At 42.1% G+C, this 144,179-nt stretch overlaps 2 protein-coding genes across 10 annotated transcripts in view; both read left to right on the top strand.

The window, feature by feature from the left end:
- The first annotated feature begins 21,707 nt into the window (after positions 1-21,707).
- Positions 21,708-50,813, top strand: LOC125433183 (translocating chain-associated membrane protein 1-like). The gene is made up of 11 exons (XM_048497614.1): positions 21,708-21,956; positions 30,469-30,529; positions 31,968-32,086; positions 34,728-34,844; positions 34,941-34,999; positions 38,042-38,126; positions 39,921-39,991; positions 40,274-40,378; positions 41,998-42,141; positions 42,682-42,842; positions 47,411-50,813. The coding sequence occupies exons 1-11, from the start codon at positions 21,837-21,839 to the stop codon at positions 47,482-47,484; spliced, it is 1,116 nt and encodes a 371-aa protein (XP_048353571.1). The 5' UTR covers positions 21,708-21,836; the 3' UTR covers positions 47,485-50,813.
- A 13,506-nt stretch (positions 50,814-64,319) lies between these two features.
- The window catches only part of NCOA3 (nuclear receptor coactivator 3), a 115,256-nt gene continuing 35,396 nt past the window's right edge, over positions 64,320-144,179 (top strand). For 3 of the 9 annotated variants that reach the window (XM_048496432.1, XM_048496441.1, XM_048496440.1), the window contains exons 1-5: positions 64,320-64,439; positions 114,085-114,132; positions 141,778-141,885; positions 142,510-142,682; positions 143,406-143,506. In XM_048496432.1, the coding sequence (XP_048352389.1) occupies positions 141,797-141,885; positions 142,510-142,682; positions 143,406-143,506 (363 nt within the window). In that variant the 5' untranslated portion in view covers positions 64,320-64,439; positions 114,085-114,132; positions 141,778-141,796. Of the gene's footprint in view, positions 64,440-64,649; positions 65,047-74,390; positions 74,599-83,607; positions 83,659-114,084; positions 114,133-118,416; positions 118,548-141,777; positions 141,886-142,509; positions 142,683-143,405; positions 143,507-144,179 lie in introns of those variants that run through there. The other 6 variants (XM_048496437.1, XM_048496433.1, XM_048496439.1 and 3 more) reach the window with 6 other exon arrangements.

Here is a 144,179-nt window from a genome sequence, read left to right on the forward strand (position 1 = left end):
GAAACAATGAAGAGGGGAGAAAAATGGTCAGGAAGGAAGGCATAAAGAGAGGGCTAAGAGGGAGGCATTGATCATCAGTGTACTTCGAAAAAGCAAAGTGCTGAAAGGCAAGGAGACTGGGGGAGGGGACTCCTCAGGGGAGTCATGGAAACAAAAAGACGAGGAGGAAATAGGGATGTGGGAAAACAGAACAGTTCAACCCCAACTGCATGCAAGCTGGCAGCTACAGAAGCATTTTCACTTATAAACATCACCACTCCTCTGAAACTTATATCTCATTCCTTCCTTCATAGAGGATGCCAGACACAGTGCCCACAGCTACAATGGTAGAAATATATTCTCTTCCAGAAAATGACAGTTGTGACCTATAGTGCTGCTAATATTGTATATTTGCTGCTAATGTATAATGCTGCTATTGTATATAATATTGAATAGTGCTGCTAATGTTGTATATTTATGTTGTTCGCCCCACAGAGCCCTTTAGGGGTAGGGCGGTATATAAAACTCAATAATAAATAAAATAAATAAATAAAATAATCAAACAGGTCTCTCAAAATCACCTACTGCCCACTACAGACAAAAGAATCTGCCTTTCTGAAAATTCCTGAAATGGTGTTTTCTGTTCACAATAAAACAGGAGTGCAGGAATCGCTGAGCCAGGTTCAGACAGCAAAGAAACAATTGAGAAGTTTAAAAGACAAACAGGCAAAATCAGCCATGAGAAGGTGAAAAGAGAAGCATGCAGAGGCTGAATTCAAATACACATTCTACAGAGGAGCCAAATAACTGCAGATGGTTTGTAATACCAGATGGGAGCTTGGTGGGCTATGTTTCTGGAAGGAGGGCGGGGGGGGGGGGATCTGCATAAAATGCTGACAGACAGAAGGCAGTATTTCAAACCTAACTGGAGTGAGAATTCCAGGTTCAAACCTCTTCTTTACTGCGGAAGCTCACTGTGTGACCATGAGCCAGTCATTCACTCTCTGCCTATTTTACCTCACAGGGATGTGTGGAGGACAAAATGAAGAAGAGAAAAATGTAGGTTGCTTTGAGAAAGGTGAGTTATATAGATATAGCAAATAATATAACATTTTAGATATTTCTCACTATAGTATGTGAATGCCTTCTTTCAGGAACAGTTATTTTTCTCTCGTATCATGATGCTAGAAATTGTTCTGGGTCACTTTACTGCGAGAGTCAAACCTCTTTAATGCAGGCATTGTCCAGAGACTGTTCTTTTTACCTCTTTTAGTACTATCAGTGAGGAAATACATTTTCTCAGATCCTACTCCTACACTTTAACTGCTACACCATCCTGGCTCTAGGACAGTAATGGCAAACCTTTTAGAGTGCCCAAACTGCGACCCAAAACCCACTTATTTATTACAAAGTGCCAACACTTGGCCAGGGGGGCAGGGTGAGTACAACAAGGGAATTTAAGCCCAAACTTTGCTTGTGATCTTCAGAATCCTCAATTACTGTTCCTGGTCTTTAGTATTCCCAATAAAGGCTAGTATAGTTAATATCTACAGGTTCTTTATTTTGGACTAAATTTTGACAGCCTCATACAAATTCAGGTGCAAAAGGAGAGTTTTCAGACATTACTGATTGCAAGGGAGAGAAAACAACACAGACACACACACATAACTCGTTGCAGTCACCGATAACATGAACTCAAACATCAGCCTCTTTAAAACAACTCCCTCCTTCCCGATCTCTGAAAGAGTTTTCCATTTCCTAACATCACCTCAGCCCACAGAGGTGGTTGAGGGTGGAGGAAGAAGGGAAGACTTCCCCCACCACCCACAGATTCTTTCTTCCACTTTCCCCAGAAATCTGCGAAACTGAATCCTTTTCAAACTTCCAGGCAAGACTGCAAACTGGCAGGGAGGAAGAGCACACTGCAAAATTGATACCAAAACCTGAATCTCAAGCAGATTGCAGAGTAGTTAGCAGCATAAGCCATTGACATAGACCCACCACCACCAGCAGCAGCAGCAGCAGCAGCAGCAGCAAGCTGCTAACCTGCTGCAATCTGGGTGTTGAAAGTTGCAGAAGAGTGAGGGATCCAGGGATGCTTTTTTATGTGCAGGGAGGATGCACTTTTCCCAGGCAGCGCATCGAGGGCGAAGGCATGGCTCCACTTGCTAGGCAGCCTTGCCCTCTGCTCACTTGGCTGGCTGCCCCCTCACCTGTCCACTGGCACGGATCAGAGGAAGCCACTGGAGTGAACCCAGCAGATGACTTGCTTTTGCAGAAGGGCTCCTCCGGGCAAGATCCGGACTTTTTCGCAGGGCAGGAGGTCTCCCTGCAAAACTGAGTTCGTGGATCTTGCTGAGCGCCAGGAGCCTAGGACCTTGCAAGATCTCTCCTTCCCACCCTGGGCTCCCAGGCACTAAAAGCCCCATTGCTCTCTCTCCCAGGGGAGGGGGGCCTTAACAAATGGTTCACACCAATAGGTGCGAACCGTCTGCATCCCACCACTGTGCCCGGGCTGCCACTTCTTAACCCTACCCCCAGCCTGTGCAGCGTGACTCCCAATGCGTCTGCCGGCAGCAGCTCTGGTGGGGCGAGGGGGGAAGGGGGAGATGACAGTGCGCATGCCCACAGATAGGTTCGCCACCACGGCTCTAGGAAAATCAGAAACTGGGAAGGGGGTATAGAAAACTAGTCTATTGTGGCGACAGGACTTCATGATCAAGGTGTGTGTGTGTTGTCTTTCACTTGGGTGCAAATGGAGGTGTGTTCAAACATACGTTTTAACTGTACTTGATTAAGCTTCGATTTAGAGATATGCAAGTGCTAGAGATTCAGCAGTGAAAGATGTCCTTCATACCCACTAGACAAGATTTCAGTCAAGAGTGCATGATAGAGGACAAACATGGAAGAAAGTGTACGATCCCAGCAAACAATTTGTAACTATGCATACTGCAGACAATCCTGTTTAATAAGAGGCTGTCCAAGTGTTGTCTTACAATGCTTTCTAGGCCCCAATCCAAACACCAATAATCTGTTCCACAGGTGAATGTGCAGAGATCATTGAACAACCCACAGACAGTGTGCCAATCTGTAGACTGTAATATTACTCCCACACTGGCATTACAAGAAAAATAGAGCACCTCTTACATCCTCCTGAAGCCCCATGGTTTTGGGGTTTTTTTAAAGAAAAAGAGCAACTTTCCTGTATCCCTGTCTTCCAAAATGGTACTGAGATGTTGGCTACAGGGAAAGAAGGCAACACCTATCTCAGGATTCTACCTCTGTGATGTAGTATTTGGGAGATCCAGGTTGAACCCACTCTCTGCCATGAAAGCTGGCTAAGGAACCTTAGGCTGATAATGTGCCTTTAGCCTAGCCTAGGGTTTTTAATATAAAATGGAGAAGAGACATTGTAAGCTATTTTGGGTCCACATTGGGCAGAAAGGCAGGACACCAATTAAGTAAACAAGTTAATCTGGAGGAACAGGTTGTTGACTACTTGTCCCAATTAATCCCATAATCTATAGAGCCCCTCAGAAATCTGCCCTTTTTTTCTTGAGAGTATGTAAAAAATCAAGCAAATGCCATTTGCTATCTCTGGTAAACAGATCCATTAGTACAGGCCTCTTGAAACATGACACATACAAGAGAAGAAGCTGGCAACATATGACAAAGCCAGAAGGATGTGGATCACTACCTTCTCCCTTTTGCTAAATGTCATTTCCTTGTTTGTCCCCAGAATGCAATGTTTAGGTTTCCTTATTGCTTTATTTCAATTCTTATTCCTATCAGCCATGTACTTAAGTTGCTCAGCTGACTTTCTTTCTAGCCAACAGTGTTAGCTCTTAAATACATTACTGTATTTTCTTCCATTGGCTTGGCTTCTTTGCACACAAAATAGCCACCCTGCCTAACAAATCTCACCTTGAAACAAGAACCATTTGGGATTCTGAGCATGTACTGCGTTTCACTGATAGTTTACAACTTCTTCCCTCCCTCTTAATTTTAATTGTTCTGTTGTACTGCTTGACGCAATTGCCTACAGACAGAATTATGAATGTCTGTTGAAGAATATCTGGTGTCCAACTGGACTCTGCCCACTAGTTCTCATGTTTCAAACAGATCAATAGCTGGGTTACAATTTTTTGCATTTCTGGTATTGCTCCCAGACAGTCAAACTGTACTTGCAGAGCTCAGTCTGCCTGAATCACATAACTGAGGTGAACCAGTTTCCTAGTAAAGAGAGCTATGGATCAGATGGATCAGCATTGGGTTTTTCCCTCCATCTGAACAACACTTTTGTTATTCTTCTGGTTTGGATTATTTGTTCTAGCAAATACAGCACATTCCTCATCTTGCAATGGCACCACGCTGCTTGAAAGGAGAATGTGAAATCCTTTCAGCTGAGTCATTAACTCTCAAGCTGGCACTGTCCTAAAAGAGCACTCTCCTCCCTTTTCTCCTGTTACAAGCATATTTAATGGCCAGCTGTACCATGCTAGAGGAGCTGATGAGATATAATTTCTCATGGGACTGTACCATTTCCATTTTTTGAGGTGGTGTATTGTATGTGGAGTTGAGTTAGAAAGACACTCAACTCCACATAAAATGCACCACCTAAAAAAGAAGGTATTCAAGCTAACTTTTCAATATCAGTTTCAATTAACTACATTGATTTGGAGAGGGACAAACATTTTCAAGTGAATTAAGCCTGTATTCATCAAAATTAACTCCAAGAACCAACAGTACCAAGAACCAAGCTTCTTTTGCATGGGCCAACAGTGCATCAGCATTCTCCAGAAATTCTGTGGAATGCTGAATCTCTGAAGACCACAGAGGAAGAAACTGCTCACAAAAAATATTTAAGCAGACTGCTAATACCCAGGGGTGGAGTTTTACCACAAGGGCTCGTTTTTATATGTAAGCAATGTGCTGGAATGCACTTCTTTAAGCATTCTGCATGTGGCCAGCACAGGCTAAATTCCATTGGGGAAGATTTTCAGAATCAATCATACTCTGGGTTGCTTGAGTTTAAGTGCTAGGATGTGGCAATCTCTTAGTTGCAGTGAAAGACGATCATTTTATGGGCCAAATAGTGGATGTAATTTAGCTATCATGAAACCTTTCAGATGCTCCCAAGGTCAGCAGAAATGCTGGCTCCTATTCATGAACAAATCCTTTTTGTGACTTACTGGGGCTGGAAGGGCTTCAGGCATGATCTATTTTCCTAGGTTCCTGATAAACCAAAACTGGAAGATGAAGTCAACCCAGTGTATGGATCACTGTAATAATATTAGTTTCAGTGAGGCTTTAATTTTTGTTTCTTTTTGAAAGCTCGTGAGTCTTTATTTAAACTGTAGCTGATGCTGAGCAGAACAACGGCTGTGTCATTGGTTATTCACAGTATTTGGACCAGACTACATAGCATGGTGATGACCGACGGAGCAGAATTCAGATCATGTCAAACAGCTGCAAAACAGAAAAATGAAGGGCAATTGCAAATACAAAACAAGGGTAGAGCTCTTGGAGCACCTTCCCTATGATGAAAAGGCTCTGGGACTTCTCATTTTAGAAAAGAAATTACTAAGGCGGATTCCGCATGGGCCAAAAACAGTGGTGTGAAAACGGTGCAAAATGGTTTAAAACGGTGTAAAAGGATTTATACCATTTTCACACTGCTGTTTTTGACCCATGCGGAATCCACCTAAGATGAGAAGTGGTAGAATTTTATAAAATTATGCTCGGGATGGAGAGAGTTGAGGAGAACTTTTTCTCCCTCTCCCAAAATACTGGAACTAGATGGCATCCAATGAAGCGGATGGGCATCTGTTGCCTTGAAAACTCCATGAGATCAGTTGTGACTTGACAGTACACAATTATTATTAACATAATCAGCCTATGATTATAACATAGCATGGCCATGACCAAGAGAAGTAAAAAGGGTTCATTTTAATACTGGCAAGAGCATTTTCTAAGTGTTTATGCCACAGGCAAGGGCCACCTGCCATGTATAATTCCCACTGCAGCCTGAGAGCAACTACATGACACAGTTGCTCTCATAGCAGGAAGACCCTGCTGCAACTATCAGAACAAAAAATTCCAGCCAATTGTACTGCCAGGAAGAAACGGAGTATCATCTGTCCCACATATCATAATGCTTGTTAGACTTGTTGTTTGCCAGCTGGCTTAATCAATTTCTGTTTGATTCATGTTCTAGCTTTATCCCTTGTGAACACATGTACTTCTTGTGGCTATAGAATGCCCTCAAGTACCTTATATGTAAATTGCTATTAGATGTCCTCACCTGAAAAAGGTAACAGCTTGTTCAAGAGATTGGTTCTCTTCAAATAGCTAAATAGAGAGAGAAATGGATTGCAGGAAAACATTATCTGAATTTAATTACTGCCAAGGCATGGAAATGTACACTATTATAGCTCAACTACGAAAAGGCAAGAAAAGCAGCAATAAAACTAAAACTATCTGGGAAAAATGGTTATCTGCTTTGTTCTCAGCATTCATCAGCCTAAACATCAAATATTTTGGATCAACTAAATCAGCCTGGCAGTTGCCCAATAACAGAGCAAGTTATTATTTCCAAGTAAAAAGCTTGCCAGACCAACTGCTCAAGCCGTGCCGTGACACATGGGTATGTATAGGCTGGATGGCCAACAAGAACATCTTGGGCTGCTGAACAGTTTGCACTTCTCTGCAATGTAGACAGACCTGTTTTATCTTCTAACAAAATGCTGGGAATATTGCAGCCCATTTCATCAATAAAGTGAGATGTTACCCATTTAACTTCAACTTTCCTCTTTTTCCTACCCAAAAAACAAAGTTGGCCAAGGTGACAAGTAGCTAATATGTAGAACAGGGGAGTCTAACTCTGGCGCCCCAGATGTTCATGGACTATGATTCCCATCAGCCCTGGAATCATAGTCCATGAGCATCTGGGGTGCCGGAATTGGACATCCCTGATGTAGAATATTGAGACTCTTGTCTGCTCTGAAATGTCTATCGAATAAATCAGTCTTGAAAACATTTACTTGGAAGTAAATTTAGCAGAGCTTACTTCCAATCAAGTATACAGAGGACAGCTGTTCAAGTTGTTGCTCATCTAAGTCAGAAATGAAATCTCATCTGTAACAATGCTTGCGTATAACAAATTTAGCCTGATAAAGCAACTAAGATTTACTGTAAGTAGTGATTACATTTCAATCAAATCCCAGCTGTGTTTTACAGTGTATTCAAGTATATATTTGTGCTACAAACAGTCATTGGATGGAAGCTGGAATATAAAGAGCAATCATCTTCATGGTTTACCCTAAATAGCATATCATATGCTGAACTATGACAAGGGGATAGGGAGATTGGTTCCACTGGAAGAGAGTGAAGGGTGTTAATAGTTCCTTCTCCTTTACGCCCTTAATGTTAATAGAAATGTAGCACCCCCTAGCGTTTTTTGTTCAAATGAAAAAAAAAATCATTGAGGAACAGGGAATGCACTGTTTACAAGTTCCTGAATTATTAGTTCAAAGGAGAATTGTCCTGCCACATATACTTAAGGAACCAGTTCATATGTTTTCTGTGTAATAACACATTACTGACGCCATGAGTTATATTTGTAAAACAGGGCAATGTGAGATAACTTTCCATAAAACCTAGGAGAGATCCCATCAGAAACTGTTTAAGCCAGGGGTATCCAACTCTGGCGCTTCAGATGTTCATGGACGACAATTCCCATCAGCCCCTGTTGATGGGAATTGTAGTCCATGAACATCTGAAGCGCCAGAGTTGGACACCCCTGGTTTAAGCAGTGTCTCTGGGCAAACCTCCATAACTTGTGGCCTACAAATTTTGTCTAGGATTTGGCTAAATCTATAGGAAAAGAGTCGCAAAACATGTCTTTTTTGTACCAGCAGACACATAGGGAAAAACTGATTTGTCAGACTGAATTATAGTAGATGAAACATATTAATGACCATTGCTATTTGACGTTTCTTTTGTTTCAAGAGGCTCTAGTTGTTTTTCAAAGCATAAAAAATTATATTCATGCCCCTATTCAGAGGGCTTATAGTCGGAGTGGGAGGGATTAAACAGGGAACAAAAGGGTGTTTAAAGTCTGGCCAACAATTAAGCCAGGGTCAGGAAAGGGGCAACATGCGATGATGTAAAAGAGGTTGTAATATAGTCCAGAAAAAAGTGGTGAAGTTTGAGGAGGTGGAGAAGACATAAAGAACATATAGTAGGGGTAAAGACTTCTAAAAAAGAAACTTATGGCGAAGCAAGAGATGTTACATGCAAATTCTAGGCAGAAATGTTTATGCCTGTTCCATACTATGCATTACACTTCATTAAATTCCTGCATATTAGAATCTGGTAACTAGTCCTTTATCCCAAGACAAGGAAATATCATGATTCAAGGTGCAAGGAAATTTTTACATTTTGACCATAGTTTATTCAAGCAAGCAATTCAAAACATGCCCATGTTGCTCCTTTGGCTTAGTGTGATAGCCCTACAAGTCCAAATTGATGGAGTCCTATGGATGGAGAGCTACCTATTTTGTCAGAACAGGGATAGCCACACTCTGGGCAGGTTACTAGCTAACCAGTCTGAAGTAAAGTTTGGAGAGCAGAGAGTACACCTCAAAGTACAACAGGTGAAGGAGCTGGATTACACTCAGCCTTTGCAGACTCCTATGCAAATTCCGTCTTTATATGCTGGACTTGGATGATTCAGTCACAACATGGAGAAGGCAATTGTGTCAGTGATTCCTATAAAACCAACTTTCAAACTGCAGTGTCCCAGAATCTGAAGAGCTGCATGTTAGCAATAACAGTATACTAGAGTGGGAGTAATTAGAAGACATGGTAATTTCAAAACAAGAATGTTTTCTTGAGTAAATATATCTGGATATTTACAAGAAACAAAAAGCCGCTCATCAAAAAAGTAATCAGGAAAGTGTTTTAGCTTGACTCACAGAAGCAAAATATTATCTGTAATATATATATATATACTTCAAAAGGAAATACAGGATTGAATAAATGAATCTGCCTCTACATACTGGAGGCAACAAACTGCATTTACAAACTATTTGGAAATTAGACACATTAAATTTAGCAGAACTTACTTCTGAGAAGCCATGTTTAGCAACCAGATAAGTGAACAACACAATTAATTTGTCAAGTAGGCCCCAGAACACAGTTCACCTCTCACTATTTAATCGAGACATGCAATTTTTTACACAATGAAAATGGAGTTAGTTAGTTAATAAATATGTCTTCTATTTAGTTAAAATATTTGTAACCAACATTCTTTGTTTAAAGACACCCAGGGGTTATTATTGAACCATTAAGATGAACATGCAAATGTTGGTCTTATAATTTTAAGACTTCTTTGATGATTTTTTAAAAATAGTCCAGGTTTTAAAAGAAATTTAATAAAACAGATGCAGGCTATTTTGAAAAAGAAACTAAGGCAATTTCTCCAGCAACAAAAGCCAGGCAGACGCCTATATCTGTTCTCACTGCCTGTACTGAATTATCAGTAAGAAACCCTTAATTTCAAACTTCCTTATTAGGCAATGTATCTCATAAATCATATTTCCATGTCATTCTGCAATCACACAATATGGGCAAATTCAGGATTTGCATTTAGAGTGAATTTGCAGATATAGCCAGTATATATATGTTTACATTTTTATATTGTACATGATCTTTTCCCTTTGCTTCCTTCATCAGCTAATCTCTGTGCTGAGTAAAGGAGCTATGATTATCTAATCTAGAAAGAGTACAGAATAGAGTGGCTAAAAAGTTACATCCAACCACAATCCTGTTGCAAAGATCAGGAGGACCTCACAGTATCAGTACTGAGCAGGAAGATGAAAAAAGAATTCTATCCATTTTAATTCCCCTACTCCCTCACCTATTAGTTTTGAAGTTTGGGCTTATTTCAGTTTTTCTGAGTAAATTTCGGTGTATATATTCTTTCCACTCAGATTACCACAATGAAAATACATGGCCTGTTCAGTACAATGCTTTATAGTCTCCTAATAATGGCTAGGAGAATACGTTGTATGTTGGAAGCTTCCACTTCTCCTTAATCTTTCTTCTTATGCAATTTTGTATACTCCTCCTTTAACACAATGGAAAATCCCCATGTTTTTGCATTTTCAAATTACCAGTAACTTTAGTCAGAGATCAATGGCCACATCAGAAGAGAACAGACAGTTCCAATGATGATGGAGACGGAAGACTCCTTGAAGGGTAGCTACTGCTAGTAGCAGTATTGGAAGGTGACACTGAAGGAGGAGCTTTCACAGACAATGTCAGTGCCATTTCAGCTAACTGTGATTAGTGTAGCAAACCCGTCCTCGGTATGCCTGCATGCAAAAGCATGTTCCTCTTCAGTGTCAGCAGCCCATATATACACCCCAGCCTATCACACAACCAGTGCCTTGTTAAGGCTGCCACTGAGCAAGTACAAAGAGCAAAGCATCCAGTTACTTTAACTGCCCCCAAGTACTTTAACTGCCTTCTTAGAGTGTAAGAGTGGTCTTCAGCATGCGAGTGAGGTTGAAGTCAGTCTGCTTTCTTAAACACAGAGGAAGCTTTATTACTACAGATTAAACTAGAGCAGATACATGGAAAATAGAAGTCTGGCATAGCAGACACAGATCCAAGGAAAGAAAAATGAAATATATGTCAAGGTAAGTTACTTAGATCGAGCAAACACATTCCCCAAACTGCCCCATTGCAGAGGAGTCTGAGACCCCTTCCGCACATGCAGAATAATGCACTTTCAATCCACTTTCAATCCACTTTGTAGCTGGATTTTACTGAGCGAAACAGCAAAATCCACTTGTAAACAATTGTGAAAGTGGATTGAAAGTGCATTATTTTGCATGTGCGGAAGAGGCCTGAGTTCTAGCTTAGGTCACAACATTCAGGCAAGGTATTTGAACCAAGAACAAAGGAAGATTCATTATGGCTGCTTAGGTAAAAGCCCCCGCCCCACCCCCCCCTACACAGTAAAGAATCCTGCCCCTCAGTGGAGCTCTCCCTGTCAGGTAATTTGGCACATATCAGTGGTTTTATGAGTGGCATTCATCTCCTCTGTTTGGCATTTCCAGCAGAACTCAGTCACTGCCACATCACTCTTTCTTGAACAATTACACCTCCTCATTTGAAAAAAAAAATTGCAATGGTTTTGGGGTCCCTAGTTACAGCAGATAGTGTTGTGCAGAAGAAAGCAATGGTAAACAGATTATGATAATTTCCTTTCACAAAAATGCCTTCCAAGTTTGTGTCCCAGCTACAGATGCTTATGAGGAAGAAATTGAAAGCTTTTATGAAAGTGTCCAGGAAGAAATCGATCACACATCTAAACAAGATGTACTGATAATCATATGTGACTGGAACACATAAGAAGGAAACAAAGAAGAATCAAATATTGTTGGAAGATCACAACTCTAAACGCTGTGTTCGAGCAACTTGTTGTGAGTGGCAAAGTGAACTATTATAACAATCAGTGTAAAGAAATAGAAGAGAACAACAACAACCACAAAAGAACAAGAGGTCTGTTCCACAAGATCTGAGAAATCAAAAGGAAATTTAAAGCACAGTTAGGCATGCTGAAAGATCAACATGGAAATACATAAATTGAACAGGACAAAATAAAGATGGAAACAATGAACTGAAGAACTATACAGGAGAGATTAAAGGATGACAGATTCCTTCAAAGAAGTAGTTTTCGAAGAAGCGGCAGTTTAGCAAGTGAAATAGCTGCACTGACAGCAACTGGGAGAAACAAACCACCAGGAATAGATGAGATATCAATAGAGCCATTCCAAGCCACAGAAATTGAGTCCAGCAAATTCCTAACAAGAATATGCCAACAAATATGGAAAACAAAACAATGGCCCACAGACTGGAAACACTCAATTTACCTTATTTTGAAAAAGAAGACATCAAAGACTGAAACAACTATCGGACCATCGCACTAATTTCTCATGCAAGTAAAGTGATATTCAAAATCTATGGCAAAAACCAAAAAAAACTAAGAATTGGGTTTAGATCAGATCAAGCTTGAATTCTCCCTAAAACCTAAAATGACCAAACTGAGGCTATTATAGTTTGGTTCCATTATAAGAAGGCAATAATCACTAAAAAAGACAATCATGCAAGGAAAAGAGGAAGACCCAACATAATATGAATTGATTCCATTAAGGATACCATGGCCATCATTTTGAAAGACCTCAGCAAGACTGTCCATGATAGGATATTTCAGAGGTCATTAATTCATGTAGTTGCCACAAGCCAGAAACAACCTGATGACACTTAACACGCTTGCGCGCGCGCACACACGCACACACACACGCGCACACACACACACACACACAGTTAACAAAATACCACTGCAATGAAAGAGGTGGGGTAACTTCTGTGTGAGAGAAGAAGACGCATGCAATCTTATGGGCCGATCCTTATTTCCTAGCCACACAATGACGTATACACTGACCTTATCAATTAGGATGTGTGTTATGTTCACATACATGAAAACCATTACTTTTATTTTTTTTAATGGCTTGGACCAGGAGTTAATGTTGTAAATCTCTTAACGACGGTTTAAAAATTGCAGATTTATTTATTTATTTATTTATTTAGGCAGACAGTGCAGTCCCTTGCTGTCTCCTCCCTTTCCATCTCTGTCGTCTTTAACCATGATGTAGGATTATGTCTGTACTGAAGCTAATCATCGCTAAGATCAACTGGGTTCTTCTCATCTTAACAGCTTCCTCTAGTGTTCCCCACGGGTGATTAGGTATTATACTCCAAGGTTACAACCTGAATATGCCATTTGTTTCCTTACACAGGGCATCTACTCATCCCAGAAAAAAGGGATTAAATGTATGAGAAAGTACAAATGCAGTAAAATGTTATGATTAGGTTAAAAGGAAGATCACCACTTTCATGTCACCACCACCTCTAGAAGTATATTTTTGAAGAATTGTTTTACACATATTTTATAAATCTCCAAGCAAAACCACAGCTAGAATAATTATATTACAACGCAATGGCCACAATTCAACATTATAACGAACTGACATTTACATTAGACTGCACCCAATCTATTAATCTATTTAAACACATTGTCCCCAATAAGTAGGTTTACCAAGATTTTTTTTAATGTCAGAAACAGTATCTTTCATAGAAAATCAACATCATATATTAATTATGCAGCCATTCAAACAAAATAATCCTGGCCAACACTTCTCACAGTCTGAACAAAAACATTTTGGCAGAGCAAATGCATAGTCAAGTCAGGCATTTCCATTTTAAAAATCTCAAGTAGCAGGGAAAGTCCTTACAGTGCCTGAGACCCTTAAGTCCCACTGCCCATCAGAACATAAAATACCGGGCTAGATGAATCAATGGTGTGCTTCTTAAAGCGGCATCATAATGCCAGCCAAAAGGTAATGGCTTACCATCCAGACGATCAACAAGTATGCAAATTCTCTTGTGAGCAGCCCCAGTGATCATAGTAGATTATCATCATGCAGTATACATCTGTTCCAGTTCCTTTTTCAGAGACTGTTGGGAAGTGGGTTTTTATCTCCTTTTCCACAACACTATAGGGCATTCACTATAGGGCATCTTCCCCAAACTGGCTTTGCTACAAAGTTTTGGGAAAGACTGCAACAAAACGTGGATGGCTACCATAAAGGTGAATCTGCCTAGTCCTGCCAGTGTAGTTGCCATTTTCCCTGCCCAACTCCTCACAGAATCCATTTCACCCAAGCCACTAGGGGTCTCTTTTTCATCAGCAACTGAATGTTTATTATCACGATGAGTCTCTCAGGTTCTCTGAATTCCCATTTTTTGTTTTGTTTTATAGGTAGGTCTCCAGGCTCTTTTGTTGTGGAGATATGTCCAATCCAACCCAATCCCAAACCTTTATTAGGCATAAAACTGGTGTGTGTTGAGAGTGGAGATATGTCTAGGGGCTAGATTTTTCAAATGAAAGCAGAAAATTTGGAACACCTGATTCATGTATTGGTACATTATAATTATATAGTTTTTTAAAAACCCTGAAAAAACCTGATGGACACTGAGGCCACTACCAAGAGGCTAAGTGCAGGGAAAATGTAAGGAAACATGCCACATGGAAGCCCTGTTGCTGCTTTGATGTATCAGCAATACACAGCAGCAGCAGGGAACCAAACAAACCTGTCTGCATGTGGAAAACATCTATAGTTGATATAAAGTTCGTGCATCTGAGGAAGAGAGTTGTGACTCTCAAAAGCTTATGCTGGAATAAATGCTGTTAATCTTTACAGTGCCACTACAGTTCTGTTTTATTTGGGGCCTGACTAAGAAAGTGATCTACTGGGTTATTTGCAACCATTACACCATGCTGGTTTTGAGCAGAGCTTTGATTTGCATTGATTTGCATATAAATTCAGTACTCTGCTCAAAACCAGCATGGTGTAATGGTTAAGAGCAGAGGACTCTAATCTGGAGAACCAGGTTTGATTCCCCACTCATCCAATGGAAGGCAGATTTATCTGATGAACTCGGTTTATTTCTCCTCTCTTAGACATAGCCTGCTGAGTAACGTTGGGCTAGCTGCAGTTCTACCAGAACTCTCTCAGCCCCACCAGGTGTTTGTTGTCAGGAAAGGAAGGGAAGGAGTCTGGAAGCCGCTTTGAGGTTCCTTACAGGAGAGAAATGTGGGGTATAAATCCAAACTCTTCTTCTTCACAAACTGGGTTCAATCCCAATGGAAGTCAGTTTCAAGCCGTCAGCTCAAGGTTGACTTAATCTTTCATCCTTCCTAGATCAGTAAAACCGCAAAAAGTTAACCCCAACTGGGTAAGGCAATGGCCAACTACCACCATAAAACATAGAGGTGCCTAGTAAATGTCATAATGTGACATCACCCCATGGGTCAGTAATAAACTGGTGTTCATACCTTTACATTTTATCTCTACCTACAATGTGCAACTAGCAGCTAGAAGTAAAATATTTTGATGCACAACACACACACACACACCCAACTGCTTCTGCATTGCTGGAGCAAGTTATTGTTCTTCTGGTCAGCAGAAAGTCTTACAGGGTTCTTCCCCTACTAAATATTTCAAATTGATCTACAAACCATTAATCCAATGTTAACGTATCTGAACAAAACATTTTAAGTTGATTGTACTTACCCCATCATGACAACCAAATTCTTGTGAGACTTTCTTTTACAGTTCTAGAAGAAAAACTGTATTTTAGAATCCAGATTCAAGAAAATAAAGTCAACACCGCTTTGCAAAAGGTTAATTAATTGTACAAATTACATTGACACTAATTACCAGTGTGGTTTAGCTATTAATATTTTATTTTGCTTCTGTACCATCACTCTCAAAACAGAATACAATCACAGCCCTGGTCCTATATAATAAAATAATATATAAACTAAATGCCTGGGTGAAGAGAAAGGTCTTCACCATGCATCTAAACCCATAAAGGTTAGGTGCATGGAGAAACAAGGGGGAAAGCCTATTCGGGGAAAATCTGGATAAGATCCTGGTTGAGACTAAAAATAAAATAAAGTCCATGCCAAAGAGTCTTAAAGGAGAGGAAAAAATATATACTTTTATCAACCTTCTTTTCAATCCTTTCACACACTCCCTGGGAACAGAAGTTGAGCATCAACATCCTGGAGAAGCGGGAAGTCTGACATGCCATACAACAATATTTCTGCCAAAACACATGTAAACAAACTGGGTGGGTTCAGATCTTCACAGCTGCACTGCAAAGCTCATTGGATCCTGGCATGCATGAAGTCCACCTTCTGTCTGCATTGCCAAAATACATTTAGGGGATCCACAACATCTTGGGAGATTGTTGAGCAGAGACTCGAGTCTAGACAAAAACAAATGGTCTCTGAACCCCAGGGTATTCAGGCAGATCTTGGAGAAGTTCAGCTCACCCACAGTGGATCTTTGTGCATCAAACCTGAATCAACAACTACTTCTTAACTTGGTACCACCATCTGGATCTGGAGCAAATGGTCACACCGACCTCATTATGGCCTCAACAACAACTTCTATATGCCTTCCCGCCATTACCCATTATCCCCAGAAAAATAAGGAAAGAAAGGGCATTTATTCGAATAGCTCCAAAGTGGCCACCCAGACCAAGGTTTGCAGCTTTGGTGGAGTTCTCAGTTCAGGAACCATGGAGGCTTCTACCAGCCTGGAGCCTCTTTTGCCAAGGACCAGTGTGGCATTCAGACCCAGAATGGTTTTGGCTGACCACATGGTTATTGAAAGAAACAAGCTAAATGACTGTGGATAAGAACTGAAGGGCAAAGAGACCATGATCATCTACAGAGAACCACCTACTCAAAGAGTTTACAATGTCCCTTGGAAAGCTTTCCATAGATGATGTTGCCATAAGAAGCCCCCTAAAACCATGTTTTGGACAGCTCCTTTTGGACCCCCTAAACCCATGTTTTGGGCAGCTCCTTGGGTTCCTACAGGAAGGAGTGAAGCAACAGCTTAAGGCCTCCATGCTAAGATGGCAAGTAGCAGCCATCTCTACAGTCATCCCTCTCACAGCTGGGGTTCCCACTTTCACACACCTGCACATCCTCACCTTCCTCAAAAGAGTCACAATCTAATCCACCAGGATTCCACCGGTTCCCCTTGAGGCGGCTGCATGTGGTATTAACAGCTTTCACTAAGCCACCATTGAAACCACTGAGAGAGGTGTTCCTCTTGGCAATTACATCAGCCTGGAGAATTTCACAACTAAGAGTGCTTTCAGAATGAAAGGAGTTTCTAATTTTCCACAAGGACAAAGTGGTTCTGAGATCAGACCCAATGTTCATCCTGAAAGTAAATTCTTCTTTCCACGGGGCACACGACATTCATCTTCCCATGTTCTGCCTCAACCTAAAACATCAGAAGGAATAATCCTGGCATACCGTCGACCTACAGAAAGCCCTCAGAATATACCTGAGGCATATGTCTTCTATCAGACTAATGCATTTTCTCTTCATTTCATCTTCAGTAAGCATTACAAGTTAAATACCTGGGGACCTGTGGATGCAGCCATCAGACGCAGAGTGTTACAATTGGTGGGTGAAGAAACATCCCTCCCGAAGTCCTACTGATAAGCCACTTTTGGATGTCCCATACTCTAAAGATGCCCTGCCCCTCAGAATGAGAACGGGCCTTTGGATTATTCACTGTAAAGGTTCCTTCTACTCTAAATTAAGGAGGGCATCTTGCCCATTTAAAGTCTGGATTTTTTCACTGGACTGTAGCAAAGAAGTTCAAGTATGAAGAAATACAGGACATTCCTAATACACAGTTCCATCAAGGAAGGTCAAGGTGAAGGTCAAGGTGCTCACTAAGTTTTCCTCTTCTCCCATCCTATGTCACAATGCTTATTTGTCTTCCTCCTTTCTGAATAACCTTTTTTCTTAATGTTCAACTGTTTCCTGTTGATATCTTATATGTCATTATTTTGTTCTAGTTCTATTACCTTAAGGTTCTTTGGCTCAGAAAGTCTTTAAACTGAGCTCCAGGACCAACAGGATGCCAGCAAGCAAAAGTTTAGTCTTGCCTCCCAAAGGAATGGGCAGGAATAACCCATGCTCAGAAGATGTCCTCCTGCTCAGAGTGAGAATGTCTTTCCCAGCAGATTCTCTCAGGGGGATGGTACGTATATGCATACACCAACACCTCCCTCTGCTGAGGAAATCAGATAAAGCAAGCTCTGGTTTGGAAAAACTTGTCCAGAATGATATTTTTTTAGTCTTTAACGTGCCAAAAACTTTTGGTGAATTACATTTTCCTTTTATTAAAAACACGGGTAGGCAAAAAATTCTGATTGCTCAGTAGCTAGATAGAATGTTCACTGCCCATTGCTCTTTGGCTTCAATTGGTCTCTACTCCTCCATTTGATCCTCACAACAACCCTGTGAGGTAAATCAAGTGAAAGTGTGTGACTGACCCAAGGTCACCCAGAAAGTTTCCATGGCAAAGTGGAATTTTGAACGTGGGTCTCTCAGATGCTAGTTCAATATGCTAACCACTACACCACACTGGCTTTCCATACCAAAGGGTTCTGTGCTAACTAATCATTTCTACTTTGTGTAATATAAAAAATGTAGTCACACGTGAAGAACAAGTAAGTGGTGATAATATATTGCTTGAATCCCACAAAGGATTTCCACTGGGGGGCAGAAGAGGGAGATTTTCTCCAGTTCTCTCCTCTTGTAGTAGACCTCCCACCCCTCACCTCCCCAGAACTATTCCAGGGAGTCCTGTGCTGTCCCTCAGGATCAGCATTTTAGAGGGATATTTTTGGGCTGCAGCAGGAAGATGAGAAACTTCTGTAGACAGAAATTCCTTCTGTCCCTTTAATACAGGCTGAATGTGTGAAAATGGGCAGCTGAAGCTTTCCATGGCATAGAATAAAGAGCATAATCTGATAAATAATAGCTCCTTATGCCTCTTTCAAAGGTACAGATTTTTTTCCTTACTGCTGGCAACCCTACTTGTTGAATTGACACTACAAATATTTAATATTTATTGCCCATCTTCAATAGTTTTAGGTCTGTGAGCAACCTGGAAGACTGTGTGAGGTCTTAAAAACCTATACCGTATATACTCATGTATAAGTCGAATTTTTCAGCACATTTTTAATGCTGAAAAAGCTCCCCTCGACTTATATGCGGGTTATTAATTTTTTTGTGTGTTTTTACTTTGCCGGCCAGCAGGGGGCGCAGTTTTTATGCTAGCGGCACCAAAATATCAGGGTACCCTCAGAAGACACTCCTGATGATACCAGCCAAGTTTGGTAAAGTTTGGTTCAGGGGGTCCAAAGTTATGGACCCCCGAAGGAGGTGCCCCCATTCCCCATTGTTTTCAATGGGAGCTATTAGTAGATGGGGCTACCCTTTTGAGGGTCCATAACTTTGGACCCTCTGAACCAAACTGCACCAAACCTGGCTGGTCTCATCAGGAGAGTCTCTTTATGATACCAGCCAGGTTTGGTGAAGTTTGGGTCAGGGGATCCAAAGTTATTGACTTCCCAAAAAGGATGCCCCTATCCCCCCATTAAGTTTACGATGGAAGCTAATAGTAGATTTTCCATTTCTGATAACATCCCTCTTAAAAATCTAAAGTTGGGTTAAGCATTTGGACATACAGATGATGATGAGGAATCCAGTTTTGGAGGATTCTTTTAACTCTTGTGTTTTAGCTTGGCTAAGCTGGTTGAGCTTCTTCAAGGTTTTTGCACTTTTAAAGTTAGCTGCTGATACTCATATTGTTCTCTTGTCAATCTCTTTCCACTTACAGAGCCAGTTTACTGTTTTTTTCTTGAAATAAATATTCAAAAACATTTAACCTACTGATGCCTCAATTGATGTAATTTTATTGGCATCTATTTTTATTTTTGAAATTTACCAGCAGCTGCTGCATTTCCCACCCTCGACTTATACACGAGTCAATAAGTTTTCCCAGTTTTTTGTCGTAAAATTAGGTGCCTCGACTTATATGCGGGTCGACTTATACGCGAGTATATACGGTATGCCCTGAGGGGAGAGCAGGAACAATTCTGAATACAACCTTGAGACTGATACAATTAGTAGGAGGGAGGCTCTCCTCCAGATATGGGTTCCTTGAGAGGAATTCAATTTACACCAACAAGTCTGGCCTTCTTGCGCCTTTAAAACAGCTGACTGGTAAACAGGCATGAGTAAGTAAAGTTCTTCATGGCAGGGTAATTAACATTATTTGGCTGTTAATTGGCACAACTAAAAAGTTAGTTTAAAAGTTGGTAACACTAGTTTATTGGGGGGTACTGGGGCACAAACTCTTGTGAGCTGGTGTTGGCTTTGTCAGAGGTTGTTTTGTTTCACTTTTCAAAGGAAAGATCCTGGTGTTTACATATCTCTGCACTGTGGCAAAGTAGAATTACTTCTGCAACAAGGTGTCAGTGCAAACTGTTGGCTTTAAGCTTAGGTTCAAAAGACCACAATGCCCTAATGCAGTGGTTCTCAACCTGGGGGTCAGGGCCCCTTTGGGGGTCGAACGACCCCTTCATAGGGGTCGCCTAAGACTCTCTGCATCAGTGTTCACCATCTGTAAAATAGATACATATTAGGGTTAGGGGTCACCACAACATGAGGAACTGTATTAAAGGGTCGTGGCATTAGGAAGGTTGAGAACTACTGCCCTAATGGACACTGGCCCATAAAGCCCAGTGCTGTGTAGCAATCAGAGTTTCATGAATCTTGGAGATTTTGGTTCAAATCTCCACTCTCTCGTGTAGCTCACTGGGTCAACCACAAGTCTAGTACATTTTTATCCCATCCTTTTACTACAACTTAGTTCTCTTTTTCCTCAAAACCACTCTGAGATAGACAACAATGAGAATGTCCAACATAGCCACAGGCACCTAGCAAGTTTCATGGCATATTGGGGAATTTCAGTCAGGCCTTCTCAAGCCTGTTTTCTCAGTTTGATCTGCCTTTCAGGGGTATTGTGAGTATGTGGGAACCACCACCCTGCTTGTAGAGACATAGATTCAACATTCCAGGAGGTCTTTCCAGATGTCTTAATAGTAACTGATATTCATACAGCATTTTTCCCACAGTATTTTCATAATCCTAACAGCAATCTTGTGAGTATCAGAGGCTAAGCTAATTAGAGCTGACCAGCATTTAAACCAAAGGAGAGTTCTGATCTTCACACCTTATATATACTTTTTTGTGTGTAAAAAAATGTCATGGGAAAGAATCCCCACATAGTATTAGGAACGAAAAACTTTTATTCCCGCCTCTCCAGCATGGGTACTCAGAAATAAATTCTACAAATGGTGCTTCAGAGGTTTCAACGTTGGCGATCATTCCATATTTTACAGCTGTTCGGTTGTATGCCAATTTAAATAATTTATGTTGAGTCATAAATTTACACCGCAGTTGGAGCACCTGGGCGACTATCCTTGGGGAACAAACAGGAGGGATACGAACTGTTCTATCCTCATGGGACCCGGGCTCAGCGCAAACGTGCACAAGGGGCACTTCCGCACATGCAGAATAACGTACTTGCAATGCACTTTACCAATTGTTTGCAAGTGGGTTTTGCTATTTCACACAGTAAAATCCAGCTGCAAAGTGCATTGAAAGTGCATTTTTTTCTGCACGTGCCAAAGTGTCCAAAGACTGCAAGCAGAAGCTCTGGCGCACCTACTCGGAAGTAAAACCCGCCCAAATCAGTAAAGCTCACTTTTGAGTAAAACACGTTCTCACCATTCGGCTGCACGTCAGAGAAAGGGCAGATTATTTTTTTATTTATTGCAAATAAAGTACACGGAGCGCTATTCTAGAAGCCACCCTTCCCCTCCATACCTGCTGCTCGCTCTTCCCAGTAAAAATCCTCCGAAGCGGCTATGCGGTTTGTCTCTACCACAGGCACAAAAGACTCCGAGTGGACAGGCTCTCGAAGCCCCGCCTCAGGGCTCCCCTGACTGGTCGGATGCCCTTGCCACTCACACAGCTCCCAAACAGCCGTTGCGAACGTTGACTACCTCTCCCCCGCCCCGCGAAAAACCTCGCCTCCCACCGAGCGCAGTGATTAGCCGCGGCAGCCGTCCGTCACACCTCCCTGCACGACGATTGGCCCAGCTTTGCGAAAGAAGGCGTTGCTGGGAAGGAGGAGGGAAGTCGGCCGTGTTTACTGGGCGTGAGGGAAAGGCGACGGTTGGGGAAGAAGTAACGAGAACTGCGCTTGGTCCTTCCACACCCACCCTTCAACTTTGGCCCTTCCTCAGAAGCCTCTGCCGGCACCGACATGGGGCTCCGGAAGAAGAATAAGAGCCCCCCAGTACTGAGCCACGAGTTCGTCATCCAGAACCACGCGGACGCCGTGTCTTGCCTCGCCCTCTGCCTCCTCCTGGGGCTCATGTTCGAGGTACCTCGCGGGGGAGGGGAAGTAAAGAGAGGGTGTGGGCGGAGCCAGCAGCAGCGCGCGCTCCTTGGTTGGGCCACGCCCCTTTCTCGCACTCTTGCCCTTTTCTCCCACGCGCCTCTGCATCCCTTCCTGGGAGCTCGGGCTCTTCCTGTAGCGAGCTCTTTTGCTGTAATTCTCAATGTGCCGTTTCCGCCCTTCTTATTCTGTGCTGGGAAGACAACTTATGCTCAGCGAGGCCTACTTTTGCACGTCCTACACCTTTTCTATCCCCAAATTCCTGCAGCACTCTTCTGATTGCATAGGTGATGGAGCAAGCAAGGTAAAAGAGCATCCTACAGCCATCTGACGGTACTATTATGAGACCAAGTGTTAGACGTCGATAGTCTGCCATTGCCATCCTAGAGCTGAGAGGAAATTGAAAACCAGGTGAAAAGTTTTTTCACAGATTCTCTGGCACCCCTACCTGGTTCAGTGTAGGTTCACCTTGTGTAGGTTCACCTTCAGCCCTCTGGAACTGGCCACAAGATTGGCATGTCATTATTGCACTGGCTTTCAGCTAGGTACTATACAAAGTGATCCCGATGAAAATTCCCTTCACTTCTGAATAATTGTAGGTATTATAAGGTAATGACTGTAAGCAGATTTGAATCCCAGGTCACTTTTTTCCCTGTAAACTGATTGGTGCTCAAATACGTGGGATTTTAAAAGGTTTTTTCCCCCTAAAATGATCAAACAGTGGTAGTATGAAGAGGGAGGAGTTTGAATTTATACCCCACCTTTCTCTCGTTTTGTAAGGAGACTCAAGGCAGCTTTCAAACTCCTTCTCTTCCTCTCCCCTCAGTGTACACCTTGGGAGGTAGATGGGACTGAGAGTTTTGAGAGAACTGTGACTAGCTCAGGGTCACCCATTAGGCTTCATGTGTAGGAGCAGGAAGCAAATCCAGTTCACCAGATATGCCTCTGCCACTCATGTGAAGAAGTGGGGAAACAGACCTGGTTCTCCAGATTGGAGTCCACTGCTCTTAACCGCTACACCACACTTAGCATATTCAGATAATTGTAGCGCCGATAAGGTAGGTAATTAGGCTTCTGTAATGTTGGTAAACTGTTGTAACTTACAATTTCAGGTATTTTTGCTGCTGTTCTGTAAAGTTATATTTTACTGTTGCCCAATTTTGAGTACATTTGATCAGAAAGGAGGTATACCGTAGAGTTTCTGTGTTTAGTCATCTGTCCTGGGCCTAAGGAATTGGTTTTAAAACTTCTGTCTTCCCCTACTTGCTTTAGCAGCGGGCATTTGATACTGATGTCATATATACTTATTCAAAGATAATTGCTGGCAGGGCACAGAGTCTCAGGTGCAATTTTGCATGTCTCATAAAACAATACAAACAGTCAGTTCTCAGGGGTGTTCAGATTAACATGCCCTTATCCACATGACTCAGCAGCCCTTAAACAGAACTCTGAAGCCGCGCTTGTCTGCTGTGGGATATTTTTGTAATCTTTCATGTGCTGCTCTTCTGGCAAATTATAATGCAACCCTAACCAGAATTATACTTTTTTTTAGCTCAATGGACTTAGAGTGCAACACTAACTAGAATTACATTATCAGTTCCTCTATCCTACAATGTGCAATCTTACAAGGTTTATTAATTAGAATAATTAAAATAAACTTTAAATCCAAGTCTTCTGAAAGCAACTGCACCATTGGTGGCAGGAGCAGTAGGCAAGATCCAAAGAGTTTGGTGCAATGCTAGGCAAGAGTCCATGGACAAATAAACGGTCTTGCTATGTGTGGCTGAAGGCTGTGCTTTGTTTTAAGTTCATTATTGCCACTCAGGCACTACTTAAGGATGGATCAAGTGGCCCCAACCTTTTTGAGTCTGAGGGCATATCTGGAAGTCTGACATGGCACGGTGGGTATAGCCAAAAAATGGCTGCTGAAGGAGGTGGAGCCAGCCACAAACTGATAGCCACAGCTTAACTTTAGGAGCACACTGCAGATCCTTATGCTGAGATGGTAGCTGCTGCTAAAGCAACATTTAAAAATCTGCACAGACAGTGGAATCCCTAGTAGTCAGTCAGAAGCCTTACTGGGCAAAAATCCTACCTGGCCCTGCCCACTTTCTAAAAATACTTGGTGGGCACAAAAAAAAAGTATCAGTGGGTACCATGGCACTCATGGGCACCAGATTGGGAATCCTCAGTTTAAATTTTCCGAGTAGATGAGCTAAAGACAAATTCAAAATCTGTTGTTAGAACCAGGAAATAGTGTTTTAATTGGTTTTTTATTTAGATATTTGTACTGATAGAGATCCAAAGTGACTTAGAACATAATTCTCCTATCCTCTGTTTTTGTTGTTGCAGTGGTCCTGTGAAATAGGTTAGGCTGAGAGAGTGAGGGCATCTGATCCAAGATCAACCAGTGAAGTTTAATGTAAACAATAAATAAATAATGGGAGAACAGGGTTTCCAAGCATGGGACAGCCAGATACTAGTACAGCGCACTAACTGCTATGCTATGAAGAAGAAGAGTTTGGATTTATATCTTTCTCTCCTGCAGGAGACTCAAAGGGGCCTACAATCTCCTTGCCCTTCCCCCCTCACAACAAACACCCTGTGAGGTAGGTGGGGCTGAGAGAGCGCCGAAAAGCTGTGACTAGCCCAAGGTCACCCAGCTGGTGTGGAGGGGAGTGCACAGGCTAATCTGAATTCCCCAGATCAGCCTCCACTCAGGTGGCAGAGCGGGGAATCAAACCCAGTTCCTCCAGATTAGAATGCACCTGCGCTTAACCACTACACCACTGCTGATGTGGCTTACCAAATTGGTCAGTTACTTTCAAGAAGCCTAAATCTAAAATTGTTAAGAAGCAAAAACACAGTTCAAAGACAGATATATGAATGGCACAGGTAGGAAAGCTTAGAGATCTAGGGTAGGATTAGCATTCAAATATAGTTGCAGGAACAGATTTGAGGGGGGGAAAAGCGTGATGTTGAAAGTCAGTCAGCTGGGATTTGCAGTGGAGGCACAGAATGGTGGTGTTCCTTAGGTCCAAGAATCTTCCAGCTTTGTATATATCAGGTAATATGAAGAAGCCTACACTTACAGCAGTGGAGGGCCTGGGTGCCCCATCTATATTTATAGGTTCAATTTATACCCCAGTCTTCCTGGTGAGTTGGGCTGAGGGCAGCTTACAACAATGTAAAATTACCGATATAAACCATTTAAAATTGAACATATAAGCAATTAAAACATGAACATAAATATAATGGTGCCCTAAAGAATGGGGAAGCCAGTCAGAGAAGAAAAGGAACATACAGATAAGCAGGATAAAATAATAAGCAATCAAGAAGAAAAATAAAGGGACCAGTAAAAAAAAAAACAAAGGAAGGAAAGGGAGGTCAGCTATCAGAAAACCATCACTATCTTCAACCATAGGCCTGGTGGAACATCTCTGTGGAATTACGACAGGCCCAGGGTCTAACTCAGGGGTAGGGAACCTGCGGCTCTCCAGATGTTCAGGAACTACAATTCCCATCAGCCTCTTTCAGCATGGCCAATTGGCCATGCTGGTAGGGGCTGATGGGAATTGTAGTTCCTGAACATCTGGAGAGCCGCAGGTTCCCTACCCCTGGTCTAACTTGATAGGGACTGCCAGTAAGTTCTCTTCAGCTGAGCAAAGCCCTCTTTGGGGTGTATATTGAGAGAAGTTCTCCGCCTGGCCCCACACACACTGCCAGCCAGCTGATCAGCGGGGATGCCTGGCCTCATCACCAACAAGACCATGTCTTTGGGGAACTGCCTTGCCATTGCAACAGGAACTAGCAGCAAAGGATGAGGCAGAGAGGCAGTTCGGGGGGGGGGGGGGCATTGCTTGCCTGGAGGAGGATTCCGGCATCTGCTGCAGCAGCAACATGCAGATCTGCAAGATGGGGTTCAGCAGAAAAAAACCCAGGGTGAAACCAGCCAAGCCTGCACCAATGCCCTGGCTGGCAGGAGTCCTGATGCTGCCATGGGGCCAGGAAATCCCCCCATTGCCATCCCTTAAAGGGACAGGCAGGCTCCTGGGCCAGGTGGCCAATCTGTGAGTCAGCAGGGCCCGACAGATAGCCTAGAGCCAATGGGACGTAGTGACAGGCTTGAATCAGGTGGAGGGAGGCAAAGAGGGAGATAAAAGCAGGGAGAAAGGAGAGTTGGGGGGAAGTAGAGGAAGGAGGAGAGAGCAGGAGAAAAACAGATTGAGAGACGAGAAAGGATTCGGTACTTCATCTGGAGCCAGTTCAGTTGGCAAAGCCCTGTATAATCCCCTCAAAATAGTTAAGATGGGGCTAGGCTGAAGTGGCACTGAGCTGAGATCTCCAGTTACTACTTTATTTGTTTGAGTCCATCCTGAATGGCTGGTGGGGAGGTAAGCCTTTAATTACAGCAGTGGTCTCTAGTTGTTTCCTTCCTTCACTGTGCAAGCTACTTGCATTCATCTAAATATAAAATAAGGCCAGAGGATTTGTCTTTGTTCTTCTGGCCAGTTCTGTGTACTATTGGCACAGAGAAACATGCATGAGGCTGTTCACATAAACACATTGTTTTTGTTTGTTGGTTGGTTTTTCAGGATGTCAGATGTGCTATGTGGTAGTAGGTGTGGGTTAAAATAGGTAATAAAAGTTTGTTTTGAATGCAGATAGGTTGCAGTAGGCAACAGGATTCCCCTTTAAAAATCCAGGATTATCTAAAGGCAAGAGTTTTCTCTTGAGTTTCCAGTAGCAACATAATTATTTCAGTTCAATTTAGACTTTTCTTTATTACTGTTGGAAGCAGTGGCAATGGAAGTCATAAGTAGTATGCTGCTAGCAGACTTCATAACCTAATGTTTTTATGGTGTTTAAAATATGGAGTAGTAGGAGTTTGGATTTATACCCCCTCCCTTTCTCTCCTGTGAGGAGACTTAAAGGGGCTTACAATCTCCTTTCCCTTCCCCTCCCACAGCAAACATCCTGTGAGGTGGTTGGGGCTGAGATAACGCTGAAGAACTGTGACTAGCCCAAGGTCACCCAGATGTCATGTGTTGGAGTGCACAAGCTAATCTAGTTCTCCAGATAAGTGTCCACAGCTCAAGTGGCAGAGCGGGGAATCAAACCTGGTTGTCCAGATTAGAGTGCACCTGCTCTTAACCACTACACCACACTGGCTCTAGTATGTACACACGCTGGGTCTAGTACAGGGGTAGGGAACCTTTAACACTCATTAACAACAACATAAGAACAAGAGCCATTTGGACCCGTTTTCCATGGGAAAATAAAACACTTGGAGCCACAAATAATTTTTGACATTTAAAATAAAGATAACACTGTATATATTGGGGTTTTTTACCTTTTACTCCGCTCATGGATGCATCCGCCCTGCTGCCTGCAGGGCGGGCAAGAATGGGGCCAGCGGCTCAGCCTCGCCGGCCACCGGGAAAGCGCCCGCCCTGCTCCAATGGGGCAGGCGAGAGGGGAAGTCCGCAGCACGGCCCAGCCAGCTGCGGGCAGTTGGTGCCCGCCCTGCTGCCTGCAGGGCGGGCAAGGATGGGGCCAGTGGCTTGGCTCATGGAGCCGCAGTGCAAGGGCAGAAGAGCCGCATGCGGCTCTCGAGCCGCAGGTTCCCTACCCCTGCTCTAGTACACATACTTGTTCTTTTTCTTTTTCATTGTGAAAACAGTATTGTAAAGATTCCTTTGTTTAACACATCTAAAGCCTGTAGATTTGAAGTAGAAAAAGTCTGACAAAGACATTTCTTATGGAAGACGTGGTTGCCTCAGACTTGCATCTGAAATGTAATGGTAGATTTATTCGTTTAAATAAGAACATAAGAACAAGCCAGCTGGATTAGACCAGAGTCCATCTAGTCCAGCTCTCTGCTACTCACAGTGCCTTTGGGAGCTCACATGCAGGATGTGCCTGTGAACCAGCACAGGGTTATGCTCTTCATTTTAGTGTGCTTAAACACCTGTGATAGATTGTGTGTGTTGTTGATTCTTTTGCCTGTTATCCAAAATGAGCCCCTCGGGGGAGGGCGGTATATAAGTGGAATAAATAAATAAATAAATAAAATGTATAATTCAGATTCCATTTTTCAAAATATTTTAAAGATTATATTTTGGTTTGCTGTTTTTTCATGCTGTGTCTACTTATTGGGTCTGAATGAAATTAGTTTTTTAAATAACTGCTATGATCATTCACTGTAAACCGTTGCATATGTGTAAGATTATATCTACTCTGTTTCCCCAAATATAAGACATCCCTTGAGAATAAGACGTAGTAGAGGTTTTGCTGAAGTGCTAAATATAAGGAATCTCCCAAAAGTAAGACATAGCAGAGTTTTTGTTTGGAAGCATGTCCGACGAACAGAACACAGAAAAATAAGACATCCCCTGAAAATAAGACATAGTGCATCTTTGGGAGCAAAAATTAATAAAAGACACTGTCTTATTTTTGGGGAAACACGATATGCATGGAAATGTCCTTGTAAGTATTCTGCATAGAAACAGTACAGATAGATGTCTAAATCACGTTACTGACTTCGGGTATGTTCCTCAACGCGCCCATCTCTCCTGCTGTGTCCCTTGATGGACCCTTTCAGCATCCAGTGAAAATCTGCTTGTAGTCCATGACCTGAAGGAAGTCCGGGTGGCATCAGCCAGGGTCTTTTCAGCCCTAGCCCCAGCCTGGTGGAATGCTCTGTCCAATGAAATCAGGGCCTTGTGGGATTTATTGCAGTTCTGCAGGGTCAGTAAGACAGAGTTGATTCACCAGGCATATGGTTGAGGCAGCAACAGTTACCATCTTGGCCTCCTCACTCCAGCCCTCTCTTCTCCCCCTGTCATCTATCCCTAACTATCCACCCATTAAGATAATCTGGGTGGTTTTTTTAAATCTCCCCCTTTTAAGACTTAATGGGGCTCAGTGATGGGGATATTTTGCCATCTTGTTTTAGTCGACAGATGTATAGTTTTAGAAGTTTTTAACTGACAATAGATAGTATAGTTACTGTATTTTGGATATATGATGTTGGAAACCGTTCTGAGAGGGGGGGCGGCCTTGAAATTGAATAAAATTGTTTCCTCATGCAGAGCAGAAGATACATGGGCAGGGGGGCTTTCAGGAATAGTGTTGTCTTGCAGTGCAATCCTTTGCAGAATTACTCAAAACTCATTGAAATCAGTGATCTTAGGCTGGAGTAACTCTACATAAGATTTCATGGCTGGAGAAGGAACTAATCTTTGAGATTTCATCTGAAAAGGAGCTGCGTCTATTTAGTTGAGGATCTGCAGGACCAAATGTAATTCAACTCTTTCTTTACGGTATACAGAAATGTTCCAGTCAGCATGAATTTGTGACATACATATGTGTGTTTTAGGTTTTTGGCTTGGCTCAGATTAACTCTGCCATCACTTACAGTCATGCGATTGGGAGGAGGTTGCAGGATTAGCATTCTGTCCTCTTCAAAGTACTGGGCTGTCCAGAGATTCAGCTATTGTTGATGTGAAAGTGGGTTTGCTCTTAACCCAGGTATGAACCTAGTCTCTAATATGTCAAGGAATCAATTCTGTTTAGCTTTAATTGTGGTGAACATTCATGTGAATGTCATGACTAATTGTAACCAAAGGGCTTTTTATGAGAAAGGGAAGGGAGCTCAGAGTCTCTTGATTGTCTTCTCTTACCCATAGTTAAAGGACAATCAACATTGTGTTGCCCCTTGGTGTGGTCTGCTGATGTTTTTATAATTTGGTCATGCAATGCTTTGTGCACATGAATTCAGCAAGATTTGCAGTCCTGTTCCTACCAAAGGCATGTCTTTCTATGCCCATCAACTTCGGCAAAGGATCAACTGGCCGTTTAACTTACAGTGCACATTTTTGATGGACTAGCAGTCTGCCAACCTTTAGAAGCCAGAAGCACTTAAGCATCAATAGTTCCGGTGGTACGCAAGAGCCACCTATCTCAGACCTGGCCAGTGATGGGTATCTGCTCAATTGGTGGTGATGCAAGAGGAGATAACAGGTGAACATATAACCATTATTGTCATTGCTGGTCAGCTCTGTAAGGTTAGCTAGCTGCAAGGGCCGCTTAGCCTGGCTTGCTCCTTGGCATATTAACTTCCGAAACTGCCCATGATGAAACTCTCCTTAGGATGGCACTGTTAATAGTAGACGACGACTGTGGATTTATATCCTGCCTTTCTCTCCTGTAAGGAGACTCAAGGTGGCTTACAAACTCCTTTCCCTTCCTCTCCCCACAGCAAACACCTTGTGAGGTAGGTGGGTCTGAGAGAGTTCAGAGAGAACTGTGACTTGCCCAAGATCACCCAGCAGGCTTCTTAAACAAATCCAGTTCACCAGTTAAAAGTCCCCCACTCTTAACCACTGCACCATGCTGGCTCTACTTTAACACATGTTATAGACCAGGATTACTGGGATGTATGTTCAAAATGCCTCAATTTGAATATTTGTATTTTTATGTTCTCAAATTTTAGGTTACAGCCAGATATGCCATCATGTTTGTTACAGTTCAATACAATGTTACATATGCTGCAGGTAAGATTACACCTTTAATTTTATTCCTGCTTATATCATGCTATATCTTTTAAAATTAATAAAATACCGGTGTTTCTCACAATGGTAATTTAGTTAATGGGTTGAATCCAGCAGAGCCGTCCGCAGAAGGAGTGCTGCTCTGCAGACTGAAAAGGTAGATGGGGTGATTTCACTCCTTCCTACCCCCCCCCCCCCTCATATTTTCAGCCCTGCAACCTGCAGACCTCCATTTAGGTCCTGGTATCATCATTCCTGGGTTTGGAAGGGACAACTGGTGAGAGGAGAATGCAGCAAAAATCAGTTTCCACCAAAACCGTCCTTCTACCGGGGGATTGTTGGCTCCAGTCCATTATTGAACTATATCTTCCTGCCCTGCTTCATTCAAAGGAAGATTTCCTGGGACAGAGGAAGAATCCATACTTAGCTAAGTGGAGTGATAGACACAGCTCAGTCTATTGTTTTGTGGCATGTCAATAAATGGGGGATATTACAAAGTAATCTAAGCAAAAGATGGGGGACAAGGGGGAAAGAGATCCCTGTCTACAAAATGCTTACCTAAAGACCCAGAGTGCTTGAGGATGTAGCGAGAGGATGGGAAGAGGACATGGAAACAGCAAGAGCAACCATATTGGCTCATATCTGTCATCTGTTGGACATACTTAAGCTTTGTTCAAGTTGCAGGTGAAGTGCAGGGGATTAAGCCAGAGGCTTTCCATTGAACATGTGGATTTTGAGAAAGGATTAGAAATCAGGGAAGTGCTAGGAATGCTGGAAGAGTTCCAAGCATGTGGGACACTGAGGGAGCGCAAGTGGAGTATTTTCCAAGTAATTTTAGGCTAAAAGGCTTAGGTTTCTGATGAAAGCTTACAAAATCAGAGAAGCTGTAGCATCCTATCTTAACATTAACTTCAGTTTTTAAAGCAAGTCAAATCCCTTCCAGCCTAGCGGTTCTGTGAACGTGCAGATTTACATGAAAGTTGTCAGTATCTTAAGATCAGTCACTGAGCAGACATCAAAACCTTTACATTGGAATTATATTTAGCGCTGATGTACAGCAAGCAGCTTTCATTCTATTTAAAGAACATCAAGAAAAGAGATTCTGTGGTTTAAAATATAGTGAATCTTAGATGACAAATGCAGTATGTTGAGTGCTTCTAGGCATTAAGTCTAAATTCAAGGTTTGCTGTATGTTTGCATAAATTCTTATGACAAAATGATGCTGACCTCTCCATAAGTTATGATATTATGTAGGTTCAAATGTTCAGTACAGTTTTTCACCCTAGAGAACAAGACTTTATTGTAGCAGTTTATTTAGGATATGTGATAGTGCTGAACAGTTACTTTTGTTTATGTGTGTGTGTTGGTGGGAGTTTTTTGTGCTTCTGTATTCTCAAGTACGGCTGGATACCATTGTAACAGTAATATTGTACGTTTTCAGATGACAGGCCTGAGCCAGTTCATTTCTATGAGTATGGTCTGAAAGACCTGGCCACCATCTTTTTCTACATGCTTATAGCTATTATTCTGCATGCAGTGATTCAAGAGTACATACTAGATGTAAGTTCACAATTATTGCATGAATGTGAATATGCTGTATGTTATATTGTATCTACTTTTATATTGTTTCTAAAAGTTTAATTAACAGAAAGTCTTATGTTACCAGCAAATGATTTTTGTATAAAACATCAGCTTACTCAGATTTTGTTCAATTATATATTGGGTCTCTTTGCAAGGATGAATAGACATTTTGGCATGGGAGTTGGGGAGGGGCTTGCATAAGTTCTGTAGCTGGCAGTTCACTTCAATGGACCCTCCAGAATTGGACTGTAATCCTTTTTTTTTCATCCTGGTTTCTCCAGCTAATTGCAGGACCTGAGCTTCTTTATAAAGTGTTCCAGTCCCACAATTAAGATGTTTGTTATGCCTTGAAGATCCATACATTTGTTACAACCCCTGTCGTTAAGCAGACAGGTGAATATAGGCTAGACATCAGTGTTACAGGGACTGTTCAAGATGAGAGATTCCCAGCCCAAACTGGATTAGGTGACTGTGAGGCACAGAGTTTTGTGTCACAGAATTTTGGCTCTTAGTCAAAATAATATTGGATATATGAGATGATTTTATGGAATGGCTGTGATAGCCTTTTTGATATACTACAAATTATACCAATTACAGGGTTCCTGTAAAGCTCTCTTGACATGAATAGCCAGCAGTTCAGTAGGTTGTACCATGTTTCATGTCAGTTTCTAAATTTGACCTGGCAACCTGTTGATTTAAGGTACATGTTAAATCAAGAATTTTATAAATAAAACAATGGTTGTTATAATTGGCCCTGTGTCCAGATGTGGCCCTGTGTCCAGACTCAACCTCCCTTCCCCACACACTGAGGCCCTGGAGCCAGAATTCCTAACTGATCTGCAGCCATTGGAGGGAAGGAATGGTACCAGGAAACAGGCTGCCTATATAATGCAGGCAACAAGATCTTCAGGAACCAGCCAGCAAATGATTAAAGAGGGACACCTGGACCAGGAAGATGGAAAGGCTGGGCTGGACACAGATTTGGGGGCTGTTGGGTGAATGGGGTGGGGTGGATGACTGGCTCCTCAAAGACAGAGGAGGTGGAAGTAAGATCAGGGTGGGGAATAAAAGTTGGCCTTCACAGACAGGCCGGGAAGGAAGGGAGCATTACAACACAGGAGAGGGAAGCAGAGGGCTGTTCCTCGGGAGGAAAGGAAGGACCTGCAGTCCTCAACCAATGTCTTGTGTTTCCCAATTCTGAGGCTTAAGGAGCCTCAACAAGGAAGGAAGGCACAATGGCAGGGGCAGGGCGGGGAGAATGTCTCACACAATGTTAGGTGTTCACATTTATAGATAGGGGTTAAATATGTATTTTCATCTGTTAAATAATAGCTAGCTCAAAAATTGCACACATTCTCAAATAGTCTAAAAAAGTTTAACAAATGGAAAACTGGGGAGTTATCTGGGGATTCCACAGTGAGCAAACAGCAGTAGTATTTATTTTATTTATATATTAGATTTTAAACCGCCCACCCCCGAAGGGCTCTGGGCGGTGTATAACAGGCTAAAAACAACATTACACACAACAGGTCAGGAACAACATTACACACAATAAATAAATTAAATTAAGTTAAAAACAATTTACAGATTCTATAAAAACATAGCAACATTAATATAGTACAATAAAGTACTATAGTACAATAAAGTATAGAGTCTAATAACTTCCCTGTGCAGTTGATATCAGGTGCTGAAATCTATAATGATCTAATGCAAAACTCAAATTGCGAAAACCAGTTGAGTCATAATTTCCTCACCTTCCCTGGCTAGTGTAGAGTGTAGTGTAGAGTAGAGTGTAAAGTGTAGCAATCACATATATAATGTAGTGTAGTGTAGAGTGTAGCAATCACATATATAGAACCAGAATCCACTGAAGAAATGTCTCTGAACCAGTGTCAGAAACTCTAGGGCATGGAAGATTGAATAGTCATTACCAGTAGCAGTACAGGGACATGGTGTACAACTCACCACTGCCAGTGTGGGCATAACTTGTGATGTTTCTCGAACAGAGGGAGAATGAAGGGGGCTAGATGCAACTATATGCTACCACTGGCATCCCATCTAGTGCCCACATTTGGTTTAGTGGGGTTTTTTAGATCTTCATTGGGAAGAACCGCTGGATACAAATAAACAATTCTTTGCGCTCCTATGCCAATATTGGGGATGGATGGGAAAACATTGGTTTGGATGTTGGAAAAGCATTGTTTATTCTGCCACCGTTCCATAATTCCTGTGGAACTTATGCACCTATGTGGCTACTTAGGAGACCACCAGGTCTCCCGACTGAGTAGCCTTTACCTCTACTGCATGTGAGAAGCAGTAACTGGCTTGAGTTATGGTGAGTTTGCTGGGCATGTTACCCTCCCATGCGAACGAAAATGCTTAATATATTCTGAGGGCTGCTGTGGCAACTAATGTGAAAGGATAGATCTGTTGTGGCTCTCATTCACAGACTTGACTAATAGTGGCAAGTAAAAGACGAAGAACTTTTTTGGAATTTAAATCCTGACAGTTAGAGATATTGGTATGGTGGAAATTTTAGGCTGCTTTCTAAGATCAATGCACAACAGTAAACGAAGAATATCACACATTTCCTAACTTATTGTGTTGTTTTAATTTCTAGAAAATTAATAGACGTCTCCACTTGTCAAAAACAAAGCATAGCAAATTCAACGAATCAGGGCAACTAGCATTTTTCTACTTGTTTTCATTTGTCTGGGGATCAAGCATTTTGTCTGCAGTAAGTAAGTCAAGTTATTTCTCTGATATTTATTATAATTGTTCACACTTCCGTAATATTTATTTTTTTAAAACTTTATATTTTTTCCCCATCTAGGAAGAATTCACAACAAACCCAACTCTGTTGTGGAAAGATTACCCTCATTCTCGAATGTTGTGAGTCTGTTGCTGCTTTGTCTGATTTGATGTCTTTGGGGGGGCAGGGGGAGGAGATGTTTGCTAGCTAAATCATCTTTCTGATATATTTAATTTTCTCCTTAAAAATGGACTTGAAGGACTAGAGCAGCGGTTCTCAACCTGTGGGTTGGGACCCCTTTAGGGTCGAATGACCCTTTCACAGGGGTTGCCTAAGACTCTCTGCATCAACGTTCTCCATCTGTAAAATGGATAAATGTTAGGATTGGGGGTCACCACAACATGAGGAACTGTATTAAAGGGTTGCAGCATTAGGAAGGTTGAGAACCACTGGACTAGAGCTTAGATAATCTTTGCCTAATTCTACCTTTCACTGACAGAAGTCCTGAATTGTTCGTGGCAAGAGTTGCCTTGCTTGTTCTGATCAATGATCCCTCTTTCCTACAGATAATGGCTAGGCAGATACTTCATATTGGGCATGCAGGATATGGTGGAAATATGCATGGTCTGTTGTTCATCTCCAAGTCTCTGGCTGTCAGAGCTATCTGACCATTAAATTTCTAATGTTATTCTTCAAATGTTGGTGAATTGTTTAAAGCTATACTGGTTTCTACCAGAATGTCTGTGGCAGTGATTATTATAGGCTGATACTGTGTTTGGTGTAAAAAAAATGTTTTTGTGTTCTAGTAGCATTTTTTCCTGATGTTTTGCCTGCATCTGTGGCTGGCAAGTTCAGGGGATCAGCCACAGATGCAGGCGAAACGTCAGGAGAAAATGCTACTAGAACATGGCCATACTGCCCAGAAACCACACAGCACCCCAGTGATTTCAGCCATGAAAGCCTTCGACAATACAGTGTTTTTGTTGCTTTTTTGGCCTGCTGCCCACCATTGTAGCATATATATGTATTTTCAGAGTGAATGATCCTTCTCTAGTCAGTCTCCCCAAATCTGCAGAGATCGAAAAAGCTGGAATAACACATCTCTCCCCCCCCATCCCATAGTTTCTGATTTTACATGATATCTCACGTTTCCCACTGTTATAGAGTTAAGGGATGAATGGAGCACAATATCACAACATAGAGTTGAATACTGCCTTTTGGATTTGGAGGATGGGGGATGAGATTTAGTTATATTTACCTTCACTGCAACTTGATATATGTAACTTGTGAGCAGTGGTATATAGTCTTTGTTAGATGATTGATTTCAACCAGGGGTCTGCAACCTGCGGCTCTCCAGATGTTCATGGACTACAATTCCCATCAGCCCCTGCCACCATGGCCAATTGGTGGCAGGGGCTGATGGGAATTGTAGTCCATGAACATCTGGAGAGCCGCAGGTTGCAGACCCCTGCAACAGACCTATGCTGTGATTTTGAAGTCTAAGAGAGAGTTTGAGATCTGTTATAAACCAATGTCTATCAACTTCAGTCCTCATCCACAATAAAGGGTATAGCTGTAATGGCACAGTGTAACTGTAATGACTGACTTTTTGGGGATAATCACTGGATTACATTGAGTTGTTAATCTCTCTGCTCCCGTTTCCTCCCTGGTCAGCAATATGGAGATAACTTTCCAGTTGGTCTTCATATTAAAGTAATTGTTAGCGTAGTATTTTCATGTCAATATCCACATCACATAGTTCTGTGTACTTCTATAATGTATCCTTCAGTATCTTCTTAGTTTTAGTGATTTAACTGTTCTCCCCTGAGCTGCTTGTTCATAAGAAAGATATTCCAAACAGTGGTTTGTTTAACAGTAGCGTGATGCAGTAGTCCCTTACCATTTATAAATCACAGTTCCTCTTGTTTACAGTCCGACCACATGATGTGACTAATCCTGAGCACGTGACTCCACTGCATGTTGGGGCAGGAGAGTCAGCATGATGGCATGCCTTCATATCGTTACTGCTTATTAGCACTGTGCCTACACAGAGAATGTGTGCATGCTGGATGAGTTATACAGTGCTCACTTTGTTGGCCAGGCAGTTCACAGTATGGTGGCCACCATTTCTGCCTGGCTATGTGACTTTTAGAGCAGCACCTGGCTGCAGCAGTAGCAAGTATGCTGGTCACTATTTCTTAACTCCAACAGTGCTACAGCCAAACTTGGCACTGGATGTGACTTGCATGGGCCTTTATTTGTGAATTGGGGGGGGGGGGAGGGTATGGATGGATGTCATTTTGGCCTCCTAGTCTTTTTGCAAATGTCTCAATTCATGGTGATCCCAGGAGTAGAAACCCTGCAAATGGAGAAGGCCTGTTAGGACCAACTAAAACATCTCATCCTATGACCAATTTAGTTGCACTTTTTCTGTTTTAATCTTGAGGTGGCAGTATAAAGATTTTGATATGGTAGTCAAATTACAACGTTAACCTAGATTTAGTTAGCTACGCTTTTATTTATGCTGATACATGTTCAGTTAGTCCTTTTCTACGAACTCAAGATATTTCCTGATTATTACCAATATAAATTCTTTCAGAGGGTATTAACAGCAGAATTTTTGTCCTACTTTACATGAACTTTCACTTATTTAAGCTGATTTTCATCTACCATTCTCTTGGTAAATAGCCTAGTTTTCAGAGAACTAGCTGGTGTTTTTCACAGTAACATGGGATTTTCCTGTCCTGTTTATATTGGAATCTATTTATACCTATTATATCTCCAGCATATAATTTCTTCCCCATTTGTCTCCCCCTACGTCTTTAACTAGTTTGTTGTCTACCATAGGATCTTATCCTGTGTTTTTTTAATTCTTAGAATCTGTTGGTGAAGGACTTAGCCCTGTATAAACTCTCTTAAAACAGTGTTTAAAACTATAATATGTGGTAGAGTGTATCTATGATACCTTGCTTTCATTCATGAATATTAAATTTTATTAAAAATTAAGTATATGAGTGGGGGATAGGAGTACGTTTTGTTTTTAAAAGATAGATGCTAGACAATGAGTATTGCATTTGTAACATATTTCCTTTGTAGCATAATGCTGTGCTGCAGGGTAACTGGCAAAATATTTTGAGCTAAATTCCTACTTTTTATGACTAGCAATCTTTCTCTCTCTTTAGCTTTCAGGTAAAATTCTTCTATATCTGCCAGATTGCCTATTGGCTTCATGCACTGCCAGAACTCTACTTCCAAAAAATTAGAAAGGTATAAATTGCATCTGGAGTATTTTTGTTTTGTTTTGCTATCCTTTTATATCTAGTATTAAGATTCCACAGTGTAAAACATAAAATTGTAAAAATAAAACTTTACTAAACTAGATAGTGGGCAGAGCTGATGAATAGTTGAGATGATTTGGGAAGAGGACAAAATCCAGCCCCCAACATCCTTAACAATGAAGGAATTAAATGGTTGTGAGGCAGGAAATATCTAATGCACTGAATTGTCCTTTCCTACCAGAAATGTTGTATCTGCTAAAGTTTAATATTCAGTGATTTTGAGAAAGAACTTGTATAGAGAAGCGTACTTTATGTAGGCACCTAGGGAATACTTAACAGACCAAGTGTCGGGAAAGCACCAGTTTGATAAAACTACATCTGTTTTAACATGGACAGCACTTTGGATTCAGTGAAGTCACAATATATTTTAAGATAGAATCAACTGGTTTCATTTGCTTTTATTAATTCTATTTAATTCTGGATCAGAATGTGTGAACCAGTTTGTGGAGAAGTCCAGCATTTTGCCTCTTGTGATTCTTGCCCTTGTTGGTTGATAACTGATTAGGGTGGGGTAGGAGGGGAGGGCGGTCATTAGGCCACAGTTCAAGAAATCTTTGGACATAAATGATTGCTCCAACAACTGATTGGTCACTAGTCTCTCCTTAGCTGAACTCCATGCACAAGGAATATTAGGGTAATGATACAGAGACCGGCATTGGCAAACCACCTCTGAACATCTCTTGCCTTGTAAACCCTGCAGGGTGGCCGTAAGTCAGCTCATGCTAAACTAGCCAGCTCTAACTGTCAAGACAGGTTCCAGCAAGTGATACCAGGAGATTACGTTCCTGTGACGTGCTGCCTTATTCAGAGTTTTATCTTCTTCGCTATGCTTTTTAGCATATAAATGAAACAGATGAAGTAATCTGGAGTGAGATGTCATTTACATGCTGAAGACATCCAGCTCAACTTTTAAATAAATTACATCTGGTGATAAGTGGGTTCTCTGAATTGGGAACTATTAGATCAGTGGTTCTCAACCTGGGGGTCGGGACCCCTTTGGGGGGGTCGAACGACCCTTTCACAGGGATCGCCTAAGACTCTCTGCATCAGTGTTCTCCATCTGTAAAATGGATAAATGTTAGGGTTGGGGGTCAGCACAACATGAGGAACTGTATTGAAGGGTTGTGGCATTAGGAATGTTGAGAACCACTGTATTAGATTGTGCTAACAAACCAGTTCTCAATCCAAACAAAATGGAGTTTCTTTAGCTCAGAGGTTCGATAATACAAGGAAGTGGTGAGCATTTATCCTAGGAAGGAGCAGTGTGGGTGAGACCATATTTTAAAGAGCAGGGTCAACCATGTGAACCATTCAGCTGTTCAAAAAGTATCTGTGGTGCAAGAGTTCCTTTCACCAGGTTATGCTGGTATGCTTCTGCAGTGCTTGCCAAATATATTGTCCCCACATTTAACATGCTCTGGTAATGTTAGACTAGATTTGTGTAGTCTGTGATGTGACTCTGCTTTGGAAGACTATGTAACAGCTTCATCTAGTTCAGAATGAGGTTGTAAGGTTGTTAAATAGAACACACCACATCCATACCAAATGCTTTATCTGTTTCTGTGCCATTGCTTTTGTTTTATTTGTGAAACTCCGGGAAATTGGCATACGTTTATATTTACGGAGTTGTGCAGAAGAGCTGAGAATAAGGAAAGCTGGCATATGTTGTGCTAGGATGCTGCTTTTTAAAGGTCTCTTTTTTCCTCCCTTTATGTAATCCTAGGAAGATATTCCCAGACAGTTGCACTATGTCTGCCTTTATATTGTCCATATATCTGGTGCCTATATATTGAAGTAAGTATTTATAATGTATTTTTATGTCTATAATATAGGATGGGAATGGCATAGCATTAATGTGTCATTCAGACTGTTTACTACCTTAGGGTAATATTTCTATGTTATATTTTGGGAATTATTCTGCTATCTGTGCTTGTGAATGAGAAGAAATTCAAACACAGAACCTCCTACTGCTCAGCTAACTCTTTGTCTTTTTCTGATTAATGCACAGGACTTAACTGTTACTAATGGCAGCTCAGAATAAAATTTTGAAAGAAATGTTTCTTTTTAATATTCCAGCCTTCAGCGTTTGGGGCTAATTTTGCTGGTGCCTCATTACCTTGTGGAACTGATTTTTCATGCCTCGCGTCTTTTCTACTTCAGTGATGAGAATAAACAAAAAGGGTAATTTGCTTTTATTACTAGTATTATCGTCTCCAAAGTTAACAGCTTCCTTTGAGCACTGTAGGCATATAAAGGTAAAGGTCCTCTATGCATTTACAAGGCAGACTATGTTTACAGCATATATATCTTGTTAAAAGCACACTATATTACTACAGAAAATTAAGGAGGCTGACTCTCCCTTCAACATTCCTCTTCTCACCTGAAACGATCTCAGCTGTAAATGGCCCTCTTACACTGTGTGGTCATCCTTCACTTAAAGTAGCACAGATTAATTTGGGAAAATGAAAGACTGTTTTGTTTGCACTAAATGAAGGTCTTGAAAGCTGAGTAAGAAAGTCAGGGAAACAATGTCTCTTTCCATTTTGATTTTCAACATTTAAGGAAGTCTCTTTACTTCCAAATGCTACTGGAAAACAATGAGTATACATTTCCTGACATTTTCACTCATGTGCGGGATTAGGTTTTGTCCATAGTTTGTAGTTTTCTCCAGCTTAACAAACTATGCTTTTCAGTTCAAGGGTAGAAATCATGTACCTAATTTGCATATCCAGATCAAAAGGATTTTTTCAGAGGGTACTCATATAGTCTGCAGTAGAACAGTTAGATTCGAGTCCTGTAACCCCCTAGAGACCAACAAGATTTGGGGGGCATCAGTTTTCAAGAGTCAAATCTCCCTTCACCATGTACAAGTATGAATGGAGACTGATAACAATATGCATTGTACCTTTGCATCCTCAGTCCCTTATTTACAACACCCTCCCACCTTCTGACAGGGATATAAAGACTCAGATCTCCATTCCTGCTTGTATCTGACAAAGAGAGCTTTGACTCTCAAAAGCTTCAACTCTTACAGCTGAATCCAGAGCTGAGGTGGACGGGGACGGCACCGCTCCAACTGCTCTGGTTTTCCTGCGGTTTGGGAAGCCTGTAAAAAAAATTTTTTTTAACCTTCCAAGTTCTCCATAGGGGAGAATAGAGATATGCTATAAAAATCACAGCCTATTTCCACCGGCAGCTCTGCCAGTGTATGGGGGCCAAAAGGGGTCTGAAGGCTGACTAAGGTCAGCTACACCCCCCAGAACAGCAGTGTAACGGAGTACAATGTTAAGGCACAAGGCCAGGCATTAAGGCCAGGTGTCACAGGGTGTTGCAGTAGCCAGTGCCAGCATAAGTGCCCTGGAGCGGGTATTTACACCTGCAGAAGTCCAAGCCACATCCGGGGATGGGGGATTCAACCCTTATATCGCTGCCGCCCCCCCCCCCGCCCCCCCGATTGGGCTGCTCAAATCTTGTTGGTCTCTAAGGTGTTACTGGTCTCAAATCCAGCAGGTCAAAGAGAATGCATAGGACATCAGGAGGCAGAGGATGGAGCATGCATGAATTCAGGGATCATGAATGAATTCAGGGCTCACCAGATTTTAGACACAATAAAGGTTTGATGCAGGGATCATCATCAACTGACCTCTTAACCTGATTAGGAAACTGGGTGTGCCCCATTGATTTGCATTGTCTTAAATGAACATTCCTCCCTCCCTATCTTTCCCCACTGAAACTGTATATATTTTAGCTGTAGAACGATTGTGAAAAATATCCGAGAGTAATTATGGTTTTCCTTGCAGATTTACTCTTTGGGCTCTACTGTTCGTAATGGCTCGTCTCCTGACCTTAACTTTGTCAGTTCTCACATTTGGATTTGGTCTGGCAAGAGCAGAAAATCCTGGCTTTTCTATAGCGGAAGGAAACTACAACATACTTACCATTAGGTATAATGCTTAGCAGAAATCTGAGCTGGGGTTTGTTGACTCTTTTAGAATATTATTTAAAATTCTCTGCTCTTGTTAGTGTTTTAAATATGACGTGTATTCATATGTCAGAAGGAACTGGCTCAATAAACTTTCCTTGAAGGCTTCTTTGCAACTTACCCTGTAGATATTGAGTTGTCTCAGTGGCTCTTTTTGGCCTAGTCAAAGGTCCAGTGCTGTTTCCAGCACTGGGCCAGCTAGGTCATCCTGAGAAGTTCTTAGCCATTGTCTGTTTTTGTCATGTGTTTAGAAATCAGAGAAATATGGCTTCTGAACATTAGTGATTCATTTCTTGTTATGTTCAACAGGACTAGGAATATAAAAGACTGCTGTTAAAAGTGCAGGAACAAAGTCAGCAAAAAGCTCTTCACTAGTGTAACTTGTTGCAATTTGATGCATTATTTCTAATAGTTCAAAATTTCGATCTAGCTCTGTGTGTGCAGTTGTAACAATGCATAATTTATATGTGCATTTGTATATTTTTAAAAAAACATTTCTTAGAATTGGCTGTCTGGCGGCAATATGTTTGACACAAGCTTGGATGATGTGGAAATTCATTAACTTCCAATTAAAGAAATGGAGGGAACATGTGCAGAATCAAATTCCTAAGAAGAAGGCACCCAATACAAAGAGTAAACCAGCAAAAAAGGAACTAAGTAGAGGTAAGTGTAGTCTTTTGGGTGTGCGGTTCCACTACTGGAGTAAGGGAAAAATGTATTTTCATTTCTAATCCATATATAGTCTGACTTATTGGGGCTTAGGGTGGATTCAGGCAATAAATAAAATATAGTACTTGAATGATAACATTAGAGTAACAGCCAAGTAAAATATCACAATGCGGTTGGGCTGGGATTGAAGAACTCGGGGGGGGGGGGGGGGGGGGAGCGCAGTATCCCTAGTATCTGTCATATCATACCAGTATTTGTTACAGAGGCTTACTGGAGTGACCTTGAGCCAGTGTCACACTCTTAACCTGAACTGCCTCATGAGATTGTTCTCTCTCTCCATTTTATCCTCAGTCTTCCATTTTATCCTCACAACAATCAGAGCTGAATTGGGTCCCATTGGAGAGGGAGGTGGGATGTAAATGAAGCAAATGAAATAAATAATGGAGGTCACCTCCTAAGCTGATCCACTGCATCACAGCTATACTGCTGTACAAAAATGTTTTCCTTAGTGATGTACTGAACATAGTATGTTGTAGTGGTGGTTAAGAGTGGTAGACTGTGATCTGGAGAACCAGGTTAGATGCCCCATTCTTCCACATGAACAGTGGACTCTTATCTGGTGAACTACCTCACCTACCTCACAAGGTGTCTGTTGTGGGAAGAGGAAGAGAAAGGAGCTTGAAAGCCAATTTGAGATTCCTTACAGGAGAGATAGGCAGGATATAAATCAAAACTCTTCTTCTGTGGGGAGGCAGACTAATTCTTAAGGGAGAAAAGGCAGACATTACCCCCTCCCCCAGTTGTATGAGCTGTTTTATAACCAAAGCAATAGTGTACATGCAAGTTTAAGTGTGGAATACTTCTACTGTTGCCCCATGTTTCCACCTGGGATTTATGTGCTTTACCCTCAAGTCTTTTGTAGACACTATCCCTTGTCACATGCACATTTCTATGTTCCTCGCTTGTATGTGGAGTGGAGCGTGTATCTAAATGAGCGGAGCGTGTGTCTAAACTTCAAATAGGATTTTGAAAGTACAGTTGTTCACTAACTCCAGGAAGATCTCTTCAAATTGTGTGAGTGGGCAGCAGTGTGGCAGATGAAGTGCAAAATAAGTACATACCAGTGTACACTTTAGAAATAATCCTGACTTTAAATACCGTATAAACTCGTGTATAAGCCGACTCCTGTATAAGCCGAGGCACCTAATTTTGCTACCAAAACCTGGGAAAACCTATTGACTTGTGTATAAACCGAAGCCAGGAGGCAGAGGGAGCTCCTTATTTGGGCAGTGACTCCCCCTGATGTCATTGCCCAAATAAGGAGCTCCCTCCACCTCCCAGCTGCCTGGGCTTCCCCAAACCCAACCAGGAGGTGGAGGGAGCTCCTTATTTGGGCAGTGACATCAGGGGGAGTCACTGCCCAAATAAGGAGCTCCCTCTGCCTCCCGGGGTTTGAGGAAGCCCAGCCAGCCAGGGTTCCCCTTCACCCTCGGAGGAGGGCAGAAACAAGCGGCTTGTGCAACGCAGGGAGGTCTTCCCGGCCACGCCCCCAGCCTCGGCAGAGGCCTGAAGAGCCGGCTGGTAAGCAGTGACTCGTGTATAAGCCGAGGGGGCATTTTTCACCCTTAAAACGGGGCTGAAAAACTCGGCTTATACATGAGTATATACGGTATATGCTGATGGGGTCTGAACTGGTAGAGTTAGAGAGTGAAAGATCTTGGGGTTATAGTGTATAACTTGATGAAAATATACTTTGGCAGCTGTGAAAAGGCTGGGTTGTACTAACTAAAGCTTTATTAGGGAAATGATTTTAAATAACCAATATTGTCATGCCCTGGTATATATAAAATTTGGTGTGGCCATACTTGGAATACAGCATACTTTTGTAATCACTGAACCTCAAACAAGTATTGGAAAGCTGGAAGAAGTGCCAAAGAAGAGCAGTCAAGGTGATTAAGCCCTTGGACCACCTTTTCTAGCGGGAAAGGCTAAAGAATCAGGGAGCTTTTGAGTTTAGAGGAAAAATACCAAATACCAAACATGATAGATATGTTTAAAATTATGCGTGGATTAGAAAAAGTAGATAAAAAGAACTTTCCCTCTTCCATTATGTTAGTACTTGGATATCCATTGAAGTTAATGAGCAAGGCAGACAAAAATAAGTATTTCTTCAGCCAGTGTTTATTAAAATTGCAGAATGCTCTGGCAGCACATGTAGTGATGGCAGCTAACAATAGCTGCTTGAAAAAGGAATAGACAGATTTCTGGATGATCGGTCCATCAATAGCTACTAGCCAAACGGCTAACCCAGGGTAACATTTTTGCACACATTAGAACTCTTGTGCAAGCAGAAGTGCGAGAAAAAGACTATGGTAGCAATTTGTGGTAAATCAGATTTCCTGTATCCTCACTTGTGTTTCCAGTATCACAAGATCTTTTACAACCAATTTAAGGTACTATAATATATAGGTCAGAGAGTGCTTGGTGCTGCACAAGATCTTGCACAAGCAGAATGGCACTAAAACTGTCTGTTTCCACTTCTGTATCACTGAATCCAACCCATGGTGTCTGAAGGGAACCTTCACACCCAGAAACTGTAAGCCACTGAATAATCAGTACTAGAAGGCAACATCAATGGAAGGCCTAGTCTCTGAATTCTGTTAATTGGCCCTTCAGGCAGCTGGTTGACCAGTCGTTAAACTGAATGGACCATTTATGTTCTTTTCACTCTGGGATGGTTGTCTTCTTCCACTGAATACACAGCTTCAAGAGGGATGCAGGCAGTGGCGTAGCTAGGGAAAATGGAGCCCGGGACAAAATCTGAGTTTTTTTTGGGGGGGTGCGCATATGGGCAGCATCCCTCCCCCACCACGACCAAACCACATGTTTTTGCACCAGGTCATCTCAAAGTCACCATCACATTATAGAACATGCCCCAACACACAAATCTGAACACACCCAGGGCTCCCTAGTTTAAACAACATTGAAAGTGATGCTATTTTTTGAAGGGGGGGAATCCACCCTGAAACAGCATCACTTTTAACGTTGTTTAAACTAGAGAGCCCAGATTCTTCTTTTAAATCCACCTTAAAGAAAGACTCTGGACTCTCTAGTTTAAACAACATTGAAAGTGATGCTGTTTCAAGGTAGATTTCCCACCCATCCACCCCAACAGCATCATTGTCAATGTTGGTTGTTGTGGGTTTTCTGGACTGCGTGGCTGTGGTCTGGTAGATATTGTTCCTAATGTTTCACCTGCATCTGTGGCTGGTATCTTCAGGGGTGTATCACAGAGAGAAGTCTGTTATACACTGTGTCCAGACTTCTCTTATAACAGACTTCTCTCTGTGATACACCTCTGAAGATGCCAGCCACAGATGCAGGTGAAACGTTAGGAACAAGATCTACCAGACCACGGCCATACAGCCTGTAAAACCCACAACAACCAGTTGAATCTGGTTGTGAAAGCCTTCCTTCAACAATACTTTCAATGTTTATTTTTAATCTAGGGAGCCCAGATTCTCCCTTTAAATCCACTCCAAAGGGGGTGGATTTAAAGAGAGAACCTGGGGAAAATTTGAGGGTGCCTGTCAGGAGAGCAATGTTTAAGCTAACGTTACCAAAATTTTAGGCTATCTTTAGGAGACTATCCTGATTATACCACCCAGGTTTAGTGAAGTTTGGTTCAGGGGGTCCAAAGTTATGGACCTTCAAAAGGGTAGCCCCATTTACCATTAGCTCCCATTGGAAACAATGGGGGATGGAGCACCCCTTTTGGGGGTCCATAACTTTGGACCCCCTGACCAACCTTCACCAAACCTGGGTGGTATCAGCAGGAGACTATCCTTATGATACCACCAAGGTTTAGTGAAGTTTGATTCAGAGGGTCCAAAGTTATGGACCCTCAAAAATGATAGCCCCATCTACTATTAGCTCCTATTGGAAATAATGGAGGATGGGGTCACCCCCTTTGGGGGTCCAAAACTTTGGACCCCCTGAACCAAACTTCACCAAACTTGGCTGGTATCATCAGGAGAGTCACCCGACGATAGCCTGAAATTTTGGTGCCACTAGCCTAGAAACTGCGCCCCCTGCAGGCCAACATTGAAAAAACAGTAAAAAATACAGAAAGCCACAAACGAACCTGCAATATTTGCGCCCACCACAAGGTGGCGCCCGGGGCACTTGTCCCCGGATGTCCCCATGGTAGCTACGTCTGTGGATGCAGGTGGGGGTGGGGGAGGTTGGCTAATCAACCAGGGTCCTCTTCAACTGAGTACACAGCTTCAAGAGGGATGCACATTGGGGGGGAGGTGAGGGAGGTTGGCTGATCAACCAGGGTTGGTTAGCCCAGCTGACCAATCAACCCTGGCGATCAGTGGGGTGACAAATGTCACAGCCAGATCACCCTCACATTTTCTCTCAGGGAAGCTCAACAAGTTTTCTCTCTTGTTCAATCTCTGTAATACCATGTTATGTCACCACTAAGAATGATATTGCCGTAATTGTTTGCATACTTCTGTAGTGTTCTTTGTTGTAACTTTTCTGTTCTCGTATTACAGCTAACTTTGCCAATGGAGCAGTGAAATTTGAAGAGGGCATGTCACCCAGAAAGAGGAAATCAAAAGTTTTGTGAGAACCATAGATCCAGAGGACACTGTTTTAACATAAGACTTCAATTATTTAAAAAAATATAACATTCTGTTACTGCAGAGAGAGACTATTTAGCTGCGTTGCCTGAAAGACACTTGTCGAAATAATATATTTTTAACGTATCAATACAAAACTTATTGTGAGAATAGTTCATCATGAGTTTATTTAACATTATACTGTTCACAGTTTTGAAATATAATTTCTCTTTTGTTTCAATCTCACATGTAAGTACAGTACTGCAACAATATGGATACAGGCACAGAGTGGTTATTGTTCGGGCACGTTTTTATTTGGAGGTTAAAAATATAAATAACAAGTCCATTCAATTAGTAAAAAGTAGTTTTTAGAAACTTTAATTTCTGGACTTAATTAGAATTAAAGGTATGTGTTAGCATTTTTAGGAGAGGTTTGCACAGTTTTCTGTTTTTGTTACACTGTCTGAAATATCTCTGTTATTCAGAAGCAATTTAAACGTTTTTAAAAGTTTCTGATGCATTTTCTCTGGTTAAAGGTATTGTTGAGGGGAAAAAAGGATGAAATCAGTTTATCTCTTCTCCATGGAAAACTGCCACTTCAGCAGTTCAGTTCAATTGTGGTTTTGAGAATGATTACTAAGTAATTGTTTAAGGCTTAATTTAGCAGAAATGGTATCCTCATCTGAGACTCAAATGTGTTCGTTGTATACAAAATAGCTTCTAATGCCTTTTCATAGACGTTTAAAAGGTAGATGCTTTTAAAAAAGGTGCTAAAAAGTTTAATTTTACTTTGGAGATCCATGAAACCATTACGGTAACTATTCTTCAAAATGAATGTTTCTGATCCAGAGCTGTAGATCACTTCAGAATGACTTTCATCTATTAGAAGGTCAAGTTCTGTGATTGCATAGTGTAAGAAGCCATGAATTCTCTGTTGAATGTTACTAAAAAAAACCCCAAAGTTGTACCTAGTTTTTGATCCGTCATAAATGCAGCCAATGAGACCCTGTTTCTGCCACATACTTTAAGCTTTTAATTCCAAAACAGAACTTACAATTAAAGCCTGTTATAATTTATAGTTAGACATGGGCAATGATTATTTATCCATCATGTGCTAAAATATGTGGGTACGATTAAGGGTCAGAACAATAATTGACAGTTTAAGACTGGGATTCAGAGAGTTTCCTATAAGGGGCTTGCACTACTAGCTCAGCTAAGTCTCTTTCCATACCACAGGCCATTTTTTAACCCCCTCCACTTCATTTTCCACAGCAGTTTGCTGCTTGGTATGGGAGAGTTGGGAGGTGTCTAAAACTCCCCCCACCCTTCACTCATGGAACTAATTTGATCATTCATTGTACTCTGGCCATTGGCCTTTGAATCCTAGAATATTATACCTTGATCAAGCTTTCATTTAAAGTTTTTTTTTCCCTTGTACCTTTTAACCCTTCCTGCTGTTAGCTCCTGGATATATTGGAGGGGGGAGGCATATTGCTTTAGCTGGGACTATTGGATGTTTAAACTGCAATCCTGAAATATTTTTGTAACACATATGTGGCTGATCTCCAATAAGCAACAAGATGTGCCACTACTATTAAATAAAATCCCTAGATCAGTAGCAACGGAGAGAAGGGAAAATAAGTTATTGTTCAATGATCTTTTATTTTTCAGGCTGTTGGATGATCCCAAAAAGTTAATGAGGGTCTTTTACATACTGTGGGTACAATCTGTATTTTATTGAAAGTCACACAGTTTATTGCAATTTTGTATCCTCACAGCCACATGGCAGTGCTCCAGGGGCACTACAACATAATTGTGAACTCATGTGCACTTAAGGGTTTACCTATATAGTTCAATTAACCCATGGACGCCCAAGGACGGAACATTCCCTGACATTGCACCCACTGGGGAAGCTCTTGTGTGCATTGAAACGCTGTATAATTTCAAATCCAGTGTGGTAGCCATGTCATTCTTCTTCTGTAACAGCAGAGACACTACTCTTCTATTACACACTCCTCCATACCCATAGGAACTGCCTATATGACTGCTTATCATTCTGATAGAACATCCATCTTCTACAACAAATGACACCTTAGAAAATCTTGTTATGGCTTTTTACTATTTACATGCTAAACATCCAGAATGGGGTGCAAGCATGAACAAGCTGTGGGCTTAAAGATACTTTGTGTTGAACCAGTCAGTCTTGGGATGAAATTACACCTCAGTCCTGACCATACTCCTGTGAGGAACAAGTGACTTAAATCATTCTCTCACTAGCACTCAGCAAACCACTCACTCACCTATATTTAGATGTTGCACACATGGGTAAAATAACTCTTTTATAAAAGTAAGGAGCCTTTTTGTATGTTACCATAGTTGCATCCATTGTATACAAACACCATTCAGGATTTGAGCCCATTTTTCTCATTTGCCAACCTGGTCCTGTGTGCAAACTCACTGTAGGATTTGTCTGTAATTTCTCATAATCCTGTATTTCTACTGAAAATGTTCAACCTTGAAATTAGAATATATTTTTTATGCTTTTCAATAAAACTTATTTGTATGTTGATGAATGCCTCGTTTGATAAAAGTATCATCTTCTGAGCAGTTTTGATGAAAGCTTAGTTTTGTTACAAGGTTCAGCTATGCTGCTCACAAGACAATGCTTTCTCTGATCAGCATGATTGTGACCCTGGACTAACAGAGGAAGCTGAAGGCCAGTTATAGCTGCTGCATCCTCAGGTTGGTAAATATGGATGTTGTAGAGTTACAGGCTGAAATCTGTATTGTCTAAGATACTGTACATTGCTAACATAAAGCAGTTTTCTGTAGCAGAAGCGGCCAACAGATTTTAAAAAAATATATAACTGTAACATAATCTATATTGGTATCACAAAATAATTGATCTCTGCCAAAGGAAGTCGTCAAGTACTTCACATTTCTGGAAAGTATGTCTATGGGTTGAGAATTACATTTCACACTTGTAGAAGATAATGGTACAGTTACTGAATTATCAGAATTAAATTCCTTGGATAATAATTCTCCTAAGCTTTTACAGTTGAAGTTAAAATTGACACTTTTCTCCCTATGAAATCAGACCCTTTAGTTGAATATTCTAAATGTATGTTCTCTAAACTGTCCTTGAAATGCAGGTATTTTGTGTTTGGGTGTTTGCGTATGTGTATCTGTAAACTGGAAAGAAAACTCTTTCCTACTGCAGCATGAGAGGAATGTAACAGTGGATTACCATAATGTCCTGTGTCATTGCACTGCACTGATGAATATTTTATGTACTATCAAATGCATTAAATAAAAGGTGGGCCTGTGCCTTAAGATATTTTGGTGAGCCTTTAAACAGTTTTTGGCAAATACATTAATTTTAAGGCATTGCCCCAAGAAAACTTGGTGAATGGAAACTTGTAATTTAAGCTGATGGGGAAAGTAGTAATAGACTGGTATTTTCATGAAAAACTGTTGCTCTGCCTGTGTGGATTTCCCATTCCTTTTAAGTAGATTGCAGGAACAGAATAGGTGCAGGTTTATAAGCAATCCTAAAAACATTATAGAAATATTAATTGCCCATGTGTTGCATGGGCATATGTTCCACCAGTTGGTTATTGCCCAGCCAGCTGTTGGGAATCTTTGGTTGTAAACAGGCGTCATGCCACTTGCGTGTCAGGTATACATTTGTATGCTTGTATCGGAGCCAATATTGTGGCAGCTAAATTTGAGTTCGAGTAGCACCTTAGAGACGAACAAGATTTTCAGGGTATACAATGTCATCAGACACGAGAAGGAATTGAAGGGAGCTGCGGCTCTCAGAAACACTTGGTGAAAATCTTGCTGATAGGTAAGGTGCTACTGGACTCAAAATTGTTCTATTACAGACTCATACAGCTACTATACCAGATGATCCAGTTAAAGGATGAGTGCAGAAATTCTGGGGTCGGCAAGGACTTATTACAGCTGTAGTTTCAACATGGGGTAGTGGTTAAGAGTGGCAGATTGTAATCTGAAGAACTGAGTTTGCTTACCCACTTCTCCACATGAAACCTGCTGGGTGACCTTGGGCCCATCACAGTTCTCTCGGCCCGACCTACTTCACAAGGTGCCTGTTGTGGGGAGAGGAAGGGAGTGTGATTGTAAGCGGCTTTGAGATTTTTTTTCAGGTACAGAAAAGGAGGCTTAAAAAAACCCCACTCTTATTTCTTCTAGCACCCATTCCTACACCAGTATGTGCCATTGGTGCCAGAGTTTACATTAGAGAGAAAAGGCACTTAGAAAATATGTGCTGTGCAATTCTGTTTTCCCAGATGTAAATTCCCAGAGTTTACTGGGCTTACTCATGCTAATTGTATATATACGAAGGCAATCCTAGAGATGAGCAAAAAGCTAAATAATGTCCCTTGTGAGTCAAATACCTCCAAGTACCCTCCCCAAATTTGCCAGAGCAAATATTTACATACACTCGTTAGGAGTAAAATAAAAGACAAAAAATGGTGGACATCATCATGCTCAAGATCTGCAAGAAACAGCTACACTTTTTAGTTTTCCCAGAATGCCATGCTGTAGATAGTGGGTGTGTAAGTGGAAAATATAGCGAAGCTGATACATCTACATTTGCCTTTATATTTGAAATACTAAATTTTCAACTAACATATCTAAAAAGAGATCTTATACATTGTAAAGTGTACCCTTTTCTTACCTTAAGTATAATCTATTGGTTTTTGTTCTGCTATCAAGATAACATTTCACAAGATCCTCCTGTAATCTCAAGTTAGTTGCATGGAATTCAGTTACATTTATTCCTGTGTTTAGAGTTGCAGATCAACAAGGCTTGTGGACATATCTTAAAAATAGTGTGAAAGGAAAAGTTTATATTCCCCCCCCCCAACAGCATCACAGGGCCTCCACTGCCCCCCCCCCCCACACACACACACCCATGGCTGCTTTTAAAGAAAACTAAAGAATAAATCTGGAAAACCAGGCTGCCTCTCATCTGTGCCTGCCTTTAAGTCTCTCTTTAATTCGCCCAAAGCTTTTGGAAATGTTAATAAAGCTTAAACACATAATGGTCAAAGGAAATTTTTCTCAGTGTCCCATTGGGCATATCTTTATGACAATATAGGAATTTGAAGGGGGCGGGAATTTTGGTTGTGGTTAGTAATTATCAGCCCAATTTTTTTTTGGGGGGGGGGTGTTGTTGTTGTGGAATTGGTGCAAGGTTGTGCAGATGTGAGTACCCACCTTGCCAGCAGAAGGGGCAAATACGCTGGCAAGGTGAGCGAATGCGTGGGTGGCGGGGCACTGTGCTGCACCTGGGCCCAGAAGTATGGGCTGTGACGGTGTCCATCAAGCATAAGATCTTATGCCAGTAGAGGCATTTCTGGAGGCAGAACCAAATGTACTTGGCATCCAAAAGGCTTTCAGCCCAGAAACGCTCCCCAAGCCACATAGCACAGTTACACAAAAAAGACATAATGGCCATAGGTAATACTGATATGCTTCAATAGAATTTCCAGATGGCAAGACTTTTCCTCTGTTTTTACCCTTCTTGTGCTGGCCAGAATCCCTTTGTAGGTGGAGGGGCTGCACCACTGTGGTGCCATCCTCAGCTGCTGGACACCCCTCCCCCTAAAAAATGGACTGTCTCTATCTTAAAATATTATGATCAAGGTGACCAACAGGCCTGGTAAAAATGCCCTTTCCCTTTTATAGAGATTTGTGGTGTTGAAATGGCAAGTTGAAAGTTTTCATGGCCTGGAAGAAAATAACAGTCCAATGAGCCTCTTCTTAATGGGTCAGGATGCTTTTTCTCCAAACCTTTTGTAGTGGCCTACTAAAACTGCAATTTACTTGTGTTTAAATAAGTAGGGTGGAGGATTAAAGGGCACACTGTTTCAAATGCTACAATGTTTACTGACAAGTCACATTTTGTTAAATCTATCCTGCTGTTAGCATTGTGCTACTTTGTTAATGAGAATTTTCACACAAGTATCAAAACACTTTATTTTGAAAAAGGTAAGTATTTGGAAAATAAAGGCCCAAGCTGTTACTTTGGGAATAATTATTTTAAGCACTATAAATGTACAAGAGTGATGTTTACAAATTGTAATAATATCTTAAAAACACCTCTGTTATAATGCATGAGTAGAGCAAGCTGTATTTAAACCAGTAATAAAACCCATATTATACTGTTTACATATTATGACAGATGTGGAACATTGAGCTTTCTACTCTAGTACTTTTCTGCATTTCATTTGCTTGTACCTTGTCCAAAAATAACAACACTCCAGCACATTGTTTTTTTCTAATGTGTTGAAAAATTGGTTGTCACTTCATAGATTTTTTTTGCTGCGTGATCAGCTTCAGGTCACTGTAAAGTTTTGATTCTTTATTTTTAAAAAAGGTTATACATCACCTCATATGTTTTGATACATTTTTAAAAGTTGTATCATTTACTGGATAGGAAACAAAGTGTTGATGTTCTTTAGCTGATTTGAAGAATTTCTTGGGCCATTTTTGGTTTCACGTTAAATCATGTATTCCTAATCCCTGAAGCCGTAGAACAAGTGGTTGAATTTGGATGAAGATAAATATCCTTTTGATTAAAAACACCATCAGTAGTTGGGGTTGTATGTAGGGTTGGGCTTGACATGGTACCCTCCCTGTACAATGCCAGTTGCTCCAACAGACGAACGTGGTTTGCTGGAGTACTTACGAGAAATCAGTGGTTTTCATGTGGAACCAGAAATTCCTGGGAATCAAATTTAGGATCTTACATTAAAAATTGAAGTCCAGTGCCTCTCATGTACGAGCTTTGGAAATGGCCAAAGATCCTCCAATATGACATTTGCCAGTGGGTTTCCTTTTTCCTGACACTTCTAATGTGGTCCCTTCTTTTTGTCCCATTCACACCCTCTTCTTCCCCACGGTTCCCCCGACAGTTTTTCCCTTTGCCTTTCTTTACTCCACATTCTCTTTTAAATATTCCCGTCTTCCACATGCCAGTTCTCCAGCTGGCTTCTAGCTATTTCAAAGGCAGCAGTAAAAAGGCAGAGAGGTGGTGGTGATTGGATTTTCAGGGTGGTGGTAGTTTCCAGCATCACCACCTGCAAAACCGGCCTCAGCAAAAAGGTTCGCTTGAGTTCACAGTTTGGTTCTGTTTCTTTTCATTAAAGGCATGTACTTGAGTGAATCGGCTTCTGCTTGTAGTGCCTCTGTTTGACAGAAAGGAAGAAATGAGTAAATACTGGAAGGGAGAAGGATTTAGTGAGTCCCTCCTCTCACTGCTTCAGCAGGAAACTTGTCCCGTCCAGAATTTAGGGGTTGTCAACAGGCTGAAGAAAAGTGTCCTTTGCCTTTAATAGGGTTTAAGATGTGTAGTGGGCAGCTGAAGCTTTTTCATGTCACCTGAAAAGTAATTGCCCGTTAATCCTCTGTTAATGGGCCAGGATGTTTTGCTCTAGGCTGTAGGCAAACCTACCAAGATTCAATGTATTGTGGAAGGCTTTCACAGCCGGATTCAACTGGTTGTTGTGGGTTTTCTCGGTTGTATGGCCATGGTCTGGTAGATCTTGTTCCTAATGTTTCGCCTGCATCCGTGGCTGGCATCTTCAGAGGTGTATCACAGAGGGAAGTCTGTTACACAACTACCAAGATTCCTTCAGTGAGCAAATAGCCCCAATGGTTCATGGATGCCTCCATTATTTTATTCAGCTGCTTTGCTCTTGAGCCCACAGTCCCACAGAGACTGATAGATATTAACAAACTGTATAACTATTAATAAGGGCACTCAGTTTCACTATTACCTACAAGTATTATTCTCTTCCCCTCCCCCAGTCACCTTCCCAACAGTTCATTTAAATTTTATTTTTTAAAAATGCATACGGAGAAAAGATTAACCCCCCAAACTAGGTTGTCAACAGCCTTGTAGAAAAAGTGTCCCTTTTTAAGAGGCTTATTAGACTGTTTACTAGACTGGTTCTATTTTTCTCCATGCCATTAAAGCATTCATCTGCCCACATCTCCATGCATTAAGTCTGAATTAAAGGTAATTCCCCTGGCCTGTTGACAATCATACACACAGCTTGAAACATAGGAAAGGGGTTGTCTTGGTCAGACAGGACCTGAAGCAGATTCTTTTGGATCACAGGGAGCCTCTTGGGCAAGACCTAGAGTATGAATGGAATTTAAAATCATAAGGATTCTCCAAGAGCACTGAAGATTTCTGAGGAAGCATAATACTATGAGAAACTAACCTGCACCAGATAGCTGCTGTTCTCTAACATTGAGCTTCTGCCAAAACCTGAATTGTTATCTGACATTGAGTTTCTGTTGATAACAAGTTTCAATTGGTTTTATGAACTACAAACTTTGAGGTGCATGACTTTTTACAAGCTCGCTTTGTAAATAATACTAGTTTTGTGACTTTATTCTGGTTGGGTTGTCTTTAATTGCAGTTATCTTGATAAATGTTGCAAATATAAAGACACTATATTATCACTGTTACAGTTGTTTGTTTGGATTTACATTGGGGGGGGGTGACTATTCTCCCAAAATTTTGAAATGCCCAAGGCTTGGCATGATTGGAGACATCTTGCTATTATATTTCAAGAGTCAGCTACATCATGCAATGCCTCACACATATGGACATGGATGGTTTTGGAAGAGTGGTTTTAGTAGGTATTGGAAAACATTTTGGAGCAAGTGGATTCATATATATTGGCTGAAAGTTTATGTTTTAACTATAGTGCTTATGCTCAAAAGTTTAAAAGTATTGCATCATTCAGACAAATTGCTGGAGGAAGAAGGTAAAATAGCCGACAGGTGCCAAGAAATATCTAGGTTGAGAAGATGGTCTAAATGTTCAACTTAAAATCTGTGCATTCAGAGGAAGGCCAACTATAAAGGTTGTCTTCTGTAAGTACTACAAACTTCAAAGTAAGATGAGTACATAAAGTATAAGCAAGGATGAGTGGAAGCTGACATCAGCTATTTGCAGTGAATTCCCACTCTCACATTTACCATTAGGACTTTCTTGTCCCAGCAAGTCAGACAGGTAGCGGCAGAGATCTGTCCTTCTGCTCCTCTGTGTAGGAGGACCATAGGTTGATCCCTGTCATGTGATTTGGCTAATTTGAGTACAGCTCATTGGTTTCTCACTGCAGCACTAGCAACAGTCACATTCCAGATTATTAAATACTTAAAGAAACGGCGCTAGAACTGGTGGTTAATTACTTGTGTTTACAGTAAATTCATTTTTAAAAGGTTCCACACCCAACAAACATCTCCTGAAGGTGTTGCCAGGAGTTACCTAGTCATCAAGGCTATGGATTTGGTAAATTATATGCTTTGCGTGCAGAACATTTAATGCTCAAATCTCCACCATTGAGGGCTCAAATCTCCAGTTAGAGTAGACAATACGGAGCTAAGTGGACTGATGATAATAAGGATAAGACAGTTTTATATGTTTATTTATGCAACACTGGTAGAGCCAGTCGTTTTACATCCTTGTTCAATGTTTTGACATATTTTAACCCTAAACTAATATTTCTTAGGGATAAGGACAAATCTCTGCCTTTTTAGCTCGGTAAAGGACGTTGCAGTTCATCAAGTATTCCCCCCCCCCCCCCATTTATAGCTGCTGAAACTACTTTGGCTTTAAAAAGTTTTGGTAACCTAATTACAGTATAGGTCGTAAGCAGATCTTTGACTGCAATATTGCAGTTTACCGGTCTTTGCCACGGAGCTCCTTAGTCAAACCGTTAATAGAATTATATTGACCCTTGAGACCCAATGCAGTCTGTCATAATCTTCTCCTTGACTTAGATTTCAGATATATTCTTTAGTGGACAAGACCTGAAGGTTACGCAGATATAAAAGCCATGGTGAAATATCTAGCCTGATCAATTCACCAGCAGGGGGAGCAAAGAATCTGTCTGTCTGTCTAGGTTGTTTTTCCCAACAAGCAGTTACTGAAGCAAAGGAGATTCTTTTACAGTCTCTCTCTCCCTCCCTGCACCCTTTTCTGGTTAAGGGTTTTGAAGCAAGCTAGATCTCAAATCAGTACAGAGGATGCAGTTCTTGCCTTGAATATGAAAGGCAGAGTTCAGCTTCCAAGTCAACAGTGAAGCTTGGGCGTGGTTTGCTTTGGACCCCAGCCTCCCCCATAGAATTGCTTGTGTGTTTAAAATGCTGTTTTGACTCCTTGAACAGAGTGGGATATGCGTGTAATTAACACTGTCGTTAATGCTGTTAATAAGAGCCCATCAGTGTAACAAACCGGGAGTCCCATATAGGGCTGAATATTTTTTCTAAACAAACAAACTACTATTTTTCTTCTAAAATAAAATTGGAGGCATAGTTAATTCTTACAATATATTCCCACAGTAGTGATTAACACGGACTCAGGGTTGACCTTCTCTGAAGGCAGGTAATTCTGGTGAAGATCTGCACGGGGTGTAATTTAATAATTCAGTCATTCCTGATGCAGAGACACAGCTGAATTATTTCCTTCTACTTGAGCCAACTCACAGGCAAAACCTCGCTGCTCTGCACTTTCTGGAAACACACGGTTCATATTTTCTGGCATCATTTGCTAACTTCAGGGCTGAATAGGGGAGGGAGATTCCCATGAATAGATGGGCTAAGATGTGAACTGAGCTTGGGGTTTGCCCCTTTATCTTCTCTCATTTTTACCACACCCTTCTGAGGAACTTGAGCCATAAAACCCCTATGTGGGAGTATAGGCGGAGAGAGGAGGACGACAAGGTCGCTCAGTCAGCTTCATGGCTGAGTGTGAAATTGAACTTCGACTGAAAACTTAGTAACCACACAGTGTTTGTATAGTGCAGGGGTAGGGAACCTGCAGCTCTCCAGATGTTCAGGAACTACAATTCCCATCAGCCTCTGTCAGCATGGCCAATTGGCCATGCTGGTAGGGGCTGATGGAAATTGTAGTTCCTGAACATCTGGAGAGCCGCAGGTTCCCTACCCCTGGATAGTGGCACTATTTATTTGGAGTAGTTGCCAGGTATAAGGGCAGTTACAGAAAATGATCCAGGCTATGTTGAGTGAAGGTAGGAAAAAGAGCAAAGAAGTCAATTCCTGTTGAGCAGACCAAACTGGGTGTTTTCCCCCTCAACTGGAGATGCCAGGAGATTGAGCCTGGGATTTTCTGCATGAAAAGTGGATGATCTGTCACTAAACCACAGCCTCTTCCAAACCCACAGCTGCAATTAATTCAGCAGAAGTCCAGATTCAATTAACTCTTGATTTGCAAGGGTGCAACATGCACACTGCTACTCAGCCCCTGCAAAGTCCCTTTGTGAAAGAAAAGCTTTGATAAGAATCTAGGATAAAGTTTCCCTGTGCATATGCAAGTTGCTCAGAGAATTATCCTGTCACAAAAGGGCTCGCCCATGTAAAAGAAGAACACATTGTCATGTTTGTTTTGGGTCTCCCTCTCCAAATGTTTTATCTCCTAGCCTGGTTCCATCCTAAAGGGATTATAGCCATTATAATAATGTATTTTTCAAGGTTGGATGAGGGCATGGTAGATCAGAGACTCACAAAACCTACTCATTGTCCTTTTCATTTTTAATACAGAAGTAATGTTCCACTGAAGTCAGTGTGGTTCACTATTTCATAACTCTGCATAGAATTAATCCTCAGGGGTGACACTTTATCTAACATTACTGAAATTGAGAAAACTCTTAATCTTTCAGCAAAGGGCTTCCAAATTTATTCAGGGGGCTGTGTTTCTGGGTGTGGTACACTCTCCCTCCCCATTACAACCCACCTCAGGTCCATGGGCTTACATGTAAATTGATCTTCAAAGACCATATAGTTAAAGTAACTTCACTCCCAAGTGCCACCATGAGGTAATTAAATCTCTCTTGAGGATACAGTATCTGATTGCCTGGGGCCTTCTCTATAACCGCCATTCTCTATAGGAGTGAGATAGGAAACTTCCTTAGTGGTCTTTGATGATTCTACAAAATGGTTTATGGGGTGATGTGAATGAGCTCTTCCTTCACTGTTTGAATTAGTTGTTTTAATAGTCTGTTGTAGTTATGCTTTTAATTACTTATTTTAATCCTGTTTTTAATTAATTTAACATTGCATTTTTTCCCAGTTTTTAGTTATCGTTACCCATTTTGGGTCCTGTGTTGGGAAAAAGACAGCATACAAATAACTAACTAGTCTTCTGTAAGACCAATAGTGTTATAGAGAAGGCCCCAGGCATTCAGATACTGTATCCTCAAGAGAGATTACGCTCATAGGCAGTGGTCCTGATTTCTTTCTACTTGGTCAATAAGTTGTGGCCTTCTTCCCTGAGAATTTGTTCAAAACCAGTCTTTGAAACTCTGGCCCACTCTGCACACTACAATTGGCTGCAATTCTCATATTGAGTCTTTGTAGCTTCAAATACACTTCACTGAAGGGGGGGGGGGTGATTGAAAAACAACACATGCGCAGAATTGCGAGGCAAAACTATTTTTATTAATGTACTGTAAACACTGAAATAGCAGCTGACTACAATGCCAGCGGAGGAAATATCCGTGGGAATCACTCAGCGGCACACAGGATCCTTGCAGCGGCACAAAATGGTAGGTAAAAGAACCGTTTTCGAGTGAAGGACTTAATTTTTCTGTGCTATGCAGGCAAAAAGAGTGAAAACGATGCTGTGCAGAAGAAGCTTCTCACTTGTAGGAAATAAAAAAACCATAATTTTGTGATTCAGCTGTAAGTATGTTTTACAGTTTTTCATTTCATATTGGTATGTACATAGCATGAAGCAAACAAAACAAAAATCCATGAATACTCTCTGCCTGATAAAACCTCACAAAGTGATTACAGTTGCCAGTATTTGAAACCACTGAAATGCACTGGCAAAACTATACAGTCAATGGGATACATGTAACACTGAGTAAGCCATGGCTATGTCATTAAGAACATAAGTCAAAACTTAATGGGTCAGATAAGTAGCCTTGGTATGTCCCTTCTCTGTTAACAGTGATGGATTTTTAGGTAAACAGGACCCCGAAGTACAAGATTTATTGATGTAGCTTGCAATCCTAATTGTTTACATTAAAGTTCCAGCTCCGTGTTGTCCCATTGTAAAGTGAACCATAACCCTTGCTATAAATTAGTACAAGTGAGCATATAGTTCTTCTTTCATTGTGGGCTTAGTCTTTGACCTGTTATCTCAGGAGCAATGAATAGCTCCAATTATCTTTCTCAACCCCTGAACTCTAATATGTGAGACAATTACTCTCAAAATGAAGAACTATCCCACGAGATCTACCCCAATAGACTTGGAGCAGTTATTCAGCAGGATTACATATCAAAGCCAATGCAAATTTAAACCTAGTAATTTTTAGGATTTTGGTTATCTTGCTCAACAAAAATAATTATTCCATCCAATTAGTTTCTGGGATTTATTACTCCTCCCCTAAGTGTCTAAATGCAACATGTCCATCAAATGCCTTCATGTTCTCTTTTGTATAAGTCTCTGTTCTAAAGGGAGCTCATACTGCATTGTGGCACTCCTGGAGTGAGTGGCTCAGCCTCAGTACTTAACATAATCTTTGCTATAGTTTGGGTTGTGAGCCTGGAGGAGTGGGAAAAAGCTTTGTGGGAATTCATAGTTTTGATGGAGTTGACTGGCATACAGGGAATCCTATTCAGATCTTGGTGGGGGATAGCACAGAAGTGTCATTTTCTGAGCATTTGAGAACAGAAGCAACTGGGACTAGTTCATGCAAATTGTATATGAAAAGAAGAGGAGGAGGAAGAGTTTGGATTTATATCCCCCTTTCTCTCCAGTAAGGAGACTCAAAGAGGCTTACAATCTCCTTTCTCTCCCCCCCTCAACAAACACCCTATGAGAGTGGGTGGGGCTGAGAGAGCTCCGAAGAACTGTGACTAACGCAAGGTCACCCAGCTGGCATGTGTTGGAGTGCACAAGCTAATCTGGTTCACCGGATAAGCGTCCACAGCTCAAGGATATATTTGTTATCCTTTTAGGGAGGAGTCCGGCCGTTTCCTCCTTCTGGGGAGGTTTTAATGAATTGGGTTATGGGACGCCGTTATTATTGTTTTGACCGCTGTTTTAAATGGTTTTTAATGGTTTTTAATGGATTTTAGTAAATATGGTCACTGTTGTGACCCTTGTTATACATTGTATACACACTGATATTGTTGTGCACCGCCCAGAGCCCCAGGGGGATGGTGCGATCTATAGATTAAAAAAAAAGTGGCAGAGTGGGGAATCAAACTTGGTTCTCCAGATTAGAGCGCACCTGCTGGTTCTCACACCATGCTGAATTCTCTAACAAGAACATTCCAAAATGAATGTGCAGGACATTGCAGTCTAAAGTGATCTATGGGTAGCAGTCAAAAAGACAATCAATCTATGCAAAAGTCTGATATACACGGCCTTCAGCATAGCTAAAAGGTCAAAAATTAGGAGCAACAGCATAGGAAGCTCTGGAGCAACAGGCATGCCTAGATAATATCATATTAAGAAAAATATAGAGCTACCACACTAGATCAAAATACTAATTTTCAAGCAGATTATCTGATAGCTATGAAGAATCCTAGATGAATGAATTTTTAAAACTTATTGATGAAAGAACCAAGAAAGGGCTAATAAAATAGATATCTGTTTATTTCTCCCATATCTTGGAAGTGAAAGATCTACAGGTTAGTAGAGCCCTAAAGTATAGGGCATTCATGTCAAATGTAACTTTTGACGTTTCTGTATTGAGTTTGTTTCAAATACCTCACCCAATGATAACAACATGATAAAATCTCTATATGAACTTTCCAAAGAATAATATTATTATCTACAGGAAGCTCTGTTATTGCCTAAAAGTCAGTATTCATAAACAAAATAACATTTAAAGAAGATTCCAACAACTGATGTTGTTAATGAGATTGAATTATCCAACCTATTAACAATAATTACAAGGAATTTTCCAGCCATTACAGATGCTGTCATTTCTTTACCAGAACAAAGGAAACTACATTATCCACAAGGTGTAGTGGTTAGGAGCAGAGACTCTGATTTGGAGAACCTGGCTTGATTCCCTGCTCCTCCACATGAATGGTAGACTCTTCTCTGGTGAACTGGATTTGTTTTGTCACTCCTACGCATGAAGCCTGCTATGTGATCTTGGGCTTGTCACAGTTCTCTCCGAACTCTCTCAGCCTCATCTACCTGTTGTGGGGAGAGGAAGAAAAGGAATTTAAAAGCTGCTGAGAGATTCCATGTAGGAGAGAAGGGTAGGATAAGTGGAAGGATGTGTCAGTATCAAGATAATTCATGCCACAGTATTCCGTGGATTTGATACTGATATCGGAGTGACCCATGAATATCTGTGCTTTGGAACCATGTCTTTGTTCTGCGGGAGCTCCATTAATCTGTGGATCCATAACTTTTGGGGTGCCCATGAACATATGTGATTTAATGGTGACATTGGGGTGACCTGATTTAAAAAAAAAACTGAGGATCTCTGTGGCTCCATCATGTGGGAACCATGTTTCTTGCACCATGGTGCCACTACCAAGCTGTGGATGGGTGATATTTGTGATGCAAGTTTGTGGCCATGGACATGAAATGTGATTTGATGGTGACAATGGGATGACCCAATGCAAGGACCATGGGGATCCATGGGGATCTGCACTATAGAACCATGTTTGTGCAGCATGGTGTTGCCACAAAGCCATGGATGCATGATTATGGTAGTAGAAGCTGTGAACATGGCCATATGTGATTTGATGGTTATTTGGGGGTGACACAACACCAGTCTTGAGGATCCATGAAGAGTCATGCTTTGGAACCATGTTCTCCTGTAGGAGACTCAAAGGGGCTTACAATCTCCGTGCCCTTCCCCCCTCACAAGAAACACCCTGTGAGGTAGGTGGGGCTGAGAGAGCTCTGAGAAGCTGTGACTAGCCCAAGGTCACCCAGCTGGCGTGTGTGGGAGTGTACAGGCTAATCTGAATCCCGCAGATAAATCTCCACAGCGGCAGAGCTGGGACTCAAACCCGGATCCTCCAGATTAGATACACGAGCTCTTAACCTCCTACGCCACTGCTGCTTTGCCACAATGTTTTTGTGACACTGTGGCGCCACATCAGATCCATGATTGTTGTGTTCAGACCTATATCTAGGGACATGTCACATGACTTATGATCTGATGGAGATTTTGGGGTGACCCAGTGCAAAAAACATGAGGATCCATGAAGGATCTGTGCTTTGCAGACACGTTTTTGCAGGACTGAGATGCCGTGAAGCCTTGTATGCCTGACTTTTGTGGTTCGGTCTATAGACTAAGACATTCTTTACATTATCGCGGTGATTTCATTCCACTCCCATGTAAAAATCACATGAATCCATGAGGATCCGTTTAAAATCATCTGCATCTGGCTTTTATCCAGTCTAAGATCACTTTTCTGAAAACTTTCATTTTCTCCTTCAGTTTTTATCCAGCGTCATGGTGGGGCCAGTCTGTTTGCCACCCAAGTAGTAAAAAACAAAATTGACAGCAGCAACAAGTTAAAATGCTGAGCGAGTATCACACTTTAGCAGAACCATTCCTGTTTGGACAGGAGACAAGCGTTTGCGGGGAAAAACACGAGGGCTGCAATGGAGCAATGCAGCTGCCACGAGACTACAATCCCCAAAGGACCCTGCGGCCTGCCGGGTTCCCCCTTTTTTGTCTGGAGGGGGAAAAAAAAGGCGCTGTGTGGCCACGTAAAGCCTCCCCCTGATATCCTGCGAACTACAAATCCCAGCTGCCCTAGCGCTTGCCGGGCTGGCTCCGGCTCTGGCTTTTGAGGAGGCTGGTTCCTATTTTAAATCTAGGCAGCGAGCAAAATGGCGGCCAGGGGCTGAGCGGGAGCGGAGAGGCGTCGCGGAGGAGGCAACCCCCCTGGGCTTTTTCCCCCGGTGAGCGCGTTCACACGGGCGCGGGGAAGGACGAGGAGCAAGGGCTGCAAGTGCGGGGCCGGGGGGGGGGGGGGGGGAGTCGGAACTGTTGCTTGGTTGGTGGGAGAAGACTGAGGAAGGGAACTTGCGGGGGAGACCGTCGGTGCAGAAGTGCCGCCTCTTCCACAGGGGGGCGACGCTGGGCTGGGGGAGTAGTGAAGAGGGAAGGGCTGTGCCCTGGCCAAGAGAAGCAAGAGGGTCCCCCCTGCCCTTTGTGATAAGGCTGAGTCTGCCTCTCCTATTCCCTTGTGTTAGATGCAAGACCGAGGGTGCCTCTCGTATCTTAGTTGCAAGACTGAGTCTTCCTCCCATATCCCCTTGTGTTAGTTGCAAGACTGAGGCTGCTTCTCGTATCTTATATGCAAGACCGAGTCTGCCTCTGGTATCCCCTTGCTTTAGTAGTTCGTTGCAAGACCGAGGGTGCCTCTCGTATCTTAGTTGCAAGACTGAGTCTTCCTCCCATATCCCCTTGTCTTGTTTGCAAGACTGAGTCTGCCCCTCCTGTCCTCTTGTCTCATTTGTGTGGAGTTTGAGGTGGCCAAGGTTCCCGAGCAGAGCAGTTCCTGAGGTATGAGTAACTGCAGGTAGGATCATTTGGGGGGGCTCGCTTTGGAGAGGGGGCATGAAGATGCAGATTTCTTAGCCCCTGTCGGGTGGGTGTTTGAGGAAAGGATGGGCAGGACAGACATGGGGGGGGGGGAGGGCAAGGTCTCTCTTCAGCCTCCCCATCCACCTCCTTATCTGTTCCTGTTGAGCGTGGCTGAAAATGGAGATCGGGGGTGGGGAGAGTTGAGCGTGGGTGGTGTTAACTTGGAAGCCAATTTGGGAGAAAAGAGGGGCAGCCCGAAGGTCCTCCTCTCAGTTTTTGAGCATCACACCCCCTCTTTATGGCTTGCTTGCCTGGGGATGCCTTTCGTTTTTCTCTGCAGAATGGGTGGGCGATGCTCAATTGGGACTTGAGGGGACCCCTTGGTGCGTTTGTTGCCCGCTTGTTCCCTGTAGCCATGGCCAGCTTTCGCGGATGTTAGCTGGAAAGGAGAAGCCTGAGCAGCTTCTGGTTGTGAACGGGTGTGTGTTTGTGTGTGTGTATAGAGGGGTGACTGTAAAGCCAAAGCGGATGATGGGTGGCAGGGCAGAGCCTCGGTGCTGTGGAAACTGTAACTGAAACAATCCAGCGATTAATTTTTTTTTTCCGAACAAGCATTTGCCTGTTTTAAAGTTTTGCTCTGCAAGGTGCTGGCTGCTTTTCAAGCCTGTGTCTTTGCTTTGCCAAGTTTGGCGTGGATTCCCCCCCCCCCCCCGTTTCTAAGACTATTTTTGCATTGAAGCTAACCACGGTATCTTTTAAAACAATGCTCTTGTGTTTGAAGGTATCTTAAATAATAAGTCTCTGTAACTCTAACAGATATTATGATTTTGTCCTCATGGTTGTTCAGCGGGCTTAAATCAATATTGGCTCTCTTCACACGAATTATTAGATGCGTCTGGTTCCTGACACATGAAGGGAGTGTATTGTGTATACTCTGACACAGATATACTGTGGCTTACTGGAACCATTTAAACTGCAAAATCCCACATTGTAAGGGTTGTTGGATATATTTTTTTCTTGATAAAAGAACCTGAGGTGCTGAATAAAAATAGCTCGTGTGGTTTGTCCTCATTGGTTTCCCCCTGTAATTTTACTTTTCTTTTGACACATTATTGCTTTAAATCACTTTATTTGTTCAATAAACCATGCATGAAAATATAGGCAGTCTATAGTGAAACTATATCATTCCTGCTGAAGAGGTAGTATATTTTTTCTTGACTATGCTGTACGTAGTGTTTAGTATCCAACGTAAGACCAAACAGCTAAATTGATCTGTAAGTTTTTAATGTTTAATTTGTGTAAGTTTTATAGATGGAATAAACCTTCATTGTATACCTTTTGACTTGAAAGTTTATATTGCATGTTTGTGTATTGTATACAGTAGCTTATCAGATAACTGTGCCAAATTACAGAGTAGAATTATAAAGTCACAATAGAATAATAAAAAAAATCCCAGACCAGTATTTTTACATTGTGCTGAACTTAACAATACAACTCACGTATAATAATGGAAACAAAAAACACTGTATCAATATTGGAGGAAGCAAAAATGCAGTGGAGCAAGGGAAGACAATTGTGTGTAAGATGAACATTGGCATGAATGCCTAAAATGATATTGGACATTGGAGGTTGCTTCAGGTCTTGCATGTAAATGAGCAATATGAGCAGTAATCGAAAATCGTATTTTTTGCATTGTGTTCACAAAGCAGCCTGAGATAAGCTGTTACACTCCTCCTTGGCGCAAATAGAAAAGACTCTTGTCTGTCATGTAAAATATTCCACTAAAAATATTAGGGCAAATATAATTTTGTGATCATATTTTCCCCTCCCATATTTGTAAAAATTGAGAACGATTGTCATATTGTCTGATGGAATTACATATTAGGAGAGGCTCAGAATTTAACTGGACTGAAATGGGCATGTGCACTAAATGGCTTTTTAGATATTGCTGGAGGTAGTGGTGTTAACAAAGAACTGTGCATTATTAGTTTGACATGTAATTGCTTACTTGAAATAAAATAGGAGCATTCTGATGAACAAGTAAGCTTGGATGTATGACTCTTAAGTCTAATAATACAGACTGAAAGGATTTGCTTTGGAATAAACTTTAAAAAAACAAATGTCTAATAACATATCACAGATATTTCTTAACTTGGATCTCTTTAGAGCATATTCAGATCATACATGTATGCAATCAAGGGTGTGTTTTCATGGACACTTGCTTGTAACATTTAACTCATTGTGGCTTGTTTCTCACTAAATATGTATACGTTGGGTTTATAGCTACAGTTGCCAGCACCAGAGGGATGGATGGCAGGGGGCACCTCCTGCCAAATTTAAGTACTTCTGGTATGATAATAATCTTGTCTGTTAAAAAACTTTCTGTACACTAATCCAGTTTCCACTTTCCGTCTGAGATTCAGATGTGCAGCCTGGTTTTGTGTGGTTGACTTCCCTTCCCAGCTCAGCCCCTGGCACTAGGTGCTATGGGTAACTGGACCCTTTCTGGTCACAGAGCCTGATAAATTAAAACATTGATATAGTAATTAATGCATTAAAAATAATTTCTCAAAAATTGGGACAAGCATTGATCCATTTCATAGGGGCCAATCACTGTTTTGGTTCTGGTTGCTGTTTAAATGTGGAGTTGTTGTGATCTTCCAATTTAATCAGAGAAATGAATAATTAATTGGTTTCAGTTGTAGAAACAATGCTATCCAAAACCGGGTATCACTTTATACATAACTAAGGCTGCAATCGTATTACAGAAAGCCCCACCGAACACATCGAAATTTACTTTTGAGTAAACATTTATTTCTTTATTGAAATAGTTATATTCCACCTTTCCTCATGGCCCAGGGTAGCTAACAAATCATCATTCAAACATCACAGTTTAAAACCAGCAAAATGAAGTCGCAAATGACCCTGCTCCAAATTATATTTACAGTTTATAATCCATTAAAAGACCTAGTAAATGAAATGACCAGGTAGTACTCCTAAAAGTGGGAGATGTAATGAAGAAGGCATGGGCTCTGGTTGATGACAGTTGGACTACCTTAAGTGAGGAGAAAGCCTGTGTGTGGCAGCCCAAGGGCCTTAGATGGGAATTTATGGTTTCCTAACCAGAAGAGACTACCTGCCCCAGAGCTGCGCCGGCATAACTGAGAACACTGGCATGGTTGAGGGTTACCTAGAGACATTCCTGGGGGTGGAGCTTGCCTTAGTCAACTTCCAGCAGGAAGGCTTACTCCACCGGAAAGGCTGGTGTAACTCCATTTTTGTCAATGGGGGCTTTCAAGTGGTTGGGGATCCTGCAGTTTTTGCTGCCTTCCTGGAAGCCCTGTGACGACCTCTGGACTGAGCTGTCAGGGGCTTCACCAGTACCTTGAATTGGACTAAGAAAAAAACTGGCAGCCAGTGTATTCTTGTGGACTCGAAGGGTCCCCAGTTCTCTTGGAGGAATAATGTTGTAAAGTTTAACTCCGTATCCAGATATGCCTCTGATGACTATATGAGACTGTTATATCCAAATCATACACTTTATTTTGTTTGTTACAAAATTTGTGCTCTGTATTTTCATCTTTCCCCCTGTCACTTAACATCAGATGTATGTGCTAAGGTAGCATAAGGTACAGCAGTTTACAGGTTTCTGTCTCTTCTTTAGAAAACCAGGGCATTTATATAGTACTTTTAAATTTCATAAGCCTACTGAATGGTACATTTTAATTCACCCACTAAGTTGTGATGTATTTTATATTGTTAAAGCAATTGTATAAGTTCAGGTGTGATAACAAAGAAAATATTTCAGAAGTCACCAACTTGTCAATTGTGTGCTGTCTGAAGCTTGATGACTCCCTAACAGCAGACCTGTTCAGTACTGGTAGAGAGGGAGATATGGCTAGCTACATCCTGGCCACATCAGCTGTGCAGTGCTGGGTCAGTACTGAACAGCTGATGGGACCAGGTGCCTGGCCTGTCTCCGATTTTGTTTCATTGCCAAGATGGGACCTGAGGAAACAAAGATGGAGGAACATGCATGGCTTGCTTTCCACACTTGGTTGAAACTTGCTGCAACAGTGGCAAGGATGAAGGAGAACAGAAAAACATGGAGGGACAACGAGGTTAGGTAATCTTAGATCATTATTCTTTATTAATTAATCTGCTGCAGAGCTCTTACTGACTTTTTAAAAACTAGAATGCTTTTCCAAATCAGGGGGACAGAGAATTTCAGTGATGTGTGGTCTGATCCTACACACATTTACTCAGAAGATGGGTTTAATGATCTTACTCCCGTGTAGCTGTGCATACGATAGCATCCTTGAACATGTGAAGTTAAAGCGGGAGAATGGGGAGGGAGTACCCCCCATTTCCTTTGGGAAGTGATCCTGGGTCTGAATTCCCACCTTCGGAAATAACCGTTGTGTGCCCCTGAAATATTGTATGTTTCAAATTCTTTTCCCCAACACTTCTTTGCCTTTCTGGGGAAAAAAAGATTTCCGGGGTGTTGAAGTTGTGTATCCTTGTTTAACTTTTAGGCAGAATTGTAATCTCATCTTCTAAAATGGGAAAAGATAGGGTGGAGGATCTGCCCACAAACTCACCAGGGAGAGACTGTAAGACTCTCTCCAGTTCATTATATTGGGGAGCATATGCAGGAAAGAGAAAACATTAACTGGTAGGATTTTCCTGTGTTTAAGACCGTCTTTTGAACTTCCTTAAGCTTTCAGGTTTCAGCATTAACTCATCAGGTGAATGTGGGAAATACTGAAATGGGTATGCTGGCAGATATTCAGTGACAAAGTCCACCAATTTCCTTATAAATTTACTTTTCTGGGGTGCACCTGCTCACAACATTAAGGTGCCCACTGGGCAGTGGGGCTTGTTGAGTGATGAGCTAGTCGAGAGCTATCCTCTTGCAGTCATCAAGCTGCCTGTCATTCTGTATCTTGTTCCAAGTGTTCGAGGTGGCACATAGAGGCATCCCCCATCCTTTGTACATTTCATCTATCATGTTCTTCTTGTACCGTAGTCTGTTCTCCTGCTTCCAAATTCTCATAATGCTGCTTGCTGGACATTGATGTGGCAATGATGGGAAGTGTTGGCATTAAAACCAGCCTGAGCTGCAGGTAACCCTCATCTGAATATACTTTTCTTTGATACTGTGGCACCAGCTTATCCTTCGGCAAGCTTTCCCCATTTGTCTCCTTTTAGCTTCTTGCAATCAAGCAACCTACCTTAACAATCTGTATAGAAGAGAGGAGTACATCTGATCATTATTTAAATGCGTATTCAAAATTGATGTTAGAATTCAACATGCTATTCAGATCTGGATTATTTCTAAATAGTTAGCAGGGATGTTTGACTGCTGTGGAAATGACTATAAATGGTTTGTTAGTAGTGATGGGTTTGTAAAATGGTTCAGAGAAGAGACAGGGAGTGGGTGATATTAGGGGGCATCTAAACATTCAGTTCCAAATAATTAATATTTATTTTTATCTTATGTATTTTCATTAATATTTAGTCCATTTGTAGGCCACCTTTCTTATTGAGATGCAAGGCAGGTGGCATTTTAAGTATTCAGAAGATGATGCAGTGGTTTCTGCTGATTTCCCCCCTCTGACTACAAACTTCTACTCACCCCTAAGGGTCTTCTCACCCCCAGCAACATTTTAGGATGCAGAGTGGATTGCGATTGGACAGAGAAATATAAAAGTCTTATTCATGAAGTCCAGGGATGGTTATATAAGAAGAAGAAGAGTTTGGCTTTATACCCTACCTTTCTCTCCTGTAAGGAGACTCAAGGTGGCCTACAAGCACCTTTTCCTTCCTCTCCCCACAACAGACACCTTGTGAGGTAGGAGGGGCTGAGAGAGTTCCGAAGAACTGTGACTAGTCAAAGGTCATCCAGCAGGAATGTAGGAGTGCAGAAACACATCTGGTTCACCAGATAAGCCTCTGCCACTCAGGTGGAGGAGTGGGGAATCAAACCCAGTTCTCCAGATTAGAACCCACCTGTTCTTAACCACTACACCATGCTGGCTCTCCAGCATTGTTAAGTAGCTGGCGGGTGGCCCATGCACAGTACAAAGTAGGAGGTGTGTGTGAGAAGAAGCATGGAAAATAGCAGATATTGTTGGTACAGAGTTAGGCTTGCCTTTACTTGAGTAACCATACAGCATCCATCCTAATAGGTGATTGCAGGGGGTTGCTGCCAATTGTGTCTCTGCTCTCCTTGAATCATGACCATATTGGAAACCAAATTACCCACAAACCTCTATTGACAGCTCAAAGTCGAACATGCAAGATCTGAGGCAAGAGGAATGTTGATGGAGTTGGTTGCTGGTGAAAGGATAGAGAACTGCTTTGTTAAAAGGTTGGAGTTGATGTTGAGAGGGGTATAATTGCACCACCTTCTCAATCTGCTCAGCCGTAGCTTGCTCAGCAGCAAGCTGGGTGGCCACATAAATGTTCTGATTGAACTGGGTTTCCTCATTATCCTGGATACTGTAGCATGCTGTTTGTGGGATCTTCTTCATGCAGCAAAACCAGGTAATATCTATTGAGAGATGCTGGTGTATTCACTAAACAGTGTGCTTATCAAGCTAGTGATTCTTGGAAAGTATGTCCAAGTCTATTGTCGAAGGCTTTCACAGCCGGAATCACTGGGGTGCTGTGTAGTTTCCGGGCTGTATGGCCATGTTCTAGCAGCATTCTCCTGATGTTTCGCCTGCATCTGTGGCTGGCATCTTCAGAGGATCTGAAGATGCCAGCCACAGATGCAGTCGAAACGTTAGGAGAGAATGCTGCTAGAACATGGACATACAGCCCAGAAACCACACAGCACCCCTATGTCCAAGTGGCTCCGGTTGTAGTGAATCAGGATAGTTTCTTATCTCATTGATGTGCTTGTAATGGAGGTGGATGGTGAAGCCATCTTGCTGGAACCCAGGGTATCTTTCAAAACTGGCATAGCAGCAGCAGCAGAAGAGTTGGTTTCTATACCCTGCTTGTCTCTACCTTAAAGGAATCTCAAAGCAGCTTACAGTCACCTTCGCCTCCCCACGAGAGACACCTTGTGAGGTAGGTGGTGGCTAAGAGAGTTCTGAGAACACAAGGTCACTCAGCAGATTTCATCTGTAGGAGCAGGGAAACAAATTCACTCACCAGATAAGAGTCTACCACTCATGTGGAGAAGTTGGGAATCGAACCCGTTCTCCAGATTAGAGTTCACCTCTCTTAACCACCTTATCATACAGGAGCTATGACTGGAAAAGTCAACTGTTACCTGGGACTTGGAGTTTATTCATGCAGGCATTCATTCGTGTCCACTTCCCCAGCTCTTGTTTAGGGATCCAAAATCTTTGTATATACGAGGTTGTGGTTGGAGCAATGTTTTAAGAAATAAAACAGTTAAATGGTCAGTTATTTTTGGCTACCAAAGAGGTCAGGAAAAGCGAGAGGGGAAAGAATTCCAGGCAGGTGTACAAAATGTTAAAACACAACAGCTTAAAACAATCAGTGGCAGTAATTATGTTGGCTGAATGTTTCTCACCCACAGGTAGTCCAAATAGTTCACAGAAGGGAAAAGAGGAAGGGAGGCAGAGTGGAGAAAAGGAGAGAGGCGGGCTGGATGGGACCAAGGGGAAGGGGAGACATGAGGAGAGGAAAGTAGTCTGTTGACTTGGGGAGAGGTTTGATGTGAGGCAGTTGGGTAAGGTTGGATGGGCACAGTGATGAAGAGGAAGACCTTTTGATTTGTACCTCGCTTGTCTCAACCGTAAAGAGCCTCCAAGTGGCTTACAAACCTCCTTCCCTTCCTCTTCCCACAACAGAAACCTTGTGAGGTAGGTGGAACTGAGAGAGTTCTGAGAGAACTGTGACTAGCTCAAGTTCACCCAGCAGGCTTCATGTGTGGGAGCAGGGAAACAAATCTAGTTCACCAGATAAGAGTCAGCCACTCATGTAGAGGAGTGTGGAATCGAAACCAGTTCTCCAGATTTAGAGTCCACTGCTCTTAGCCATTAAACCACGCTGAGCAAGGATCAGGTAATTTGAATTGGACCACCAGTGGGAGGCTGAGGAAAGGAGATCGCAGAGCGATGGGAAGGGAGAGAGGTGGCTTTTGAGAAAGATGGAGTCTTGGGTCATACATTACCTGTGCCTGGTATGAGTCAGTATGCAGAGATGTGCGAGTTAAGCTTGGGAATGATATTGTGTTAAAAGTTTGGGGGCGGGACAAGGTTCAGGTTCCTTCTGGACATAAGATGCTTTGAAAAGGAAAAAGATCATACTCTAGGAGGTGTTAGCTAATCGTTACCAAATTGCTATGTCCATAGTTCAGTTTTATGCATGTTTGTGTGGAAAATAGCTTGAGGTTTTTTTTCTGGATTAAAAAAATGTTTGGATATACCTTTTTTTTTTTTTGGATAACTTGTCCAACCTTTTTTTAAGAAGAAAAAAATCCTGCTTAAACTACAATAAAACTTTAAGGAGTGATTTTAATTTAGTTCTCAGCTATTCCATCTTTCCCTGTAGTAGTCTTTAAAAGGTTATGATTAGCAGCTTAAAATAGGTTTACTATATTAGGTAATGTCGTGACTGTGTAGAAAAACATGCGCCTACTATGTTGGTTGTGCATCAGTTGAATACAGTATTATGTGGAGTTAATACATAACTGATTCAACATTTTCTGGGAAAGACTTGGTTTCTGAAACATCCTGAAATGCTTGCTTTTATCAGATTCTCAGACTGCAAATACACAAAGCATTGTTATGGCTGCAGATAGACAAGTACATGATTGATGTGCGCACTCTGTGCTTCTGAAATTTACTTACTGTAGCTTTCGGAGATCACCAAGGCCATCTGCCAAAAGAACATTACGGAACTTTTGTGCCTCTCTATCCTATGAGGCTCTAGAAGACTAGGGTTACCCAAATTCATAGGAAAATGGAATTGTTGGTGTTAAATTAGTATTAGTAAATTAGTAATCTCTTCATGCTGCCCCCCCCCCCCCCCCCGATTATTGGTGCTGGGTTATCGGAACACAAAGCAACCTAAGTGTGGAGAGAAGGGTTTTTTGGGGGGCGGGGGAGGAAATTAGACTAAGAGGTTTGGGTTTATACCAAAAGAACAGTATGACTAATCTTGGATTCTAGATCAGGATTCTGAAACCTGTGGCTCTCCAGATGTTCATGGACTACAATTCCCATCAGCTCAGAACAATTGGCCATGCTGGCAGGGAGATGGGAATTGTAGTCCATGAACATCTGGAGAGCCAATCAAGCCTGAGCTCTCACTGAGACTGTTGTATTCTGTCACATTAGGAGTCACTAGAAAAGGCAACTAATGCTACAATAAATTGAAGGCAGCAAGAAAAGACGAAGACCCAACAAGTGACTCGACAACTCTCTCACAGCTTGGCAGTTAATCCCCGATGGACTAATTTCAGAGTGGACTAAAGTACACTTGTTTTGAAGCACCATGGAAATTAAGGAACTTTCAACAAAATAAATTTACAACATCAGGTATTAGGTGAGCCAATAATTAAAAAAAATGTAAGTAATGGTATGTGGGGGGGGGGGGGGATAGGAACAGTAGCTTGAAAGCACCATTTTCATGATGCACTAATTTCCCCCTGAGTTGGAGGACATCTTGTGATGATTCCCACCATCCAATCAAAAAGACAGGAAATGATTCTTTTTTCCTCTTCTTGTTTGGAGTGGATTTCTCCCGCTCTTTAGTTTGGTTGCTCTGAATACCAGTGAAGGCTAGTGTAAACTCCGTAATAACTTTGGTAAGTTCAATAACTTCAATAGTGTCATGCAAATCATAGCTAGCAGTACATATGTAGTATGCCTAACTAGGTGAACAAACAGCAAAAGGTAAGTTATACACAGAAACAAATATAAAAACAGTCAGGTTACCTGATAGAGAAGTGTTTAAGGTCTTAGATTTAAAATGAAAGTAAAGTGAAAAGATGATGATGACTCTTATGGAGGGCAAGATGTCCTTCTGCTCAGAGGAGAAGGATCCTTCACGGGTAAGTGCCAATGGTCGTTTTCCCTGAACTGGAGGACACCTTGTGGTACCTCCCAGAGCAGTGTCCCTTAAGAGAGTGGGTCGTCATCAGGAATGCAGAGAACATGTTGGAGAACCTTGTGTCCAAAGGCTGCATCAGCAGAACTATAAGAGTTAATTTTATTGTGCGTGTTGAAAGTTGAGATAATTAACCATGTGGCAGCTTTGCATACCTCTTTAATGGAAGCAGTCCTGCAGGAACCTTAAAATGGTTGAGACATCAGACCCAGCTGGGTCAAACTTTTTCCTCTTTGCCTAACATATGAAGGCCTTTCATGAGACATCGTAAATTCAGTTAGTTTGTGAACTCTTAGAGGCTAGGATGGTCTGGGCAACCTGTTCTGTAAGACCAGCCTTCAGTAATGCTTCCCGTTGAATCGCCAGGTGGCTAGCCTCCACTTTTCTTGATCTAGGTGGAAAATCAATCCCTGCTGCATCATGTCCCATTGAATAGACCAGGGGTCTGCAACCTGTGGTTCTCCAGATGTTCATGGACTACAATTCCCATTAGCCCCTGCCAGCATGGCCAATTGGCAATTTGAGAGGCTATTGCAGGGGTCTGCAACCCGCGGCTCCGGAGCCGCATGTGGTTCTCTCAGCCTTATACTGTGGCTCCATGTGGCCTGGAGGTCGGAGGGTAGTGTGGGTGTGTCCCTCCAGCCATCCAGAGCAGCCCTGGAAGGAAATGTTGAGTGGAGGGTTCGAACTGGAAGCGGCTCCGTCCCCTCCACTCATCTCTCCTTCCAACGCTGCCCTCTGACCCCTGGAGGTTGGAGGGTGGCATGGGCGTGTTCCTCCAGAGTAACCACCATCCCCCCTCTGCCATCCCCACAGCTGCCACCCGTAGGGCAGAGGGGGGTTTCCCTGCCTGGCGCCGCTGCCTCCCGCAGTGTGAGAGGCGGCGGCACCGGGCGGGCTGCAGCTACCATCCCCCCTCTGCCCCATGGAGCAGGCAGCCCCACTCTGCCCCATGGAGCAGGGTTTCCCACTGCTGCCTCCCACAGCGCAAGAGGCAGCGGTACCGGGCAGGCCCTACAGAGCAGCGCTGGAAGGAAAGGTGAGTGGAAGGGCCGAACCGGAGGCGGCTCCATGCAGACCTTCCTTTCCGGCTCGGTAGATCTTCGGGGCCGTGGAAAACGGGTCCAAATAAAGGTTGCTGACCCCTGGGCTGTTGGATGGACAGCTGTTGTAGCGTTGAGTACCAGGGCCTTCTGAGGCGTCTATTGTGGGGAGAGGAAGGGAAAAGAGTTTGTAGATCGCTTTGAGATACCTTACAGGAGAGAAAGGCAGGATATAAAAAACAACTCTTTTTCTGTTGCTTCTATGCGAGTTTTGAAAGATACCCAGGGTTCCAGCAAGATGGCTTCACCATCCACCTCCATTACAAGTCCATCAATAAATTACGAAACTATCCTGATTCACTACAATCGGAGCCACTTGGACATACTTCTTCTCTTCTAACTGCTGTACCAACAGATTTTGATAAATCTTGGTTAGAACCCCAGAACGTTCTGCCTGCAGGGGTAGTGGTGGCAGTCAGTTCTCCTTCCCTTTGGCGCTCCAGAGGGTGAGGAGGGCTTCTGGAGCTATGGGGGAGAGAACAGTAGATAATCTTGTGCTTAGTCAGTTGATCCTGGTGGCAAAGCAGACTATACAATCCAGCACTGAAACAAATAGACATGCTCGAATTTAGAATTATTTTTAAAAACTAACACATTTCCCCAAAATATGTACTATTATAGTAAATCTGGAGGGGGCACCTAACACTAAACGCTGTATTGTAAAAAAATTCTCTGGATGGATACTGAAAGAGCCAAGAAGGTTACAAGCTGATAATGATGAAAACTCAAACGCCGATTTGGGCATGGAAACCTTGGTTACACAGTGGTTTGAGAGCTAATGTGTTTAAAATGTGCATCTTGCTGCGGAGCAATTGTACTCTGGCAGGAGTGCAAAATTTTGTTTTCCTTTCAGACAAATTTGGGTCTGTTAATGAGTCTGTCCCCCCTTCCTCAAGACTCGCGTTTGCAGTGAAGTAATTTACAATGACGTGGAATTCTACGGAATATGGAAGTGGTCACATGTAATAATGACTGCATTTTTTGACCATTCCTTTTAACCACATGCTGCTGAAGTTCTCTGTGGTAAAAACTAGGCAAAAGTAAACTATGGACAAGATTGATCAGTGCTGGCTACAAAATAAGAACAAGTACTATTGAAATTAGTGGATATTAACCAGTTGTTTTGTAACTGAGGTCTTGCATATCACTAGGAAAAATGAGGCTAAAAAAACAAACTTTCTAATAATTTAGCAAAAGACTGAAGTATGACATATTCAGACAGTGAATTGGTATAATTCATTTAACCTTGTAGATGACAAAAGAAGCATTTGTTGTAATAGGGTGCTGTTTGGTTTCCGGGCTGTATGGCCGTGTTCTAGCAGCATTCTCCCCTGACGTTTTTTGCATCTGTGGCTGGCACTCTGAAGATGCCAGCCACAGATGTAGGCAAAACGTCAGGAGAGAATGCTGCTAGAACACAGCCATACAGCCCGGAATCCACACAGCACCCCATTGATTCCAGCCATGAAAGACTTTGATAATACATTTGTTGTAATGTCTGTAATTCAGAGATGTGAATCCACATTAGAAGTTTTCCTGAATGCAGTTTAAGCCCTGTCCCCACCGAGCTGCAAAAAGCATTTATCTCAAGGAAGACTAATTCTGGTGCACAAGCCACCAGATTTGCATTACTCTGTCCCTGAGTTTTGTTTGATGATTAGTAGTATACTTGATTTATTTGTAGTTGACTCTGTGAATTTGCCATCCTTTGAACCCCAAAATGTATTACCATTCTGTGTACAATATAGTGATGAGGATTGCCAGTTAGAGCATCTGGCTGGAAGCTTAAATTTGAATGTTCGTTGTTCCAATCAAGTAGGTGCTTTCTGCCCAGTGATCCCTGAGATTTACTTAATTGTTTATTTTTGATGTATGAACCAGAATATTCTGGAGCAGCAAATGGAAAAGAAAATCTTAATATGAATGACTAAATCCAATATATACAATTCCTCTAACAGGATAATCTCCACTGAGTTAGTTAAGTGGAAGAGTACCTATCTGGCTTCTTTTTGCTTTCTCTCTGGCCTTGTTGGTAAAATGTTAATGTACTCATATGGAGGAGGACATCCTCATTGATGCTCTTTGGTACCATAAGCCATACTATCCTTCTGGAAAGGCTGGTTGAATTGGGTGTGTGGAGAGTACCTTGCTTCAGTGGTTTTGCTGATCAACTCCATGGCACTTATATGATGGGGTCCTCAGGTATTCCCTCTTCACCCCCCTTGTTATGTAACATTTACAAAAAACATTTACAAAGTCACCAGAACTTTGGAACTCCCCTTCTGCCTAGGTAGATCTGTCTGTCTCCCTCTTTTGGCCTTTTCTGCCAGTGGGTGAAAACTTTTTTTTTTAGTCCTTCCTTTCTTGGCTCTCCTCTTGCATTGTTTGTTGTGTGGCTTTATTAAATTATTTTATAATTTTAAATGTTTTAAATTGTTCAAATTGTTCAAATTGTATGTACGCTGCCTTGGTGGTCATGATTGGGTGGAAAGGTTGTATAAAAATGTTTGAAATGAACACCAATAGAGGGAGACAGGTGACTCTCCCTGGAGTCATAAATAAATGTTTAAAATAAATAATTACTGTGTTTTTTTTTAATTATAAGCAGCCTCAAGCAGGACTCTGAAGAGGCAGTATAGAACTATTCTAAAAAAACATGAGTACAGGAGCCTCAAATGACCTTTAGATTTGGTTAGTTCAGGGGTAGGGAACCTGCGGCTCTCCAGATGTTCAGGAACTACAATTCCCATCAGCCTCTGTCAGCATGGCCAATTGGCCATGCTGGTAGGGGCTGATGGGAATTGTAGTTCCTGAACATCTGGAGAGCCGCAGGTTCCCTACCCCTGGGTTAGTTGAATCCCTCACAATTTTGGTTACAGGTACTACTAATCTGTAGTATGCGCATTATGAACATTTCCTTTTAGAAAGTTTTATCAGTGGGAGAACAACTTTGTTAGGAAGACAGCATTGAAGTGGCTACCTTGTTTTAAATATTATTTAGCTTGTTTGTTAAAGTAATACTTTACATAGGCATATGAATGCTGTGCATCTGATTATTTCAGTGATACACATTGTATATCTTAAAACTCTGAGGATCAGATATAGACATACTTTGTATTACTGTGTGCAAGGGCAAGAATGTTTCTGCGTAGTGTTCAGCCAAATGTTCTCCAGAAAACATTTTTTTTGGCTGGAAAAGGGTTTTTGATGGCCTGAAATCTTTTCAGAAAGACTCCTAAGCTTACTTTTTTTCAGAGCAATTGTGATGTAGTGGTTGAAGTTTTGGATTAGGATCTGGGAAATCCAGGTCGCTGTGGAAGCTTGCTGGCTGACCTTAGGGCAGCCACACACATTCAACTTGCCCTACCTTACAGGGCTGTTGATAAAATGGAAAAGAAGAGAATGATGTAATTTGCTCTGGGTTCCTACTAGGGAGAAAAGCTGTAAGTAAAGCAACCAAAACAACCTGTTGTTCCTAGTCCTAATTGGCTGCAACTCTGGTGTCATTTTTTTGGTTTGAAACATTACCCATAGTCTCTAAGACAGTTCTCTTTGACTACATGCTGGCATCCCCTTTTCATCTTGCTGCTGCTCTCCCCCCCCCCCCCAACATCCTTACCTTGCCTTGGGGGGTGTTTAAAGAGGGAGTTTGGGGTGGGGAAAGTATCTGCTGCTTCTCCACTGCTAATTGTAGCTTTCTGCTGTTTTGCAGCAGTTTTGCAAACTGAGATCTTATACCTGTATACCACTAAATACGGAGTTCAGTCCTAAGCTTCTGTCCGCTTACTGTAAAGCTGTCCTTATGGGATGTGTTTATTTAGCTATTTTCTTGGCTGATGTGAACGGATATAGAAGACCATTCTTATGGGACGTAGTTCCTCAGTGGGGAAAATATCCTGGCAGGAATACAAAAAAGTCACATTGCAATTCAAAATAATTGTTGATATTGTATATCCATGGGTGTAGCGGTTTGAATGTCAGATACAAATACCCACTCTGCTGTGGAAATTCGCAGAGTGAACATGAACCAATCACACATTCTCAGCCTCACCTACAATGAATTTGAGAAATACTCTCATAGTACATTTGACCTGTCATTTAGTTGAAGTAGACATGTCTAATATAATGACCATATGCAGACCCTTCAGTGATGCTTCTGTTTCATAGAAAAACATTTATCGTTCTTCATCAGCTTGAGTGTCCAATATTTGTCTGTTTTTATGATTATCAATATAAATACTGTGCTCACACAGTGGATATCTCGCAGTTCTTGAAGCCATAATTGTACGATCACTTTTTAAAAAGCAAACTTTACATTGGAGCTTAGATTTCAGCTTCCCACTTCCTAGCTAGACCATAGCTTTTCATCCTGCACTACATTGGTTCTTCTTTACCTCTCTGGCCCTCTTCTGGATGGCCCCCAGCACAGTCTCAGAAGGCAAGGGTGCCCAAAGCAGGACCTCAGAAGATGATTAATGGTTGGGTAGGCTATTAAGGGAGTAGGCAGTCCTTTAGATGTTTTGGTCCTAAACCATATAGATCTTTGGAGGCCAACACCAGCACCTTGAGATGTGCCCTGAAACAAATTGGGAGCCAGTGTGGATGGGCCAAGACTGAGGAAATCTGGTCTGTATGATGCACGCCAGTCAGCATCCCAGTTGCAACATGCTATACCAACTGAAGTTTCTGAACATTTTTCTCAGTGAGATTGGCATAGAGCAAATTGCTGTATGTGGGCCCTCAGTTACGGGGACCTTAAAACAGGCCTTGAAAATTTTTATTTCACACTATGAGCCAGACTTTCAGATAATAACTATGGCAGCTCCCCCACATTTACTTATATTGGATAAATATTACTAAGTTCAGACAGTTACACTATCATCTTAAACTCTCTTGGCACTCTGCAGAAACTGAAATCTGTCACTCCCCCCCCCCCCGGACTTTCCTCTTTAATTGAAAGTTTATATAAAAATATGTACCGAGTTAGATTGCACCATGGCAGTCCTTTTCTGACAATGTCCTCCACCCTTTCTCAAAATTCCCAAAGTGTCTACAAGCTTAATCTCTCCCTGGTCTGTGGAAACAAGGACCAGTGCAGAAAGATACCTGGAATTAATCTTTTATGACTTGGTTGGGACATAGATTTGGTTAAAACACCAGAAATGGATCCAGGTTCAGTCAATTATTGATTAATTGTATCTCTATGTGCATGAAACAGCAGTTCTGAAGACATTCCTTTGCTCTTGGTATGAGTCACTACAGATATATTTTATAATACATTTCTTCAGTTTGAGAAGGAGGAATGCTTCTTCTAAGATGGCTTCTGCTTGCTGTGGTTTTTGTGTTTAACATTTTTTTTAAAATCTGCTTGATTAATTCTCTACATATTGTAGTTTTACTTCTAACAGCTGGAAAGTCCACAAAATACTTAACCACTCTTCCTAGGAAACATAATTGGCTTATCAATTGCATGGAAAAAAATAATTTTAGTGACAATGGACTTCTATAAAAATCTGCTACCTGTAATGTTTGCAATGTATATTAGCTTCAGCAGAGCTACAGAATAGCAGTGGGTATTATATCTAGCAACATGATGTACCAGGTTGATGTGTGTTGCAAAGGGATGAGCCACTTTTGTGATAGTGTTGCTATAGCAACTACCTTCTGAGAGCTGCCTCAAGGTCACTCATCAGCCATAGCCCAGAGAGCTTAGATTTTAAGCAAAATATCAGTGCCTAAAAACACAATAACAGTTATTTGCTGTATTCAGTGTTACCTTGTGCTACGTTTCCTGCACACTATTTACATAGTGCTTAATTTAAAACGATTCTGAGGGTAAAATTGGTAATTCATGTGCGATTTTACTCTATCCATGTTAGAGGCAATCAGTTTTTACAAAGAACAAAAGTGAAGCCTTGTAGACATCAGTAGAAAGGATATGTAGTTGATCTTGTAATTCTTTAATTGTCTCTCTAACGGAATGTGAGAGAATTCTTGGATGTTTTTGTCAAGCTGAAAGTGTAATCAACAGCGCAAATGGGGTTAGCGCTAAGTATTCTTGTAAATAATCAGTATGGAACAAAGCTATGCGAGTTTAAATACAATGTAGTATTTTGAGAAGTAGAAATAGAAAAGCAGGCAACCATCATTGTGTTCATAGCTTTACCCATCTGAAGTCTGAATTGGGTAGGTGATGAGATGCACATACTTCATCTCCTCACTATCACTTTATCCTCACAGCCGACTTGGTGAGGGTAGTGAAGGCTGAGTGACAGGCAGAGTGATAAGGCAATCTTAGGAACATTGATTGCCAATCTGGACCCATTGGGTATACCTGAGTAGGATTCTGAGTAGACCTGTTTAGGATGGCGATGACAAATTCATGGTTGAGTGGAGATCTGAATTCCAGATTCTCCTATCCTAGTCTAACAGCGTTCTTTAGTGGTGGCGTAAAGTGCCGGCAAATCACAGCTGACTTTTGGTGATAGTGTAGAGTTTTCAAAACAAGAGACATTCAGAGCTGGTTGGCCATTGCCTCCTTCCACATCATGATCTTGGTAATCCTTGGTGGTCTCCCTTCCAGACACTAGTCATGACTGACCCTGCTGAGCTTCTAAGATCTGACAAGATTAGGCTAGTTTGGGTTATTGAGGTCAGGAACTTAGGGATTCTGTATTTATGGAACTTATAAATCTGTTCACTTCATTTCCTCCAGTCCTTTGAAGATACATTGGGTCTGCTCCAGGGCTTTAGAAATTATCTACCTGCGTTTCCTAAAGGCTGATTTTAAAAAATCTTTTTACAGTTATGTGTCATTGTATGATCATAAGAACAAAACTATATATGATACACAGAGCTAAATATAAACATCCTGATAGCTGCAGGTGAGAGTCCGCTTGGTCCTTCCCCTTTGACAGCTTGTCTTCAGTTCCCTGTGTCCTTCATGACCCCCCCCCCCTTGCCGAATTCCAAGCATGCTTATTGAAACATGTCTCCCAAGTGCATGATGGCATACCTTTCATACATAGTGTTTTTTTACCCCTCTGATGACTGAAAGTTAAGAGATGCTTGTCTAAACAGGCAGTGTGTGTTTAACAAATAGCCTCTTTGGCTGCTGCTGAAGTAAAATATTACAAATAATATGTTGAAATTCCTAAATGATGACATGGTGAAACATTCTCCTTTAAGAATGTACTTGAAGAATGGAAGAACAGTTAAGACTGTACTAGTTGATTTTCGTTGGTCTAGGATTTTGGATCTAAACATCTGTGAAAAATAGTATGGAAAATGCTCCGCCTGAAAAGAGGATGAGCTTTGTCTGTTGCCCCTTTCTCAGTGACACCTGGCTACTAGTTCCCCAGCTGGACTTCATCACTAGTATCTATCTTATAAGGTCAGCACAACAATCTAGTATTATTCTTGCATGTTGGTTTTGCTAAGAAAAAGTCTTGTGTCTTGTGTCAACAACATATGCTAGAAGTGGTTCCCAGAAGGTTGAATGTGTTCTTCACAATCACTGTCTCAAACATTTTGTTCCAGTTCTAAAACTGCTGTGCTCTTTGGGATCCATTTGTAGATTAAATCCATGCAGCTTTCTCCCTTTGCCAGTGGAAAATGCAGGAAGCTCACCTCAGTTAACATGGAACAAGTCTTAGCTTTTGCACAAGCGAAAGACTGTTTACATTATGTGGGGGCAAATTTGTCATCAGTGTCCCTCCCAGCTCACCCCTTCCAAGTCTTACGGTCCACCTTTAAGAGAAGAGCAACCATCTTTGGGTCTTGACCTACAGTTTAAGAACCTGTAATAGACCTACTACAGCCTTGGATACTGATTCCCCCCCCCCCCCCCAATAGTCAAGCTACTGAAGATGGGGGTAAAAACATTGTTTGGAAATGTTTGCCCAAGTAGCTTTAAGTGGGAACATTTCAATCTCCTCCCTATTTTTCAAAATTAATTTTTTCATATATTCACAAATACATGGTGCAGCTTCCTACACAACCATTTTCACAAATGTGCACAGCTGTAGCTTGCAAACTGTTTGGTTTATTGGACAAGGAAACTATTCTCTATCCAGCTTTCTTAATCTAGAAAGTTGGGAGGTAGTTAAAAGAAAGCTGCCTGAAAGACAGACTACTTTAATGTAGCTGTTTACAGAGCAAAATTAACACAAATTTCAACTGTTTACAATAAGCTAACATTTGCTTGACCTGATTCAGTCATAGGTTCTAGGAGAATTTATATGAGCACTTGGAAATCTCTTGCCTGGATTGGCTTTCTCATTTATTTCGTTTGTTGGGTGAATTAGTTTCTTCATTTAAAATAAATGCAATATCCAGATATACCCTGATTCATGCAGTTATCTGAATTAGAATGTATGATTTCCATTTTGTGTTTAGTGCATTGCTAAGCAGAATTTCATATGTGGGATGGTGACAGTGGAGAGGTAGTCTCCTCAGCTGTAACGTTAAGCAGAGACGAGACCGTGGTATAGGAGGGTAGGTTTGGGAGTGAGCTAAAGAAGAGAACATGGGCACTAGTGAGGAAGAATGGTAACAGTTGCAAGTCTGGGTTTAAGAGGAGCATTTTGAATTGCTGTGGTATGGTGTGGTGTAGTGGTTAATTAGCTGGTTTAACTAATTAGCTTGTTTAGAGCCAGTGTGGTGTAGTGGTTAAGAGCAGGTGAATTCTAATCTGGAGAACTGGGTTTCCTCCACCTGAGTGGCAGAGGCTTATCTGGTGAACCAGATGTGTTTCTGTACTCCTACGTTCCTGCTGGGTGACCTTGGGTTGGTCACAGTTCTTTGGAACTCTTTCAGCCCCACCTACCTCACAAGGGTCTGTTGTAGGGAGATGAAGGGAAAGGAGCTTGTAAGCCACCTTGAGTCTCCTTACAGGAGAGAAAAGTGGTGTATAAATCCAAACTACTCCTCCTCCGCTGCTGCTGCTGCTGGTGGTGGTGGTGGTGGGCAATCCTCATTTCAAATGTCCATCTTGGCTCCAGCTCGGTTTTAATGCTTCAAACCAGAACGTATGAATTGGCACAGTGCTACTATTTGTGTCTGTCCATGTACATTTTTAACATTGCATCTCTGGGCTAATTCAGCTGTTCAGGTGGTGCAGTTTTTCCACTTCATATACCTTTTCTTTCCATATGGAAGAAATTTAAGTCTAACGATGTGAAAAATGACTGACAAAATCCTTTCTCCTGATCCGGAAGCCTTCTGAACTACTCACCAATCTCTTCTTTGTGGCTTCTGTGCATCACAAATCTAAAAACTCATGCTTACCGAGAGTATCACTCAAACCCATCCGGCTAAACTAAAGAGTTATTTCTGGTGCTGGCTACACTCATCTTGAGGACAAGGGCGTATTTACATCTCCCAAGTGGGTGGGGCTGCATCTTCCTGCTCAGTTCTTCCTAGCTATCACAGCAGCCGCCTTGTGAACTGTTTTTGCCTTGAACTGGACTGCTCTGTGGATTCCTCACTTTTCTGACCTCTGAGCTTGTATTTGGCTTTGCCTTATTTTGATTACAGTTTACCTCGATTTAGCAGGAAAAGCAAGTCTTCGAGCTTGCTGTGGCTTTTCTCTTTGTCTATGGTCCTTTGGACTACTATTAAACATTGTCAAAATTGTGTCAGTGAACTTCCCGCTCTGCTTTTTATTATTATTATTATTTGTTTAATTTAATATAATTTAATTTTACTTCTGAGTGAGGGGCACAAAGTTTACATCGCCAAAGGTTCACATAACAGCTGTTTCTCTCTACTTCCTGAAACAACCCTTCAGCCTTCTGGCACTTGTGATGTCAGGTTACTATCTTTAAACTTCACATTCCTTCTCGCCATAACCTGTCTGTGCAGAGCTTCAGACTTAACGTGCTCTCCTTACTCCATCTTTCAAAGATACAAGGAAGTATTTCGTCCTCAGTTGTGTTGTTGATCAAATTATGTTAGGAATTATGGCATGTTCCCTTGCCGTCTACGATTAGAACACAATCTACAAAGGGCAATCAATGGAGTCACTGCAGAATGAGTGTAATGTACGTATTCCATCTAGCTCCTACCAACTGTGGCATTTGGAGTACCATTCTGTTTCTGGATTTCTTTAATTACAGATTGGGTGTAATGATTCTTTCTCCATAAATTTGGTGAATGTGGAAGCTTGTGCTGAAATTCGCAAGTATTGTGAAATCTAGGCAATGCAAGATGGTCTAAAATTAAAATCTTTGGCATTTTGGTTTGTAATCACTAAACCCCAGTTTGTTAGGAGTAGAGCAATTGTTCCTTCCAGGCTACAGGTCATGGGAAAAGTGAAGGGGAGTTGAAACTTATTCTTGTTACAGCAAACCATGGTTTATGTTTATACTGCACAGCTAGTAGTATATCTATTATATAGTTTGTCATATAGTAAAATGAAAGAAACATTAAGAAGTAAATGTTTTTAATTTCATTAGTGGGATCAGTCATTGTTCTTTGACTGTTTATTGGCAGGTGGTTAACACTTGTAGAATCTGAAGATTCAGTTTCATGGAGTTAGAAAAGTAAAATATTAACTCCCCCCTCCTCCCCACTGGTTTGTAAAAATGGACAGAATTGCCTCTTAATAGTGTGAAAGGACCTAGTTACCTACTTAAGATCAAACAAGGAAACAACTTGATCTGAAACAAAATATTGCAGACACATCTGGCGTTTAATAAGGGGAGGATGGTTTATAAGACCTGTTTCTGCATTCAGCAATTACGAGCCCTTTGTGCTCAAAATAAGGTAAGTCTGTGCTGCGAAGGATGCTGCATTATTATTCTGCGCTATCCGAGATGATTCTCAAGACATTTGTAAAAGAAGCTCTGCTCAAGCTTGCTGTCTGTTTTTCTTTATGCCTCTTGTTTTATTGACTCTTAAAAGTATGTGGTTGGTCCTATAGGATTTTGGATGGTTTTTGTTTAAAAGTTTATCCCACCTCCTCAAATATACAAAATATTTAATTGTTTTTTAAACAGCTGCCATAAAACAGTAACAGAATGCAATGCAACACACTCATGAAGTGTTAGTTTTTCTTTTTTATTCGTTTTATCCCCATTCCATATATGCCTAAAATTTGCTTATGTGTTGTGATATGTAAGCACAGAACTCTATACCGGTCCTTTGTGGACACAGTACATCTTAGGAAACTAATGTTAGTTGTCCATGTCCTTGCCTGTAGCTTGGACTAGTAATTTCTTTTCTTTTTTGGGGAATGTGTGTGTGTGTGTGTGTGTGTGTGTGTGAAAGGTCTAACCAGTTCAGCTAAAGATTTAACCAACTAAATATTTAACCAGTTCAGTGATGCTCCATGTTCTTGGAGATGCCACAAATTCATAATTCAGTTGTTAGAGATATATAACTTATCTCTCTCTTTTGGGAGGGGCGGACCTCATTTAAATGTGGAATGTGGCTAAACAAAATCATCTTCAGTATTGTGCTGGCTTCTGAAAAGGTTATGTATACTGTGTAATTTTGTGATCAGCTGTAGCCTAGTTTGAGTAATTCTGCTAGAATCAAATTTTGTCTGTTGTTCCTTTTGAATGGCTTATGTTATCGATCATGTTTTGACATTCATAAACAACCATTAATCTGCAATAACACACATGATTGCAAAACCTCATAAATATAGTTGAATCAAAAATCCTACCGCTTACATGAAATAGTTGAGGTAAATAGGATGTTTATATAGTTTGCTTTTTGATCTGTAAGCAGTGCTTGCGAATTATTTGCTATATTTTTTTTTGCTGCTAATGTCAGCAATTGCATATAAGCATTACTCTACATAGTTGGGTATAACATGAGTATGTCAGCAGTCTTTGAAGGGTTAAAGTTGCCCAGACATGTTTGAGCCTCTTCATGGATTTTTTAAAAAAAAGGTTTTGAAGTATTATTAAGATTAGACTTGACTATGTTTTGAAGCATTAGTTTTAATGTGAAGTGCAGCCTATTATTTTTATACGTGTTGCGTGATAAAATCTTCGTGCAGTTTGAATAGCATTGCAGGTGGCTGGAATTTATGAAGGTAAAATTATGCATTGTTCATATCATTGATAACGTAATGGCTGTGTCTTAAAAATTCTGTGCCATTGTTTCGATGTGCAGGAAAATGTTTAACATGGTCTTCTGGTTTCTTTTGTTTGGAAAGTAGCATTGTGTAACGTGTAAGATTTCCCCCCCTTCTGCCTCCCCAGATATCAGAAAGGGTTTATACTTGGCACTGCTGAACTTATCTTTGTATTTGCAATTGCCAACACCCATCCCCATCCCCCACAGTCTGTTGCACAGAGGAGCCTGGTTTGCTTGCAGCTGCAGCACTAGACATCTTTCAGGAAGTGACCTTGGCTTGTATTAATCAAATTCAGAACACACAGAAAAGCTGCTTGGTAACATGCTGACTTGATATAAAATGTTTTAACATCCATTTTCTTTCAAAACGAGGCCATGAGGGAAAAAGAGGGTTTCTTAACTAACGTCTCCACTTAAAGGACTTTCTATAAACCTGTAGAAGCGGTTAACTACGGTGAGGATGATTTTAAAATGCCAAGCTGGAATGAAAATTTATTCACAAGTCCCATGTTTAAAAAAAGTAAGAATGTAAGAATCTGAGGTCCCAGTTTCTACTGCATTTACCATTAGCCGATATATTATGGAAATTTCAAGGAGCCAGTTCAGTCTGCTCTGCTGTGTTTATTGTGTTGGAACCAAAGTGGAAGTCTTTGAGTGGAATGCATCTTTCTTATCTTTCCATGACATTTGCAGCCTCTTGTACAGTCTGAAAACTTGCTCCTATGGGTCAGGAATCCTCATGAACAGCACAACATACAGTGCAACGTAGCTGAGAAAACCATGGTGTTCTGCTTATGGATCAAACTAATTTCATACGCGTAGCTTTAGGCCAGTGAAGAAAGATTTTTCTTCTGCCACCACTGTGTCGGCTGAATCTTACCCGACTCTATTTAAGATGGTTCATGACCTCTTAACACCTGATCCTTTCCTGTTTGTAACTGATCCATTAGCCGTGTTTGCTGACTGAATCTCTTAATTTGAGTGCCAACTGGAATACCTGAGGTATAGGTAGCCTCATCCAGTTGTTGATTTTAGTGGATAGTTTCAGATGGGTTTCAGTGAGGGATGCTGACAGGATCTTTAGAGTTGTACCCTACTGTTTGGACCCAAGAAGAGTTTCTTGGTTAATCAAACTTGTTCTAAGAAAGTGGTGTTTTCCCTCACTAAAACTAGTAACACATTGTTAATGGAAAGAGTCTAGTTCTTTTAAGGAGGCCATATTTAGATCTTCATCCCTCCCCCCCTCCCCACCCCGCCGCCACCATCTTTTGCAAGGGAAGAGATGATTCACCATGGACCTGTGCCCAAGCTATCTTTTTGAGTCAGGAGGATGAGCCAGAGGTGAGTTATTTCGGTTTTTAGCTAGGCAGTTCTTCCTTGTTGGTCATATGTGATCAGTCCACGACACAGCATATTGTATAGAAAATGTGTACTGGATTACAGGAAAGGATCCTCACTGGTTTCAATCCTTTGCCCAGGTGGACTCAGGGTTTCTGCTGGACGTGTAGAATCATCAGTTTGGCATTTGACCAGAAGGGTCTCGCAAGGTTCCCTGTTACCACAAATGCTTCTTAATATTTGCCAAGCAGATTATTGAGATCGTCCAGATTTTTGGGTGAGATGTTTGGAATGCCTGATTTAACATGAGATGTTTACAGAATTGGTTCCTTAGAAGGTGTAGGACCAATAAAGATTCCCTTGGGTGTAGCTTTTAATACCTCAACAAGTTCTAAGATCTCTTAAGTGATAGAATCCTTAAAACAACTTACTTAAAAGTATCACTCTGGGTACTTCTCTTGACGATTGTACTGTTACAGATGTGAAAGCAGGTTGTTGCTGAAAGTACTATCTGCTTTCCTCTCCTGTTGGATTCAGCTGGCCTGGCCATACTGATCCATACCTCTGTAACCTTGTGATTGAATTGCTATAATATGCCCTGCATAGGGCAGCCCTTAAAGCCAACCTGGAAACTTACAGCTTTTGAAAAATGTGCCTACCAGATTGCTGTTGTATAAGCTGATGAGGTCAGTAACACTTGCATTTCAGTAACTTAGGTGCCCATTTTTTCTTTGCTCAGTTTAAGGGGCTGGTTCTCACCTTCTAAGACCTTTCACAGCTTGGAGCCAACGGTTTTCTTGAAGGACTGCCTCTCTTTATATGAGCCCGTGTGCCACAAAGTTTCTGATCTGGCTATTGCTTGCTGCTACCCACCCCAGGGGGATATTGTTTCTCTTCTGCCTGAGCCCATGTCCTCTTGGTTGCAGCACCAGTGTTGTGGGATGGGCTGTCAGGGTAATTGGCACGACACTTCGGAATGCCGGAAGTGGACCTCTTCACAACAGAGGAAAACCACCAGCTGCCAGCCTTCATGACCAGGTTCCACCAGCCTCAGGCGATAGCTACAGATGCTCTGACTTTGCCCTGGCCTAAAATTTTAAGCATATTCCACAAAATTGCTGAAAAACACTTGTTTTCAGTCTGTGGTACTACAATAGTATAATACAGTGATGGCGAACCTATGGCACGGGTGCCAGAGGTGGCACTCGGAGGCCTCTCTGTGGGCACGCACACATAGAGTTCGTCTTGTGGGGGGTGGTGGAAAATCACACACACACACACCCCCACACACATCTAGGCTAGCCTGGGCCACTGAGCACGACGGTGAGCAGGGAGGACTTGGCTGGCGGGCCTGGTGCCTGTGCTCTGGGTGGCTGCTGCCCGGGGGGGGGGGGGCAGAGGAGGCAATGATGCCAGAGAGGCACAGAGCAGTGCGCGCAGGACTTGCTGGAGGCTAGAGCAGGCTGGCCCCTGCTCGAGCGGGTGGGGCAGAGGAAGAGGGAGTCAACTGTTTTTTTCTAAACTAAAACCTCAGCATTCAGGTTAAATTGCCGGGTTGGCACTTTGCAATAAATAAGTGGGGTTTGGGTTGCAATTTGGGCACTCGGTCTCAAAAAGGTTCGCCATCACTGGTATAATATGTATTACAGTTAAAGAAAATGTTACTAGTGAAGAACTTGAACATCAAAAATTATTTTGTTGCTTTTTAAAATGCCTTGTTAAAAATAAGTTCTAGTATCCTCTCTCTTGGCTTGCTACAAATTTGATCTAATGTTGACTTTAGTGTACTGTTTCAGGGGGTGTTCTCATTTTACCATTCTTGGTCTTGACCCATCAGAGTTCTTTCTGATTCTGTCTTAGGATTTCATTCTCTTCATGTTGTTGTGGAAATGGGGATCTGTTGCTGAATTTTGTATTTTCTTCAGGTTTTGCTGTTTATTAATACAGTATTTGGCTTGGGTGCCCCAGTTAGTTCAGTTATTTATTGCAAAATCTTAAAAAGTGTCACTTTCCCTCTGTACTTGTGATTGGTAGACTTCTTTCCTTTTCTAAGGGTTTTTAAATTTCCTATCAACCTTTCCAGGCTTTCATGATATATTTCCATTTTCTTAACCCCATGCCAGCTTTTGGTGAATAATCAAAAACAGTCAGTGATAGCTGGGGCCTATTTGGAACATTTTGGCCACATCTAATAGAATCTGTCCCTTCCATGGCTGGGAATATTGTTATTCTAGCAATTAGTTTGTGGTTCTGGCAGACAAATGAACAGATTTAACAGGGAAAATCTTGGAGACATTCACATGGCCTTCAATACTGTGGAAAGACCTGGGCAAGCAACTTCTAGTTTTCTGGAGCTTTTTGTTTTGGCTAGGTTTTCCTTGGTATTTCCTGCGCTGAAGAAAGAGGCAGTAAAACAGGTCCTACAATCAGATGTCATTAAAAATAAACTCCAGTTTGCTTGCACACTTGGTTTATCTTGGGGGGCTTGGGTTTCCTATCCTTTCCCTTCTCCCTCATCTGCCTAGTGAAGATTTTGTAGTTTGAATGAAACTGCCGCCAGGCGATTTGAACCCCATAATTGCCTTTATCAAACTAGAGTTTGTCACTGTGTAGAACTGTTGTCTTCAATTGGATATAAGCATAGAAGGCTCTCATGTTTACCATGGTGGCCAAATATAGTTATCCCTAGTCCTAATGGTTCGGAAAGATGCTTTAAAGAAAGGAAAGAGAGTGTGGACTGTCACAATGTGTACAGTGCGTAGAATCTGTTGCTGTATGCATTATCCTTCTATATAATGTCTGCATCATTTAACATGTCAGGTAATACTTTTAGTGCATTTCAGCTTTGCGTTAAATTTCTGCTTGGTTCCAGAATCCTATGTTTTTAATCCTATTACATTTCTTATTGGATGTCCCATCCTGTTGATTGTATTGACTTATGTAATGTAATTCACCTTGAATCTCAGTGAGAAAAGTGAACAGTGAGGTTGGATGGAGAAATCTGTCAGAGGTAAAAACTCCTGCAGTTCAGTGGATTGATAATGTCGATTGTATATAGGGGAATGAGGTCCTGATCCCCTTAATTTAGAAAGTAGACTAATCCCTACCTCAAATGGCTAAGATCATTGAAACGTGGAAGTCGTTCTATGAGCACAAGGAAAATTTTGACTTGATCAGTGTTAGGTCTTGTACCTTGAATCAATAAACAGACTCTGAATTGTTGATCAACAGGGTTTATTGTCAGGCAACAAAGCACTGCAACTTGTTAAAACCAGTTCTGGCGAACCTGGCTTTTGCTATCCCCTTTATTCAGATTTAATTCCCCCCTTCCATTTTCCCAAAGAATGTAAGAAAGAGTTATTTTGGAGTTGAGGCGCCCCAAGGTTGGCGACAGATAGAGATAAAACCACCTAGCCTCCTGCCCCACAGAACAATGGAAACATCCCATTTCCCATGAGACCAGAAGTATAAGGGGTAAGCCTAGTTATCTACTACTCGTGTGAAGCCGTAAAGTGAAGATCAATGAAAGAATGTCCCATTACAGCAGTGGTAAGGTATTGGCAGGCTGGATACATATATCTTGTAGCGATTACATTGAGGTAGGAATGTATCTCAATCAACTAGATACAATTACTGGCAATATATTTTGTAGCAACTACACTGAATTAGGAATGCATCTCAGTCAACCTGGTGCAATCCCTGACAGTCAGCAACCTCTCTTGCTGCATAGAAAATACCTTTGAAACTTCTATAAACTCCCAGGTTTTCAGAAAAAAATACCAAAACTTTAAAAGACTCCAGAAAACCTTAACATCTTTGAAAATGCCAATCAGGATCTTGTGAGATTAGTTTGACATTTTGTGATTGCCTAGCAAACCCCAAAAAACAGACATTAAAAAAAAAGAGCAGGAGAAAGGAGCAGTAAAAAAGTTGTGGACATGGAGTGAGAAGGCAACAATGGAGTGAGAAGGCAACAATAATATGGGAGGCTGTGGGGGTGGGGGGGAAGGTAGTGGCAGTGATGACTGAAGCTGGACAAGGAGAAGGCAATGGATGTTGAGAAAAGGGGGCAGTGGTGATAGGAGCGTAAAGCAAGAGAAGAAGTAAGTGCCAGTGATGGGGAGGGGATCTCAATTTTCATTTGACTCAATTTTCATTTGAGTCTGCTGATACACAAAGTGGTTTGTGATAGAGTAGAGTAACAGGTTTCTGTAGAGTAACAGGAAATGATAATATTGAGACTTAGCAGTCATAGGGGAGGTTGTTAGCTGGTTAGTAGGTATATATGTTGGAAAATTCCTACAGTCTCCCAGTTACACAGAGACACATAGATTGGTTCAAAGAAGCAGATAAGCTTTTGTTGCAATAATAGTGGAACAACAACATATCAATAAGTGAAAGCTCTCAAGTATTACTTGTGTTTATTCCCTCTGTACACTGACACTTAGACCCTTGCCTTACAATCTAATATTTCCTACATCTACAATTGACAAAATTACCGGTAAATTTAGAATATAGCTGACCAAAAACAGTGGCTTTATTGTAGTGAAGAGTTCAGGGTCAGGAGATTGCTGTTCCCCTTCCAATTTTTTTGTTCTGCACTTTGTGTGTGTTAAAACGGAGCAACAACACTGGTGTTGTTTTCTTATACCAAACCTTTCTCCACAAAGTGGTTGACTTTGTTACCCTGTCCTCCATTTTGTCCTCAAAACAACCCTATGAGGTAGGTTAGACTGACAGTATTTGACTGGGCCAAGGTCAGTTATCAAGCTTCTCTGAGAGTGAGGATCTGAACCCAGGTCTCCCCTCATCTGACTCTATAACCACAGACCAGGGCTCTCAGCAAGGTGCCCATGGGACGTACTGCTTCTGCGGATACCTTCCCTGTCATCTTTCAAGTATTCTTAGAAAGTGGGACTTTTGGGCCAGGTGGGACTTTTGCCTAGCAAGACTTCTGATTGGTCAGTGGAAATCTATTTTAACTGTTACTTTTATTAGAGTTGTTCATAATCTCACACCTTGACACTGTGTGGTTAGCTCCTCTTCCTGTGATAGCTATTTTGAACTTGGCTTGTATCTCCTGGGAGCCATTTTGTGGTTGCATCTCCCTCCCTGTGGCAGAATTCCAGAGCTGCCTGCAGGGTCAGAAAGGTTGGGGGACTCCTGCCCTAGAGTGCTAGGATATCAAAGAGTACTTTGGCAGTACCGATCCAAACCAGTTGTACCATCTTTACCTTTTGCAAGTTTTCCCACTGTGCTCTTTTGTTCCCTCTCTCCTAGGACACATTTTTTAAAAAACAAAAGGGCATCTCATATCCTGCTTGCAAACAGTTTACAGTTCGATTTCAAACGGAAGCCCTGTCATGGTTAAGTATAGACGTGGTAAAGAATTCAGAGAGTTTTGTTTCTTTTTAACGGGCAGGAATGTATGTATTGAAAGGGCATGCTATATAGTCAGGGACAGGGAATGCCTCCACTGATGGCTGCAGAGATTATAAAACTGTAGCTATTTCCTGTGTCTGTGCTTCCAAGTTGGGTTGGAGCAGGCGCAGCAATTACGACAAAAGCAAGTCTCCGGAGTAGCCGGGTGCAGTTTTGAAAGCGATCTTGCTTTTTTGTGGCAACTTTTAGAAAACCATTGTTACGCAAAACAGGGTGCCTACAGCAGTGTGTGGGATACTAGGATGGTGGAGGGTTTTAATTATTTTGCATCTTAATGATAACGGAGTACAAATGGCCAAGGCTAAAAATTTTCTCGTTGACAGTGCACCGAAGAAATCTTCTACTTCCAGTAAAAGCTGGCAAATCTTTATGCCTTTCCTAACAAAGACTGTCAAATACCAAACTTGTGTTCGAGGCAGTAAGAAAACAGCAACTGCGCTTAAAAACCAAAAAGTTCGCTTGGCTGTAAAATCCGGGACTCAGCGAGTTAACTGTCCTTTCGCCGCTGGAAGGTCCTCTGCAGACCCTGCATTTTGATTGGCTGCTGAAAGGTGAAATTGGAACGACGGTGAACTTTTGACCCCATAGCAGTGCATGTGGAACGCCCACCACTAGAAGGGAAAGAGGGTGGGGTTTTCCCCCTCCCTTCCTGTATTTACTCTGTGTTATCGTGCAGCTCGGCATGCGATGTTTCCAGAAGGGGTGGGAGGCGGAGGAAAAACAAGCGCGAGCAAGTCGGTAGCATGTTCCAATAACAGCAAAGTTGGCATTTCCCTCTCCACCACTTAGCAACTCTGGCAATTAAAAAATAAAAAAGCAAATTCTATCCCGTGAATAAATAAAACTCTCCTATGTTCATTTGCTGGCTGCTGTTTATATGCAAAAATTATAGATGCCTTCTGACAGCAGTAGTTAGAAACCAGGCAAGTGGGGATGACTCATTGGCAGGACTGTGAATCCCAGAATATGAGGTTTCTTCATGCAGGACATAACTGAGGGGGAACTTTTTTTTTGAAGTTCTTTTCATGTCTGCCCTAAAAGCCAGCTGGATATGAAACTGATAAACACATTTCTTGATCCTTATAAAAATCTGTCTGCATGTCATTTAGTCAGAGTCCCCCAACAGTTAGCCTCTTTGTGGCTCCTCTGCATTTTACTCCATAGGCGAAGGTTATGTTAGGATGAATCAGAGCAGAGTTCAGATTGCCTTGGAGTCCTGTTCATGCATAGGTTTGTAATGAGTTTGAAATAAGTGAGAATCAAATGTTAAGTTAAATATCAGAATAAAGATTTTTTTTCCTTGGAAATTGTCTTGTACACTGACCGTAGATGCCTTCATTAGGTATTCCTCTGCATCGGCTAACAGCCTCTGATCTGTGAGAGGCGGTGCTTAGTTTTGTATTCTAATGATGTAATTGGCATGCCGAACATCTAGGCGCTTCCAGTCACATCAGTGACACATTTTAAAGATTACTTTCATTTGTGTGTGTGTGTGTGGAGGGGAGGGGAGGCTTCCTTCCTTAAAAGCGGGGCAAAACCAGCCCCTGGAAACAATTAGGGATTTAGCGTATTCAGAGATGCCATCTACAGATAGGTTATATTAAATAATTTCTTGCTCGGTATTAGTGCGTTGAATGATAATTTTTTTGTTTAACATTGGTTTAATCTCCTAATGGATCCCTAATGCATTTGAGATGTATACCGTACGAAAGGTTTGTGGTTGAAAACTGCCCATTGTTCTTTCTCTACAGTTCATTCTGGGAATCCAGGAGAGAGCCTATAGCCTTGCCAGCCACATCAAAGGAACAATGAATTTAATATGATTAATAGCAGATTCCTTTCCCCCCTCCCTTTGCTTTTTGCTTTCTCTGCTGCATTCTTAATTATAGCCAGTGGCCTCTGTTTGTCTAATCAGTATTCCCAAGTAACAGCTATTATAGACGTAAATTTCCCACTCCCCAGACTTACATCTAGTATCATTTTGTCATATGCATATTGGCTATTTTTGTTTTATAACGGGATTTGTCTTGGGCTTTACTATGTACATATCTTGGTATTACAACTCATATCGCTCATAGTAGTATTTTATGGAGGTATAAGATGGTCATTTATTATAATCTTGTTGAAATATTTAATTGGGAGAAATAGATTGCATTTACGCATGCGTCGGTTAGCTCATAAGTTACTATTCAATGTCACTGTGAAGCAGCGGTATCTTAACATAATTCAAATTTTTTTTGCAATACGTTAAAATGTGTTTTTATTCCATAAATCTTGTTAGTCTCTAAGCAAACCGGGATGGTTTTCAAAATCCTTAAGGACTTCTTCTGGAAATTCTAAGTGTGGATGCTTGTATTTACATTGGCGATGTACCAATGCAGACAGTATTTCCTTTACCTTTGTTTTCCTTCTAACCAGTTGGATTGTCAGCACAAGCAGTGTTGGGCCCTTGATTTGTTAGAGCCTCTTAACTCTAGCTCAGTCAAGAAATGACTGTAACTATGGCCCACTGATAACTCCTCCTCAAACATCCCCTCCGGGGATGGGGCGGTATAGAAGTCCAATAAATAAATAAATAAATAAATAAATAAATAAATAAATAAATAAATAAATAAATAAATTCCATTTGTGCAAGTGAGGCAGAAGGAAATGAGAAACAGATAAGCCTCCATGTCATAAAAATATACCATTTGTGTTACCATTTGATTGGCGATATTTTGTCTTGGCAAATGTTGGGCCCCTTCTGCACACTCAAAACAATGCGTTTTCAAACCATTTTCACAATTGTTTGCAAGTGGATTTTGCTATTCCGCACAGCTTCAAAGCAGTTTGAAAGTGCATTATTCTGCATGTGCGGAATGAGCCTTTGAGTCTTGCAAATTTATCTTGTAACTCATTTCTGAGCCATGTTTACCAAAGTTGTGGTTGTTTATGGAGCAACTATGTTTTGGGTAACTATGAAAAATAATTCTGCACTTAAAGTTGGATAAACTGTAATGTACCAGTTATGGATAACTATGAAAAATAATCCTGCATTTACAGTTGATACTTAGTACTAACAAGATTCAGCGTGGTGCAGTGTTTAAGAGCAGCAGATTGTAATCTGGAGAACCAGGTTAGATTCCCCACTCTTCCACATGAAGCCTGTTGGATGACCTTGGATCAGTCACAGTTCTCTCAGAACTCTCTCAGCCCATGCAGAGGCAGGCAACGGCAAACTATTTTCAAACATCTCTTGCCTAGAAACCCTCTGCAATTGCCATAAGTCACATTGTTGTTGGAGCGGCGTCCAATTCCTGTTTTCATGTCTTTCCTCGTTGCTTTTCATTTATTGGGCTTTATCAGTGAGTAGCCTGACTCCAATTTTTGGTCATTTATGCTTAGCAATCTCACAACTGACAAATTATGATAGCAGTCTTTCTGACATTAAATACTAGACCAGGGGTAGGGAACCTGAGGCTCTCCAGATGTTCAGGAACTACAGTTCCCATCAGCCTCTGTCAGCATGGCCAATTGGCCATGCTGGTAGGAGCTTCGATAGAATAAGATCCTGGTGATCTGGTGATCCGTCAGGATCATTCCCCTACCCTAGATTATGTATTCTGACCTTATGATTAAAATGGTATCTTAGTTGTAGCCCGCAGTTGTAGTTCTGTCTTTTAAGAGGAGAACAAGCTGCATATCTTTATTTTAATCGACTAATGGCTTGTTCATCAGTGCAGACTTGAAGGAGCTTTAGTTCCAGATTGTTACCACTAACTGGGGCTTGCTTATACATGTGGCAAATTTTAGGATGTTACCTTGTATGAATAGCTATGCAGCAAACAGCACTTCCTCAGGTTGTAAAACAGCCAAATATTGTAAAGCAGAAAGAAAAGCCAAAGTGCCTTATTATACTATCTATTTACCATTAATCTATTTTACATTGCCTTTTGGTTTTGAGTATACAAATAAATGTAAGGTATGTGTGTGAGAAGTGTTTAGATATTATAATAAAATTCTTTGCACAGCCCATTCCGTGTCCCCCCCCCATCAGGATTCAGCTGTTAAACATCTCTTTATCTCCCCAAAACTATAAAATGAGGAATAGAAGAACTTCAGGAATGCCTGAACTGAAGGATCTCTTATCTATTTAAATGCAGGATCTACTCAAAGCAAACGAGCTGAAATTGTTTGCTCTGATAGATAGTTTTCAGTGGATAGACCAGCCTACATACTTTGAAAAGACTGCCATGGGTTGAAAAGTCCCCAGCATCTAATTCTTGATGCAATTAATGCACGCCACTAATGTCATTTTATTTTGATTGTGTTGTAAACTTGCAGCTGACTCATGGCAAACGGGGGATAATGTCTTTTTCAAGGCAACAGATAAGTAGTTGCCTTCCTCTGCATAGCAACCACAGTCTTCTTCTGTGGTCTCCCATCCAAGAACTATCCATGGTGATTCTGCGTTGCTTTCCATCTCTGAGATTGGGCTAATCAAGACTATTCTGTTTAGGGGAAGGCACAGGAGTTTAAGAAGAGTTCCCCTTTGAGAACTGTGTGTGTGTATGTTTGTCCATACATCAAAAGGTGCAGTATCTTCTGCATCCATATTTGTTTGGTTAATGCAGGGGTAGGCATCCTTTAACACCCAAAGAGCCATTTGGACCTGTTTTCCACAGAAAAGAAAACACTTGGAGCCACATACACTTTTTGACATTTAAAATGAAGATAACACTGTATATATTGTTTTTTTTACCTTTATGCTTTGAATAAACAATTATAGTGTGTTGCTTATGAAATCCATGAAGTGCTACAGAGAAAATTATAGTTTATTTATGTAAAGAGCACATTTTGAACATTTTGAACTCTTAAAAAATAACAGACCTCCATGTCTTCCATGGAGGGTGGACTCGACAGCCATATTCCTCACTGAGCATGACCCCCATCCTTGTCCCAAAAGCCACAGCTTCTGAGAATCTACCCCCAAATGTCCTGGAATTTGCCTGCCAGGAGTTGGCAACCCATGACAACCATGGCTGAGAATGATCTCAGCCTTCCTCCCTTCCATGATCTACACGCTTACCCTCCACTGGCTTGGAAGTAAACCTTCCAAGATCCACGTGCAAGGCTTTCCCATGCACTCCTGCCCTCCTTGGCAATGCAGAAGCAAACAATTCCCACCCACCCTTGCCTCCCCATCAAGAAACCCAGCCCCAATGAGTGCAGCCAACCTTGCAGGGCTGCAGGAAAGTAATTCGCTTTACAAAAACCTGGCATCGTCTTTTCTCGCACCTGGACTCAGCTGAGGCTGCCATCCGCTTCAGGAGAAGCCCCTGGAGCTCCATGCCCGAGAGGGGCTGCTGGGAGTCTGCCAAACCCCAGGAGTAGTAGCACTGCTGGGGTCCCCCATGTGGTCCTGCTCCCCAAGAAGGACCCAGGGGGGGAATGAGGCCACCCAAAGCAGGGTTGACCCCTGACCCCCAATTCAAGGGGGTGGACTGAGGTTAAAATTGTGCTGAAAATCTGCGCTCCTGCAACTCCTTCCCATTTCCTGCCCTTCGCCGCTCACCTGTTCAAGAGGATCCACCAGCAGTGCTCTGCCCCCACCCTACGCCGGCATCAGGCAACCAGGCAGCTGGGACAGGGAAGCCAGAAGTGGCTTGGGATAGCCGTCTCGGGCTGTGCCTCTTTAGGAATGGGAACTCTTTCCCATTAACCCTTAGGGCGACTCCGAAGGAGACTGAGAGGACCCAAGCCATGCGGAGCCACAGTACAAGGACGAAAGAGCTGCATGTGGCTCCAGAGCCACAGGTTGCAGACCCCTGGGTTAATGAGTTCAGGGCAGTTACATTCAGAGATTGGAGAGAAAGACCAATTAGAAGTATACTTGCAGTATACTTGTATAGCTGCTTGGGATCCTAAGTGTTCAGTGGTGGTCAGTAAGATCTTTCCTTGGGCTTTTCAAGATAATTTTTTTCTTGTTAGTGTTACAGCGGAGACAGGCAATTTTTGAACTGCATGGGTGGAATCAATGAGCATATTCATAGCATTAAGTAAGCATGCCAATGAAGGAGCTTCGATCCGATCCAGCAACCACAGCAGTAACCTAACAAGTAAAGTCTTGAAAAATCCACCCATGCCATTTAATTTCAAAACACAAAGTTTGGATTTTACTTGTACTTCTTTTGAAAGAGCAAGTTCACAGTCTGAAGGTGGTCTTAGAATGCTTGCCAAAATGAACATGTTAAAGCAAATTTCGTCTCAGCTACATTGGTTTTCGGTATTTTTTCTGGGCTTCATTCAAAGCATAGGTTTTGACTTTTGAAGTACCTGAAGGACAGCCTCCCTCCACCTGAATATGGTCCAGTGAGACTGACTTCTGCAGGAGGTATGTTTGAACATCACGGAAAGTCCCCAGGAGGATTTGGAAAAGTCTTTTGGTAGAAATGTATTTATTTATTCTTTATACCACCCCTCCCGGGCTCAGGACGATTTCCAACAGATAAATATAAAACCAATTCAGTTCAATAAATATGATAAAATAGAATACAAAGCTAAAAACCATGTATTTCCATTCTTATACATATTTATTTATTTATTTAAATTTATTTATTTATTTTATTGGGCTTATAGGCCATCCTCCCCCGATTCCCCCGAATCCAATTCCCATTGAGATTAACCAAATTAAAAAATGAAAGAGAAAAGAAAGAGTGTGGGAGGCCAAGATGGTAACTGTTATTTATTTATTTATTTATTTATTTTAGATTTTAGGCTTTTATACCGCCCCATCCCCGAAGGACTCCGGGCGGTGTACAGCATACAATAAAATACAACCATAAAAACATAATAAATCAATTAAGATCTATAAAAGCAGCGAAGAACTAACTACAACCCTGATTATTATAGCTATAAGTGGCGCCCAGCTACCCGTTATTAAATCCCACCCCAAAGAGAGGATCGGTGGGCCCCCTCCGATGATATCAGGCCCAGATGTAAAAACCCAGAGGGCCGAAAAGGGAGGGGGCCAAAGAAGGGGGGCCTAAACCATGTTATTGCATCAACCCTATGGACCTGTGGAACAGCTCCATCTTACAGGCCCTGTGGAACTGCACCACATTCTGCAGGGCCCTGGTCTCACTTAACAGAGCATTCCACAAGGTGGGGGCCAGGGCTGAGAAAACCCTGACCCCAGTCGAGTCTAGCTGGACTTCCTTTGGGCCAGGGAACACAAGTAAATGCTTGCTTTATGAGTGGAACATTCTTTGGGGGATGTAACAGAAGAGATGGTCTGAAGATATGTTGGCCTCAGACGATTTAGGGCTTTGTATGTCAGTACTAAAGCCTTGAACATGATGTGGTACTCCCCCTGGAGCCAGTGGAGCTGATGGAGCACCGGTCAAATGTGTGTCCACCACGAGGTTCCAGTGAGGACCCTCGCTGGCACATTCTGAACTAACTGGAGTTTCCAGATCAGGCCACAGGTAAACCAAGTTGCAGTAATCCACTCTAGAGATGACTGTTACAGGGATCACTGTGGCTCAGTCAGTTTGGGACAGATAGGGTGCCAGCTGTTTTGCCTGGCAAAGATGGTAAAATGCCATGCGAGTGGCGTGATTCACTTGTACCTACATAGTCAAGGAAGTATCAAGGAATACACCTGTCAAGAGTCGACAATCTACCATCTGCCCCTTTTCGGCTCAACCACACTCTTAGCTGAATTTAGTTTCAGCCAGCTCTCTTTCATCCATTCCTGCACCGCCTCCAGGCAAGTGGTCAAAACAGTTGGGACAGCATCCGGATGACCACACAGCAACAAAAACAACTGGATGTCATCCACATACTGATGGCAATCCCATCTGAACCTTTAGATCAACCCGGCAAGAGAATGCATATAGAAGTTAAACAGTAGTAGTGAGAGCATTGCTCCTTGTGGGATGCCACATACCAGCCCATTTCAGGCAAGAGGTTTACTCACCAATTGCAACCCTCTGTCCTTAATCTTAAAGGAATGAGTTCAGCCATGTAAGGCTGCCCCAGTTATGCCTCAATCAACAAGGCAACTCGCCAGAATGTCAAAATTGACCAAGTTGAACGCTGCTGAAAGATCTAATAACTACAGCAGTGCTGATCTGCTCCGGTCCAGATGTCTGTGGAGGTCGTCTATGAGGGCAGTCAGAGCTGTTTCCACCCTATGGCCAAGCTGGAATCCAGACTGGAATGGGTCCAGAATCAGTGATTCCACTAGATAGGTTTGGAGCTGTTCCGTGATCGCTCTTCAGTTAACCTTATCCATGAAAGGTAGATTCAACTCTAGGTGGTAATTGTTTAGATCAGAAGGATGTAGTGATGGTTTCTTTAAGAGCAGTCTCACTACGGCCTCCTTCAAGCACCTTTTCTGGTGGTGAGGGAAAGATTGATGATTTTCCTCAAAGAGGCCTGCATCTTGTCCAAGCTGGCTTTTACCAGCCAGGATGGGCATGGGTCCTAGAGCAGTGGTTCTCAATCTGGGGGTCGGGACACTCTTGGGAGTCAAACGACCCTTTCACAGGGGTTGCCTAAGACTCTCTGCATCAGTGTTCTCCATCTGTAAACTGGATAAATGTTAGGGTTGGGAGTCACCACAACATGAGGAACTGTATTAAAGGGTCGCAGCATTAGGAAGGTTGAGAACCACTGTCCTAGAGGCACGTAGTAGACCTTGCAACTCTCAGAACTCTTTCCACATCATCCTGGGAAAGTAAGCTGAATTGGTTCAATAAAGGACCAGGAGAAGGGCCAAAAGTTTGGAAAACTCCAAGACCAAAAGTTCGGAGAACTCCAAGGCCCAGTCAGCCACAACCTGCAATAGCCTTAACAGGCTATCTGTTTGTTCATTAGGTAGCCAGAATCTCCTCAGAATTCCACACCAGGCCAGTTCACTGAATAGCCAGAAATCTTAGCATAAATGTGGATGTGATATGTACAATGAATATGCAACCTACAGGTAGTCTGAAAAAAAGTCAATGACAGGATTGAAACTACCCAATTTGATTGGTGCTGTGCTCATTCAGTCAAAACAATGCATGTTGAGATATAGAAGATTATTTATCCTTCATCTCTACCTGAAGTTATGTAGGCAGAGTCTTTTCCAGGGAAGTATCAAGTATTCTTTTATGCTATCACATGCATCAGTTAAGCCCGACACCAATATGACTCATCTAACTTTCCCTAGAATTGAAACAGCTAAATGGGAATGGGGAGGTGACCCTCCTTTTCTTAGCTGGAACACACTTACCTTAAACACCTGGTCCAGCGTAAGATGGTGGTTTGTTTCAGGACAAATCGTCCAGAAGGAGAGTTTGCTGTTGACAGATGTTTTCTGAATAAACATGTCATGAAGAGAAAGATTGTGCTGTATGGAGTTCTTCCAGTCTGGTTTTGGCAAACGTTATTTCAGTGGGAAAAAGCCAAACATGGAGCTGCCTGGCTACTGACCATGCGGAGACCATTTCTCCTTATAGGCCAAGGTGTTCAAAATGGCAGTCAGGAGCGGAAGAGTATTGTCCCATGAAAGTAATTCTTGAGATGACTGAGCAAAGTTATTCCTTATATTTAAGTTACAGGACTTGAAGTACTTTATAGGATCAGAGCAGAGTTTGGTGCACTGTAGTTAAACAGGGATCAAACTGAATTAATTCTCTCTCAAGAATGGTCTTAGCTTTGTTGAATCCTTTGTTTGACATCGGTGAGTTTACTCCATGGGTAGTGGGGTGATTGTGGCTTATTAGGGCTATAGCATTAACATATTGAAGTGAGGCCTTGAAACTCTTGACCTGGAGTTGATGTTGCTATGGATAATGCATTACATACTGCTTTTGAAATCAAAATTGCCTTTTCTAGGACTGGCTTATGAAAAATAGTACAAAATGGGCTGGATCGCGTGACAGCTGATATTTATCAAGGGTAACAGGAGCTTTACTCATTTTCACATTTTTAAGCAAATTCTGAAAGCTCTCTGTATGCACACATGTTCAGCATATGTCTTGGGAGCTTTGAACGTTTTGTTCTGAAGTACATTGGCTCTCATTAACACAAAGGTCCAAAGTATAAAATTTTAATGAGCTTCATACATCAAACTTGTGCATAGCATTATTCTTATGCAACGGGACATGTAAAATTTAGTAGTTCTAGAATAATGTGACAGGTTCAAAGCTTTTATCTCTCGCCTTGGAAGATTTAAGTTTCTCCAAAAACCATGCTCAAAAAATGGAATAAATTTTGTGGTGATAGAACTTTTGATAGTTCTACACAACCATTCTAGCTAGGATTGGAACCCAGTTCTTCCACTAAAGACCAATGGAACAATATAGGACTTAAATTAAATTCTAGAATTCAAAATTACATCTATTTTTTTAAAGAAAGTTTAAGTCTTTTAAATGTGCTGTAGGTTAGGCTGTCCCTTTGTATCTTTTTTAAAAAAACTGTATTGGTTTCATGTTAGTAACTGTTCCTTGTTACTGTGGCAACTCAATATATTGATATGCAGATCACATTGACCTGCAGCAAGATAACTGAAAACTGTAGGTATCTGGTGTAGATAAGTAAACCTTACAATCCTAATATTTTAAAGTGCAGCTTGTGAATCTAAAACTTGAAGTGTTCTTGCTCCTTATAGTGGAACATAGAAAGTGCTAATAGAGCTGCCAAGAGACTGTTCCAAAATATTTTTGGCTTAACAAGGTCCTTTATAATCTGCTGTGTGTCGGATGGACGAACAAAACAGCAGAAGTGCATTTGAAGCCAGTTTATCAAGTGATAATATAAAGAAAATCTCTCATTTTGAACATTTATGCACACAGTAATGTAAATCAACTGTGGGCGTTACACTTATTTGAAATAAACTGTTGTATTTTGCATAATTTGGATTTATAAATGATTACGACTTCGATGACCACACCAAGTGTGCAAACCAGGAGAAATATAATTCATGGAATGGGTCATGCTGTAGATGCCTTCCAATTCCACATTTACAATTCAGAATTGGGTATCACTGGAATGGCTCAATGGAGCTACTCATATTTTTGTGTCATCTTTTTGCAAATAACTGACTAACGTTGCAGTGTAAGACCAGAATCCAAAACATAAAATCATAGAATTGGAAGAGACCCTAGGAGCCATTATGTCCAACCCCCTGCAACGCAGGAACACATAATCAAAGCACTCCTGACAGATGGCCATCCAGCCTCTCTTTGAAAACCTCCAAAGAAGGAGTCTCCACCACACTCTGAGGCAGTGCACTCCACTGTCAATCAGCCCTTACTGTTAGGAAGTTTTTCCTGATGTTTAGGAGGAATCCCTTTCCCTTCACCTTAAACCCAGGACTCCTGGTCCTAGTCTCTGGAGCAGAAGAAAACAAGTTTGCTCCCTCATCAACATGACATCCCTTCAGAACTCAGATCCAACTTAAGTTTTGTGTCTTAGCATGGGCTTGGTAATAACTGCCTCTGTTGTTCCTAGTGCATAACTTACAGGTAACATGGATGCTCTGGGTTCAGCACCATACCTTGGCCATCCAGCTTCAAAACAAAAACTCTGAATTGTAAATGTACACTAAAAACAGTTTTACTGTTATTACTGAGTCGTGATATGGGATGGGACATTTTCTACCCTACCTGCAGATGTAAATATTTGTTTAGTTGTGGTTGTTAGAGCTGTTGTGTTGACAATTTGACAGTTATTTGATCAACCACATTCAATGGGCTAAATTGGAGTTGTGGAGCTTGTCCGTGGTATATTTTCCTACTTTTGCTAACATTATTTAAATCTTGCTAACGTTGTTTAACACTGACTGTTGTGGGTTTTCTGGGCTGTGTTGCTGTGGTTTGGTAGTTTTTGCTCCTAACATTTCACTCACCAACTGGATTTGTTTTCCTGCTCTTCCACATGAAGCCTGCTCTTGGGCTAGTCACAGTTCTTTCAGACCTCTCTGAGCCCCATCTACCTGATAAGGTGTCTGCTGGGGGGAGAGGAAGGGAAGGAGTTTGTAAACTACTTTAAGACTTTTTCCAGGAGAGAGGAGTGGGGTATAAATCCAATGTCTTTTTTTTCTTCTGAATAGTAGTTACCACAATTTGGGAAAGCAGAATCTAAATACTACTTATATACACAATTTAAACCTTGAGTTAACATGAACAAATGTGTGTGCGTATTAAGTGCCATCAACTCATTTCCAACTGATGCCGATCCGATGAATTAATGACTTCTCCTGGAGGCGACTTAGGGCATCTTGGCTGGGTGATTCCCTTCCTTTGTCTAGAGAGGCAGGATGTTGATTTTTTCCACTTCCTGCGACGTCCCTGGCCTCCATCTTGGTTCCCCAGAAGTTCCCTCCTGCTGCCTCGCAGAGAGTGTAGAAGTAACTTTCACCGGCATTTTGCAGCCAGCTTCTAGGTTTTTTTCCCTTTAAATTTAGCCTTTTTTAAATAGTGTAGAAGCTAGGCAGCAAAGAGGGCTGGAGTGCAGCCCGGGATTACCGTTTTTAAGCTCCAGCTGCAATCCGGATTGCAAGGGATTCTCCAGCCAACGCCGGAGTCTCTCCTTGCTTTTCTTCTCTCGGCCCATCCGCCAACAAGGCGGCCACAGATGGCTTCACCGGTCTTTTCTCACCCACGCACTTCCACAAGTCGGGCGGCGGAGGGGACGAGGGCGGCCATCCGCAAAGTGGAGTCAGGCCGCCCAGAAGAACTCCTCGAAGACTAGCAAGAGCTCAGGAGCTGCAGCGCGCAAGACGGCACGCCCCGCGAGCAGCCGCTGACGGGCGGGCGGGCGGGAGGGATCGACGAATCGGTCGCTACTGACGAAGATGTCGGGAGGATTAAGCCCCTACAGGAGCTTCAAAAGCGACCCATGTAGGGGTCCGCTGCTGGCGTTGCTCCTGCACCGCTGCCTGGGTGGATGGCTCCCTCGGGCGCCATAGGGCAAACCAGCGCGCTGGTGGATTCCGACCCCATGCAGGGCCGGGACGAGGGAGCGGAGCTGGCGGGAATCACCTCCTCCGGAGAGGCATCGCCTCACCGGAGACGAGGCCAAGGACGGCCAGAACAACATCGCCTGGAAAACCAAAGAGGGCAAGACCGGGGAAAGGCCCGGACACGACAGCCGGGCAGCTTTCCAGGCCCTTCGAGAGGGCAAAGGTGAGCTTCACCTCCGTGGAGGCAGGCAGAGCAACCTCCCATCGGGAGGACAGGGCAACGCTCCGGCCGGAGTGACAAGTTCAACCTCCCATTGCCTGCATCAACATGGCGGTTTCTGGCCCCTGGAGAGACGCTCTCCACAGGGGAACTCATGGGCTTCTTTAGAGAGCCGCCATGAGGGAAGAGATTACAAGGTTCCATATTAATGGCGTAGGAAAGCCACAACCAAAGAGCAGTGAGCCAGATCCCCCCTTGCCCCCAGAGCCTGTAGACGGAGCGCACTGGTCCCCAATCCCGGTCCACTCCAGCCCCGTGGTGCAGAGAGGAACCCCTGACCATCCCGGGGGACACCTCTTGAGGAATACAGCTGCCGGGGAAATCGGGGACCAGTCGGATCATTTCTCTGATTCCGAGGAGCACCCCCATAGAGTCCAGTGGAAGTGCTTTATGAGGTTTTTCAAACAAGAACACCTCTCTGCACTCAATGGCCAAGACTATCTCTGCCCTGGAGCACTGCAAGATGCATTGTTGGTACGCGAGAGGACCCATGGCCAGCCCCAGCCCCGACCACCACCACCAAAACCCATCAAAGGGATGCCCCAGGGGAAACAGGACATCTTTCCTAAGGCAGGAAAAACCTCATGAGGTTTTCCTCTCCCCACTTCCAGAGTATTTTACGGAAAGGAGGATCCGCGAGGGAATGGTCGGATCTAGGAACTCCAATAGGGGCTCCTCCATCCCAGTTTCAAGAAACTGTACGCCAGTCCCTGACGCACGTCCTTAATATCACATGCTGCAGAGCACCGATGGTGGATGCCCCTGCTGCTACTCTCTTTCAGTCAGGGCTGGTGACAAACGCGACGGGGAGGGGTCCACTGAAGGATCCCACGGACTGCTTCGCGATACAGATCGCCTTTCCTGAGAAAGACGCCCATCGACGAAATTCAGCCCAGGCCACCAAGATCTTGGCACCATCAGCAACTGTTTGCTCAAATTTGGCCTCCATCACTGTGGGCTAAGAAGGCTCCTGAGACATGATTCCTGAGTGATCAGAAGGATCAGGGAGGGCATTGAGAGGGTCCTCTTTGCTACATCTTACCTAGCCGACTTCCACCTTTGATCGCAGCATGATGATGGTGACCGCGTGGCTCAGCACTGGCATCGGTGGCCCGCGAGACACGCTGGCTCGGCATTCCTGGGCTGCCGACTTTCCACTCTAAAACAGGTGGTGGCCATACCCTACTTCTACTTCCACGGAAACAGACTTTTTGGACGGGAGCTGGACAACGCCCTAGTTGGAAGCAGAAGGGACAACAAGAACAGGGAAGATCCTTCTTACCTAGATAGCCATCAGAGGGGACACGTCTTCCTCCTCCTACAAAGATCGCGACACACCAACTTTCACAGAACCTTAACGGACGCTTGCCTCGGGCCCTCTAAAGGGAGATGGAGCGGAGGACATATCATCAACACCAGTCAACTTTCGGAAACAGGGCAACTTCAGGCAACAACAACAACAACGCTGCCCAAAATTCGCTTCGTCCCAATTTCCGCCCCGGAGGCAAGAACTGGCCAGCCTTTCGCCTGGGTGGGCCAGAATCGCGAGCTGACCACTCCGAACATTCCGGTCGGGCGTCAGCCTGTCCTTATTCACTTCTTCAAGACGCATGGTCGTAAGGCGATTTCACGTGAGGACCGATGGACAAGGGAGAGGTGATGCGAGACGCGGAGTTACCTCCACTGGAGCTGGCAAAAACACCAAAAGCCATGCTTCCGCGACCTTCCAACGCCACTTCAGACTGGACAAACTCCAAAAGGACCAGAACAAGCCATCCAACACCTTCTTCTGGAGATCAGAGCCATAGAGCCAGTTACCGCCATCTATGGAGAGATTCTTAGGAGTCTACTTGTTACCACTTCTTCTACCGTACCTAAAGAAACGTGCGGAGTGGCGCGCCATCTTGAACCTCCTCAAATACATCAACAGCAGCACATGCGCTTTGTACAGGTTTCGAGGATGGAAACTCTTTACTTCGATCCATCATGGAGAACCTTCAACCCGGGGATCAGCTGACGTCGGCTAGACCTCATTGGTAGAGGCTTACCACTTCCACATTGATCAACCCAAGGCACCGCGAAGTACTTTACAGGTTCACAGCCGGGGAGCAATTTCACTACCAATACCAAGAGCTTCTCCCCGCTGCTGGGTTAGCAACGGCCCCGCTGAAAGTGTTCTCCAAGGTCCTCACTTGTCGCCATCATGGAGCTCAGACAGGAGGGAATACACGTCCATCCCTACCTCACGACGACATCTTGATTCGGTCGTGAAAGTTTCACAGGAAATACGGCCCTCGGGCGGGAGGCTTCCATTGTACGAGTCCAGGATAAAGTCCCTGACCAAACACGGCTTCCTCATAAACCTCGGCCAAAAGCTCTCTTTAACCCCACATCACAACAGATGGAACACCTGGGTGCACGTGTGGATAAGACACGCCCCGGAGCGCTCTCTTCATGCCTTCTGTCCAAGATCAGCTGATAAAATACAACGGCTGAAGCTAAGGAGCCCTTGGCTGTAGCCAGCCAGGGTGCTCCCCACTACCCAGCTAGAGCTTGTTTGATGGGGACTGTTCATATCCACAGCAGAGCATGGTGCAATGGGGCAGAATGATACTTACGCGTGACCGCTGCAGAGGTTCCTGCTAATTTCACACCAGCTGCTGGATCATGGCAAAGACAAACAAAACTCTTTACCACTGACCCAATCACTAGCTAAGAGAGACAGCCTCTACATGGTGGACTCAATCATCCAACTCGGCCGGGGGCAAGTAAGATCTACCACTGCCCCAGGACAGGGTTTTACAGGGCTCTCTACGGATGCCCACAGCCCCTCAGCGGGATGGGGAAATTTCTGGCCTAGCAGCCAAGGCAAATGTTACTGTGCACAAGGTCAGTGGGCTCCATACTTCACGGAGAACCACAACTGCCCATCAACATCTTAGAGACCAGGGCAATTTGCGCTTTGGCCCTCCCAATCCGCCACTTCCAGCGGGAGGAGCTGCTATATGAACAAACACCGCGACCCTGGTGAGGACGGACAATAATATCACAGCAAAGGCATACATCAACAATCAAGGGAGGGTCCAGATCCTCAGCACTGCACCGAGGCGAAAGCAGAGTACTGGCCTCGGGCGGAGAGGCCCACCTACACTCCTTGACGAAGCGGAACACATCCAAGGCAGCCTCAACACACGGGGCGGCAGATTGGCTCGTCGACAACAGATCTCCGGAGGCAGAGGTGGAAACTCAACACTCAGATCTTCAAACAGATCAGCGACACTTCATTTTGAAGGCCGGAGGTGGATCTCTTCGCGAGCGGCGGCAAAACCACCAGCTTCACCAACCTTTCATGACCAGATTTTTACCACCCTCAGGCGATAGCTACAGATGCTCTGGAATTCTCCTTTGGCCCGAGGGCCTCCTGCATATGCGCCTTCCCTCCGGTCCCAATCATCCCACCAAACTTCTGAAGAAGCTGGAGAGGCAGAACAGGCAGAAATCATCCTGGTGGCTTACCGTGGTGGCCGAGACGCACCATGCGGTTTCCTCTTCAATTCTACAACTATCCATTGCCCCGCGACTTCACTCTCCTACCGGAAGTCCCCAGGACATGCTGTCCCAGGGACTGGCCCACCACCTCCCAACCCTCAGTGGTTCTGCTTTGACCGCGACTGGCACTTTGAGCAGGCAGGCTTTGAAGAGGAAGGGCTATTCAGACAAGGTCACAGACACTATACTGGCTCCTCTAGAAGAGCCGTTCCCACAACCAACATCTACAACTGCTTTCGTGGAAAGCCAAATGACTTGCCAGAGCCACTCACCTCACCCCGGTGAGACCTTCGGTTCCACATATTCTCCAGTTTCCTACAAGCAGGCTATGAGAAGGGACTCCGGAGTGCGACCTTTGCAAGCAGACAGGTGGCGCTGACCCTGCGCGAACGATATGGGTCTCTAGGGCTCAAGGGCACCAGATCTCTAGGCACCCAGACATCATCGGCTTCTTAAAGGGTGTGCAGCAGCAGCAAACTTCACAGAGCTCTTCATCGTTTTCCCCTCTTGGAAGCTCAACACGTTACCTTGTGGCCCCCTCACTAAGCCACCGCTTCGAGCCCATACTGGCTGCCATATACCGCAAATTAAGTGGCTAAGGATGAAAACCCTCTTCCTGGTCGAAAGTTACATCCATGGCGACGCAGGGTTTCGAAGCTCAGGGGAGCCACTCATCGGATCGTAACCCCAACTAACTTTGCTTATTATCACAAGGACAGGGTCGTCGCTGGCTGGACCCCCCACTCTTTCTGCCACAGCAAAAGGTGGGCTCCTCCTTCCACACCCTCAGACAGGAGGTCATCACTCCCGCACCTTCTTCCCTAAACCATCTCATCCAAAGGAAAGTCCTGTGGCACCGCTCCGGATGTGCGAAGCGGCCCTGACAGGAGTTCATATTAAGGACGGACCAGTAGAAACCCATCAGGAAAACTCGAGGGCCTGTTCATCGGCAATATCATCACGACGCTTCGAGCAGGAAGCACCTTGATGTCTAGGAGCAACTATCAGTTAGCACCATCAGGCAGTGCATCATGTCGAAGAGGCCTACAGGGCCAGCTTTAACATACTCAATCCCACACAGGGAATCACAGCACACTTCCACTTACGATGCACCGCAGAGCCAATGCGCGGCGCTCAGGAAGACAAGTGCCTGTAGAAGACATCTGTCGAGGCGGCTGGCTACTTGGTCCCTCCAGCTCGACTTTCATCCAGACATTACAAGATCCAGTACCTATCTTGGCCGCGGAAACGCCTTTGGGTCAAGAGAGTCTTAGAGCATCATGATAGAGACTGATCATCCCCAATCTGCTAAGTTACAGCCGGGGACACTGCTCGGGGAGGTCCCAGCCAAGATGTTCTAAGTAAGCTTCCAGGAGAACGGTCCATTGGTTCACTTTACCGTGAAGGAGCCTTCTCCTGTGGGGCAATGTGGGCATCTTGGCCCTCCCTAAAAGATCAGAACAATCCAGTCTCTAAAAAAAAAAGCAAGAAGTTGCACAGCTAAAAAAAGTTTCTATGTTTAATAAAAGTTGTGTTTTGAAATCTAGGAGGCATGTTATTGGAATTCTTTCTGTTACCCCTGGCACATAGGAGATGGTGACTGCTTTGTCAATAGATCTCTGGGGAACCAAGATGGAGGCCAGGGACGTCACAGGAAGTGGAAAAAAATCAACATCCTGCCTCTCTAGACAAAGGAAGGGAATCACCCAGCCAAGATGCCCACGTCGCCCCACAGGAGAAGGCCCCTTCACGGTAAGAAATTATGGAACCAATGGACCTGCTCCCCGAAATGCCTTCATTGTTAACAGCCCTTGCTCCAGGTTCCTCTGCGCAAAATGTAGAAGAAGAAATTAATGCGCTAAAATCCCCCCTGCCATTTTACACTAATTATGATGGGTACTAGTGGCTTTGTATTAAGAGCAAGTGTTACGTTTCTAGGGTTGTATGTAGTAGTATTTGGGAAAAGTATTGAGTGATATTACAGGTGGTGCTAATCTTCCACATATAACATAATGTTCAACATGATTAATCTTGTTGAGTTCCTGTTCCTTTACTTTGGGATCTGGATTGAAAGTATCTAGTGCTCCTCCACTTTCCTAAAACACTGAATTGTAGAATTGTACTCACTGGAATACTGATTGTATAGAGCAGTAAAGTGCTCATATAATGTTTTTGGCTTCTTTCAGAGAGTGTCCTTAAATAAGCCTATGCACTGAATGGCAAGATTCTCTGTGGTAAGTGTATCACACATGTTTTTGAGATAAATGTCGTTGTCCCTTGCTCAAACCAAAATAATACTTTATCGATCTGGTATTAGGTTCAAAAGGTAAGTCATAAGTTGCATGTCAAATAAGGCTGCACCCCATCTAAAGTTTCACGGGGGAAAGAATCAAGCCTTTATTAAGTAACAAGCAGCAAAGACATGGGAAGATTAAGGAAATATAAGTTTGCCAGTATCCCTGATAGGCTGATTTCTCTTTCAATGCAACAAGAGGTGAAAATTATCCCAGCAATGCAGTTAAAACCAACTGAGGATATGAAACCCCACAGTGCAAGTGTTCTTGTTGAATTGAGCAATATGCATAGGATGGAGTTTTAGCGATCAGCCCACCCACTTCTAGTCAATTTGACAATTCTTTGATTAAAATTTGAGAAAATGATACACTGACAATGCAATCCTATGCAAAGTTACTCACGTCTAAGTCCATTGAAATGAATGGGCTTTGGAGTAATTCATAGGATTGTACTGCGAATATGCTGTTTTATTTAGTTTGAAATGTAAGTTATTTACTTTCTTCTCTTCCTAGAACTGTAAAACCGAATTCAGTCTTCAGTTCCCTTATTTTTTGTGTAACCGTATTTTAAAAGTAGCTCACACAAGTTAATGTTTTTAAAAATTTCTCCGGTGTCTGGTTTCTGCGGTCTTCACGTATGTTCTGTTTTTATGTATTCTCCTTTCTGTCAAACCGTCTTGCTTGAGACATTACATGCCATTCTCATTCCTCTTTTTTATCAGGAAATCCTTGGTAAATGTTCCTTTTCTGTCTGAGGAAGAGGAGGGCCTCTTGGAAGCAATAATTCCCACCAATTGCTCATGGAGGCAGGAACAATTTGGTCAAGTTCCTGCCTGTTTGTGTGGGACTCACCCAGTTTCAGTTTTGTTTCCCTCTGGCCTCAACAGGGAGTTCAGCTTCTGAGCAGACTTCTCAGATCAACCTCAGCTTTGAGAGAGAGAGAAAGAGAGACTTCTGTTCTCTTCCTTCCTATTCTCTTTCCTTCTTCACACCTCTTCTTATCTCCTCTCCTTCTGGTTCTTTTGTTTCTGAAGCTTTTCCCCACTCCCCCGCTTGACAAGTCTTCTTAGAAGCAAGCCTTTATTGGTATAGACAGCAGTACAACAATAATAAAAACAGATTAAAAAGCATATACAATACAGAATATACATGTTAGGATGAAGGAATCTACTGGCATTTAGTAATTTCCAGGAGAAAGTCTGCCACTATCATACAGAGAGAAGGATCAGGGTTGTCCAACAAGTAGTGTAATCTAAATAAATCGGGGAGATCGGGTAAACGTAAAGGAGTGAGAGATCTCACATACAATTGGATGTGGATTTCCTTTGAATCTGCTGAGACAGTGAAGTAATTGGCGGGCCAGAGATTCAACTGAGCCATCGTTACATGGGCACAATCTTTTAGCCTTTTCTTGCTTATTAAATCTGCCATGTAACAAGGCAGAAGGCATAACATTAAACCTGGCGAGCATTATGGCTCTCCTTTGAATAGGGTTTATTAAGCCAATACCGAGGTAGTGTGCCAAGTGGCCTCCGTGCTCAAATGGGAGAGAAAAATACAGGGGGGAGCATGTTTTCTTGGCTGCGGTGATTAGAGTAGAGAACTCTCTATCCAATAGTTGATCTTTTAATTTCCTATAAGCTTCTGAATAGGACAAAGGGCAAAGTGAATCCACAGACAGTCCAATAGAAGCCATTTTTTCTTCAATTATGGAAAACCAGGGGTTGGAATAGGTGTCAGAGAGCAGACGGTGAACCAGGGAATTACAGTCCGAGAGAAAATGAATTCGCAGCCAGAATCTAAAAGTCCTCAGCCAAGCGGTTGATTCCAAGGAGTTTTGACCTAACTCCAGACAAAGGGCTGCATAGGGCACACAATTTGGGAGTCCAGTTATCTTGTGAAAAAATTTGGATTGAAGAGAATTCAAGGAGTGATTAATAGCTTGAATCCAAATTAGGACTCCGTAAAGCAATCTCGAGGCGACTTTGGCATTGAAAAATTTGAGGGCAGGAGGGATAAAGGAGTGGCCACTGCTGTAAAAGAAACGGAGTAGTGCTGACATACTATTAGATGTAGCTAGGAGAGTGGCCTTCCTCTGGGCTGCTCATGAGAGGTTAAAGGAGAATGAGAGGCCAAGGTATTTAACCTGTTCATTTTGGGTGCTTTTCATTGCCCATGTGAGCTTCTTAAAGTTCCTAGAGAAGACCAATACCTTGGTTTTTTCATAATTAATTGTCAGTCTGTTGGATTCACAGTAATTCTTGACAAGTCTTGGAGACTTAAGCTATGTAGGAGAGATTAGTTTCTCTCTGAGAATGACAAGGGCCCTCTCCTTCCATCTGTTTCTTGAGGAGACAACTGCCCTGATGGCGAGCCCAGAGCGGATTAGGAAGGCTGTCACAGCTCAGAAACAAAAGCACCTGAAAACGTGCCATGAAAAAGGCATGAATACCATACCTCAACTGCAAATGTCTCTCATGATTGCTAGTTTGGCTTAGGATGGGCGAGGCTGTAATGGCATGCCAGGCACCTCTGTTGAATCCCCCCAAGCCTAGATGAACTCCCTGACCACTGAAACAGATCTTCAGTGAGGTAATGTGTGGTCCCCTCCTTCTGAGGTTGTGGGCAAGTAGAATCCTTGCTCAGCTGAGATAATGGCATTTCTGAGGAAAGTCATGAGGGGAAAGCTGCATGGGATACAAGAGCACTCCTTCTCCATCCCCCACCCCATATGGGGGCTCAAGGATTCCACATGAGATCATCCTCACCTGCCTAGAGAGGAGGGACCAGGTATATATGTAGAGAGAGATGCTTCATCCCATCAGGGTCCTTGCTTACAATGGCCCACTAAGGTGACCTGCAAAGCTTCTTCCTTTGTTGCAACCCTCATAAGGGCCAAGAGCAGCCCTTCAGGGATAAGCATTTCCTCTTAGCCAGAACCCAATTGGGGCTTCGTCATCCAAACTGGTTGGTTCACACCTGCAACAATTCAGGCAGGGCTATTCAGATTGTTTGCTGCTCTCCTGGGCTGTAGTTGGCTGACCCTCTCCAGGTCTGATAGCCCTGCAGTTCAGTCAGGTTGCTACTGATAGAGCTCCACTGATCGAGAATCGAAGGTGAGACTGAAGTTGGAAGATAGCATTGAGGTAGCATATCCAAACATGGCTGAGATGAAGGCTGCGGCTTTGACCTCGTCTCCTCCTCCAGCCTCTGAGACTGGAAAGAAAAAGAAAGAGAAGTCCCACAGGCCAAATCCTTCAAGCCTAATTGAGACACCTAACTAGGGTCTTACGGAGGGGACCACAGCAGGTTGCCCCAGTCCAGGGGTGTCCAACTCTGGCACTTCAGATGTTCATGGACTACAATTCCCATCAGCCCAATTGGCCATGCCAGCAGGAGCTGATGGGAATTGTAGTCCATGAACATCTGAAGCACCAGAGTTGGACACCTCTGCCCCAGTCTATCAGAACAAAACTTTAACACTCTGAATCTGAGATCGGGAACCCAGGGTGAGTCAGCAGACCTGGAGAGTGGACATGTCAACTAAGGCAAAAAGACCAGATCCTTCAAGCATTGAGGTAGCATATCCAAACATGGCTGAGATGAAGGCTGCAGCTTTGACCTCATCTTCTCCTTCAGCCCCTGAGTCTGGAAAGAAAAAGAAAGAGAAGTCCCACAGCCTTATTGAGAGACCTAACCAAGGTCTTATGGAGGGGGACCACAGCGGGTTGCTCCAGTCCATCAGAGTAAAACCCAAACCCTCTGAATCTGAGGCTGGGAACCCAGGGTGAGTCAGCAGACCTGGAGAGTGGACATGTCAACTAAGGCCAACCTCTCTACTGAGAAGTTCACGGGCAGACTTGTTTGGGGAGTCAAGGTGTTGGTGGAAACTGAAGAAAAGAAAAAGGTGATGCCTTCTTCCTCTGCTGTGAATTTTAAGGATAAAGACGATTTGCTGATGTAGCCTTTGGAAGGAGGGTCCTAAAACAGGTGGCATCTCAAGATGATTGAGGGGAGCCCAATGGTGTAATAATTTTTCTGTCCCGGTTGCAGCTTAGGTATGTAACCAGCTAGGATACCAAAGCCCCACTGAAGGAGAATAAGTGATTTGCTGTGACCCTCCCTGACCCTGCTCATATTACTCCTCTGGTTATTTACATAATTCACTTGGTTTGGTTGCTGTGTCTTTGCTGTTATTTTCCTTCCTGTTCTTCGGTTCATTAGCTCATGAAACTGGGTGAATCCCACCCAGGAGACAGGAAGTTGAGGAAATTGTTTCTGCCTCCCTGAGCAATTGGTGAAAATCACACCTTCCAAGATGTCCTTCTAACCTCAGAGCAGAAGGAACCCTCATGGTAAGTATTCAAGGTTCCATTTCTAGAAGCCGTCTAGTGATATTTAAGTCTGTTAATAATAAAATTGGAGTGTTCATTTTTTAATACCTTCCATTATGATTGTGAATTTGCCATATTAGTTGATCTGCTAAATTTAGGCATGTAAAATTTGGCATTAATCAGAAATGTGTAACCATATCAGCTACTGAAAATACAAACCTCATTTGGATAATTGGAGAGATAGATTTCAGCAATTGTATTAACGCTTTATAGCTATTGGAAGGGTAGATTGCAGCAGTTTTATTCATGCTTTTTCATTTTATGTTGTCCACTTTATTTCATTTATACCTTTTTAAAACATTTATCTCCTGTACTGTGTAGGTTTACTAAATTTTGTTATCCATTGAAGTAAAAACTGTCTCCACACTAGCAGCATTTTTGTGGATTAACTCCTCTTAGCCATCAAATAGTTTCCTTGTTATACAAACAACAGTGCATTTGTCAGACAGTATTAAAATTAGAAGCTTGTGTTCTCTATGGCTGAGACTTGGTTTCTTTTTCTAAAAAACGCAACAACCAGATTTACCGGCCTGTGTTCCCTCTTCCTTTTCCTTGTACATTTCTTAAAACACTCTAGTTCTTCTGTAGTATTTTTTTGTATTGACCATGGTAGATATAAGGAAATGGAACTAGTTTTATAATGCCACTTCACCATGTCTCTTAATGACATTCAAACCCATTATTCATGTCCTTCATATTACCGGCAAAAAAAGGCTTGTAGGCCCCTAACTATATAATAGCTTTACGTTGGGAGCTTTTGTTTCCATTCATATTGAGATGGCACAGATGTATAAATCGTTTCTGAATTCCTCTTTGACACCCAACTATGGCCGTTGCTCCTTTTGATTCTATCCAGAATAAGCCAGAATAGGCTATTAAAAAATTTCAGTCACCAGCAACTTTAGTCTGCTGCGTTAGCATTTGAGGAAGATGGATAAATTAAAACAGTTAAAATGAGTTGCTAAAAATACACTGTGGCAAGGAAGAAAAGCCATTGAAGAACTGTTATGCGTGCTGTAAGTTGTACTTAAAGCTGTATGTATATATGCATTTTTTAATCAATCTTTCTGCTGTCACAATAGCCCAATAGTTTCTGGCGGCGGCAGCCCCAGTTCCATCCACAGAAGCCTATTTTTCCCCCATATATGGCCCTGATATGCATGTACAAATAGCATTTCTCAGTTGAAATTAATGGGATAGCCCAGGGGTCTGCAACCTGCGGCTCTCCAGATGTTCACAGACTACAATTCCCATCAGCCCCTGCCACCATGGCCAATTGGCCATGGTGGCAGGGGCTGACCCCTGGGATAGCCCCTGCCTCCAAGAATTCCATATCCATCCATCCATCCATCCATCCATCCATCCATCCATCCATCCATCCATCCATCCATCCATCCATCCATCCATCCATCCATCCATCCATCCATCCATCCATCCATCCATCCATCCATCCATCCATCCATCCATCCATCCATCCATCCATCCATCCATCCATCCATCCATCCATCCATCCATCCATCCATCCATCGTGCATGTTGGTCTTGGGATTGGGGGAGGGGGGAAGACACACATTTCCCTTTATCAACAGCTGAGATGCAAAGATCTGCTTTAGGTGTGCCCAGTGAGGCCTGTAACACTTCTGTTCTCTGCCTCCTCTTCTCCCCAGTTTGAGGAGCAGTCCCCACATCATATGGTATGAATTTCTTCGTTGGTTTCAAAAGAGGGTTACCGTTTGGTGTGGGGAGTTGCTGCTTGAGACACACAGTGAAAGTTCTCTTGGCTACATAGGAATAGTTGCATGGTCTTTTGGATCACAGTTACTGACCAGCACCTCAACTCTGGGTTAAATGAAAGTAACTTAGTTGCAGTAGTTAATATTAGTTAGTATAAAATGTTATTTTTGTAATTAAAATGACCTGGTGAAACTCCAGATCATTTAAAAAATCCTGTTTAGTTAAGGGATAGTTGCTTCGGGCTATTTTAAAAGTGAAATATTGTTAACTAGCTGGTGATTTTGCTTGGAAAATAGCTCTGTTCTGAATTCCATGCAAATAAACTGTGAAGCCTTTGACTCAACTTGCGAAAGGAAGATAAAAATGCTAGTTATGGTTTTCCTGTAGCCAGTTTCGAACAGCATTGTATATAAAGCTTCTCAACTGACTAAAAGAGACAAAAGACAGATATCTACAATAACAGGAAATTCTTTTCTGTGCTTCTTCGCTGCAGTCCTGAACTGTGTGTCTTGCTGTACACTTTTTTTTTTACAGATGGCTACTAAACTTTTCAGTTGGTATTGCTTGTCAATTAAACTGCCCAGTTCTATTTTTCTTCAGTTATAGGTAACTTGATTAAATGTATTACAAGAAGAGTTATTTAAAGGGAAATGTGGTAGGGTGAAACTAAATTGTAACACATAACATTATTTATAGAATGCTTCCTGAGTATATTATGCATCATGAAGAAGGAAAGTATGTCTTTTTTTTTCATCCAGAAGTGAGGAGGGAATATTTAGGATTATGTTCTGAGAGGTCAGTGAAGAGATGCAAATCTGGGATTCCAGCAGCATACATTAACATTTTGTTCAGCAGCAATGCCCACCATTTCTTAGTTGCAGCAGTGTTTGAATGAGATTAGTTTGTGGCAAAGAGAGACTTCCCAGTAAACAGAAAGAATTAAGCAGTACTAGCCTCGTATTTATCCTTGGCCGACCTTCTCCTGGCCCTCTTGCCCCAGGGATTTGTAGATCTGACTTTTGTATATGACTTTTTAAATATTAGCTTTCATTAGCTCTTTATTGCGAACAGTCTTGCAGAATGGATACTTACTGGTTGAAGCAGATGCAACCATATTATTCCCATACTTAAGCAGCAGTTGCTAGGCCTTTATGGTAGGACTTTGTTTGAGATGAATGGAGCAGTGCTAAGAAGATCTACTTAGAAGATCTACTTAGAAGATCTCAGTGGGGCTTAGTATTAAAGATGTGAAGGCCCAGAAAAATAAAATAAAAAACAAACTCAAAACATTCAGGGAGGAATTTGTTGTTTTTTTAAACTCTAAGGACTTTATTTCAGTTTTTTAAATGAAACACGGAAATTTTGAGGAAATTTCCCTACAGGAAAAACACCTATTAAATATTTTTTTCTTTTTGACTGAGAAAAAACATTGTCTTAAAAACATTTAAATCATCTCAACTGTATAGCATGAAAAACTCTGATGGTTTTTTCAGCCATTTGAATGAAAAAATGTGAAATCTTAGAACTCTGAAACAAAACTCTTATGAATTTTTTTAAAAAATGAGAACTGTTTTAAGGCAAAGTTTCACTCAAACTGTTCAGTTTTAAACTGTGGAGCATTAACATTTGTATGTAAAACTATTTATTAGATGATTCCTATGTGTACTATAGACATACACAATATTTTCAAGAATATTGCTTAAATGTAAATAGTTTCGGCAATAATTAATGTACTGTCATGTGTTTAATATATTATGAAAGAAGCAAGTATTTTCAGTGATATAAAGTTTACTTCCCAAGCTTGCCCTTTGGAACTGTGTAGGAGTGTTCCTGTTCAAATAATATACTTCCTTTTATTTGCGACATAATTTGTTCTCTAATTTCAACGTGTTTTCTACCACCCAGATGATAAAAATTAAGATACATGTGCTAAGGTAGCATAAAGTGAAGCAGTTTGCAACTGTTTCTTCCTGTATTTGATATACTTACTATTTTATAGAAAATGAAGACATTTATACTTTTAAACTCCACAAATAGTAGTTTTACAACTAGTATAGTTTCACATGCCAAATAGTACAATTTTACATGTTAAGTTATGAAGTGTGCACTTTACTTTGTTAAATCAGTAACAGAATTTTAAGGTTTGGTAGGAAACTTCAGTATTGCATATACCAAAGAGGAAAGAGGGGAAATAGGAACCTGCTGCCCTGTGGCTTCCAACATTTCCAGAAATGTTAAATGTCTACTTGGGATTGCAGTCTCAGTTCAAAATGTACAGCACTATTGAGCAGCTTTTGGGGAGCAGGAGGGTGCACGAGAGAGGCTTCTTCAAGAAAATATGCATGTTGAAAATCTCAAATGTATTCAGGGAGCCACAGATTTTGCCTAGACTTAATAGCCCACTATTGTTTGTTGTTATTCTATACCGTTTATTTTTCTTCTTCCTACTCAACAAAAGTAGGTGGAACAGGGTCCCTAGAGAGACCAGGGCCCTGCAGGACTTGTCGAGTTTTCTCAGGGCCTGAAAAATGGATCTATTCCACCAGGCATTTGGCCAGCCGGGCTGAATGTTGTTCCATCATCCCAGCCTCTGGTGGGCTGGGGAGGGGGTGGGAAGGGAAGGGAAGGGAGGGTTTTTATCATGTGAGTTTTATTTCAGGTTTTATTAGAATGTTGTATTGTTGTTGGTTTTAATATTATATTACTAACTGTTATTATTGTAACTATCGTATGCCACCCTGAGCCCTCTGGGGGAGGGCGGCTAACAAATCCAAAGCATGTATGTATGCATGAATAAAGGCAGGCAGTGTGTGTGTTTGGGAGGTAACCTTCTCCATCAACCTGTGGTGCTGATGTTGCACTCCAGCACAGAGCATAATGTGATACAATTATGAAGGCTACACATACTGCTGTCAAAAGTATTGCTTAAACACCCCCCTCAATTTTTTTTTGGGGGGGGGAAGAATGTCACATTCCCAGAGTAGCAAGCCACCACAAGTCCCCTTGAGACCAAGGGACAGAGTCTCTAGCCCTCCTAAATCTAAATCATGGTCAGCCCTGCAAGTTGGGAGACTTGCAAATTGAGTTTCAAAAGCAATTACTCTGGTAGCCGTAGTCTATAAAGGGCTAAAATACTAGATTCAGATTGAAGCCCCAAAACTCAAGAACACCACAGAAAAGAATTAAGAAGGAAAACTGCATTAGATTTAGATGAAAATGGAGTGAAAATTGCGTGGGGCAGGGGAGAGTCTCTTTATGATACCAGCCATGTTTGGTGAAGTTTGGGTCAGGGGATCCAAAGTTATTGACCCCATCCCCCATTGTTTACAATGGAAGCTAATAGTAGATTTTCCATGTCTGATAATATCCCTCTTAAAATCTAAGTTGGGTTACATTTGGACATACAGATGATGATGAGGAATCCAATTTTGTAGGATTTTAACTCTTGTGTTTTAGCTTGGTTGCTGGTTGAGCTAAGGTTTTTGTACTTTTATAAAGTTATTGTTGATACCATATTGTTCTTGTTGACCCTCTTTTCCACTTAGAGAGCCAGTTTATTGTTTTTCTTTGAAATAAATATTCAAAAACATTTAACCTACTGATGCCTCAATTGATGTAATTTTATTGGCATCTATTTTTATTTTTGAAATTTACCAGCAGCTGCTGCATTTCCCACCCTCGACTTATACGCGAGTCAATAAGTTTTCCCAGTTTTTTGTGGTGAAATTAGGTGCCTCGACTCTTATATGTGTGGAATTCGAGCTTAATGCATTGAGTATATACGGGTGAAAGCCCCCACTTCCTGGAATGCTTTGCAGAATGATGGCCTTTTGTCTCAGGCTCTTAAAGCTTCCTCACATCCTGATTGGCTCAAGTTTGCTGGACAATAACTGAGGTTCCCTCCACTCTCCAGCATGGTTCAGTCAAGCTCCTAGATAGAACATCTAATCCTGCCCTGCCCAAATTATATCTCCCATCCCAATTTAATTTTAGTGACTCAATCACTAGTCCCATGTTCCAGTCTTCCATCCCGTGACCACTTTAGCCGTTATTTTGGATTTTCCCAAAAGGCTTCAAGTTTCAGTCCTAAGTCCAGTGTTGTCCTCATGGAGCATGAGCTCTGCTGAGAATATAATTAAGAATATATTAAAAAATCTTATACCTTTTAAAGCTGTTTTTTTCATCTTGAGCCTGCTTTCCCAACATCACAGTTGGCTTGGTTTTCCAGACTTCCGCTGTCTGGCTTAAATCTCTTAGGGTTAGACTCAGTTGAATCACTGGATTTCTTTCCTGCACTTCTGGTTCTGTTCATACTCAGATCTACTCTCTGTCACCTTCATTCGACTGAACTCCCAGTTGTCTCATTTCTTTACGATGAGGTTTGTGCGCATGTTTTGCTGTCAAGTCGCAACTGACTTACGGAAACCCCGTAGGGTTTTCAAAGTAAGAGGCATTAAGAGATGGTTTGCCATTTCTTGCCTCTGCATCATGCTCCTTTTATTCCTTGGAGGTCTCCCATCCAAATACTTCTCAGGGTCAAGGCTGAGAGTGTGCAACTGGTCCAAAGTCTCCCACAAGTTTTTATGGCAGAGTCAGGATTCGAACCTGGGTTTCCCAGATCCTAGTCCAATATCCTAACCACTAAGAACATAAGAGCTAGCCTGCTGGATCAGACCAGAGTCCATCTAGTCCAGCACTCTGCTACTCGCAGTGGCCCACCAGATGCCTTTGGGAGCTCACATGAAGGATGTGAAAGCAATGGCCTTCTGCTGCCGAGCACCTGGTCTGCTAAGGCATTTGCAATCTCAGATCAAGGAGGATCAAGATTGGTAGCCATAGATTGACTTCTCCTTCATAAATCTCCACTACACTATTCTGACTTATATGTCTACTTTTATCTCCCTGATGCTCTCCATACAGCTAACTGGTCTCTCCCCTCACTAGGTTTTTCCCAGCAGGCATCAGTTCAGAAGCAAATAGGTTTGTGTAAAGGCTTTATGCCTTCAAAGGAGCTAATATTTTTTTCTCATTTAAGAATTATTTTTCTTTTTTCATTTACAGGGATGCTGATATACTTTAGACAGTTTGGCCAGATAAATTAATTGCCCTGATGATATGTTTTATCCCAGCCTTCAAAGACAGCACTCTGGGTGCTACCGACCCTACACGTGTACCAATTTGGGTCAGCTTTACTATGGGTAGAAGGAGGGGTCTAGTAAACACTTGCTCAACTTGCTGTCCAGCTGTTGGTAGCACCCAACTCCACTTCAAATCTCATCAATATTAATGCTCTGAATACCCCTGAGTAATACCGTCAGTCGTAGCTTCATTTATTATTTTCACAAGGGAGCAGATTTTAGGAGGCATAAATGTAGAATGCATTAATGTTCTGTGCTTGTCGCTAACCGCTCATGATACATGAATATAATAAACGGGAATTAGACCAATTTGGTTAATGATATGGATGTAAAAACCACTTCATTATTACAGTGTCAGAAATCCACATTTCATCATTGCTATTTCATGATCTTTGTGTAGAGGGGAACTAAGAAGAAATCTGAGTTCTCAGGTGCAGACATTGATGAACCTGATAAAAGGCCATTGGTGTTACAGGTGTAGATATGTAGGCCAATTTTATACCTTGGCACTGTGTTTATGACTCTTGTTTGTTGTTACTTGAATGTGTGGCTGTGTTTTGGCTTTGGTGTGTTCTGATTTTATGTCTTCACTCTTTGTAAGCCACTTTGAGATCCTGTTTCCAGGAGAGTGGCACCTATTTTTAGTAGGAAAAAAAACCTGACTTATTCTAGTCCTTATTGTTATGAGTCAGATACCTTGTCAGAGAGCCTTACGGACTTCCTGGAACACTACTTAAGAGTTCTTTTCCTTATCCCAGGGACACAATGGGACACACTTCATGCAGTAGTGGAGTTCGGTAACATTATGACCTACCTGTTTCATTCAGGCACCACTTCCTTTCCACATTCCTTTCCTGTTCTTGTGTGAGATATGCTCATGTTAATGTAAGTGTTTGCTGACTTGCAAAGTAGCTCTCTCCGCCTCGCCTCTTTCCTATGAAAAACAGGTACTTTCACTTGGGAGATCTGATAGAGCAGTGTTATGAAATCTGTGTATTGTCAAAGGATTTCACGGCCAGAATCAGTTGGCTGTTGTGGGTATTCTGGGCTTTGAGGTTGTAGTTTGGTAGTTTTAGCTCCTAACATTTCACCTGCATCTATGACTGACATCTTCAGAGGCATGTCACAGTAAGACATAGAATCATAGAGTTGGAAGAGACCCCAAGGGCCATCAAGTCCAACCCCCTGCAGTGCAGGAACTCACAATCAAAGCACTCCTGACAGATGGCCATCTAGCCTCTGTTTAAAAACCTCCAAAAAAGGAGACTCTGCCACACTCCGAGGTAGTGCATTCCACTGTCAATCAGCCCTTACTGTCACAAAGTTTTCCCTGATGTTTAGGTGGAATCTCTTTTCCTTCACCTTGAACCCATGACTCCTGGTCCTAGTTTCTAGAGCAGCAACATGCTCCCTCACCAACATGACATCCCTTCAAATATCTACATGTTTCTCTCTGTTGCTCAGTGTGGAATGTTTTGTACGGTGGAGAGAAACACATCTTTACCATGACATGTCTCTGAAGATGCCAGCCATAGATGCAGGCAAAATGTTAGGAAGTAAAACTACCAGAGCACGGCCACACAGCAGTAGTAGAAAGTTCTGTCAAGTCACAGCTGACGTATGGCGACCCTGAATATGGTTTTCAAGGCAAGAAATGTTCATAGGTGGTTTGCCATTGCCTGCCTTCAAGTGGGCTGAAAGAGATCTGAGAGACTGGCCCAAAGTTACCCGGCAGGCTTCATGTGGTGGAGTGGAGAATCATTCCCAGTTCTCCAAAGCCAGCGTGGTGTAGTGGTTAAGATCAGGTGGATTCTAATCTGGAGAACTGGGTTTGATTCCCCACTCCTCCACCTGAGTGGCAGAGGCTTATCTGGTGAACCAGATGTGTTTCCGCACTTCTGCATTCCTGCTGGGTGACCAAACTCTCTCAGCCCCACCTACCTCACAAGGTGTCTGTTGTGGGAAGAGGAAGGGAAAGGAGTTTGTAAGCCACACTGAGTCTCCATACAAGGAGAGAAAGGTGCGGAATAAATCCAAACTCTTCCCTTCTTCAGTTTAGAGTCCACAGTGCACCACACTGGCTTATCTTTCCTGATAGCCATGGGAAGTCTTGAGCTAATATTGCTTGCTAAGTATTGGACATAAAGCAGCTACAAACTGGCCCCTCACCAGCTACTTCCATTCTCACCTTCTTCAAGGCAGGAGGCCAGGACAGTGCTGGTCCTCTTGTAACAAGTAGCTGCACTTTGCTTCTTCTGTTTGCCAGATCACAAGAAAGGAGTGGCGTAGTGCTGAACAGGCATCCCATATATGTGTGCATACTCGTCTGTTTTCTCTGCTTCCTGTAGCTTGGAGCTCCTCTTCTTGTTCTGAGAAGCAGAGGGAAGACGTGGCACTTGCTGGATGTCATGAGTGGCTAAACATTCCACCCTAGCAAATTAATGAACAGTGGTAAATGCTTACTATTTAACTGTTTCATTTATATCCCACCTTTTTCCCTAGTGGAGGCCCAAGTCCCCTTACATTAATCCTTTGTTTTATCCTTGCAGCAATACTGTTTCAGGAAGAATTGGCTGGGTATATGTGAGGCCAAAAGGCACCTGGTGGACTTCCATGGCAAAATGGGCATTTGAACCTAGATGGCCCAGATCATAAGCCACTGCTCTAACCACCACAACAGCTTTCCTGCTGTTTCTTAGCACAGTTGAGTGTTTAGCAGGACAGTGAGCCCCTAAGAGGTGCCACATGGCTGCTTATTTACTAACATGTGTGCCTACTTGTTTGGGATATTGGCACCCAAGCCTGCCCTCTGGGGCAGAGCATTGTTCCAGTAGTCTGGTCAGGTGGCATCTAACCAAGAGTTTCCAAGTCCTGAAAGCTGTCTTGTGAAATGTAGGGGTGGGGGTGGGGGGAGTGTTTTGAATAAAGAAAACCAAGGCATCACATGAAGTAGAGTGGGTACAGGGAAGGGATGAATACAAGTACTTAATGCTGCTAGCCAGAAAATTAGAAGTAGAAAGTAGAAGCTTTAAAAGATTTTCTAATTTATGCAAATTCTAATTCTTGCGCATCATTCCAATGGTTTCCAGCTGTTAACACTATATATAATCTGCAAGCATTCACCCACTAAGCTATCTCGGATTAGGCTGCTGGACCAGATGTGTGATGTGATTAATAAAAAAACATATATTTAGAGGATGTAATAAGCTTTCATCAGTTTGCGTAATATTATCTCTTCTGCAAATTTCCCATTCTCCATAGAAGGTGGGCTTTGACCAAGAGATATGTAAAACCATGAAACCACTAGTTAAAAGTTGTTGATTAAATACTGTCCTTTAGGTCTTCTATGTACTAACACCCAAATGATTGATACACAGTTGAAATATTCGGTGGTATTTCCTAGGTCAGTGATGGCGAACCTATGGCACAGGTGCCAGAGGTGGCACTCAGAGCCCTCTCTGTGGGCACACACAAACAGAGTTCATCATGTGGGGGGGAAATTGCCTCCCCCCCACACATCTAGGTTGGCCTGGGCCGCTGGACTTGATTATTAGCATTAAACCTAAGACCTAGTTTTGGGGAAGCAGTATAGGTAACCCTGTTAAGCGCTGTTAAACCCCACTGATTTTCATGCGAAGAACTGAAGTACGATCCTTTACCTGGGAGTAAGCTCGGTTGCTGGCAATGTGGCTTGCTTCTGAGTAAACCCTCCTAGGGTCATGATTCACCCGTTGGAAGAGTTGTATGGTTGCTTCAAAGCAAAGCCACTGACTACCACCAAGCTTACTCCCGAGTAACGCACGCCTCAGAGCTAACTATTTTTTCTAAACTAAAACCTCAGTATTCAGGTTAAATTGCCGTGTTGGCACTTTGCGATAAATAAGTGGGTTTTGGGTTGCAGTTTGGGCACTCAGTCTCAAAAAGGTTTGCCATCACTGTCCTAGGTTTAGATATCCTGCCTTCTTGGGATGTTGTTTATTTTATTTATTTGTTTGGCTACTTTTATCTTGCTTTACTACACTGGACTCAAAAGTGGTTATAATACAAGGAAACCACAGGTAATACATATAGAAAAAATACATCAATTCTGCTTGGCAGTAACAAACTAATCCACAAGAGAAGGGCAGGGGACAAACCAGGCGTTAGAAACTCTCCCCCTAATTTGGGCAGTCTTCGTCCAGGTGATTATTTTGCTGTGCAGGAGGCAATTCTGTTCAAGCTTGCAGGGCTGGAAGAGAGGAGCAGGGCAGGTGGTATAGCTCTGCCCTGCATGGCAACAGCAATGGATGGGAAGTTTATGTATTGCTCATATTCATGTACATACTGAAATACTTTTCAAAACACTGCTTCAAAACATTTCGACTATTTTATTTTGTTGAATTTCTAAGCCGCCTCTTCCTAGCACAAGGTGGGCTCAGAGCGGCTAACAACAAATATAATATCCCATCCCACTATAAAATAATTTAATTACCTAAAATACCAATGTAATGGTGATTCCTTCATTATGGTGTAATGGTGATTCCTTCAATGTAATGGTGATTCCTTCATTCCTTCATTATGCCAAGCTAAGAATAAGAGAACTCATTCTTCAGTAGGATAAAAATTGTCCCTGGGAGTAATAGCAGAAGAGAAAAAGGAAAATAAGGGTGGAAAGAGGGAACAGCAAAAAAAGGGAGGCTGGAGGCTGTAAGACTATTACTACCTGGCAGAACATCTCCCTCTTATAGGCCCTGTAAGGCTGATTCTGGGTCTCCTAGGTCAGAGAGTTCAACCAGGCTGGAGCCAGGGCCGAAAAAGTCCTGCCCCTGGTTGTGAATAGCCTAATATTTTTATGCCAGGGGCCACCAGGTTGTTGTTGTCAGCTTAGCACAATGCTGTTGGGTGTAGAAATCATGTTGTGAAGAGGATGCATGCTGACATATTTGCTAACATGTTTGGGCGTAAAGCAACATTTTGCCTGCTGTAGTTGAAGCCAGTATGGTGTAGTGGTTAAGGTGTTTGACTCACTAGGATGTGGGAAACGCAGGTTCAAATCCCTGCTCCAGCTTGCTGGGTGACTTTGGGCCAGTCATACACTCTCAGCCCTGACACTAGCTCATATTTGGGAGGCCTCCAAGAAATACCAGGAGCATGACCCAGAGACAGGCAATGGCAAAATTCGTTCGAATTTTGCCTCTTGCCTTGAGAACCTATGCGGTTGCCATAAGTCAGCTCTGATTTGAAGGTAACCCCCCCCCCCAAAAAAAAACCACACCTCTCAAGTAGAGGCTTGTGGCATAAAGCAAATCCAGATGGGATAACCAGCTGCAAAGCCACCATCCACACACTCGGTATTTCTAATTTAAAGCATAAATCACAAATCTTGTAAATTATGTAGCAACAATAATTCTGTAGCAGTAATGATTTAGAAGGGTGTGAGTAGAAAACAATCCAAGCATGAGCAAGATAATACTGCAGAGTGGTTCTTATGTCCTCACACTTCCCAAACATGCTGTGATGCCCATCTCAATTTTTGAAAAAAATTCTGGTCCATACCTGGTGCCAAATGCCGTGGAAGCCATGTTGCTCCCTGGTCCTCTTTTATTGCTCTCTGAGCTGCAAGTGGCGTAGGAGGTTAAGAGCTCATGTATCTAATCTGGAGGAACCTGGTTTGATTCCCAGCTCTGCTGTCTGAGCTGTGGAGGCTTATCTGGGGAATTCAGATTAGCCTGTGCACTCCCACACACGCCAGCTGGGTGACCTTGGGCTAGTCACAGCTTCTCAGAGCGAGCTCAGCCCCACCCACCCACCTCACAGGGTGTTTGTTGTGAGGGGGGGAGGGCAAGGAGATTGTAAGCCCCTTCGAGTCTCCTGCAGGAGAGAAAGGGGGGATATAAATCCAAACTCCTCATCCTCGTCCTCGTCCTCGTCCTCGTCCTCGTCCTCTTCTTCTTCTTCTTCTTCTTCTTCTTCTTCTTCTTCTTCTTCTTCTTCTTCTTCTTCTTCTTCTTCTTCTTCTTCTTCTTCTTCTTCTTCTTCTTCTTCTTCTTCTTCTTCTTCTTCTTCTTCTTCTTCTTCTTCTTCTTCTTCCTCTTCCTCTTCCTCTTCCTCTTCCTCTTCCTCTTCCTCTTCCTCTTCCTCTTCCTCTTCCTCTTCCTCTTCCTCTTCCTCTTCTTCTTCCTCTTCTTCCTCCTCCTCTTCTTCCTCTTCCTCCTCCTCCTCCTCTTCCTCTTCCTCTTCCTCCTCCTCTTCCTCTTCCTCCTCCTCCTCCTTCTTCTTTGCCCTAAGAGATGTCTTAAAACAGACAACGGTCTTCTTAAGGGCTTGTAAACATCAGCTGCTCAACAGCTCCTGTAACCCCTTCTGAAACATTGTCAAGGCAAGGGGGACTACTTCAGTGGATCCTAGAATTAATCTTTCGCGGGGTGGGGGATTGCTCGTTTTCCCATCTACTCTTTAGAGAGAGAGTTGACTGCCTCCTAACAAAGCTAGTGTAGCTGTTTCAAAAGACTTTAAACTTCTGGATTTAAAAAAACAACCATCTAATATTACGTTTTATAATCCTCTGCAAAAAGGGAAATCTGAAAGATATCTGTTCAGAATCTAGATCTATTTATGTAACACTGCTCTGGGAGTGAGTCAGAACGTGCTCTTTAAAACCTGATTCACTTATAAAAAATGCAAGAGGATAAAGGAGGAGTTAATGCTAATTGCCGTGCTTTAGTAAGGGTAGACATGGCACTCAGAAAATCCATGAAGCTGCCTCAGAGGATATAATTTTGAATCCTTGCTGAGTATACAGGAATAGCGGACCTGTGGAACGAAACCATATTTTCTGATACTTGGGACTACATATTTCCTTGTTTTGTGACTCAGGGTACATGTTTCAGTTGGTGTGTGTTTGTGCTAAAAAAAACCCCCTGAGTTCTCTTAGTTCCTCAAAGTATTAGAGCAGTGTGTCCTGTTTTCAGGATGTAAAGGAGAGCTCCTGCAACAAGAAACTGGCAAATGCTTTGAAACTGAATGTTAGAGCTGTGTAATTGCGATGTTGCTTCCTCTCATTTAAGGGGAAATTATTTTCTTAGCTATTCAGTTAAAAGGTAAAGTACTCTCATATTTGCATCAGCTGGAACAATGCCTCACCAGAACTAATGGCTTATTTGAAAAGGCAGTGCAGCCATGGAAGTAATCTAATTTTCATCCAGCAGCTTTCATTATTAGCATATTACAGTTCTGGTCTTTGCAACGTGCACCTTTTGGCACAGAGTGTGCAATATGAAACTAACAATGGATAAAATGTCAGACTGGTGATTTCTGCAGCATATAAGATGTTTTTTTTTTAAAAAAAAAAAACCAGGGTGAATGCCGTGATACTGAAAATAATATCTGAATATTTTTAAATGTTGTGGTAGCATAACAGTCTTTTAAAGGTTTTAGAAGTTTAACATATTGAAGCAAAAGAGGTGTTACTATTTTCAGTATAAGAAAGGAAATTATATATAGTGTCCCTTTCATAGTAAGAGAAAATGCTTGGGATTGACTCTCATTCTTTTTAACCTCAAATTTTTTTGCCACTCATATGAGAGTCCTGCTCCATTCATTTCCATATTGTAGCATTCAATGCTGCATTCCAAATTATAATTAAAAAAAAAAAGCGGCCAAGACTTTGCTTAATTGCAAGTGAAAATTAACACCTTATTGGGTGTTTGCCCAATAATGCACGAGAGTTTGCAAAATGCGTACAACCTGTTCAGATGTCATTTTCCCAAGAGAGAATGCGGAATATAAAAAGGTTTAACATAAAGTATTTAAGATACTGTAGTAAGGTGGATCTTCATGGGTTGTGTAGTTAGCATTTCTATGCATATGTTACTGATAGTATAGTTCTTCCTTTTGAAAACCTTGATACAGGTTGACAAGTCATTGTCTTTCTTTTTGAAAGAAACCCCCTGCAGATGATAAAATGCATACCTTGGTCTGGATAGGTAGGTGGCCAGCCCTGCCCTCTCATGTTGACGTTAGATATTGTATAATTTGAAGAAGTCTGCTTTAAGGAACCGACTGAAGTGCAAACAAGGAAACTAATGTTGGCTTTCTTGGAGCAAATACAACTCGTCTGGAGCAAGCCTTTCTGGTATAGCTTCCTTTCTGCCCATGGTCCTTCTTGTATTTCATGGTGCTTTAAGTATTTATAGTACTTTAACTTATTGAACTGTTGCTCAACAAAGCTGTAGTTAATTCCTCAGTGGCATGTAAATTTTTTGGTATCATCTGCCCCTAATTTTATCTTGTAAGAAGTTCTAATATGTATCGTACTAATCATCATTAAAGCAAAAAGGACTTTCTGTATAATTCCATGTAATTTTATAATCAACGTAAACTTATATTTACTAAAACTTATCGGGGGGTGGGGGTGAGGGACGGGTTACAACTTCAGCCTAACCTGTTTAAGAACAGCTTTGCTGGTTGTAGATTACTATGTAATAGCATACTATCCAGATCAGCTATTGCATTTGTAGAATCCCAAATTCTTTTGATAAAGAAGTGATACCTTCTGATACTTTTGTAATATTAGTACTGGGAGTTTAAAAAAATACTATATGCAAGACCAGATAGTGTCTTTTGCACCTTCTTCAATCAGCCTGATGAAATTTGCAGCTGTAGATATCAGTTTGGTGCCTGGGCCAGTGACTGTCAGGTCCTTCAGCCAATGACAAGAAGGCCTGTTATTCAGATTCATAGAAGTTAGGGAAGTCTCTGCCATATGGTTTAATTGTTCCAATAGCTAAGTTAACTGAGGATCTTTGGGAGCGGAATTTCCATATTTCCTCATTTTGAATTGGTATTTTAGCTGTATGTTGTTGTTTCCTTGGGGACGGAGGTGCTTGCCGTGATAGCTTTGCAAAGGTGCAGATTGGGAGATGGTTGAGTCTAGATGCTAATCTCTATGTGACCACATTGCCAATCACTTCTGTAATTGGTATTGTTCTTCTGAAGGCAGGCGCTTGTCAGTGTTGTCAACTGGGATGGCTAAACTTGCATACAAATGCATATGCAACTAGTTGGGCTGAAAGGCCCTACTTAAATTTCTTAAGAAATTATCTGCTTGTACAAAGCTCTTCACCTGACTACTAATAATTATCTATAAGTAGACTGAGTTAAAAGTATTAATTTTGAAACTCTGGTTTTTGCATAGGGCCATAGTGTGGGCTTTTTACATGTGAATGCCTCATAAATATTTCCCAAGAGCAATTAATTTTAATTAGCGTAAACAGTCTCCGTGTTAGGTAGCGTTTCAAGTGGCTTTGAATAAATCCATTCAAACACACAGCTGTTATTAAAAAACTTTATTTAGGTTGCTGTCATTCTCGGTGGAACACTCAGAATGCTTGATAACTGGCAGATTTACTCCTTGGCAAAAAAAAAGTGCCCTGAAATGAATTAAAATTGTTTCTGCACTTTACCTTCAGGTGAAAAAGGAATGAAGGGAGCATTGACTCTCAGGCCCCCAAGATCTTGTTAGTCTCTAAGGTTCTACTGGACTGAAATGTAGCTGGCAACTGGATTTTGTTTAGTTTATTCTAGCTGTTTATACCTCATGCCCCCCTCCCCACCATACTCAAAGTAACTTAAAATATTGTTCCTCTCTCTTCCATGTTACCCTCACAATGACCACTTTGTGAAATTAGGCTGGGAGTGAGTGATTGACCCAAAGTCACCCAGCAAACTTCCTTGGTAGATTCGGGACTGGAATTTGGGTTTCGCAGATCCTAGTTTTGACACTGTAACAACACCACACTTGCTCTGAGTACATTCCAGTCAAACGGAAGCAGTTTTAAGCCCCACTGATATATGGTAGTAGAGCTACACAAGTTTTGAACTTCCTGAGCTGTTCTTAGAGCATTGCAGGTGTTGGGGTTTTTTTAAACTGGGCCAGAAATGTGAAGTTTTAAAAATTTTGTTCTTGGATTTTAGCTTGTACAATGGTAGATAACGACTTCCTAAAGTTACAGCATAATTCATGATAATTTTTAGATTTTTTTTTATTTTTGCAAATAATAGAGTAGGGTAAGGGGATAAGAAGAAAAGGATGTGGACCACAGCTTAGATCCCATGGAAGATTTCTGTAGAGTGGTATAAGAGACTATTTTAAGATTAAGAAATGTCCCCAATAACCACTTCTCATGAGAAATCAACTGGTTCTTACACAAGGGGGTGTACCTTATAGGATTTTCAAGGCCCAGGATGAGCAGAGGTAGTTTGCCGCTGTCTTCCTCTGATTTCCCATTCACCCTGCTTAGCTTCTGAGCTCTGAGGAGATCAAGCTAGTCGGGGCTATTAGGACTGCTAAACTGTTTAGTTATCCTCTTAGAATTAATAAGGGCTTATTGAAGCAACTGTTCTTGAATAGATTGTGCCAGTTTGGTTTGAAAATCACTTGAGTTAGCTGTTGAACCATTGGCTTTGAGGACTCGTGAACTTTATCTTGGATAGCTGCTTCTGTAGTAGAATCCCAGCCAAGACCACACTGCTCCTCTGAGAAATCCATGAAACCTTTCTGTGCCCTTAAAATAGCTCCAGAAATTAGGGTAAGCTATTATTTAACTTCCCCTGACCTGGATGACCCAGGCTAACCTGATCACATCAGATCTCAGAAGCTAAGCAGGGTGGGCCCTGGCTAGTACTTGGATGGGAAACCGCCAAGGAAGACAGAGAATGCCAATGGCAAACCACCTCTGATAGTCTCTTGCCTTGAAAATCTTCTGGGTCTCCATAAGTCAGCTGCTACTTGATGGCACTTTACAGGCATATTTTATTTAACGTATGGAACTTAGATTTTTGTTTTTGTACATACATCATGTTATTCAGCTTTACAGGAGTTCTCTTATATCGTGACCATGTGTGCCACAGTACAAATCAGCCTGTATGTCCTGTAGTGTCAGAAACAACACTAAAAGCTAGATATTGTACATCTGTTGCCTCTTCTGGAATTCCTTCCTAATGCAAGTCCCAAGTGCCAACACTTAATCAAAAGCAGTATAATTTGGTCTGACATTGTCCAGAATATCGACAGTAGAGATGATTGCTTGAAAAACAAAGTTGTTTTTTTTAAAAAAATAATAATAACTAGTTCACAAAAAGTTAGCAAAAATATTTCATGAGTGCTTTTTGCAAGCTTATTTACTGAAACATTTGTACCCTGTCCTTCCATCCTGTGTAGGAATCCCGAAGTGGTGTTTATAGCAAAAGCTAAAAGCAGCAACAATAGAACTGGCCCAAAAGCAGTAACATAAAACGGAAGTGATCTTTTGTTCATAGTATTTTGATTCAGTGAGCACAATCTAAAGTGAGCTGTTTAGCTATGTGTTTGATAGTTGCCCTTTATTCTGTCGCCAAATGGAATAATATTCCGTCATTTCATCTAGCTTTTTAATTTTCTACGCAGGAAAATACATCAGTTTTTCAGATTCAGGAGAACACTGTATTCATGGCCTCAAAACACCTGCTGTGACTTTGTTTTTATCTGATTTTTCAGTTTATCCAAAAGAGATTGCCTAGATGTGTATAGTATTAGATTTTTTTTACAAATCGTAAGGTGGCTTTATCCAAGTTGACTGGCCAATATCGTCCATGCTAATTCAACTATATGAGTAGTGTTACTTGGCAAATGCCAGAAATTGTCAGCACTATGGGCACTTTCGCACATGAAGAATAATGCACTTTCAATCCGCTTTCAATTCACTTTGCAGCTGGATTTTACTGTGTGAAATAGCAAAATCCACTTGTAAACAGTTGTGAAAGTGGATTGAAAGTGCATTATTCTGCATGTGCGAAAGTGCCCATGACATTCACTCTAGGCTGAGTCCTTTATTCTGAAGCTTCCTGCATTCCCAGTGTCCTAGCCAAAACATCATGGTGAACGATGCCAAAGCTCCTACGTCACTCAGCCTTTTCATACAAGCCCCATCCTCCTTTCATAGTTAAACTATGTGGAAGTCTGGAATTGCTTCCTCTTAGAAACACATGGGGCTGTACTTTGGTTCCTGAAGACTGGGATTTCAGGAATTGGGGAGCATCTGTCACCTTGCCTTTGAAGGAACACACTAGAATGCTTCCTTGAATTAAATTAGCTCTTAAATATATAAGGCCGTTCAGTGGCTAACTCAATAGAACAGCATCACCTTCATTTGTGTCAGGAATTCTGCTTATTTCTTAAGACGGGCCCTCTGAATCTCAAGGCAGCCTCCTAGAACCGATTTGGTTGGCACTTCTGGGATGGTTGGCACTTCTGGGATGGCTTTTGAGAACTGCAGTATGTCACTTAAGGGATAATGTCAGAGCTGTAGCAGCTATTACTCACATAACTTTGGTTTTATGAAATTCATCAGTGGAAACAACATACTTTATAGTGTCTAGAAATACTTGTAACCCTGGGATGGACACTTGCTCTGCTTAATAAATAACTATATAAATAAATATGCATGCCGAGTGCTTGATACTGACCCTGACTGAAAACCTCACTATCTTGTTCTTTAAAGAGGTTTTCAACGTCAGGCCTCCCTATCTGACGGATCAACATTGTCGCTACTGTGTTCCTAATGAGTGATATTTGCATTAATAATGCATTGGATAATTGGCTTAGTTGTGAAGGTCTCTTGTTGCATGAAAAACAGCTCTCGCTAAGCATTTTCAGCGCAAGGTCCCCAGCAGCAAGGGAGCAGACTCTCTGGGTATCTGGGGCAAATTTGCTGCGGCATTTCATGCAGGAGCAGTAACAATATTATTAGGAAAAGATGGAAGTCTGCGTAGGATAAATATTACAAAACTGTTACCAGGAAATAGCTGGTGAGACTATTGTTTTCTATCGGTGCCCCTTATTTTAGAGTGAGGCTCCTTCAAAGATAGCCTTTTGTTTAGAATCCAGCCACTTAAATAAAGCGTAAATAAAAACTAACATAACTCCTAAAAAACCCTTATTTTTAAACGTTTTGTTCTGTCAACTCTATGGGTCATGTTCCCAGTTAAATGTAGTTCCTCAAAGGAGGGGAGAAAGGTGCATTGTAGTAAGATAGGCGAGGAACCAACTCTCAGCCTACCTATTATGCAGAATTTAAAATGAGCCTTCCTTTGAAAAACAAAATGCGCTTTTACACGTTCCGTAAAATTTTTCTCTAGCAACAGACAGGGATGCGTTTTGTATAGTGCAGCCAAAAAAGAAAGCATTTTAATGCCTTACCTTGGAGACAGGCTGACAAAATTGTGTTGCTGCCGAGAACTCTTACATTTTACCAAGCGGGCTCTGGGCTGTGAAAGGTTATGCCACAGTACATTGGTTAATTTTAAGGTAGATACAGGAGAACAGGGATTTATGCCTAATAAAGGTTTTTGGATTGGATTCAATTGGATAATTTTAAAGTGCCACAGTCCTTTTTGCTCTTTTGTAACAGGTCTCCTTGAACATAATGCTTAACACTGACATAACTTTCCTTTAGCGTTGTCTCATGGATTAATGTGAAGTATCTTGAATTTAGGTCTTGACGTTGAAGCGTTTGCTCTTAGTACAGAACTGTGGTTGTTTCATTTCTGATGTCTGCCTTCGCCCTTCCTGACCTTCTTCCTAGTCCTTTATCTTATTCCTGTCTCTTTCCTGTTTCTTTCCAGGGCAGCTTCTAGTACTGCTAAACTCTTCTTCTTCTTAGGAATGCAGTTGCTATGAAAGCAGCACCAGACATTGCAATCTGTACAAATCTATATACACCACTTCATGGTTTGGGACATATGTGCTCACATCCCTTCCTTACCATGTGAGCAGTAAAGGTTGTGGTGTGGCTTGTACCTGTAGCATGACTGAGCTACAGATGTTTGGCTGGCATTCGTTCGTCCTCTCCTAAAAAGCTGCCCTTCTCTCTTTACAAATCTGTGTGTCTGTGAGTTTTGTCCTTTAATTCCTCTTGCCCAAATGTTTGATGCTGCCCTGCCATCTAGTGGCAAGCATGCAACTTGGCAGTAGGTTTTCTTTGGCTGTCCACATTCTAAATTTCTAATTGTCATGCAAAACTTCCACCCCTCCCTGGAACTGTGCATAACAAAGTAAAAAAAGAAAGGAGAGGGAATGCAAAAAGGCAGTATAACCAACTGAATCTGTTTTCAGATTTGTTTATGTAGATTTACTTGGTGCCTCTCCCAAGAAAGTTCCAAGCTGAGAACTGCCATTTAGCATTCATTTTCTGATCTAGCGAATCCTGCACTAGCCTTGGCTAGTGTTACTTTTTCTGTAATAGAAGTCTCCTATATTACCAAACTATTGAAATTAATAAGTGTCTGTCTAATACATGACCATTTCTAAGTGTGCTTCACCATCAAGCAAGACACTCACTTCATTGTAGGAAAGATTCTGTAACTCAAAGGGGCAAGATGCTGGTTCCAAAGGATACGTAAGCATCATCCTGAAATAAGGAGAATCTTAAAAGTGTTCACTAAATTACATGCTTTTAATATGTGCTAGATCTTTAAAGGTACATTGTTAGTGGAAGTGTTGGAAAAATATTTGTAGGGAATGAAGTTAAATTTGGGCCTTGTCTACACGAGTTGTTTACAATGTCTCTTTCTGCCAAATGCTACTTTTTTCTTTTAATCTTGCACCGTTTTTCCTCTGTTTGGTTCTGTAAATGTTTTCCCTTTATTTTTCCTCTGTTTTTTTCCCAAGCACTTATACTATGATGTTTTTTTGATCCATTTGTGAACTGGCTTCCCTTGAGAATTCCATCCTTGTGTAGTCACCCAATCTTCTTTTCAGACATTTTTTCCTCCCCCTTGTCCTTCATTTTTTTGAAAGGAATTACTCCCCCCCCCCTTTTTTATATCACATTAGTGATGTAATATTAGAGCACAGACACAAGACAGGTCAATTGTATCAGTTTTGTCAATTTAATTTTGAGTTAGTGGTGTGAGATTAGGGTGAATATACACTGTATCTGTAGTTAGGGAGTGAAATTGGCAAGGGAAGTTGCTTTCACAGGACGAAATTGACAAGGGACTTTCCCTATAATGACTGTGTGTTACTGCAGCTCTAATTTGGCTGAAATATGTGGTTCTTTGTGTGTGGAGGGGCTACATCTTTTTGTTCTTCAGATAATGGTACCTCCTCTAGTAGGTTTCTTTGTCTTCCATTTTGTGCAAATACTTTGCCCGTATCCATCCCTCAAGTTGTTGCCCAACCTCTATTTCAACCATTTTCTCCTTCCCTTGCTCCTTTGTTTTCAAAAGGATTTAATTTTCCCCCTCATTTGTTATATTGAACTAATGATGTAATGTTGAGGCTGAGATAACAAACTGGCATGGTCAATTGGACCAGCTTTGTCAATTTCACATAGAACTTGCAACCGTAACATTCATGCATAATGGCAAAGTCGCATGGATACTGCAGCTTTAAAGGTTATATAAATAATTTTGTGTATACTCACCATTCACTTTGCTTAGAAAAAACATTCATTTGTTTTGCAGGAATCTGTTAACTTTATTTTCAAAGAATGCTTAGTAGCTTACTAATGCTTGCATTGAATCAGGAATATATTTCACCCCCTTAAGCATCTATCACAGATCCTCTGCACATTGCAAATATTTTGCATGTCCATTTTGTTCACACCCAACTGCTCTCTTGGACCATGCTTTGGTCTAAAAGTGGTGCTTCCATGCCTGGTGAGCACCACTTTAGGACTTCTCCCTTAGCTCATTATTGCTCCATGCACAGTTGGAAGGGCTCAGCAAGGGTGGTGGTAATATTGTCTGCTTTTGATTCAGCCAGTGCTTCATACAAAATGGCAGGGTAGCCAAGTGCCTTCTACAGTATCACAAATACTTCTTGGCATCCTTGCATTATGGTGTGGCAAGTTGGAAAGGTGCTGGCCAAGTGATGGGCAGTTCTTCTCAGTCTGTCCTTCCAGATGACCTGTGTATTTTACCATCACCCAGGGTGAACTGCAAGTTAAGCCTAGAATAGCATGACTAATATCCATTTTGATTAGTAACTGTGGGTAGCCATATGCTCCATATACATGTCTATTCCCTTCTTAAAGCCTTCGAAGTTGGCAGCCATCACCACATCCTGAGGCAGGGAGTCCCACAGTTTAACTATGCGTTGCGTGAAGAAATGCTTCTTTTTGTCTGTCATGAATTTCTCACCTTTCAACTTCTCAGATTGACCCCGTGTTCTAGAATCACCCAGTTGCTTACTGCCTAGTCTCTGTGAAAGTTGAACCAAGTTCCTGATTTTGTTGCTTTTGAACAGCATAGCTCTTTCCTTGAGGATTTTTCAACTTAGATATTTATTTATGGTTTCAGGTGCTGATGTTTGAACAGGATGAGTGGATTAGGAGAAAATACCTTGGACGGCATGACCAGTGATTCAAGAAAGCGTAAGCCGTTGCCCTGTGATACCCCGGGACCAGGGTATACACTGTTCATTCTTGATATTTATTATGGGATGCTTATGAATAGTTAATTCAGTTTTGGGTTTTAAAAACTGAGATGCGTGTTGATATTACAGTGTCAGTCAACAGGCGATCTGTTTTAGTTAGCTGAAATTTTTATGTGAACTTGAACCAAATCATGGAATGACCAGAACCAAAACTGCTGCCTAACAAAACTACATCTGAAAAACAGCCATGCTGAACTATTTTCCCTATTCATTTGGGTTATGCAACCAATTGACTCTTTTCTTCCACTGTTACTCTTTGAATGGGCTGTTGGTTTTTGCCCCATACACTGCAAAGCATTTCTGAGTAGGAGCCTTTCTCAAGTGTCTCTCTATTAGATGGGTTTTTATACAGGTCTAATCAAGTATCTTTATTCTTCCTGCTGCATTTTAACTCCCCCATTCCGCCATCCTTGCTGATGCCAAGCTGGGGAAACATTGGTTTGTATACCTTCTCAGCAACTAGTTTTCCAGCTTATAAAAACTATATCACAAATACGTATCTGTAAATTTCTGTTAATTTTGACAGTATACAAATTGTATTCAAGGAGATTGTTTATACTGAGCCTTGAGTATACAAAAACGTTATTTTTTTCTAGTTTGATCTGCAGTGGGGAGAAACGTCGACGTGAACAAGAAAGCAAATATATTGAGGAACTGGCTGAACTTATATCCGCTAACTTGAGTGACATCGATAATTTCAACGTCAAGCCAGATAAATGTGCAATTTTAAAGGAAACTGTTAGACAGATACGGCAGATCAAGGAACAAGGCAAGACATTTAAATTATAAAGAAAACTCTGTGTTCCATTGTTGTGTTAATTTGCAGACAATTGGGTGCCATGGATTGGATCTAGCCAACCACCATTGTAAGGTGTTGCCAGAGGATGATTTCCCTAAAAATATTTGGGGGGATCAAAAAGGATTGTGGGGGAAACGAAGGAAGTGTTTGTTACATTTATATTCTCTGTGACACATTTGATCATTGACTACCATCAGGTGAACTTTAACATTATCAGTAAGGGATATTGAGTAAAATACAAATTGGTCAGGAATGAAAAAGTGGAGAACTGATTGATATAATACTCAATTGGATTTCTAATTTTTCCTATCTTGTGTCAGCTTCCCTAAAATGATAAATACTGAGTATTTCCTTGACTCATCTTGAAGACCCAAGTTGTAGAGGGTTAAGGAATCAATTCTAGAGCTACTTGGCTCCTGCTTTGCCCATTCTGTTTTTCTCCATTGCTTTCCTCACTAGAATTCAACTATTCCACTAATGAGATTTCCAAATAGGCAGGTTCTGTCCTGCAAGGTTAGAGTTAATCTATGTTCAAAGCAGTGAAGCTGGGAAAACACAGAAAGAGGACTGAACATGACAGCTGAATGCCTATTTGAGTGTTGTTTTGTCTTTAAATCAGGTTAAATGCACCGCAGAATCTTGCCAGTGTACTTATGTGCGATGCCCCTTATAAAACTTGCTTTGCAATTTTAGGAAAAGCAGCTTCTACAGATGATGATGTCCAGAAGGCTGATGTATCTTCAACGGGTCAAGGTGTAATTGACAAGGATTCCTTGGGACCCCTTTTATTACAGGCAAGTTTCAGATGATAATTCTATCTTACCATTGCTAGATGAGAGCAACATATATTGCAATAATAGTTAATCACTTAGAATTATAGAATCAAAGAGTTGGAAGAGACCCCAAGGGCCATTAAGTCCAACCCCTTGCAATGCAGGAACACACATTAATTAAAGCCCTCTGTCAGATGGCCATCCAACCCGTGTTTAAAAACCTCCAAGAAGGGGACTCCATCACACTCTGAGGTAGTGCATTCCACTGTTGAATAGCCCTTACTGTCAGGAAGTTTTTCCTGATGTTTAGGTGGAATCTCTTTTCCTACATCCTGAACCCATGACTCCTGGCCCTAGTCTCTGGAGCCGCAGAAAGCAAGCTTGCTCCCTCACCAACATGACATCCCTTCAGATATCTAAACATGGCTACCATGTCACCTCTTAACCTTCTCTTCACCAAACTAAACATACCCAGCTCCCTAAGTCTCTCCTGGTAGGGCATGGATTCCAGACCTTTTACCATTTTGGTTGCCCTCCTGTGGACCCATTCCAGCTTGTCAATATCCTTCTTGAATTGCGGTGCCCACAACTGTACACTTGCTAAGTGCCAATTCTACAAGTGTACAGAGACACTGAAACTACACACTACTTCATTCCCTTTCCTCTGTAATAAAAATGCATAAGCATGTGACTT

The sequence above is a fragment of the Sphaerodactylus townsendi genome, linkage group LG05 (assembly GCF_021028975.2).
Source record: "Sphaerodactylus townsendi isolate TG3544 linkage group LG05, MPM_Stown_v2.3, whole genome shotgun sequence".
NCBI classification, from domain to species: Eukaryota; Metazoa; Chordata; class Lepidosauria; order Squamata; family Sphaerodactylidae; genus Sphaerodactylus; species Sphaerodactylus townsendi.

Bases quoted from the DNA above. Each gene is read 5' to 3' on its own strand.
- LOC125433183 (XM_048497614.1), top strand. From the start codon at position 21,837: ATGGGGCTCCGGAAGAAGAATAAGAGCCCCCCAGTACTGAGCCACGAG. The intron at 32,087-34,727 runs GTAAGTTCACAA...TTTAATTTCTAG, and splicing joins TTCAAGAGTACATACTAGAT to AAAATTAATAGACGTCTCCA. The intron at 35,000-38,041 runs GTGAGTCTGTTG...CTCTCTCTTTAG, and splicing joins TACCCTCATTCTCGAATGTT to CTTTCAGGTAAAATTCTTCT.